This window comes from Poecile atricapillus, chromosome 25 (assembly GCF_030490865.1).
Source record: "Poecile atricapillus isolate bPoeAtr1 chromosome 25, bPoeAtr1.hap1, whole genome shotgun sequence".
Classification (NCBI taxonomy): domain Eukaryota; kingdom Metazoa; phylum Chordata; class Aves; order Passeriformes; family Paridae; genus Poecile; species Poecile atricapillus.
In genome coordinates this window covers 3849534-3990643 of record NC_081273.1, presented here as the reverse complement: position 1 = coordinate 3990643, position 141110 = coordinate 3849534, and the positions used below count along the sequence as shown (strand labels likewise).

The 141110-nt window shown below is 48.2% G+C and overlaps 2 protein-coding genes across 10 annotated transcripts; one reads left to right on the top strand and one right to left on the bottom strand.

The window, feature by feature from the left end:
• Nucleotides 1-24121: 24121 nt before the first annotated feature.
• GRAMD1B (GRAM domain containing 1B) lies at nucleotides 24122-118243 on the top strand. Of its 8 annotated transcripts, none has more exons than XM_058857224.1 (20): nucleotides 24401-25082; nucleotides 35181-35255; nucleotides 82953-83163; nucleotides 90257-90277; nucleotides 95856-95940; nucleotides 97445-97548; nucleotides 97671-97766; nucleotides 98061-98141; nucleotides 100789-100904; nucleotides 101268-101481; nucleotides 102698-102887; nucleotides 103717-103860; nucleotides 104455-104573; nucleotides 105896-106038; nucleotides 106614-106717; nucleotides 107449-107652; nucleotides 107822-107912; nucleotides 110305-110412; nucleotides 111390-111507; nucleotides 112147-118243. In XM_058857224.1, exons 1-20 carry the CDS (start codon nucleotides 24571-24573, stop codon nucleotides 112234-112236), a joined length of 2826 nt encoding a protein of 941 aa, XP_058713207.1. In that variant the 5' UTR covers nucleotides 24401-24570; the 3' UTR covers nucleotides 112237-118243. The 8 variants fall into 8 exon arrangements, 7 of the variants coding, with proteins under 7 accessions (XP_058713213.1, XP_058713207.1, XP_058713208.1 ...); XM_058857226.1 differs by having other exon boundaries at nucleotides 24409-25082; nucleotides 101325-101481; XM_058857228.1 differs by lacking the exon at nucleotides 24401-25082 and adding an exon at nucleotides 32526-32589.
• Nucleotides 118244-120000: 1757 nt separating this feature from the next.
• SCN3B (sodium voltage-gated channel beta subunit 3) lies at nucleotides 120001-126718 on the bottom strand. 2 transcript variants are annotated; one of them, XM_058857221.1, is made up of 6 exons: nucleotides 126592-126718; nucleotides 124055-124218; nucleotides 122685-122910; nucleotides 121699-121837; nucleotides 120969-121065; nucleotides 120001-120491 (listed from the first exon to the last, which is right to left on the bottom strand). In XM_058857221.1, exons 1-5 carry the CDS (start codon nucleotides 126656-126658, stop codon nucleotides 121002-121004), a joined length of 660 nt encoding a protein of 219 aa, XP_058713204.1. In that variant the 5' UTR covers nucleotides 126659-126718; the 3' UTR covers nucleotides 120001-120491; nucleotides 120969-121001. The 2 variants fall into 2 exon arrangements, with proteins under 2 accessions (XP_058713204.1, XP_058713205.1); XM_058857222.1 differs by lacking the exon at nucleotides 126592-126718 and adding an exon at nucleotides 125638-125792.
• Between the last annotated feature and the right edge of the window lie 14392 nt (nucleotides 126719-141110).

Genomic DNA, 141110 nt, shown 5'->3' with positions numbered 1-141110 from the left:
ACAGAGTGACAATTGTAAGGGATGGAAAATGTCGTGCTTTGGGCTGCTGACAAGAGAAACTTGGGGCTGGAGGAGCTGGGAGTCCCAGATCTGCTCCCACAGGAGGGATAGATGGGGTGCCATGCTGGGCTCTAGCTCTGTGCTGTGGTGTTTTAGGCTTTTCTGCCACCTACCCCCAAATTCTGAGCCCAGTTTTTCCAGCACCTCTTCCTCGTGAAGCAAACCTGCTGCTGCCGGTGTCCTGTGCCCGCTGTTGTGGGGAGGAAGAGGGGCTGGAATTCCTGCTTGGAGACAACGGTGACCACCTCCAGCCCTCCTGTCTGCTGTGGCTGCCCGAGGTGTGACGCTCCTGGCTGTGACACATGGCACAGAGGACAGGACAGGGATCCTGGAGCTGCAGAGCCCCCTGCCCTCCTGCCCCCCATGACAAGCAGGGACCCATCCTGCCAGGAACCCCTGCCTGGTGGGACAGCCTGGCTTCCCCAGCTCATCACACCGAGCATGGACGGCCCCACACCAAGGGGAGCAGGATGGGTCCTGCCCTGAGCTCTGCTGGCCCTGGCAGCTCCTCAGGACCCCGAATTCTTGGTGCCTTTTGGGGGACAGCGAGGTGAGAGCCAGGGCTGGAGCGCTGATGGAGCGGGAGATCTCTGCAGCTCTCATTTCCATTCCTAACTAGGTCATTCCCTGCACACAGCCACAGGTTTGCTCTACCCCAATCCCCCAATCCCCCAAATAAAGTCTTTATTTGAAGCAGCTCTTGTGAGAATCTGCAGCCGGGGGGTCAGGAAGGAGGGACGTTGGGTTATGTGATGACACCACAGGACAAACTCACTCCTGGAACTGCGTGTTGCTCTTTGTTACACTTTTAATTAACTCCGTGGCAGGGAAAATGGACAAATAGCCTCAAATATTAACAGATAATCTGTGCTGAAATCAAAGATTAATCAAGGAGCTGCTGTGGTGGAGCTGCAGAGTCCAGCTAATGACTTACTCCTTGCCTGAGGCCACAGTCCCAGGAGGGAGCAGTGCTGGGTTAATATTCTTTCTGTGCCCAAGTGATGAATGATCTCACAGCTCCCAGGATTTTCTGGCAGAGCATTTGTAAGCGCTGGGAAGGGAGGGAGAAGAGTGAGAAGGGTTTATTGTGCCCGAAGCTCCTGGGAGCACTTCTCCACCTGTAAGGCACCAGCTGGGTTTGCACTTTCCAGAAACTTCCCCAGCACAATTAATTGTTGCAAGGGAGGGCTGAAGCTCAATTAAGTGATGGGTCTAAAAGTGGCTGCTTCTAAAAGAGGATCTGAATTTCGAGGTACACGGAGTGGGTGCTCTTCCTGTGGATATAAATATCTGTGGAAACAACTTGTTCTAATCTGATGTTGTCATGTCCATAGTGAAGGGGACAATTCCCCTTTTTACTTCCATGGTGTCATTAAGGATGTACTTGGATCCTCCTGTCAATGCCAGAGCCTTGCACCCCGAGTTTGGATAGCATCCTGCACGCCTGGAACCTGGCAAAGCTGCAACCAGGGGGATTTTGTGACACAGCCTGGGCTTTGTGAGAATTTGTGTCAGGGATTGTGGCCTTGGAGCAGCGTCTGGGAGAATTGAAAGTGTGGTTTTGGTAGAGTTCAGGCAGCCCTGGCACTGTGGGGCTGGAGATGAGATGCTCAGGGTACTTGTGGAGCCAAAAATAGGAACTCTATGCCCAGTAAACACTTCACAGGCAGAGGAACAATCAGGCTGGGGCCGTGGGTTGCTCTGAAAACTCCTTTTGTTGAATGCAGCTCCGAGAGAATTAACAAACACATCCATCCAAGGTGATTTCTTGTGCTGAGAGCTCTCAGTAACGTCTTTAGGGCAAACAAAATAAGAAACTCACCCAAGCTATTTTTACAGCCCTGGCCCCTGCTGCCTTTTCCCTTTCGTCCCTGTCCCCTCACTGATCTTCCTTTGAAGCTGAGCACACCTTTCCTCACACTTGGAACGTGCTTGGGCAGCATTTGCCTGCCAGGTGCAAACCCATTTTCTGTTACCAGTTTTATTCCTGAAACCCGAAATTCTGTGGAGGGAAATGACAGCTCTGTTAGGCCTGGATCAGCATTGCCTCTCAGTGGTGGTGCTTTGACCTAGAATTTATGGTCCTGATGCTTTTTTTATGCTTTCCCCCTTTTACAGGTGAGGAAATTGGTGGAGAGAGCATTTAATTTGTGTAATTTCATGTTAAGGTGTCCACAGGCTGTTCTCTTTGGGGTATGTGCCCTTCTTTTAGTGGATTCTCTTGGGATTTCCCTCGTGGGGTGCTTCAGAAGCTCACAAAAAAGTTAATTTAGTAATTTTACCTGCTTTAGTGAGAGTTCTGAGATTCCACTCAAGAGGGAACTGAAATTGGATTTGCTGTAACCCCATTCTGAATCTTCAGAGCATAAACACTGGTAACTACAGAGGGCCTAACTTAACTAAAGAGCAAGAGATTAGTGGGATTAACAGAGATAAAAATGAAAAGCTTGGTGACAGCAGCTTGCTCAAAACCCCTAAGCCAAACCAGGCAGGTTTGCCACCAGCCCTGCTGGACAGGAGCTTTCAGGACGTGTTTTCATGGCCAGGGCAGGTCTTTGATCCCACTTAGGACTGGGAGACCCTGTGCAGGAAAAAGCTCTGGGAACAGGACACCTGGAAAAGTTGGGAAAGCAGGATGGAGAAAATCAGCAGCTCCTTCGTCCCACCCATGTGAGTGTTTGCTGTTTTCCATGGTTGTGGTAGGACTGGCCAGCCCTAATGAAAATCAGGGAATAATGGATTCTTCCCACAATCAGATCCACCCTTTGTGCTGGGAAGTGGTTACAGAATAATCTGTTTCAGATCACCAGGCTGGGAATTGCAAACTTTTATCTGGATCCAGGTTTAACCAAAGGCCTTTAATCCTTGTTTGTGTCTCAACCCACACACCTCACCCACCCTCCCACCCTCCACTTGAGCTGTGTTGTGACTGAAAGAAACATCCACAGAATTGTCTTGCTTCGTTTTAAATCAGTTTTTCCTTCTTTCCCTCCCTGGAGACCTCTTCAAACAACTCCATTGGCTGGGTGATGTTTTATCTCATGAGTCACCCAGCCCAGATGTACACATATAAACCTTTTATTCTAACCCAATTTGTCAATTTCTCCTTGCCTCTTCCTGATTTTTCTTTCTTCCTTCTGCCATTATTCTTTTCCCTTCTAATATTTAACTTTTCCTGCCTCTGGGGTGACCAATAATTAGGCTTTCACACTTTGGTTTCTGAGTCTTGAGTGGCTGGCAAGGTAAAATCAAGGGAGTGGAACAAAGTTCCTCAGGCCAAGGTAATTTTTGAAGCAAAGCTCCTTGGTCCTGCCACATTTTCAGCCTGGTGGCAGATTTGGCCAGTTTCTTGTCACTTTTAGCAGCAGAACCAGTTATCAAATCAGAGATCTTTTCCCTTGACTTTCATTTTAGTCTCTATCTCTTCTTTTACAGGATAAGGAAAGCAATATGGAACATTTCCCTTTAATCTCACCTGAACTGAACATCTGCTCTTCCTTGCCTTTGCCAGGGAAAGCTTTGGGGATCTAGGCTGGATAGAGAAGGGGGAAATCTAATTATTTAGTCTTAGAGCAGCCTAAGTGTTGAAAGAATTCAGCCCTGTGCCACAGGGAGGGGAAAGTCAGAGAAATGCCTGGTGTGTGCAGAGGCTCTGGGCCACCTTGGTAGTCTGACAGAAACTTCTAATTTTATTTTAATGAGACCTTGGGGTGCAAAGGCAGCTGGAGCTGATCTCCCATGTAGCAAATCTGGGCGAGAGCAAAACAAGGCCGTGTCCCTAAAGCTTTTGGCTCCAAACGTGTGTGAGGCAGTGCTGCTCTGGACTGGGAATGTTCCAGTCTCTGCCCTGGTAGAGCACCTTCCACTCGTGGTTTTTGTCTGATTTTGAGCTGTCTGTGGCACCTCAGGTCTGGAAATGCTCCGTCCCCATCTGCACCAAGCACTGCCCCCAGAGAAGGAGCCTCAGAGAGATCAGGGGTCTTTATTCTCCTTTTCCAAACCCTCAGAGAGCTCAGGGGTCTTTATTCTCCTTTTCCAAACCCCCAGAGAGCTCAGGGGTCTTTATTCTCTTTTTCCAAACCCCCAGAGAGCCCAGAGACACTTTGTGCCCCTCTCCAAACCCCCAGAGAGCTCAGGGGTCTTTATTCTCCTTTTCCAAACCCTCAGAGAGCTCAGGGGTCTTTATTCTCTTTTTCCAAACCCCCAGAGAGCTCAGGGACATTTTGTGCCCCTCTCCAAACCCCCAGAGAGCCCAGGGACACTTTGTGCTCCTCTCCAAACCCCCAGAGAGCTCAGGGACATTTTGTGCTCTCTTTCCAAGCCCTTCCACTCCCGAGGCTGGGGTAAGCAGCTCAGGCCAGCTGGATGTTTACTATTTGTGTAGATAAGCCTTTTATCTCCTGATGTGTCTCTGAGGAAGGGCTGGGCTTTCAGGAGTGGTGAAGATTTGAAAGTGTGAGGCTCTGGCCTGGACAGGAGCTCCTTGTGACAAACCTGGTGTCCAATCCATCACACATGGCACTGTGCTGGTGACATCCCTGGGTTTGGATGGGCACCAGGACCTTCCTGGGGAGCAGCACATCTGAGATAAAAACGAGCTTTTTGATCTCATTGGGGGTTTCTGCTCCAGCCTGTGGTGTTTTTCCAGGAGTGCCCTTGGAGCAGAGCACGGCTGGCCTTGGGTCTGAGCTGGGGACACAGAGCCCTCTCCCCACTGCTCCTCATCAGCCCATGATCTGCTGGGATCATGGAGCTGCTCCATGCAGGGATGCACTTTTTAATGCATTTTTAATGCACTTTTTCATGCACTTTTTAATGTGTTTTTTCATGCACTCCTGCAGGGCTTGTCTGGCACTGTCAGGCTGTGCTTTCATGTGGTCACATCCTTCCATTCCTCGTCTCCTCCAGCTGGCAATTCCCAAAACTGAGGGTGAGCAGAGCAGCCAGGTGGGATCCTGGCAGTGCTTTATGGGGTGTGAAGAACAAAATGTGTGTGGGATAAGGGATATGTGCCCTGCTTCCTTCCTGCAGGCATTGCAACTAAAGGCAGAAATCGTTTAAAAATAGTTCTGAGTGCTGCTCCTAAGCTGATTATATCTTAGACTTGTTGAAATGGCAACAAACAGCAAACAAAGCTTCTTAAATTTGGGTGTGAAAGGGGAGATGAGATCTATTTAAACACAGAAGGGTTTAGACTGGCACCACAAGGACAACACAAGGAACCTTCTGGATGTTTAGATCACAGAACTGGAGAGGCTTTTGCTAAGGCTGGTGTCAGTGAAGTGCCATGGCTGGAATTGAAAGCCATTCCCAACCCAGAGCTGCTCTGTTTATTTCTGAGCTTGGGAGAGGTGCTGCCGTGGCTGCTGGAGCTGGATGTGGTTCAGAGGCAGCTGAGCTCTCCAAGCAGGGCTTCTGCAGCTTCCCCTCCCCGTTTTATGGGGCTTTCACGGGGAGTGGGGATGGAAGGAGCTCAGCTCTGCTCTGGTGTCAGCCTGTCGTTCCTCCCTGATGTTTATTGATGGGTTTTATTTCTCCCGTTAGTCAGTGAAGGCCTAAACAAAATTATTCTGGGCTTAAATTATTGCTTGAATGCCAAGTGTAATTATGGCTGAGATGATCTGCTTGCTAATGCTCTGCTCTCTCTGGAGACATCCCCTCTTCCTGAAGGGTGGGCAGGAACTGACATTTGCTGAGGTCAGAACCTGTAAACCTGGCCCATGAGCAAGGGTTTTCTTTTGCTGTTTTTGAGATGTGCTAAAACTCTGTATAAAAATGTGTGATTTGGGGCATGGCAGCAGCTGAGTCTCTGGGTTTTGGCACAAACCCTGCAGGAGGGCTCAGGTGAGCTCAGCACAGCTGGGGTTTACAGCAGCATTTTGGGATTCAGCATCTCCTGGGTTATTCCCTTCTGAAGATGAGCGTTGGTGACTGAATGGATGATTTTGCACAACTCTGGGCTCAGAGCAGATGCTGCTGAGTTATTTTTTGGAATAAAATTGCTTGATAAAACCCAGAAATTCACATCTGTGCCCTATCCCTTGCTGCTCTGGCAGCTGGTGGGCTGCCAGCTCTGCTTGCTCAGTGAAAACCCCACTATTCATAAAACCTGTGAAGTGGCTTTTATTTAATAAGCGTATTTCAGTACTCATAAATCTGATATATTAGTGCTGTGGAGTGGGGCTGTGCTGGAGTAGCTGGCTGCAGAACTGCCAGGGAGGATTTGAATCTGATTTTAGAAGGGGAATTGGGCATCTTCATTTGGGAAGAATGAGGATGGCAAAAGCTCAGGGTGCCTGTGGTGGGCAAAGAGAGCACAGGACTGCTGGATCTGTTCTTACAGAGCTTTAACAACTTGGCAGAGGCATCTAAAAGTCACTTCAATCACCACTTCCAGGAATAAAAAGAGTTTCTGGAGGGGTCTGATCCTTTAGGTCTCCTCCTCATGGGTTTGCACACTGATTTCCTTTTTCCATTGGCTTCTGGCTCCCTCCAGACTCGAGAGGGAGAGGCAAAGTGATCACAGCAACATCCAAATCCATGTTAATAGTTTTACTACAAGCATGCTCAAAGATCTGGGCTGTGGGTGCGTTGAAATATGAAAATAAACGAGGCAGAGTTTTGTTGGTGGCAAAATAAAAAAGAGAAAAAAAAAAAAAAAGAGAAAAAAGAAAATAAAAAGCTCTGAGTAACAGCTTGGGGTATTCAAATCCAAATGTGCTGCTTCCAAAATGTCATGAAATGTGTGTGTAGCATTTGAGTGTCTGTGTGCCATCTGTGTGTTTGCTGAGAGAGCTCTGCAGAGCTTGCTGATCATTATTGTGTGTTGTTCCTTTCTTTAGCACCCTTGCACCCCAAGCAGAATCCCTGAGATGATATTTATTTTTTTTTATTCTTAGGGGGGTTAATTCAGCTGATTGTTCTGCTTTACTGGAACTCTAACCTGAGGAGGAAATGAAGTCAGGAGCTCCTACATCTCCCTGAGTGTTGTGGATTAAGGAATGAGCCCATAAAAACCCCCAAAGGTTCTCATTAAAAGGGGAGAGCTCAGGTTTTACAACCAAGCAACAAAAGGCACAAATTCATGTATCAGCATCAGAGAGAAATGGAAATAATGAAGTGATTGAAGGAGAGAAATGAGGAGATAACACAGTGTGGCAGTCTGGAGAAGATGGATTTGGGGCAGAACAAATAAACACTCCCACAGTCTGGCAGGGTCATTTGGGGCTGGAAACTCAGCCCTGGAGGGTGGCTGCTGTTCCTGGGCTGCAATCCTGGCTGCCACTGCAACCTGGGGACAGTGGCCCCTGCTCCTGGCTCTGAGCTGCCACCTTCATGGGGAAAATGCATTTGAAAATGGCATTTAATGGTAATTGTGCGATTAAATTAGCAGATACACGCAAATTGCAGTGCTAGCCCAAGGAACGTGGGCAACAAACAGAAACATTTGGAATAAAAGAGGGGATTTCCCCTTAGGAGAATTGGGTGTGTCTCAGCTGTGGAAGCACTGGCTGGGGGATGAAGCTGTGGAATAAAAAGCCTCTGTTTTGGAGTCTGGGAGCAAAAAAGATGATTTTATATCTGTATTTCTTTCCAAAGAAATGTTGTTCTGACAGCAGCACCTTGTGTGATTCCCCTCCAGTGCTCAGCCCTGGGGTTTGTCCTACACACTGAATTTCACTTTTGTGAAGATTTACATTTATTCTTCAAGATATCTTAAATATTCAGGTGTAGGTGGGCATAAATACTTGGGAAAGAAATATCCTGCTGAGGTCTGGGACAGAGTAAGCAATGCTTTAATTATCTTAAATTCTTTTCTGTTTAAAGCCACTTTTGAGTTTTACAAGCTCTGGGAAAAATGGGAAAAGGGTTTGGTGAGCAAAGTTCAGGCGAGCTGGAGAATCTGAAACATCCCACCAGGGAAAATGTTTCTTTAACTCCTGTAATTGTGTCAAGGAGAGAAGCACAATAGCCCAAGAGCTGGGAATGTTTTCCAGCTTCCTCTGGAGGACACTGATATCCCTCCTGCCTGTTTATCCGAAAAAATCCTGTGGTTCTGTGATTGGCAGGCCAAGATAAACGAGGTTTGTTTGTTTGGAGCAGTGAGAGGAGCACAGGTACCTCCTGCAGCTGCTCACAGCAGGGATGGATCTGCGAGGTGTTTGCTTGGAACTGATTTGTTTGACTGATGAATTCATTCCTGCTGATGACAACAACTCCTGATTAAAATTGTTTGTCTCAATGAAGCCTCCACGAATTAACACCTGGAAAATGTAAAATCCTGAGTCTAGCTCTTGCTGTAACAATGCTGATCCTGAATCCAAAGCTCAGCTTTGATTCCCTTCACAAGCACATGGTGCAAACCAAGTCTGAGTTGCCCCATGAAAAAAATAATCCTGGAATTTTGATGGCTCTGTTCCAGTGAAATGATCATTTGCCTTTTGGCTTTGTGATGCCTTTTCCCCATAGGTTTAACTTTTTGCAGCGGAGAATGCAGAATTTTCCAGCTGTAAATAGCAAACCTGGCTGGAGAGAGGGGCTAAAACACTGGGTCTGCCGATGAGACAAGTAAGGCCATTCCTGAGCCTTGGAGAGAAGGGAATTTTATAAATCAAGTGTTCTGTGAGTTAGGTTTTGGCAAGCAGTGGGGAGAATGTGAAGTCAGGGCAGGAAGAGGTTTGAGGGCTGTGTGGTGTAAGATTGCAGAGCCATGAACTAGCAGGGGTTGGAAAGCTGGGGCAGGGCAGGAGGTTTGTGTGCCCTGGAATTCTGGTCCCAGAGAAGCTTTGCCTGACTTTAACTCCATGAAAAATAGGAACAGCTCCCGTGGAGCCTGGCTGGCCCTGAGCTGAGGGGCTGTGGTTTCACAATATCCACCAAGCTCAGGGTTGTGTCCTCCAGCTGGAAGGAATCCTGTGAATCCCCAGATCAGTGTTTGGATACAGAACTCTTTTCAGGGAAATATAACCCGAGAGAAGGAATGGGAAAAGGGAAACAGAATGGGAAAAGAATGGGGACAAAAGACTGGAATTATAACATGTGTCTGTAACTCAGTACCTTTCATAACCACACAAAATGTTCCTCAGTGATAAAGCAGCCAAATGCTGGAAAAGCTTTTTTTTTTTGTATCTGGAAAGATTTTTCAGGCACTCCCATATCTGTGTGGATGTTCCCTATGCTTTCCTTACCCTCATCAAAGCTTCATGAATGAAACTGGCTGGGACCAGCTGGGGAGGGGAGCTGCAGATAACCAGCTGCTCTGATAGTTTCAATAAACAGCATTAAATAATTTGTCTGGGGTTAGTGAACTAGCAAGTGCTGATTAAGGATTAGATTTGACTCATTTGCTGGAGGCTCCTGATCTATTTAAATGCTTATTTCACCATGAGAGAGCAGCATATGTTTACCTCAGAGTGTCATTGAGGGAGCTCGGGGTAACAGCATCAGACTGAGATGTTGAGGGTGGCTGACTCTTGGCCTCGGTGACTTCAGCACGATCTATCAATAATACTCATGGTTGTGGTTTAATCTTCTGGTTTATGCAGCAAATGGGAATTTCCAGAAGGTTCCTGTTCCAGAGCCTGCACTTCTACCATCCCCTTAAAGAATAAATTTCATGTTTTTCCAGAGAGGCTGATCTGGTGATATTTGTAGACAAGCAGGATGAAAATTTACCAGGAATATCTCGAATTCCTTTCAGAGCAGACTGGTGTGTCTGTAAGGCTGAAACCAGTCAGGGCTGTGGTGTGAATTGGGAGACTTGTCCCAGTCCCAACCCTTTTCATTCTGGATCACCTTTGACTTGTGCCAGGCTGCTCCAGGTTTAGGGGAGCTGTGGGAGGTGTTTTGGGCACGTGGGCACCGCAAGCCTTGGCCAAAGCTGATCCCCAGCGTGCCAGGAGCTCCTGTGCCACCAACCCTCCACCCCAGGCACGGATCAGGCAGTGATCCCAATTCCCCAATTTCCTCTCCTGCCTGCCAGGGCTGGCACTTTGCATATTTAGCTGATGATCTTCTCGTGCCTTCCCACACAAACTCCCTCCCTTCATTTCCTCTGACAGCCAGGGCTGGTTTCCATGGAGCTGCTTCATCCATACCTTTAGGAAACCTTATTTTTCCTCTTCCCCTATAGACATAATTCGAGGTTTCTATGGCAACACCTCGGGAAGGACGGGCTGTGATGTCTTCAGCAAGGCTGGAGTGATCGCTGGTACCCCCGTGTGTGGCTGTGTGCTCCTGACACACATGATGGCACTGTTCCCTGCCCTATCACTTATCCTGCAAATTCTGCATCCTCTCTAATATGCTGGAAAAAAACCAAAAAAACAAAACAAAAACTTGAGGGACTGCCTGGCTCAATAAATCTCAAACTCTGAAAGTCACGGTTCAAAAAGAAAGGGAAAAAAAAACCCAACAAAAAAAGGAATTTCAAGATTTGAGCTCAGCTGTTCCACGTGTGCAGCCATAAAGATGTTTGAGATGGAAAAGGAATGGTGTAATAAACTTCATTCAGTGGCAGTGGATATTCCAGGAGGCCAGTGATTCCTTGAGATAAGTTTTGGGTTTTAGTATTTAAGGGGATTTGGAAGAAATAGATTAAATCTGAATGAATTAAATTATTTTAATTGATTGTATATCTAGAGAAAAAGAGTTTAAAAGGAAAACTTCCAATATTTTTGGGAGGAGGAAGAAAGTAAAATATTCAGTGTAAATTCTACAAAGGCCAGAACCAGCAGAATTGTGTAATTTCAGGAGAAGCAGGAAGTGGAGCTGGTTTGTGTTGGAAGGAGAGCAGAGATCAGGAAACGACTGGAGCTGAAATGGCAGAGTCTGATTTGAGCCTCTGAGAGTGATGGGGTTGATCTGGAAAATCTGGAAATCTGGTGGAAAATCTGTTTGGGAGCTGATTATAAAAGGATATTACACATTTTTGGGAGAAAACAGGAGGGCAGGTCTTAATCTCCCTAATATAAAGGTCGGCCACGTTCCTTCTTACAGCACCCAGCTGCTTGAACTTGAATTTGTGCTGATTGGGGAAGAATTTGTATATTTATATTTATATAAATATATTTAATATATATCATATATTATATTTATTTACATATAATATTATATAATATAATATATACTATATACTATATAATATGTAATATATACAATATAATATATAATATATAATATATAATATGTAATATATAATATATAATATATATACATATATAATATATTATATATAATATAATATTATATATAATATATTAGATGTTATATGTTATATATTATATATTACATATTATATATTATATATTATATTTTATATTTTATATATTATATATTATATATCATATATCGTATATTATATATTATATATTATATATTATATATTATATATTATATATTATATATTGTATTTTATATTTTATATTTTATATTTTATATTTTATATTTTATATTTTATATTTTATATATTATATATTATATTATATATATTTTATATATTATATATTATATTATATATAATATATATTATATATTATATTATATTATATTATATTATATAATATTTATATTTATAAATATTTAACAAAAACTTCTGATCTCTTATTTGTGTCACCAAAGACAAAGAGTCAAGAGCAGCCACGTTCATGTTCCCACATTCTCCACAATTCCAGGGATGTTTCACTCAGTTCTGATGGGGGAAAGGGAGCTTTGGATGCCGGCAGGGATTTCTGAATCACATCCTGAGGCTTTAATCATGCAAGATTGTTTGAAGAATTCTAGAGAAAGAGAAAGGGGTGGAAACTCCCTGAGGAAATTGGTCCTGCCTGTGTCACTCCAGTGATTTGGGATTGTATTGGGATGTATTTGGGATGTGATTTGGGAGTTAAGTGAAAGTGGAAATGCTCTGTTAATGACTCATCAGTAGAAGGGAAGCTCTGTCGGGTTTGGTGAGTTTGGCTGAGGTGCTGAATTCGCTGGAGTGTCTGGAGGTGGATCAACAAACGCTGCATTAAAGAAATGATGGAAAATGTGAGCCTTGAGTCTCCTGCTGGAAAACCGCAGCTCTTTTGTGTTCTTGTCATCGAGATGTTCTTGTCATGGCTTTTTCTGGAGCTGGAAGGGATCAGCTCAGCACTCACAGGTGGATGATGCTGGGATTGCTGATCTGAGAGCTTCATCATTTTCAGCAAGTGAAGAAACTGCAGGAAAGTCAATCCACAAACACCAAAAATTTGTGTCCAAAAACGAGACAGAGGAGCCGTGACTTTATTGAAATAAAGGGAGAGGCCATGGGGCATTTCCCTTGGGATCTCTCAGATTTTTAGAGGATGCAGCCTCCTTTTTATCCCAATTTCCCAGCCACATTTCCCTCTCTTCACCCATTTGTTGAGGTACCTGAGAGGTCCAGACTCCCCAAATCACCCAATACAGACCCCTTCTAATGTGTACCCCCCCTTTTCTTTTCCTTTTGTCAATCAATGGAATTCCTCTGGAATTTATGGAATTCTTCCCATTGTTCCTTTCATCCTCAGCATTGAATTTTATTTATCAGCAGACCCACAGTTTGTTTGTAAAGACAAGTCCCTCATTCCTTTCATGTAGAAGCCAAATTCTTGCTGCAGCCCCACTGATAATTTTGGGGAGGTGGGAATAAACCCCTTTTTTTGAAGTTTTTACCCATCTACTCAAGCTGCTGATCCCCCCTGCAGTGAGAAAGGATGTGTGGAATTACTGCTGGCTCCCAAAAAATCACATCTTTTAATATTCTTTGTATCAGATGAGCTCCTCTCACATCTCTTTGCCTTCTGTCCTAAAAAACAGCTGCTGGGGACGAGGGGCTCCTGCTGGGGGGACACACCAGGGTGGCAGCAGGACATGTCTGAGACCCTCCTGCAGCTGCTCCTGCTGCTCCTGGCAGCTGCAGGAGGAACACTTGGTGCTGCACTTGCTTTCTGAGCTGGCTGAAACTCCAGGGCAAGCCCTTGAATTTCCTGCAGATCAGGGCCAGGGTTGTTATAAATGTGAATTTCCTTGGTCACAGCCTGGTTTGGTGCCTCTGGCTCTGCCACAAGTCCTGGGGTGCTGCTGGGAGGGGAATGGTGGGATCTCCTGCCTGGTTCTCCTGATTCCCATGAGCTGCTGATGCTCCCATTTCCCCCCTCCCTGTTTTCTGTCCTGCCTGGGTCTGCCTCCCCTCCAGCACCCCAGGGCTGGGGTAAATGACCCCAGTGCTGTTTGGGGGGATAAATGATCCCAGTGTTTTTGGGGATAAATGATCCTGGTGATTTTTGAGTGATAAATGACCCCAGTGCTGTTTGGGGGGATAAATGACCCCAGTGTTTTTGGGGGGGATAAATGACCCCAGTGCTGTTTGGGGGGATAAATGACCCCAGTGCTTTTGGGGGGGATAAATGACCCCAGTGCTTTTGGGGGGATAAATGATCCCAGTGTTTTTGAGAATAAAAGATCCTGGTGATTTTTGAGTGATAAATGACCCCAGTGCTTTTGGGGAGGATAAATGATCCCAGTGATTTTTGGGGATAAATGATCCTGGTGATTTTTGAGTGATAAATGACCCCAGTGCTGTTTGTGGGGGATAAATGATCCCAGTGTGTTTTTGGGAGAACAAATGACCCCAGGGCTTTTTGGGGGATGAATCATCCCAGTGTTTTTTGGGGGGTTAAATGACCTCAGTGCTTTGTGGGGATAAAGGATCCTGGTGGTTTTTTGGGGAGATAAATGATCCTGGGGTTTTTGTGGATAAATGATCCCAGTGCTTTTTGAGGGATAAATGACTCCAGTGTTTTTTTGGGGATAAAGGATCACAGTATTTTTTTGGGATAAATTATCCCAGTGTTTCTTTGGGGATAAAGGATCACAGTATTTTTTTGGGATAAATGATCCCAGTGCTCTTTGGGGAGAACAAATGACCCCAGTGCTTCCCTAATTCCTGCAGATTCCCCACTCCCCGGCAGTGCTGGGTGTGTGCTCTCAGGACTGGGCTGTGTGTTCACTCCCCCAGAGAACAGCTGGAGTTCCTGGAGCTGAGATTCCCAGCTCTCCATGAATCCCTGCTGCAGAGACTCCAGGCTGACAGATGATGATTATTTTTATTTGTGTGACAGGAACCTTCTGGATGTCTGGAGCAGATGCTGTTGAATCCTCACTTCTTGAGGGGGAGAGACTCAGCCTGCTCATCCATCTGTCTGGGCTTCTGCCTCCTCATTAGGGGCTCTGAATTTGGGGATAAATGGGCAGATTGTTGGGATCTGAACTGCCTGGGCATGCATTTTCTGTGGCTTAGGCTCACAGCTCTTTGTATATTCAATTTATCTGCCTGGAAAAATCCTGTAACAACTCCTGCACAGTGCTGGATTCCACTGAGGACAAGGCAAGAGCAATTAGCAATTAGTCTGATCCTTATTTTGGTTCCAGATGGGATCAAATTCTGTCCTAAAACCAGGACAATCCCAAAAACTTGGTGTGGAAGTGGAAATTTCACTGATACTTGGTGAAAGTTCTGTAAAATTCAATGATTATCTGAGCTATGACTGGGCAGGAACCAAGACTGGGAGCACACACAAATCTCTTTCCCCCCCACACCCCAGTTTTTTTAGGTAAAAGATGGTAAAATTATTAATTACTTTTACCATTTAATGAATTATTAATTACCTGTGCTAGAGGGGGAAGCTTAATTCACCATCTGCAAATTCTCTCTGGGATTCTGATAACATTTCTTTGTATGGTCCAAGCAAATGCTCGAAGCTCCTGAGCTGTTTTCGACGTGGTTAAACCCAGGGATAACTCATAAACACACTCAGGGGTGATAACAGAGACAATTTCACATCTTTATGTGAAGATCAAAGATGCAACAGGTCCAATGTCTTAGGGATGAAATTTAGGATTATTCTCTTGGAAGTGGAAGAGGAAGAAAACCAACAGACCCCTCCAAAAAGTGAAGAGATTTGCTGCTTTCTTGGTACACCAATTAATATTTAAATAAAAAGTTTTACCTTTGAGAGGTGCCTTGAGCAATTGGAAGCCCCCCTGCTCTCATCACCACTGTAACTATGCCTACTTATAAATCCACTGGTTATTTTAGTTATTTTATTTTAGACCCAAATCAGCCCCTCAGATCAGCTCTGTGCCTTCGATTTAATTACTGGATGTTATTCACGCTGATGTGCGAGGTAATTGCCAGATTCCAGTGTATTAAAAAAGACATTTATCTGATGCTTCACTGAGCTTCCACTTACTGGGGCTTTTCTTTCTGTTTAATATCTGCTTTTTTATTACAACCTTGCAAAGGTGTCATTGTGCAGCTCAGCCCGAGGCAAAGTGACAAGAGAGCCCAGGAAGATGATTTTTAATTTTTTTTAAAGAAAATAATCCTGTAAATGTCATTGTTTGCTCAGATCTAATAGTGGCTGGCTGGGAAGAAGTGGGAGTGAAAGAGCACGGAGGCAAAAATGAATGGCAGATGTATTTATAACTAATGAAAAGATCCTGTGAGGAGCTCAGTGTTCATCCCTGCAGAGGTTATTGACTCAGATGCTGAGTCTGGGCTGAATAATTTTGTAACTTCGAGGCAGAACTTGGAAAAGCTGAATTCGTGGTTCAAAGATTTCATCCCTGCTCCAAATGGGGTGGCATTGTTTGGAACTGGGTTTTTCTCCCACACCTCTCCTTGCAGGAGCTGGAATTCGAGCCTGAAAAGATGTTCTGCTTGTGAATTATTAGTTCAAACATGAAAATAGTTTTATGTAGAAGTTAAAAAATAAAAATTCCAAGCACAATGACATCTTAAATAAGACAAGTTCAAATTAGGGGTGTCTTGGAAGGATTCTTCTTCCACACAGGCATCCACACACCCTCCCTGAGTCCTCTGTGCCTCCTGCTCCATGCACAACTCCAAAACGAGCAGTGGTTCATGTCTGGAACACCCAGAAACATCTCTGCTCTGAGAAAGGAGCCTCCATTTCCAAACTGAACAGACTGGACCAAAAAAATGAGAGATGTGGCCCCTTTTGAAAGCTCTGAACCTGCTGATGTCCAGCCAAAGATGCTGGAGGCAGTTGGTGGAGAGGTTTCTTGAGGTTAAAGAGATGATTTTTGTGGATGGCTGGTGAATTCATGGGAGAAAACTGTCCAGCATGAAATCACCTGGCAATGTTTCGTGGCAGCTGCACCAGCTCAGAGTCTGGAGATGCTAAAAGTAATATTTAAATTATTTAAAAACAATACCTGTGCTTAACAGGGTGGCAAGGCAAGGGATGCTTGTGAAGGGATCCGGTCCCAGCTGGGTCCCAGGAGCTGTTCGGGTTCTGCCAGCCCAGAAGGGTGGGGTGGGGACTGGGGAGGCAGGAAATGCTTCTCCTTTTTGGGGTTCAGGACCCAGCCCTGGGTGGAAAAGCGATCCCCACGGGAGCCCCAGTCACCATTTGGATGGTGAAGCAGATTTGTAATGTGAATTCCAGACTGTGGGATCACAGAATATTCGGGGTGGGAAGGGACCCATGAGGGTCACCAAGCCCAGCTCTTGAAGGCACTGACCCCACAGTTTTGGGATTTTAGCTCTGACCAATTCAGCCAATCCCAGGGATGCCCCTTTTCAAAAAACATCTGACAAATAAAAGCTCCTTTTTAGGTGGATGAAGGAAAAAGCACAACCTCTGTACCGGGGGGTGTTTTGTTGCTGGGACATGTGGCTAATTTGGATTATTTTTAAGATTATCTGCTTTTCCTCTCTTCACACAGAGTTGCATAAAAGAGCATCACCTTGCACTTGGCATGGACCTTGGTTTAAGACAGAATTTGAACATAAATTTGTGTCCTTGCATTTGGGAACTTACCCCTGCCTGGAAATCATGGCAAACACACAGCAGTGGCCATGAAAGTTGGTAGGAGCTGTAAATCAAAAAAGCAAAAGCAAAAATAAAAAAGAGACACAAGCAGCAGAGGTGCAATATTGAAGAAGCCAGATTTATGTTAAACTTGAGAATATTTTCCTGTTGCCTGCAAATTGAGTTATGGTTCAGACAGGGCAGGAGAGAAATTGCCATCATGTGTATGGCAGAATTGGAGAATTCTGAGAATTAAAGCTCAGGAAACACTGGTGGCACCCCCCCTGCCCAAATTTAATAAAGAAAAAAGGAGATTGTCAGGCACATGAATTATTCATTTTCAGCAAAACAGATTTTCTGGCTCACAAGCAGTTGGATCCCAGTGTCTGCCTTAGCTCTGATCAGGAAGGAGAAGCAATAAAGAATTATTTATTTTCTGTTTTCCACCTTGAAATGGGTGCTTGTTTTGCACTGAAGTTGCTCTCGTTGGTGACAGGAAATGGAATTTTCAGCTCCCAGAACTCTGGAAATCTCCTGGACTGTACATTCTGAGAGACTTTGGAGATCACCACGTGCCTTATGTTCTTTCTTAAATTAAACTTGCACAGTTCCAATCCATCAGGCAGGGCTTAATCTCAATGTTATCTGCAAGGAAATTGGAGACAAAATGTGAAGTGGCTTTCCCTGAAGGACAAAGGAGTAAAATGCAGGAGCCCTGATATTCAGGCTCTCAGCAAGAGTATAACCAGACCTCATCTGCCTGGCTTTAAGGAAAAATAAAGCATTTTTTGGGGTAGTTCTCAGAATATTCACAGGGCAGGGCAGATGGTGTGTGGTGCTCCCTCTGTGCTCAAACAAAACATCATTTCTGGGTACAAATCTTGGTGTATAAAGATAGGAATTGTGATTGTTTAATGGGATTTTAAACCCCAAACAGCTGGAGAAGCATCACCTGTTGGCTTCTGTTGCTACTTGTGTGTTAAAAGGGAAGAAAAGGAGAAAACAAATGATTTTAGGTGCTGGATTGGTGGAGTTTGTAGCTCTGGGGATGCTTGGAATTGAATCCTGCTGGGCACTCAGTGACTCCCCAGAGCTCCTGACTCTGACCTTCACCAAGATTCTCTGCAGAGTTTGAGTTTATTTTCCCCAAGAGCCTCAGTGGGACATAAAATGATAATTCTGGGGGGAAAAAAAGCAGATTTCTGGTGACACAACCTGACAGCTCCAAGCTGTTCCATTAAACAATGACCATCCTATTAAACAATATCCTCAGATCCTGCTGGGATCTGGGTCACAGAGATATTCCCTTCCCCAGGATTTCTGTAGGACAAAGATGTGTTCTTCCTCTTGAAATTCCACAGAGGAAGATGATGCCACTCGTTTCAGGATTATTTTTGTCTTAAACATAAGACAGAAAGCAGAAATACTCCAGAACACTCCACTTCCAACCATGTTGTGTGAAACCAGGACCCAGAGGTAGCAGTGATTTATTCTCTTTAGGCTCTGCTGTAGAGCCCTGGGTTTCCTGGATCTGAATTTCCTGGATCTGGGTTTCCTGGATCTGGGTTTCCTGGATCTGAGTTTTCTGGATCTGAATTTCCTGGATCTGGGTTTTCTGGATCTGAATTTCCTGGATCTGAATTTCCTGGATCTGGGTTTTCTGGATCTGAATTTCCTGGATCTGAATTTCCTGGATCTGGGTTTCCTGGATCTGAATTTCCTGGATCTGAATTTCCTGGATCTGGGTTTTCTGGATCTGAATTTCCTGGATCTGAATTTCCTGGATCTGGGTTTCCTGGATCTGAATTTCCTGGATCTGAATTTCCTGGATGATCCAGGGCAGCAGCAGGGAAGGCACAGCCAGGAACAGGTTCCGGCTCTGTGCCAGACACGAATGTAAATTGGAGTCAGGCCATCCTGAAAGGACAATCCAGCGTTGCTAAAGCACCTGGTGGGTTTTGTTCTGAGCTGAAACAAAGGCTTGGGTGGGGAGCAGATCCTCACTCCGCTGTTTATGGGATGCAGGAATTGAAATTCCACTCCCTGCTGTGCTGGTCAGGACAAGCACCGGCTTCTCTTTGTACAAATAATTTGCTGCATCTCCCTGGAATGAGAAGTTACGGATCTGGTGAGAGGCTCAGTCGCTGGCCAGGAGGGTGTTCTGTAACAAAACCTTCATTTTTAACTTGGGAAGTGTTTGTTTTGTCCAGGTGCTGAATGAAAGCAAAGAGGCCAAGCTGGCTGGATCAAACCAGGGTTTGTGGAGCAGGGATTTTACCTGGAGAGGGGAAATTCCTTGCTCAGAGCCTGTTTGTACCCCCAGCCTTGTCCTCCTGTGCTTAGGAGAGCTGTGATCCATCGGGTCACTGCTGTGCAGGGAGAGGAATCCCATGGAATTCCTCCACACACTGCGCACCCAAAGCCAGGCTCCAATGGAAATTCACTCTAATGAATCACCCTTTGTCCTGTGATGAACTGAATTTAATTAATCCTTGATCCCCTCGTTAGATTTAGGAGGAGAAATGAGCTTCCCTTGCTGATGCTGGAGCAGAATCTCTTGATCAGTGTGAACAGGCAGTGCCAAATAATTCCCTTCACTTCTGAAACGTAAAGAGAACTCAGACTGTCACCCAGGTTCTGAAACTTGTGCCCTGCTGCTGTCTCCTGATGGATTATCACTGCCAAGCCATGACATTGATTTAATTTGTACTGTTTGCTATCTTTGGCTCCACTGTCCCCTTGAATCTGGAGAGAGAACAGCGCCTCAAGAAATTAACTGTGAAAGTTCTGCCCTAATGCTGAGCAAACGCTCCGTGTGCCGTGCTGCTGGAATCACATCTGACAGCTGCCGGAATTCTGGGGGGTGGCTGAAACATCTGGGGGCTGCTGCTGGCCATGAGGTCAGAACTGAAATGCCTGGTGAAGGTGGTGCTCTCTCAGCAGCAATTCCTGGTTTGGAGCCTTTAATGGCTGTTGCTGACATGGGAATTGTTTCTCGTGAAAGGCACAAATAGATATTAATCTTTAATTAATTCCTTCTATAAATACAGGGTTTCTATATAAAATAACCCCTGAGAAAGCCTTTTTTTCCCCATCTTTTCAAGTATTGTTAAAATGGGCAGGGACCAGTGTGTGATAGAATAAATATTCCTCAAGTTCTGGCTCTCACAGCAGAGAAGGGACACAAATTGTTGCCCACAAGGTTGGGGATGGCAAGGCTGTGATCCCAGCAGGAGCAGATCCCAATTTTTTGGGATGGGGGACTCACTTGGCACTTGTGGGCTCTGGAACTACAGGGATGTGCACACTTTTAATTCAGAGGCCAAACCCCAGATAAATTCAAGTTCTACAGCAGAAAGAATTGATCTAATTTATCCAAACGCTGATTTGAATTGAAAATATTGCACCGAGGAGGGAAAAAGGGAGGGGAGGATGAGCCAGAGGAATGTGTGAACCTCTCTTTGTCCCTGGTATTTCCAAAAAACAACACGTGCAGGGATCAGGTGTCACCCAGCCCAAACCAAACCAGGGACAGCAACTGCTGGCAGGGAGGGCGCTGAAATAAGAATTTACTCAACAGGCGCTGCTTGCAGCAGGTTCTCATCTGTCAGATTGTAACAGAACTCATCTCATTTCATGTGCAAAGAGCAAAATGGGGCTGAAGGCGCTGTCTGAGATCCAGCTCCAGAGACAATGTGTGCTCGTGGAGAAGGATGTTAGAATGTGAAGGTGAATGTGGATACATGTATCGAGTTTTCATTTAAAACTCTCAAAATTACTCCAGAATTTTCACCAAAATATCCCCCAGCCACCAGCACCCTCGACACCAACAAAAAAAAAAACCCAAACAAACAACAAAAAGAAAAAAACCCCACAAAAAACCCCAAAACCAAACAAAAAAACCAAATCAACCAACAAAGAAACAAACTTTCCTGTATGTTTTTGAACTTCAAAAAATCAGAGTTTTGGCTTAGCAGGGTCATGCCTGCTTTGCAGATTCCTCATGCAGAACCTGCCACTCTCAGCTGCGTGCACAGGAAGGGAAATAAGCTGAAAATGATGTTGAACTATGGGAAAAAAGGGAATTCTGCTTGAGTTCCTCCCAGGCTGTGAGTGCTCCAATCCCCCTGCCTGGCCTGGCAGAGCCTCTGCAGCCAGATGTGCATCTGAGTGACTTGGTTCAACTTCTGACAAAGCTGTAATGTATTTCCTCTGCTTAAAAATAACTGCTTTTAATTAATAAAACTCTTTTCTTACTCTCAGTGCCAGCTACTACTCTGTATTCATCTCCTATTTTGCTATCCCTTAAACCCATGGGAAAGCCCTTATGGAAAGGTCTGCCAAGGAGTCTGGGCTGCCATTAGTTCATGCTTTTCCTTCAGGGAAGGGATTTTAATATTTTTATAGGATTTTTCTTTCCTAATTGCTTCATTTGCAAGCCCTTTTCTGAGGGCACTGGAGCACCCAGAATATCTGAGGAGGAGAAAAGCTGTTGATCAACCCGAGCCCTCGTTTGTTGCTGGAATGAATCCGTCATTAGACGGATCATTAAACTGCAGGAATAGTCATTAAGCCAGGCTCTGGAGGGGGTGCTGCTGTGGCTGGGACAGAAATAGTCCTTGCTCAGGCTGGAATCTCTCACTCTGGGTCAGGTGCTGGAGCTGGCTCTCATGGCAGAGCTTCTCTCCTTTCCCAGAGCATCAGGCAGGTGCATCCCTTCTCCAGGATAAAAATGTTCTGGAGTGCAGAAGGGAGCTGGTTACTAATCCCTGGATGTTTGGAGTTAAAGGGGCACTCACTGTGCTGGTGCCTCCCCCCACAGCAGAAGGACTCCCTGGCTACAGAGAATTATTTCCTTTTTCACGTTTAAAGGAGGTGGGAAAAGGTCTTTCAGCGGGAACTGGGGTGAAAAATCAGCACCAGCTTTTCCTTGGGTAACAAAGTGGTCACCAAAGCTGCTCTGGCCCCTGGATGAGTCTCTTGTGGATTAATTAGATAATTTCTGTGGGCATTCTGAGGGTTTGCAATGCCCACCGTGCTAAAGGATGGTGCCAGAGTGCGAGCTCTGACCCTCATCTGTACTTGTGGCTGCAGTTAAATGAGGCTCCTGTGCAGCTGATGAAAGATTCCACGGGAGCTGAAACTCACCAATGCATGGAATAAACCTTCATGATAACCCCCAAAGGGCTGCTCGTCCCTTCCCCAGGGCAGGGAGGTGCCTGGGTGAAGGTTCACCTTCTCCTGGTTAAAATTCAGGGGTGAATCTATGGGGGTTTGACCCCCAGGTGCCCTGGGGAGAAGGTGAAATGTCATTTTTGGGATTATGAGGTAGGCAGGAGCGCTGCTGACTGTGTGGGGACAAGGTAGAAACCACAGCAGGATGTGGGAGAAAAGGGATGTGCCCCCGAGGCAGAGTAGAGGCAAAGCCACCCAAGCTCCTTTTGAAATATTGACATTTTGTCTAAACTGCAGACTTCTGTTTTTTGGACTTAAAAAGAAAACAACATTTATTTGAGTTTCTCTTTTGAAGTGGGTGTTTGTGGAAGGCATTCTGTTTGTGTGTGTGCACCTGGTGCATGGATACCGAGGTGACAGATCCTCCAGAAATCCATCTGAAGAGCTGTCAAGCTATTAACTTACAGAATGAGCAGAGCAAAAAGGACAGTGCAGAAATTAAATATAGCACTTGAGCTTTTAAACTGCTCTGTCATTTGATTGAAATGTTTCCTTCCCCCTTGTTCCTGCTGCTATAAATCTTCCTTTCCTGACACATTATCCCTGTCCTAGATGGAGTTTCTGATGTTCAGAGTTCCTGTGAAGTTTATTTTCAAACAAAACCGAGGCAGTCCGTGCAAGAATAACTATTTGGATTTGGGTTGACAAATATTTTCTAACCTGAAGCTAATATTTTTAAAGGTCCAGGCTGTTGAACAATGAAAACTAAAGCTGTGTCAGGTTGATTTAGAGATGTTTTTTGTTTGTTTTTTTTTCTTTTTAAAGCACGCTCGAAATTCACACAGCTGAGTTTTAGTGGCTGCCTTAGAGGATTTTAATTTCATATCCCTTTTTTCACATGAAAAAGGAGAAATTCAGGGAAATTCAGAGGGTACTGATGGAGAATCTGTCACAACATTTTTTCCTGATTTCCAGAATCCTGCAGGCCGTGTCCTGTGGCTGCTGCTCCGAGTGTCTGACCCTCGCTGGGGCTCCCTTGGTGTGTGAATGCCTGAGAATTTTCCCTGCAGCGCTTTTGTCCCGTGTGAAACCCGTCCTGCACCTGTCCCTGTCCTCTGTGTCTCGGGGGGCTCCTGCACCCCACACCCTCCGTCCCCCACGGGCATTTTGGAAGCAGCATCGTCCCACGAGAACTCTTTTAAATCAGTTTTCACTTGTGTGAAACTGAGCTAAAAGCCCGACCAGTTCTGGTGCCACCTGCTGCTGCTGCTGCTGCTTTTTTGGCTCTTCCTCAATCCCCCTCCTCCTTTGGCTTCTCTGCGAGCAGTCAGTGGGGACAAATAAAATAAAAAAAAAAAAAATGAAATGAGATGAAATGAAATGAAAGGAAAGGAAATAAAAATGAAATTAAATAAAATGAAAATGAAATAAAATAGAAATGAAATTAAATAAATATAAAATAAAATAAAATAAAATAAAATAAAATAAAATAAAATAAAATAAAATAGAATAAAATAAAATAAAATAAAATAAATAAAATAAAATAAAATAAAATAAAATAAAATAAAAATAAAACAAAAGATAAAAATAAAATAAAAAACTAAATTAAAATTAAATTAAATTAAAATTAAATTAAATTAAAATAAATTAAAATAGAAATAAATTAAATAAAAATAAATTAAATAAAAATAAAAATAAATAAAATAAAATAAAAATAAAAATAAATAAAAAAAATAAAAATAAAAATAAAAAATAAAAAATAAATTACGTAAAAATAAAATAAAATAAAATAAAATAAAATAAAATAAAATAAAATAAAATAAAATAAAATAAAATAAACCCCAAACAACAACAAAAAAGGAGAAATTATTGTGAAAGGAGGCTGAAAGTCCAAGCGCGCTCGCTGCCAGCCGTTCGGGGTGGGCTGGCTGAGCAGGAAGGTGGGACAAAAGGGACAACCCCGCCCAGCTGGCGCCTCCGGGAGGCTCTTCCCCCTCCTTTTCCCTTTTGCAGCGGGTGGATTTGTGGCAGCAGCAGCAGCAGCGATATTCGGTAACCCGAGCGCTGGCTCCGGGAGCTGCCCGTGTGTGTCTGAGCCGCCGCAGGGACACAACTGCTCCCGCCGCTCTTTTCCCTGATTTTTATGGAGCCTTGTTCCTCCCCTCCCTCTGTTTCTCTCTCTGCCCTCCCCACAGCTCACGCCGCTCCACTCCATGCTTGCCTCGCCTCCCGAGAAGAAGCGCAGCCGAGTTTTCCTAGAGCAGCCCCGGCAGATTTTCCTTTGCTGAGCCAGGAGAAGGCAAAGGGGGCAGGGCAGGGGAGCTGAAGCCCGGCCAAGCCTCGCTCCGGCCCCTGTGCCAGGGCTAAACCTGCTTGGAGAGAGGGCAGGGCAGGCGCTCGGTGGAGGGGAGAGAAGGAGAAAGGAAACTTGAAACTGGCTTCCCTTGTGGCGTGTCCGTGTCCCGGCCATCCCCTCCCCGCCGCTGGTTAAATGAGAGCACGTGAAGAACATGAGGGTTCCTGCCTGAGAGGGAGGGCACGCAGGGAGGAGGAAGGCGAGCCGTGGCTTTGCGGTGTGGTTTACACCGAGATCGGAGCTACAAGTGCCTGGGGGTGGGAGCAGGAGGAGAAAGGGCGTCTGATGCCAGCTGCCAACATGACAGAAACCCTGCAGCTCCCGGCGCTGCGGGTCCCCGAGCAGCAGCTGCTGGAGGGCGGCTGCGCCTGGTCCAGCTCGTCCACCCCGACCCTGCGCAGGAAGCGCTTCAAGATGAGGAGGATGAAGAACGTGCAGGAGCAGAGCCTGGAGGCCGGCAGGTACCAGGATTCTCCTTCCTCCAGCAAGGAATACCTGCAGCTGCCATCCATTGAGATCACCCCCTCCAGTGACGAGGACACCCCCTGGTCCAACTGCTCCACTCCCAGTGCCTCCCCACGCCGCAAGCGCTTCCTCCTTCGGAAGTGGCTGCGTGTCCGAGAGAAGAAGGAGTGCAGTGAGAGCAGGTAGGTTCTCCGGCCGCCCCCCTTCCCCGCTCCCAAGGTGATGCTGTCCAGAACAGGCTGCAAGGCTCTGTTGTTCCCCTGGATGTGCCTCTTCCTGGAGTTTGTCCTCGCCTTGTTGGCTGGAACGTGGTGGTGTTGGTTGGATGGTGCCAGAGGAAAAAGGCCTGGGAACTCTCTGGGAGCGGCAGGGCGAGGCTCTGTCCTTGCTCGTGGCCTTCCAGGTGACACCGAGCCAGTGGGTGAGAAGATTTAACTTCACTGAGGTGTCCTGAGGAGACACGAAAGAGAGGAGTGACCTCTCTGCTGGCATTACCTGTTTGGGAGCGATGCTGCCAAACCTCTGCCGCTCTTTTGTGGTGATGCTCATTCCTACCACTGGGACCTCCCTTAGTTTGGGACAGAGGACGAGAGAGAGAGAAACCAAGCAGCCCAGTGGGTCTGTGTGTCAAGGTGTCCGGGCTCAGCCCTTGGCAGCTTCCCAGACCTGAAAGTCGCAGAGTCCTTTGGCTGAAAAGGGCACAAGTCATTCCCAAAGACCTCCAAGAGCCTGTCAACGCAGGGAATTAATGCCCAGGCATTGTATTGTGTGGCCACACAGAGATAAATGCACCTTGTGTAACCCTCTGCAGTTCACCCCACATGCAGTGGGATTAACTCTTCCCTTGGCAGGGCACTGGAACAATCTGCCTTTCCTGAAGGCCCCAAACACACAAGACATGTCGAAGATTTCTCCAAGAAATGACTGCTTTATAAATCCTTAGGCTGGCTTAGTGTGGGCCAAGTTTTCTTCCACTCTTTGCAGCTCCCCTGCAGCTGATTTGGGGAGTTGTGTTTAAAGGATGTGCTGCACTTCCAGAAAAAGAGAAACCTTTATCTTTTCTGCACCCACCAAACCACACTGACTCACTGCCTGCTGTGGTCCTTGAGTGTTTACAGGGCACAGCTTTGAATATCCACTCTGATTATGTGATAATTTTTCTTGCATCAGGTCCCTTTAGCAAGGTCAGTCTGTCAGCTTACTAATTTTTAAAGAACTTTCATCAATGAATGCATGCCACTGAGGATCTGATAATCCCTCTCTCAGCAAGTTAACATGGAAAAACCTCTCTTGGTTTAGGAAATAGTTCTGATTTTCCTGTAGCAGTGATGGTGCAAGTAGGGATTCAGGCACAGCACACAAAATGGGAAAGATAATGCATGAGGCATGTGCTGAAGTGTCAGAATATTGAAATTATTGTCTGAAGTTCAGAGGATGAAGGATCCAATCCTTCATCTGAAGGACTTAATTTGGATTTCTTGATGGTGAATGAGTTTCAGGCAGGCCAAGGCACGTTTCTTTTGGTGTGAAGGCAGAAAAAAGAGCCAAGTTTCCTTGAACACATGTTATTTACACAGCCACGCTGACAACTTCCTGCTTATTCATCTCCAAGGGATTTTTTGGTGATGTTTCCGAAGCAGTGACTGGAAAAAGGGTGAAGTGGTGGATGGCTTGGGTGGCATTAACATCCCAAAGCTGGCACCTCCTTCCTTCATGTGCAGCAGGCTCCAGACCTTCCCTTTGTGCCAGGGGAAATGTGATGCTCTCAAATGGAATTTTTGCCTCTCTAGCCCAGGTTGGTGGTGACTGTGCTGAGCCTGTGGGCTGGCAGAGTGCAGAGATCATCCCTGGGCTCTCAGCAGAAAACAGGGAGAGGAATCTGATAAACCCTGAGGGGTTTTGTGGCATTGATTTGAAAGAGACATGGGGTAAACTTTGCTGTGCCCCGAGTGAAATTCACACAATTCACAGAATGACCAGGTTGGAAGAGACCCTCAAGATCATCGAGTCCAGCCCATGCCCTAACACCTCAACTAACTGTGGCACTGAGGGCCATGTAATGCAACTTTTTTTAGTCAAGAAGCTGTTTTCCTATAAAACAGATATCAGGTATTTCCTATAAATCAGATATCAGATATTTCCTATAAAACAGATATCAGGTATTTCCTATAAAACAGATATCAGGTATTTCCTATGAATCAGATATCAGATATTTCCTATAAAACAGATATCAGGTATTTCCTATAAATCAGATATCAGATATTTCCTATAAAACAGATATCAGATATTTCCTATAAAACAGATATCAGATATTCCCTATAAAACAGATATCAGATATTTCCTATAAAACAGATATCAGATATTCCCTATAAAACAGATATCAGATATTTCCTATAAATCAGATATCAGATATTTCCTATAAAACAGATATCAGGTATTTCCTATAAATCAGATATCAGATATTTCCTATAAAGCAGATATCAGGGAGAGCACCTGCTCTGTGCTGCTGCTGCTGTTGTTTGGGACAGGTTTTGTTTGAGGGCAGCAGGGACAGCTGTGCTGGAGGCTGCAGGGTTTTGTGCAGCAGAATTCCTTCATTCACCAGGCTTTCATTGCCTTCATTCATCCTGTCCAGGTGTCACAGGGATTCCCAGCGTGTGCTGGGTTCCCAAATTTCCCCTGGTGGCAGGAGCAGCCATCAGGCTGTGGCTCCCGCTGGAGAATTCGGTGCAGTTTGCCCCCAACCACTCAGTTTCTCTGGCTGAGTTGCCCCCAAGCTGCTGGAATTTCGATTTTGGAGCCTTTTGGTAACTTTTATCCCCGTTTTGTGGCCAGATACCTGTTTGGTGGCAGGGTTTTCCCAGGAAAGCTGGAGGCTGGGAAGGAGCAGGCTGTGCTCCAGCTGAGCTGCTCCTCGCTGTGCTCACATGGCCCCAAGCAAGAGCTCTGTGACCATTAACATCCATCGAGCATCCAAGTGAATAAACAAACGCTTTCAGCGCTCCCAACGCTGTCTCTAATGCTCCAGGTCTGCTTTTCTCATCCGGAAACTCCAGCGTGCTGGTTAGTTTTTAACAGGCTGGATAATGGTGAGGTTTGTTTACCTGCTGGTTCTCTAAAAGCTGATACTGTTCTTTTCCTTCCATTAAAGCCCAGGGATGGCTGAGAGAGCCTTTCCTGCCCCTGATGCTGCTTTGTTCATGGTGAGAGAGCAGGGAGAGACAATTCCAATTCCAATTCCCATTCCAATTCCAATTACAATTCCAGTTCCAATTCCCATTCCCATTCCAATTCCAATTCCAGTTCCAATTCCAGTTCCAATTCCAATTCCAATTCCAGTTCCAATTCCCATTCCAATTCCAATTCCCATTCCAATTCCAGTTCCAATTCCAATTACAATTCCAGTTCCAATTCCCATTCCAATTCCAATTCCAATTCCCATTCCAATTCCAATTCCAATTCCAATTCCAATTCCAGCTGGGGGTAGGACTGTCCCTGGAACGTGTCCTTGTTCAAGGAATGAGGATCCAAACCTCAAGGTTTGGATGATAAATAGCATGGGTTTTATGAGCTCCTCCTCTACCCCTCACCCATTTGCCAGCCAATTTATTGGCTCAATTTACCTTTATAAACTATCAGCCCTGCACACAGGTGCACAAATTGATTTTATTTTTTTTATTAAGACACGATGATATTTATTTCTTCAGGGGCATTTTGCTGTGCCTGCAGCCTGCATGCATTATTGATGTGGGCATAAGGCACTTGATCAGCTTCAGTTTATTATTTCCCTCTTCAAGCCACCCTTGCTTGTAATTTCAGGACCTGCATGTGATTTTGGGGCAAGAAGTGCTGAGTAGATCATTCAGGCTTAGATTTAAGGACAGCTCTTCCTTTGGCCTAAGATCAGGACTGGTAAAGGATGCTCTTTGCACTGTTTGGTGCTTCAAAAGATGCAAAACTTGTGAATTTTGTGGCATCAGTGGGGAGCAGCTTGTGCAGCAGCTCTTGACACTTCTGTGGATGAATTAACTCAGGTTGGATTTCTGCTGGAAAATCTGACACTCACTGTGGATTCATCCAAAAGGAAAGACTTGTCTAAGTCCTAAATTCCTCTAACACATTAAAAATGAGATGAATTCCATCCCAGCTCAGAAAAGTGTCTGTGCTGAGGAGCTGGAGGTTTCTCGAGCTGCCAGCTATGCAAATGTGGAGGTTTTTCAGATGAAATCCTGATAACTTATCTCTAAGTGTGGAACAAATGAGGGGAGACTCCAGCACTGCTCAGCACTGGGCTCTGAGGCTGCTTCCCTTCACGTTCTGAGGTAAAAATTCTCCTTTTTTCCTTAAAAACCTTTCTCTTGATCCCTCTAGTGATGTAAATCAGTTAATAGTAAATTGCTGATTTGTTGGAACTTGAGCTAAAATTATTTACAAGTTGGTGGCTTAGATATTTTGAGTTGGCTTATAAAGTTAAACAAGCCTTTAATTTCAAGTAGCCCATAATGCTTTTGCTTTCCTTAATTAAACTGAAATTCACCCTGAGCATTTCTGGGAGTAAATTAATGGTCATTCCCCTTTTTCTGACTTTGACATGTGTGAAAAACATTGTGGTATTTTCTAGAGGAAAAAACCTGAGTGATGTGATTGTTTTTTTGTTCCCCCCTAAGAAACTGCTGACTGTGAAAAGTAAAAAAAAAAAACCCAAAAAGCTGCAAGATTAAGGTTATAGAGCCTCTTCCATTATGGAAAAGTGATCCAAGTGTTTAGGAATATCATGGAGGTGTTTCCTGGTGAGGAGGGAGCTGCTCCATCCCCGTGCTGGGGAGTTTGGGGAGCCCTGGTGGGGTTTTAGAGCAGAATGAGCTGCTCTAAATTTTGCAGTTCTCAGTTCTTCAGTTTTTGCTGAACTTCCAGTTCCCAGCTGTGGCTCAGAGGGGAGGACATGGGGCTGCTCCTCTCTGAGCAGCACGGCAAGAACTGGGAAGTGGGTGTGAACCAGGCTTGTTATTTCTGCTAAAATTCTTGTTAAAACCTCATTTGTGTGAAGAACCGATGGCTCCACTGGGGTTTCATCATGGGACAGGCAAATGTGGTTTTTCCCCCCCATTTTTGCTTGTAGCTGGAGCTGGTTAATTGAGGATTTTAGGAAGACAAGTGTTACATGGGGGAAGCTGTTGGTGTCTGAGGGAAGCAGCTGCTCTTCTCTGCTTTTGGTGGCTTTGGAAAACCCAAGAGCACAAAATTTCCTCTCTGTGGTGTCTCTTCTAATCTGACATTTGAAAACACACAAATGATGGCTTGGTGGCAACCCAGTATTAATGTAACTTTTTCCTTTTTTGAGCCTGCAGGTTCAGATGAGGCCTAAAGTGCTCCCAAAAAAGTGGTTTTTGTTTTTTTTTCTTTTTCATCTTCTGCATTCCTGTCTCCTGGGAGCGCTGATGTGCTGTTTGCTGTGACTGCAGATTTTTTTTTTTTTGCCATTTGTTTCTGGTAGTCTGTGCCAAGTAACTGTGAATTCCACCAGTCCTGGTATTTTATTTAATTAATTTATTTATTTTTTTTGGCTGAATCTCACTGCCTTTGTGCAGTAGTTTGTGGTTTTCTTTTAAAATATTTGCCTTCCAGTATTTGTGTGGTTTAGGGCAACCAGTCACCCAAGAGTATCAAAACTGAGTGATTTACAAACAGCCTGGGACTGAAATGCTGTTGATCTTATCTGGTCAGCAAATATTTGCCATTGGGCCATCTGAGATCCGTGCAGATGGAATTTAATTCATTCCCATGTTCCTTATCTCCGTGGTTTTCCACAGGTTTCTGCTTCCAAGGCTCTGCTGCTGGCTGGTAAATGAGATGTTGGTGAAAGGGCTTGTCTGGGCAGCAGGGGAGGTTGGTGTTGATGTTTTCCTTTGTGATTTCACAAATGAAATGAGGTGAGAGGAGAGGACTTGGCCATGCTGCCCCTTTTAACCCTTTGCAGCGAGGAGAGGTGATGGTTTCTCTGCAGGTTCACTCCCAGCTGAGTGAGACACCCCTGCTGGGGCTCAGGTGACATTTACAGCCGTGCCTCCTCTTTTTTTCGTCTTTTCTAAAGGGTTTAGGCTGCAAACACGGCTTTACACCCTCCCCATCCGTGAAACAGGGTTGGGATGGGGAGGTTTGGAGCAGAAAGTGCCTGCTTGGATCTCAGGAATCTCTTGGAGACCTGAGAGACCTTCCAGGACCTGAAGGGGCTTACAGGGATGGGGAGGGAGATTTCACAAGGACAAGGGGGAATGGCCTGAAGCTGAAGGAGGGCAGGTTCAGAGATGGGATTTGGGGGAGGAATTGTTCCCTGTGAGGGTGAGGAGGCCCCAGGGAAGCTGTGGCTGCCCCTGGGGTGGCAGAAGCAAAACCCCCCTGAGTGTTTTCCCACAGGGGGCTTTAGGAGCTTCTCAAAGACAATTTTATCTTTCAATTCCCCACTTTCACTCAGAATGCAGCCCCGTGTTTCCCACGGAACAGCAGGAATGTCCCTCCCATCCCTGCTGCCTCATTTTGCCTGGAAAATCCCATCCCTGTGCCCCAAACCCACAGTGGTGCAGGGACTGAGCCACGACAGACGCCAGGAGCTGTTGGTGCTGGAGGAAAACGAGGATGGAGGGACACAAAGGGCAAATCCCTGAGCCCAGTTCCAGGGATACCAGTCCAGGAGGGCTGTCCTTGGCAGCCCTGAGCCTTTCAGCCCGAAAATTCAAAGCCAAAGCACCTTCAGAGCCAGATTCCCACAGAAGCTGCAGGTTCCCAGGACACGAGGAAAGTCCCAGAATGGTTTGGGTTGGGAGGGAGCTTAAAGCAGAATCTTCAAAGATTTAATGGTTAAAAGGCCTGGTTAATCTGTGTTGAGGATTTTTCTTCATTTTCTAAAGTAATAACTAATGAGTTTGCATGAGAATTAAGGGAAAAAACACAGGGCACAAACCTTAAAGTATTTTTATTGTCTCAGAAATTGTAGGAGCAGAAAGGGCACCCTGGGCTCGTGCACCTGAAGATTTAAACCTTGTCCAAATTCAGGTTTATCACTGCTGAGCTTTGGAATGAGACAAGCTTGTTTTGCTGATTCCCTGAAAGTTTTATCCAGCTTTTGACCTTCTCTGTGGATACAAAATTCTGTCTGAATACTTCTTTCTGTGTTATTCCTCAGTACAAATCCCACCTTTCTTTATCTCCTTTCACTACCCCATCTTTTAAATTGTCATTACTGTTCCAAAGGAACACTTAATAACAGGTTATCCTCAAATGGACTGAAAAACATCATAAAACTCTGCATTTCTACCACTCTGAGCATTTTAGCTAATTTAACAGTTTCAATGCCTAATCACCAGAAGGTTGAAATAATTTTATGTTGTGTGAAAAGCTCCCAAATTTGTATGGAAATCACTTTTCTGGTGAACAGCTCCTGCTGAGGGGCCAGGTGGGTTAAAAGTGATTTTTCTCTGAGAGTTTAATTGCTCACAGGCTCGAGCTGAGGTTGTATTTCAATGAGCTGCAATACCTGGGTTCTGTTAAATTTTAAACCTTCATTTGGAATGTGAACTTTATTGGGTGGATGAGCAGGAAGAGGTCTAAGGTTCATTTTAGCTGTCCCAAAGGGAGTTTTCACATGGTGTTCCCAGCATTGCTGGGCTGGGATAGACTGGGAATTCTCCTTGGGTAAGTTTGGTTCCATCTGCTCCATCTGAAGTGAAATGGGAAAGTTTGGTGGGAGGGTTTCCTATACAGAAACAAGAAATTAGAGAAATAATCCCTGCAATGCTTCCTCTGATCAAAAGGAGGAATTCCTTTGGCAGGGGAAGGTAAATGTGGTTCCCTCTGTGCTCTTTCCCCGTTCCCTGGCCCATAATGAAGCTCAGAAGTGCAAGAAAAAGATTTATTTGCTTTTAGGAATGCATTGTTCTTACCCAGCTGTTGATTTCCAGCTTGGAGCCAATTCAGAATTCCTCCCTTATTGCAGGAGTTCTGTGGTTTCCCATGCCCAGCCTCAGAGGCCGATTTCTATATTGGTTTAGCAAGGATTTTCATGATTACTGATCACTAATTACCTTTCCTGAAAGCTTCAGCCTGCTCTCCTCTCTCTGCTGGCAGTAACAGCGTTCTGTCTCTTGCTCTGGGGAAGCAGGAACAGTGGGCAGTGCCAGCTGATGGCTCCCAAATTCCAAATGTGTCCCCAAGGCAGGTGCTGTGCTCTCAGAGAGGTCATCTTCAATAAAGTGGAGCCCTTGAATGAAATTGAGATTCACTGGCTTTTTGTTTTTTTGCAGAAAACTGCAAATTCTTTGGCAAAAAACTCTCACCAGAAGGGAGAAAAGACATCCCTTTATTTGATTTAATTATCAAATACACTTCATGGAAATGTGCTATTTGCAGCTTTGGTGCTGTTTCCCCCAAAATAAACTGGATAAAAATTACTCTTTAGAATGAAAAGATGTAATTTGGTGGAGGTTTTTTTTTTTAATCCCACATTTGCCTTTCAGTGGCTCTGCACAGCGTGGTGTGCAGGTCTGTGTCCAGTGCAGCAGAGCTGGGACTGCAAGCAGGTGACACAAACTTAAAATCTTTTAACGATTTAGATCCTGTCCACAGAGAGATTTATCCTGCTCTGAGTTCCCAGACAGGTTTGTGGTTTCAGAGGCAGTGGTACCCAGCAGAGCAGATGAAATCTCTCCCAGGAACCCCTCCAGCCTTACCTGGAGGCAGAATCAGCTCTCCCCGTGCTCAGGAGAGCTCCTGCACGGCAGCAAAGCTGCAGCAGGAATCCTGAGCAGCCCCTGGAGCTGCCAGAGGGGGATTGAGGCGAGCTGCAGAGGATAAATGTGCAGGAAATACAATTATCCCCCACAAAACACCCATTTCAGGGGGGACACTGACATCTTGTGGGCTCAGCTTGCAAGTCTCACCACAAGTTCAGTGCTGGCCGTGTCAAAAGTTTTTACTACTTCTGCTTGGTGCTGGAATGTTTGGCTGTAAGAGATTGTGAGATGCTGTCCAGGTGATGTGCAAGGTCACTTTTACATTTCAGAAAGTTCTCATGAAAGTGTCACAAAGAGAGACTCCAAAGCCTCGTGCTGGCTGTGAATCAGATATAAACTTAATGCCTCCTGTTGCTTCCTCTTTTCAGCCCCGAACATGGAGCGTGAACCTTGTGTTTTCCTCCATCTGGGTTTGAGCTGAGTGTTCCAGAGGTCACAGAGATCTGTTTTCTGTAATCTGAATTTACAGCTGAGTGTCCCAAAGGAGGTCAAACATCCCTGTCTGTGTTTTGTTTTTTTATATCTGGATTTAAGCTGAGTGTTCCAGAGGTCACAGAGATGTTTTCCTCTATCTGGATTTAAGCTGAGTGTTCCAGAGGCCACAAAGATCTGTTTTCTGTAATCTGGATTTAAAGATGAGTGTTTCACAGGACTTCCCCAGCTCTGTCTGTGTTTTCTGTGGCCTGGATTTAAGCTGAGTGTTCTAGAGGAGGTCAAACAAATCTGTTTTCCTCAATGTGGATTTAAGCAGAGTGTTTTAGAGGAGGTTCCCCAGCTCTGTCTGTGTTTTTTTTCAATCTGGATTTAAGATGAGTGTTCCAGAGGTCACAAAGATCTGTTTTCCTCAATCTGGATTTAATCTGAGTGTTCCAGAGGAGGTTCCCAAGCTCTGTCTGTGTTTTCCTTGACCTTGTTTTAAGCTGAGTGTTCCAGAGGAGATTCCCCAGCTCTGTCTGTGTTTTCCTGCATCTGGATTTGAAGCTGAGTGTTCCAGAGGAGGTCAAACATCTCTGTCTATGTTTTCCTCAATCTGGATTTAATCTGAGTGTTCCAGAGGTCACAAAGATCTGTTTTCCTCAATCTGGATTTAAGCTGAGTGTTCCAGAGGAGGTTTCCCAGCCCTGTCTGTGTTTTCCTCAATCTGGATTTAATCTGAGTGTTCCAGAGGAGGTTTCCCAGCCCTGTCTGTGTTTTCCTCAATCTGGATTTAATCTGAGTGTTCCAGAGGATGTTCCCAAGCTCTGTCTGTGTTTTCCTTGATCTTGTTTTAATCTGAGTGTTCCAGAGGATGTTCCCAAGCTCTGTCTGTGTTTTCCTCAATCTGGATTTAAGCTGAGTGTTCCAGAGGAGGTTTCCCAGCCCTGTGTGTGTTTTCCTCAATCTGGATTTAATCTGAGTGTTCCAGGGGAGGTTCCCAGCCCTGTGTGTGTTTCCCAGGTTTAGGCAGAGCGTTCCCATGAGTTCCCCAGCTCTAACTGTGCCTGTCTCTTGCAGCAGCCAGCAGAGCAGCCAGCAGAGCAGCCACGACGATGACTCCGCGCGGTTCCTGAGCCCCTCGCGCGAGGACAGGTGAGTCTGAGCCCGGGCTGTCAAACCACACCTGCTGAGCTGCTCCAGCTCCTCACTTACTTCCCTGGTGTTTCTCACAGCTGTTGAACAAAAAATCTGATTTAAATCAGTCTCAGCGATTCAAAAAGCTGCGTTTTTCATCACCTTGAAAGTGGGACAATGCATCCAGCCCCTGAAATAGCCAGAATTTTCTTTTGAGGCTCATTCCCCAAACTCCAGCTGCTGTAGCAGCATCATCAGACCTGCTGTGTGATGGTAATTAGCACTTCTGATCCTTAAAAATGCACAAATGGAATTTCCTGGGTGGATCCTGTCCTCAGCAAAGACACCTCTGAGCTTGGTTGTTTTATTCACTTTCGATGTGTTCCGGCAGTCCTGAGCTCTGGAACTGGTGTGCAGCACCTGGGTGCTGTGAAGTTCCAGGAGAAACTTTAATTTGGGTTGATTAATGACCATTTCAAACTGCAGCATTGGCACAAAAGCTGTTGAAAACCGATTTTTGTCGTTTATTTTTGTGCATGATTTATGAATGTTGCTCTGCTCAGAGCCACGTGATGAGGAGCTCTGCTGCATCTCGTAGTTCAACTTTTGAGCCTGAATTTGCTGAGTTTTTCTTGAGCTGTGAGCCCTGAGTTATCACTGATTTATTTTCCTTGCACTTCTCAGAGCTATCTAAGAAGAAATGTGATTTACATTGGGTTTAGCTGTGTTTAAAAAGCTGCATTTTTCATCAGCTTGAAAATGGGAAAAATGCCCCTGGAATAGCAGGAATTGACTCACTTGAGAGTGACCCTAAGGAGCCAGTTAAATATACCACGAGAGTTTTTGGTTCAGAATCAGCTCTTGGGAGGTGTAACTCACTTTTCATCCGTATTTCACTCCAATTATCCATCTCCCCATGGCTGTGGAGCTGGACTAATTAACAAAACATCCCTAATTGACTGGCAGGTGTTTGAAGCCAGGAAATAGAGAGTGGGACAGCGAAGTGGGGACGTCACCTCTGAGGTGCTGTTATTCCATTTCAGCTGGAATTCCACAGGTTGAACAGGGGTAGGATTTGTTAATAAATGTCTGGGTGGAGCAGCAGGGAATCATTTGGAAGTGCTGCCTGTTTCAGATGGATTTTAAAGGGAGCATTTAGGTTGGTGCTGAATGTTCCTGGAGCAGATTTCAGCAGCACAGGCAGATCTCAAAACTATTTATGCAAAGCCAGAGTAACTGACCTCTTACATTTAGCAACATTCCTGCTGCCTAAATTTAATTACAGTTAAATTCTCTTTTCATGGATCCTAAAATTCTCCATTTGAGGGATAGTAAATTACCTTTTCTGCTGGTTTTTTTGGTCTCATTTGCTGATGTAATTCCCTCAGCCTCCACTGGCTTCCTTTGGATATTGGTGGTTTGTGCTCATAAATCTTCACCAAAAAATAACTCAAGCACACCTTTTAGTGTAAGCTGGACAGGAATTAGTGAGAAGGTTGACAGAGCCTTTGAGAGCTTGCTGTCTGCTATGATAAATAGCACAGATGAAAGTTGTTTCTGAGGCATCTTGAATCTTTTAGACCCCCTCCAACAACTGAATAAGGAGGATTTATTTTTGCTGCTTTTAGGTGTTTTGTTTTTTTTTTGACCAGTAACAAAGAGTCCTCCATTTTCATTTGAAGATTTGAATCTCTGAGCTTCAAATCTTTGATTTGAATTAGATTTGATCGCGATTTGAAGCTCTGAGCTTCCGTTTTGAAGGATTCCAAGGCAGTTCTGGTCGCTTATCCTTTGACCATTGTACATCAGCTCTTAGAAAAAACCCTAAAAACCCCAGAGCCATGCAGGATTTTATCAGAGCTGTGGGATGTGAGCAGAGGGAGGGCAGGGAGCCGGGTGCTGTGCCCTGGGAAGGTGCAGCTTGCCTTGGCACGCTGCCCTGGCATCCCCGAGGAGGGCAGGAGCAGAAGGAGATGCTTAGAGCAGGGAACGAGCTGCACCCGCCTCAGGACAGCTGGGAAAGTGCTGAAAGAAGCTGCCCCAGCCAAAAACAAAGGGCTGCTGAGCTGCTGAGTTGATTCTGAGATGAAAAAAAATGAAGAGCACACAGCTGAGGATGGCTGGAACCCTCCCAGCCAGGATCTTCACCAGAGGCGCTGCTGGTGGAGTTCCCTTCTCAGCGAGGGATTTCCAAGGGCTCCTGGATCTTTGAGGAGAAGCCTGAACATTTTGCCCTGCTGTGGGTGAATTTGGGGCTCTCTGGCAGTCTTTTCTGCGGAGGTGTGAGTGCTGCTGCTGGCTGGAGGCTTGGGAAGCGCTGCCATGGTCCAGAAGCCCTACCCTGGCACAGCATCGTGTGGCAGCGTGGCCAGGCAGGTCTGCCACCCCTGTGTCTCCTCCCTGAGGAAAAAGCTTTCCCTCTGCAAATCCCTGTAAGTTATCCTGGCTCTGCCGTGCCTGGCTTGTGCTGAGGGGGAGCCACGCTTCGTCTCGGGGTACCAGAGTCCTGTACCGGGGTTTTTAGGAGGAAGGATTTAGTGGGATGTGCTGGAAAGTGGTTTTGTGTGAGTTTAGGGCTCGGTTCTTTGCTTGCTGATTGCCTGGGTGAGTCACTTCATTTATGAAATCAGGAGAATTCCTTTTTTTACCTCACAGGAAAACAGAGGTGGTGAATTAAGTCTGAGTTGCTCAGATGCTGAAACATCGCTTCTGTGTAAGCACAAACTCAGGCAGAGCTGAGCTAGAGGCTCCAAATAATTGTGCCTGATTTAAAATAACTCCAGGGGTGGGATGGAGTCACGGATTTGGATGAGATGTGTGCACATGAGAGACCCCACAGTCACTGAAAGGAGACAAAGCCATGCATGAATTACCTTGAATTTGCACCAAATTAACCCCAAATTCATGAGCCTGTCCATGCTTGGTCCAAGGACTTGTTCTTTGTCACAGCACCGAGGCACCCGTCAGGTTCAAGGGTGCAAAGTGTGTTTCAGTTAAAATTTGAGCTAATGAAGCAGAGATAAAATCAGTCCTTAGACTCAGCCTAAGGAGGAGAGCATGGAAAGCAAGGCTGGAAATGGAGGAGAGGGAAGTGAGTGGCAGTTTACAAGAGATAATAAAAAAACTATTTACACAAAAAAAAATCAAATAAATCAGAATTATTTACATTTACAGGGCTGTAAATCCAAATGATTTACATAGAGATCATATCTAATGGAGGAAATGGGGAAGCACAGTTAAATTCAAGATCTCTGATATCTCCTGCATCTCATTTTATTTCCTTATTCTGTGCAGCTCCTAATTCTGCAGTTGCAGGGCTTCAGGGCTTGCTGTTGCTCTGAGCAATCCAATAAAGATTTCTCAAATAATGGATCAAAATTCAGAAGACAGCTTTCAAGGGGATTGGGGAAAAGCTCGCAACAGAGACAAGTTGAAGAAATTCTGTTGGCTGCTTGAATTTTCCCAGGAAGTTGTGGGAAGAGCAGAAAAGAGGTCAAAGTTTGAAACTGGATAAATGAGGCCTCATAAATGTGACATCCATGTTATTTATGTTTTTAGGACTTGTTTATTCTGCATCTTTCTCCCTCTGTCTTTTTCCCTTTGGCACAACATTCTGAGCCCCTTTTCCTGCAAAGATCCTTGGTAGGGAGCATCCTGATCCAAATTCCTGAGAAGCTTTTGTCCCTCCCAGATGGATCATCTTCAGGGGGTTTAAAAAGTGTTCTGGGCAGGACTTGGAGGCTGCTGAGCTCTCACAGGGTCCCTGATCAGAACCCTGCTGCTTTTGCAATAACTTGGAAGTGACTTTGGGTTTGGATCTAACTCCAAACTCTGAGTCAGTTTGACTAAATATTAAATAGGAGTTTAACCAGGATGAAGCAAGTTGGGTTTTTTGGTAAGAAAGATGGTTAATATTTAGATTATGTCCCTTTTTTGCCCATCTCAGCTCTGGCTGACAAGAGCAGCTTAAGTTCAGCTCTGTTCCCTTGGCTTGAGTCAGTGAAAGGGAACACCTCATGCTCCCTGTCCCTCACATGCCATCACTGTTGGGTTTTGGGTTTTTTGGTGGAAGTTCTGTCTCTGCTGGGCTGGTTTAGCCACGATGAGCTCAGCCTGTCACTGTCCCCTGTCACTGGGTGCAGGGGAGGCCTGGCAGACCTCTCTGGGCTGTGTCACTCGCTCCAGATGCTCGGGAACACGAGGAGGAGGTGCAGAGGTGCTTTAATATCCCTCTTTTTCCCTCTCTGAGACGCTGGGCAGGCTCCTTACCCTCCCCTCCCGTTCCCAAGAGCAGAAGTTTGTTGTGCTTCACTTCATTTTCTGTAAGTAATGGTCACCCCATCACCTCTGAGTCCCTGGAACGCTGGGATTCTCGGAATATTGTGGTGGAGAAGTGGCAAAGGAGAGGTTGGGATGATTTCTGGGGCCTGTAACTTGTTGTGAGTGACCCAAAGGTATTTCCCTGTGCCCCCTGAGTCTCCAGGTGTGACTCGGCTGCTTGGCAGAGCCCAGGTTTTGCTCACAAAACCTGGCAGTGCCCCTGGTACAGGATTCCCCATTTTAGCTCTGTTCCCCTGCTCCCATGCCCTGCTCAGGGAGGGTTTCCCAAGCTCTGAGGTGCCAACTGGCTGTGGAGAGCAGGGCTGCTGGTTGAGGGGATTAATTCAGATTTGTTCTGCCCGCTCCTCCTTCCGTCCGGTGCGCAGCGGAGAGAAGGAGCCCATTCTGAGAGGGGCTGTGTGGCCACTCAGCCTGTCTGAGGCTCTCTGAGATTGTCTGAAAATGGTCCAATTGCTGGCCCAATCAAGGGCAAGACCAGGAAAGAGAGACAAGGCCATTGTGGGCTCCTGCTGCAGCACTGAAACTTCAGTTCTGCTATAAAATAACCATAGAGGGTGTCACGGAAATGAACCGGTTCCAGCCCGTCCCAGCCAGAGCTGGGGGTTTCAGATGCACAGAAGGGAGGGTTCATTGGGCAGCCTGATGTTAATTCTGCTTGTGTGGCCAGGTTTCTGCAGGGAGTGGCTGTTTTGGGCTTTAAATCTCCAGGTCAGACTTGCCCACCTCATCTCACGGGGTTGCCTTTTTAAGCTGGGGTGTGTGGGATGCATTTAAGAGTTTATAACTGTCCTCCCAATCCTATTGCATGTGCCAAAAATCCCAAAGGATTTGGGAATTTCAGCTGTGCTAGTCATGATAACAGAATGAATGGGTGCTGGAAATGAGCACAGGGTTCCCTGAGAAAGAGCAGAGTGTGGGCAACACCTCTTTGTCTGCCTGTCACAGAAACCCACCTTCCTTCGTGCTGGGAACATTTCAGCTGGGCTGGCATCAGAAAGATGTGAGTCATGCCTTGAGTGTGCTCCTGCTGCAAAAATAAAAAGCCCTGGGAGTGATTTGTCCCTTGAGTGCAGTGACACAAAGGTGGTGTCCAAGTGAAATGGGGTGGGATGGGGTGCAGCTCTTCAGGAACTCTTTTTTTTCCTGACGTCCTTTCCTTGTGAATCATTGCAAATCCGGTTTGCTGTCTTGGCAAAAATATTTTGTTAACGCTGCTTGCGTGTAGAATTTCCTGGGGGATGTTCTGGGACCTGGTGTGCTGCTTTAGGGGAAGTAAAAAGTGATTTTAGTTGCACACAGCTCCATCTGTGGGTTTAAACAATAGAGAAGACAAATAATATGTGAGGATGCACATAATAGAACATGTCCCTTAGCTTATTTGCAGCCAAAATCCAGCTTAAAAGGGGAGTTTCCCATTTCAGGAGTCTTCCTGGGAGGTGGAAATGGGCATCCACTTAATAAAACTCTAAAATATGATGTCCCACATCCCAGCTGGACCACAGAGTGTCTCTTCTTGTGCTGAAGAGTCGAGTTAGCAGATGGAGCTGCTGCTGGTGGTGCCTGTGAGGAGTAAATGCCATCTTTTCCCACCCTTTTTACAGAGATTTTTAACCCTTTTTACAGAGATTTTTAACTTAAAGCAGTGGGGTGAAAAGGGTGCCTGAAGGTAGGAGGCCCTTGTGCTGTCACAGCTTTAATTTGCTTCTGCTCTTAATAAAATCTCAAAGATTTCAAGCTTCACCTGATGTTGGGGATGAGATGGGGCAAAATCTCTGAATTTACAGTGACCTGTTTGATGTGCAGAGGAAGGATAAAAGCACAGGTGAGGAGAAATAGTCCAGGGATAAGTGAGATGAAAGCCAGTAAATGGGAGGGCAGAAACAGAAGGTTTATCTTTTATGGCATATTTTGTTCTCCCCCTTCAACTTTTGGAGAATCTGGGCCCACAATAAACTGGAATTTCGCTGGTCACAGCCCTGACTGAGGGAAGCTGAAGGCACAGGGGGATGCTGATCCTCCTGCCTAAGCATCTGGAGGAGAAATTGCTCTTGAGCCACCCTGGTGCTGCCTCAGCTTCCCCTGGGACTCGGGCAGGTTGTGAGTGGTGGAAAAGGATCTGGGAATCGCTTCCTTCAGCTGGAATGCTCCTGTCCTTACAGAGACCTTTGGATGTTACAGCCATCAGCTGTTTCTGAAATGCAGCTGATCACTGCAGAGCATTTCTTCTTAATTTTCTGTAGGAACAGAAAAATTCCACTGGTCTGAACTGGGAATTGGAGGTGTTTTGCACTGGTTTGGTGAAGGATCCTCCTGCTCTTGTGCTGTGGAGATTGCCATCAGTGTGAGTCCCTGAACAAACCATCTCTCTCCCGACTTTGCAGTCAGCACACACACGCTTCATCATGGCCTGTTCCGTGCTTTTAGTGCTGTAAATCTTTGGCATGTGAAAAGATCCACAATGGTTACCTTGGGAAATACGTGCATCTTCACATCTCATAGTCAGCTGTCAAAAAGGAGAGGTACCAGCCATTCAAAAGGAGCTTGGAACATACTTTTATGGATTTTACCTCTGCAAGGCATCCCCTGGCTTCCTTCCACTCTTTTCACCAGGTGTCTTCTCCTCTATTTCAGGAGATTTGGGAAAAGCTGTGCACAGTCTGGTTGGTAAATTCTTCCCTGGAGAGTTTCACTCCAGTAATCACTGCCCTCCAACTCTGTTTCCACAGAGAATTCACGCTCTCATCTTTCTGCATCTCACCCACAGCATCAGTGCATCTGGCCAAAGGCTCCAAGGCAGCTGCTCCTTTAAAATGGAATTGCCTGTGATGGGAGAAATCTGAGAGCAGAGCAGAGCCCGCTGCCTCTTGCGCAGCTCCGGCTCAGTGGAGCTGGCACAGCTCTGCCCTCTCATCATCCTCGTCAGCGCTGCTTCCTCTGGGGCCAGCCTGCAGTGGCCACAGCAGCCCCAAAACCATCCCAGGGCTGCCTCCATGGCAGCTCTGCATCCTTCCACGCTGGATTCTGAGGTCACGGCTCTGTGCTGCTTTTCCCCCTGCCCCACTGTGCGTGTGTAACCCAGCTGGGATTTTATCCTCTTTGAGTCCAGCGGTGTTTCCTCCCCTGCTGCTGAAGGGACGCTCCCTCAGGTTGCTGGGAGCTGGCCTGGGACAGACTCCCCCCTTCCTGCCGATGACTGTAACCGTGTGAGTGCTCGCTGACCTCTGCCTTTCTTCTTCTGCTTGTCTGCCTCCCCCTCCATCCCTCCCTGGCCTGGGCAGAGCATTTCTTGTGCGTTCTGGTGATAAGGAGCGTGGAACAAGGTCAGGCACTGGGATGGAACCAGCCAAGCTCTGCCCTAGAGCCCCTCTGCTTTTTTTCCCCTCTTCTCCTCCAACTTTAACCTGATACTTTTCCTTCAGCTTTCCCTGCTGCCTGCTTTGTCTTGGTGAGCCCTGCTCCAAACCTTTGGCTGCTGAACCCTTTCCTGCTGTTTCGATGCCAGGCCATGGGAATATGGGCCAGTTTGGGGGTCAAAGCTTCCAGCACTGTAAGATTTCATTATTTCCTTACTCTGGAAAAGGATCTTTGACTTTATGTGAGTTTGGGCTTTGTGCAGCACCTGCCACCCATCAGTGCCCTGAGAAGCCAGGGTTGGTGCTGGGGTCCTCGGGGACTGTGGCTCTGTGGAGTGTGACACTCTGGGGAAGGGGAATCCTCTGCTGCTCTCTGCAGCCTCAAGTTGTGTTCTTCAGCTGCTTTTTTCTGTCTCAGGTTTCAGAAATGAAGGATTCAGGATCTTTCTCCTCCTCTGCAGTCATCCCTCTAGTGGCTTTTACTCCTAAAGCCAAAAAAATATCGTGGTGTGTGTTCTTCACCACTTTATCTGAAACTGGAGGTTATTTTTTTATAGGATCTTGCATGAGATACCCCACAGGTCCAGATGGGAACAGAAGGTTTGGTTTCCCCAGTGTCTCCATGGATGATCCCTCAGGCAGTGCCAGGGACTCCAGGCTGTTGGACTGCATATAAAGATTTAGCTTCATGGACTGGAAAGACTTCAGTTCCAACAGGTCTAAAGGCTTTAGGCATTTAGAAGCACTCTGATTTGGGGAGTCTGTGTGCTCAGCATTATGCTGAGTGAAAATCCTGAACTGTTCAGGTGTTGGGCTGCCGTGTGATGGGAATTATTTCAGGCCATGAGGTAATTCACAATCTCCCAGTCTCTAATATTTCTGCCCAAGGTAGTGACGTCTTGCTGCCTTCTCACAGTGGCTGCAGGTTCTTGGCAATGAAGAAATTGGGAAACCACTTTCCTTTGGATGCAGCAGCAATTGAGAAGGAGGATTTCTCTCTGGGGCATGCCATGAGTCACGGGGCTCTCTGTTACCCAGCTTTGCAGAACAACTGAGCCTTTCCAGGCTGGGAGAGGTTATTGCACCACCTCAGGCAAAGGGAAGGCTGAGTTCAAACAGGCAGGACAATGAGGGGAGGGAAAGAGCCAAAAGGCAGTGGGAGAGCAGCATTTTTTTATTCTGATATTGCTCAAGAAGGCAGCAGTTATGATCTGAATCATCCCACTTTCTCTGCCTTCCTGGTGCTGCCCCTCATCCTCCCGACACAGATATTCTTCCTATTCCCAAGTCTCTCTGGGGAATTATTTTTCTCCTTTTTGATGGAGGGGTGTTTTTCTCCAGTCTCTAATTCCAAGTAGCTGAAGGTGCTGTGCTGCTGTCCCACTTTTCTGGAGCCCAAGCTCCAGGTTGCTGCTCAGGCCAGAGGCTGCAGTCACAGCTCAGAAATGGCTCTCAGGCACTCTCTGCTCTGCCCATGGAACTACAGCTCCCGGCATGCCCAGAGAGAGAAATGCATATTTTTTCTAGCTGGAAATGAAGCCTCATGTGACTTCCCAGCTGCTGCAGCACAGAGTCCCTGCAGAGGTTTTTTTTTTTCCCAGGGAAATGGAGGTGTGCCGTAGCTGGCAGATGCTGTGATGGCATCTGTAACGCTGCAGATCGCTGCTGACTTCGGGGAGGACTCGGGATTTTACCCACCTGCCACATTTTCCTGGGGATCTGTACACCTGTAACCAAGGTGCATTCCAATTGAGCTCTCTCCTCCTTCCATCCTGACATTCTCTGTAGCAGTTCTTCCTCTCTCCCCGTAACATTTCCTGATTTGTTTCTAATTTCCCCTCCCGCTGGTTCTGTCACTAACAGGTTTTGTTTTGCATGCACTTCACAGACCCACAGAGGGGTTTTTTTTGGTGCTTTCCTAACTCCTGCAGCCTTTTCTCTTTTTACCATATGGGAGAATCCCAGTGTGGCTGAAGTGGTGCCTCACAGGCAGCACATTGAATTCTCTGCCTGCAGGTCAGGCACCTTTCCTGGCAAATTAATCTGTCTGAGCCTCCTCAGCCCTTTGTTTGCACTGCGTGGGCACTTGGAGAAGGGAATTTTTTAGTCCCTGGGAGTCTTTGAGAGGTGAGGCTGCTCTGGGGAAGGTGAAGCCATAGAGAGGATGCCCTGCTGGCTGTGAGTTGGGACTATTTGATGGGTAATACTTAAACAAAAACAATGTTTTTTAATTTTTAAGGAATCCTTTTGGAGGCAATTATGAGTTGGAACCCTGGGCTAACACGACCATGTCTGTGGCTATTTATAGAGCCTGGAATTCCTACCCAGAGCTCAGGCATTTCACAGTGGGCTGTTCCCTTCCGAACACTGCACTTCCTCGGGACATGTTTCCTGTTTGCTTTTCAGTTCAGGAGCTGCTGCAGCTACAGGGAGCCTCTGCTGTAAAGAGGCTGAAAAAAAAATGAAAATTCGACTTTTTCTGAACTGCAAAATTATGATTCTTTAGCTCAGGATTTGCTGAAAGTCCTTCATGAAGCTATTGTGTTTTTTTTTTCCCTTCCCACGCCGCTGTGTACTTGGAGAAAATCCCAGAAGTAGAAAAATGTCATTAAGGGACATCAGTGGCTTCATGGAAGAGGGGCTGGGGAGCAGATTGTCCACCGTGTGTGGATTTGCTGTTAGTGGATTCCTGTGTCTGCTCTGGATGCCTTAGGAGGTTGAAGTAAGTGTTCAGAGGAGTGGCTTTGTGTCCCTGATAAGGCTGGATTTCATGGAATGGTTTGGGATGCAAGGGACCTTAAACCTTCCACCATCCCAGGGTGCTCCGAGCCCTGCCCAAGCCATGGGGCAGCCACAGCCTCCCTCCCTGCCAGGGCAGGATTCCTTCCCAACATCCCCCCTAAAGCTCCTCTCCTGCAGAGGATTTGTGTGTTCTGAGCACAGAGGTGTTGTGTGCCAGCCTGGGTTTGTGCAAGCACGTGTGAACACAGCACAGACACACGGCAAAACACACATTTTGTGTGTGCCAGGCTGGGGCCATTCTCTGTGCTCTCCATGGCCCTTTCCAGGAGATTTCTGCCTCTTCCCATCCTGCTGGACCCTCTGCACATCTGCAGGAGGCTGGCATCTGTCCCTTCTTCCTCCAGCACAGCCTGATGGCAGGGCTGGAAAACATTGAATATGCTAAAGCCCATGGGTCTGCAAAATATTGAATGTACAAAACCTCCATGGGTCTGCAAAATATTGAATATACTAAACCCCATGGGTCTGCAAAATATTGAATATACTAAACCTCCATGGGTCTGCAAAATACTGAATATACTAAACCTCCATGGGTCTGCAAAATACTGAATATACTAAACCTCCATGGGTCTGCAAAATATTGAATGTATAAAACCTCTATGGGTCTGCAAAATATTGAATGTACGAAACCTCTATGGGTCTGCAAAATATTGAATATACTAAACCTCCATGGGTCTGCAAAATATTGAATGTATAAAACCTCCATGGGTCTGCAAAATATTGAATGAACTAAACCCCATGGGTCTGCAAAATATTGAATATACTAAACCTCCATGGGTCTGCAAAATATTGAATATACTAAACCTCCATGGGTCTGCAAAATATTGAATATACTAAACCTCCATGGGTCTGCAAAATATTGAATATACTAAACCTCCATGGGTCTTCCAGGGCTGTAAAATATTGAATATACTAAACTCCTTTGATATTAGAGAAATGTTGTGTGGGGGACAGAGTAATGTGTGGGTAGATGAGAATTTATCTTCAAGAGTAGTCTGCTGGGGCTGTAAAATATTGAATATACTTAACCCCAGTGGATCTGCAAAATATTGAATATACTAAACCCCCGTGGGTGTGCCAGGGCTGTAAAATATTGAGTATACTAAACCTCCATGGGTCTGCCAAGACTGTAAAATATTGACTATACTCAACCTCTGTGGGTGTTCCAGGGCTGTAATATACTGAATATACTAAACCCTTGTGGATCTGATGGGCTGTAAAATATTGAATATATTCAACCCCTGTGGGTCTGCAAAATATTGAATATACTAAATATCTGTGGGTCTGCTGGGGCTGTAATATATTGAATATACTTAACCCTTGTGGATCTGCAAAATATTGAATATACTAAACCCCTGTGGGTGTTCCAGGGCTGTAAAATATTGAATATACTCAACCCCTGTGGGTCTGCTGGGGCTGTAAAATATTGAAAATACTCAACCCCTGTGGGTCTGCTGGAGCTGTAATATATTGAATATACTCAACCCCTGTGGGTCTGCTGGGGCTGTAAAATATTGAATATACTCAACCTCTGTGGGTCTGCTGGAGCTGTAATATATTGAAAATACTGAACCCCTGTGGGTCTGCTGGGGCTGTAAAATATTGAATTTACTCAACCCCTGTGGGTCTGCTGGGGCTGTAAAATATTGAATATACTCAACCCCTGTGGGTCTGCTGGGGCTGTAAAATATTGAATATACTCAACCCCTGTGGGTCTGCTGGGGCTGTAAAATATTGAATATACTCAACCCCTGTGGGTCTGCTGGAGCTGTAATATATTGAATATACTCAACCCCTGTGGGTCTGCTGGAGCTGTAATATATTGAATATACTCAACCCCTGTGGGTCTGCTGTAAAATCCTGAATGAAGCTCTGTGCTGTGCTCCCTGGGGCTGTGTGACACCAGTGCCAGGGGAGCAGCTTCTGCAGAGGCTGAGCCGCTCCTGGGTGTGCTCAGAGCTGGAAATTCATCTGCGGCTCAGTGCTGCGCGCCTGAGCACCGGGGGATGATGAATAAGCACTTTGAAGCAGTGATGCTCCTCTCCCTCCAAGGCTCTCCATCCGCCTGAGCTCTGCGCTCTTTTCTCCCTGCTCACGTCTGCCCGGTACCGGGCGCTCCGGGGAGCTGCGAGCAGCCTTGCTGCGGCTGCCTCGGCTGCCTCACGGGCTCCAGGCTGATTTCCTAGGGGAAAACAAGCCCGGAGGAGCGGCAGGGAGAAGCTGGGGGATGAACGGGGCATGGGATGAAGTCAGCGTGCTGCGCCAATCCGGGCAGGGACACGCAGCTGCGGATGCCTCTTGATGCTGGCACCGAGCGCACCTTCCTCCGGGGGTCTGGTGCCTCCAGCCCCAGCTGAGCGTGCACCGAGGAGTTTCTAGGTCAGGCCCAGTCGTTTGTGAGTGTTGTGTGAGGTGAGTGTGTCCAGGGGGAGGCAGCTGAGGAGCCTGTGCCCCCCGTTCTGCGCCGCACCTCTCAGTGTACACGCTCCCGGGTATGGCTGTTCTGCACCAGCGCTGCTTCACCTGCCTGCCTGTCCCCCCTCACTCTGTTCTTTCCTCCCCACATCCATCCCCCTCGTGTCTGAGCACTGCCCAGAGCCCACCTGCTTCCTTCCCTTCCTCCTGACTCCTGACATGCCCGCCTGGGGGGCTGTGGTGTGTGACTCTCCCTTCCCGCAGGGTGAGAGGGAGGATGAGCAGCTGGAGGATGAGCTGGAGGATGAGCTGGAGGATGAGCTGGGCTGTTCCCCTGCTCCCCGCAGAGCTCAGCCTGGAGAGGGAGCTGGGAGCAGGAGCAGGGTCCTCTGTGTCCCTCAGCATCCTGCTGGACCCTTGGGTGGTGGCAGCGGGGAGGAGCCGGGGGCATGGCAGTGACTCAGGTCTTGTGCCAGGCTCCAAACGAGCTCCTGACCTGGGGCCATCTGCTTGGGGTGCTTGCCCTGCCCTTCTCAGGGTGGGGGCAGAAGCTTGGGACCAACCCCATAGCAACTTTCATTGTTCTCATCCTCCTGTCAAGTTGTTTGCCTGTTCTTCTTCATCCTCTTTTGACTTTCCCTTTCTCTTCCCCTCCCTCCCTCCCTCCCTCCCTCCCTTCTCCCCCGATGCTCTCGTTCACTGCTAGGCCAAGCAGAAAGCATGGAGACGTCTGATATGGCGACAGCAAAGGTAGGATGGAAATGCTGCCGGCCTCACTGTGCGTAAGTGGTTTCGCTTGGCACCTTCTTACTCTGTGTCCCGACCCTTTTTCACTGCCCCTGGCCCACCCTCCCTGTGCTGGGACAGCCCTGCTGGGCTGAGCACGGGCTTTAAGCCCTGGGAGGATGTTGCAGTGGTGAGGCTGGAGGAAATGCTGGAGGAGGAGGTCGGGGGTGGCAGGGAGGGAAATTGGGGGTTGTGGTCCCTCCGTGGGATGTGAGGTGGGAACAGGGATGCTGGCAGGGCTGGCTCGGCTGCTGGATGAGGCAGTGACACTAGATGGTGCTTTAGGGGCAGCTTTCCACTCCCAGACAAGGTTCTGTGAGGAGAAATTCCTTCTGGCAGCCTCTATACTATTTTTTTTTCTTTTTTTTTGTTTTTTGGAAAGGATGTTGGGGGAGTGTCAAGCGAGAAAGTAATTCGAGTTTATGGATGCATCCACCCTTTTCTGTGAGGCTTCTCTGTCGCCTGTGCTGGGCTTTCACCGGGCTGTGGGTTCTGCTTTCCTGTGGGCTGGAAATCTGGGAGTGGAACTGGGTGGATCCAGATGGATTTGTGGGAATGGCTGGGAGGCCTGGGAAGCACCAGGCTGGCACCACGGAGTGGCTGAACATCGTGGCACACTGCCTTTAGAGCCAAGGTTTATTTTCCTGGACTCTCCTTGGGATCACAGCAGGGTTAAAGTGCAAGGGATGTGTCTGAAAAAGGTGTTTGAGGCTTTATCTCACCAAGTAATGGAGCTCAGCATGGCTGGGGAGAGCCATGGCTTGCAGAGAGTGGGGAAGGGCATAAAAAATTATAAATCCCTGCTTTTGAGGCTGCTCTGGCTGGATCCTCGAGCAAGGCCATGTGGTCTGCTGTGTTCCAGGGAGAAACTCCTTCCTGGGCACAGAATTCCACGTGGAACCCCTGCACTGTTTCCCATGAGGTGTTCTTCAGACTCAGCTGGAATCCAGGCTGAGTTTTCCCTGTCCTTTATCCAGCTGTAACACCCCACCCTTTTCAGTTCCACTTCCCTGGAGCCTGGATGATGCTGGGGAACATTTTGCCCTGGGAATGGGTTGCTCCTTGATGCAGGTTTTGAGTTTTTTAAGCGTTTAGCAATAAATTGTATGATGTGCTTCTGGATAAATGTTGCTTTATAAAGGTGAACTCATCCTCCCTATCATATTTGCTGAAACCACAACTTCTGCAAACCCTCTTCAAGCTGTAGAGCTTGGAAAAAAAACCCCACTGAGGATGCTGAAGGGTCTGTGGCATTTCAGTTGGAGTTTGTGGTGGCGTTTTGGGGAACTCAGTTTTTCTGGGTTGGAAAACAGACTTTTTCTGTGACAGAAACAACAGAGTCACTTGAACATTGTTTTTCTCTCTACCTGTTTTTTGTAGTTTTTGGTTTTTAGTTAAAGGGAAATGTGACCTGTAGTGTGAAAGCACCATCTTAGTGTGAATATAGTGGAAAAAAATCTAATTATCTTTTTGGACAAGTGGAAAGCTGAGTTGAGTTTGAACCTTCTGTAACAGATACAACTTGGGAATTAGTTATGTAGACAATCCTGGAATGTGCACAGGTTTATTTGGACTTAACCTTGATGAGTGCTGATGTTTAGTCGCCAATTCTTTATTTAAAACCCCCAAATTCTGTTTTCTTCGCTGATTTTGAGCAAGTTACCCCTGTAAGGAGTTCGGTGCATTACAGGGATGTTGTTAATTTTGCGTAATTTCTGCTGGGGTCAGTCTGGAGGAATTTCTGAGGTTGAAGAGATTTGTTTCCTCATGCTGGAAGGCTCCAGAAGTGGCTGGAAAATGAGGATTATTCCGTCACAGCTGCTCTCCTTTGTGTCACCCTGCTGCTTCCTTCCCTGCTGAGGCACCTTCCAGCCTATCTCAAGAACTGCCATTTCCTGCCATGCCAGAGAATACCCCCCAAAAAATAAACCAGTGCTGTTTTAATCCATCATTCATCCTCCTCTTGGGGCTTTTCAGAGCTGTTGGTGGGCTTGGAGAGCTGCCCTGGGACAGGGACACGGGGCTGGGTCACCTCCAGCTGTGCTTGGCCTGATAAAAGCAAAACCCCCGGAAAAACAAATTAAACTCTTGCAGAAGAGGGGGAAAATCAGGTCAGTGTGGAGAAGAAGAAGTTTCTCAAGAAGTTTCTTGACAAAGCAGGGGTCATTTCCCAGGTGAAATGAGGATTTTAAAATCAGTGAGCTCCTTTCACGCTGCCTCTGTGCCCTGCAAACACACACGTGGAGATGCTCTGGAGTTTCGGATGTTGGAGAGATATTTAATGTGGATGTGGGAGATATTTAATAGACATTTAAGCTGATTTACTTGTTCCATCTTGAGGGAAACGTGTTTCTCTGCTGAGTGAAGGCAGCCAAGGTGCCTTTTTACAGCATCACAGAGGCTTTCAGAGATGATTTCCTTGGCTTTTAGCAGGCAGCACTTGGCTGGGATTGCTTGGAAAAGTGTCTGTGAGGGGAGAAGGACAAAAGAGCTGTGTGTGAACGAAATAATGCTAAATATTAAATATTATTGTGTGACTTTTACTTTCTGTGGGTGCTTCCAGCTTCCCCCCAGGCCTGACTGGGGCGGTGGCAAAATCCTGTGCACAAATTACCTTTTTTTTCCTCCAGCACCAAGCCCTAATTCCTGCCTGTCCCTTCGTGCAGATGTTCCTGCCTCTGCTTTATCTGGACAGCACCATCCAGTGTTCCTTTCATCCAAGTAGGGGGCCAGGAAAAAACAAAACAAACCAAAACAAACTCTGGTTTTGTGTATTCCAGACCTAACTTTTAAAATTCATGAGGCCTTGACAGTTTGTACTTACAGGTCAGGAAAACATCCGGTCTTTTTTTTTGTTTTTTCCCAACCCCTTTTTTTAAATTATTATTTTTGGTTTTTTTCTGCTGCTCCTGATCTCCCAAGTTTTTCCTTCAGTTTGAGAAAGTTCTGCCTGGTTTTGGCTTTGTTGCTGTTTTTAGTGTTTGTGTGTGTGCTGCTGCTTGATTTCCTCCTCCTGGCTGGTGCTGGAAGCACCCAGGAGCCCCAAGGGAGGTTTTATTCATGGAATTCTTGATCTGGACCAGGAATACTCAAAATGTTACTGGCACGAGGCCAAGGTCCAAATGATCTTAATTCTTTTTGAAGTTTATGAGAATTTTTTTCTTGGGAGAAAGGACAGGGATGAGGCAGGACAACACAACCACATGAACTTGTCTTGTTATTATTTATTGTTTGTTCTGAGCAAATGATGCATCTAATTAAAAAATGAGATTCCCTCCCCCAAACAATCCAAATGGTATTCCAATAAAATCATTGGATTTACAGCCTTTGTGGCTGGAGGGGAAAATGAACTTCTGGTCTAACATCCTGTATGAAGGATGAAAATGGTGAAAATATGTATTTATGGCTCTGTGAGGACACCTGCACATCTTTCAGAGCTGCTGTTCAGCTCAGCTGTTATGTTTATTTTCACAAAACATCAAAACAAACTCTAAGGAATCCCAGTGTTTACCCTTTTATGTCTATTTTTAATATTTTGTGTGGAAAAAGAATTTTTACCAAAATACCAATGGCTTGGGAAAACTCTTTTGAATGCAAAAGATGATCATGAAAGATATTTGCCACTTAAATTGATGTTTCTACAGACCAACAATATATCAGTGATGCTTTTTACAACCATTTTCTGAATTACAGCCTGCAGTTGCCCAGAGCAGTGAGAAGCCAGGGGTTTACAGGGCTTCCCTTTCCAAAACAGAGGCCAGAAATGGCTTTGGACCCCTCCAGCCACAGCTCTGACTGGGGTTTTTTTCCCATTTTCCCCTTAAGTGGGAAGGAGTAGGTAGATAATGAATCTGGAATTCATCTTGCATGTGACTGATAGGTATTCTTAGCTCTGAGGAGGTGGCTGTGCACATCCCATCCCTCCCCATACCTAGAGCTGCTTTTGGGTTGCTTTATTTCAATTTTAATATCTTTTTCTCTTTTTTTTTTCCCCCCCATGGGAATTGTTAAGGGGGGGAAAGTGAAGGGCTTGTCCATGCAGCTGGCACAGCTGGATCAGCCAGAATCTGGGATTGGGAATACCTGAGGGGGGTGAGCCACAGTCCCTGTGATCTCCTGCTGGGAGGATTTTGGACAGCACATTCCAGAGGTGGCCAGCCAGACATTTAAACAAACACCTCCCCAGCAATCCTTTGATAATCTCCCCACCCCTCATATTATTTGGATAAAAAAAGAAAAAGAAAAAGTGCATGACTGCTTATCTCTTAATACCTTTCTTGCCTGAGCTTTGATTTCCAAACATGTGACTCTGCAGCATTAGTCTGTCCTAGATTTGCCAAGCTTGCAGGTCTCCTGACCCATTTTACAGCATTTGTGATTTGCCTCCCTCCTTGACAAACCTGCAGGCCACAAAGCTCCTGCTGGGGAAAAGCCCAGCCCAAAGCCCAGCCCAAAGCCCGGCCCAAGCTGCTGTAGGTGGGACCTGAGAAGGGCTGAGTCTGCATGGGGTGAGATTTGAAGGGGTTTTTTTTTCATTTGAAGGTGTTTTTTCCATGCTGTTTGACGTGGGGAAAGGCCTGTGCCCAATTTTATGGTTAAATGACTGCATTTTTTTGCTTTGTTGCCCAAAAAATGCATTGCAAAGTTGTTGTGGGAGCAAATTCCCAAGGCAGGGATTTGGGATCTCCCCACCTGCCCTGGGGCTCTCCTGCAGAATTCCCCATTTCAGTGTTCCTTCCTCAATTTCTCAAACTTCAGCCCAAGATGCTGTTTCATTTCACCTGCCCTGAAATGATCCAGACCCTCCAAAAGTGATTTTCTGCTGAGTTCAGAAGTAGAACTTCGCTGTTCTTCATCTCTTCTGGGTTTGGGAGAGTCAGAATAAAAAAATCTTTATTGTTATTAAGCCCAGTAGGAAAGCAAAGAAGCACATTTGTTACTTTCCAAAGGGGATCAGAATGCCAATGTTTCCTTGGAAAAACGTCTCTGAGAGCTTTGCAAACCAGGACAGAGCTGTGGAACTGCCCCAAGCACCCCCTGTCCCCTGAGCAGTGAACAGAACAAAGGTGATGATTTTACAGATGAAGGTTTTCGTGTCAGTCCACTCATAATTACCTGTAGCCATGGGGATGGGGGTGTGAGTGCAAGAAAAATTGACAAAATACCATTTAAAGCCAATCAAGAGAGTAGAATCTTTCTTTACACACACCTGTCTGCTCTCTTTCCTCTCCCTCTCCTAAAACTGATGAATTCCTGCAGGATTTATAACCCAGACTGATCCTATCCCAACCCAAACCCCTTCAGAACTCCCTGTGTGGAATAAGAGTGTGGATGTCCATCCCTGGACACTCCCAGGCTTCACTTTTTGAAGCACTTTATGTAGAAATAATGAAATTAGAAGTTATTTGAAGCACACTGCCCCGTTCCCTCCCAAGCTGCGTGCAGGAGCAGTAGGCTGTGCTCGGATGCTGTGTGATGAGAGGAAGAATTCCAGGGAAAAGCAGTGTCTATAGCAGGAAATGAGGGTGGGAATGCAATAATTGGAACTTTTCCCTTCAGGCCAGGCCTTGCCCCATGGGTGAGGGGTGCAGGGGCTCTGTGCTGCTGCTGTGGGGGGCAGAGCTCTGGTTCTGCTCTGGTCAGAGATGGTGCAGCAGCAGCTCTCCTGCTCCCTGAGTGCCAGAGCTCAGCTCCAGAGCAGGCACTTGGCCCCTGCCTCGCTGAAGATTTCGGTTTTCCATTAGGAAATGCGGTTTTCCATTAGGAAATGTGGTTTTCCATTAGGGAATTCGGTTTTCCATTAGGATGTTTGGCTTTCTATTAGGAGATTTGGTTTTCCATTAGGAAATTCGGATTTCCATTAGGAAATTCAGTTTTCCATTGGGAATTTTGGTTTTCCATTAGGAAATTCAGTTTTCCATTAGGAAATTTGGTTTTCTGACAGTTTTCACGCCCCCAGGTGAGGATGGGGGGGATGGTGCTCCTCCCTTCGGGAAGATGCAGAGGGGATGGATCTTTGTCAGGAACTGGAGATGGGACAGGGAGAAACGGGTACAAATTATAAGAGGAGAAATTCAGCTTACGTGTTCCAGCTTCCAGAGCATCACCAGGGATGGAATTCTCTTTTTTGGCCTGAACAAACAGCTCATCCCTGCCCTGGGATAGTCAGGGAATTGCCGTGGTGCTTTGGCAAATCCCCCCACAAGCATCAACAACCAAACACCACAGCTCTGGCAGAGGGAGGAGAGGACTGGGGCTCGCTCTGCCTCTTCCTCCAGCTCTCCTACATGGAGAGGAAAAGTGCTGCAAGAGAAAAGCAGGGAAACCTCTTGCTGCAGAAAAAGGCCAAGGGAACCCAACCCACGAGTATGAGGGGCCTTCCAAACTCCCCTCTGTTCTTGCTGGCCCCAGAAACTGATTTCACAAGCGGGGAAGTAGGGCCAGGAGTGAGGGGAGTCTTCAAGAGGGATGGAGAGGGGCTTTTATGAGAGCAAGGAGTGACAGGGCGAGGGGGGATGGCTTCACACTGCCAGAGAGCAGGGGTAGATCGGATAATGGGAAATATTCTTTGCTGTGAGGGGCATGGACTGACAGGGAAGGGGGGGATAGCTTCACACTGCCAGAGAGCAGGGGTAGATTGGATAATAGGAAATATTCTTTGCTATGAGGGGCACGGACTGACAGAGCAAGAGGGGATGGCTTCAAACTGCCAGAGAGCAGGGGTAGATTGGATAATAGGAAATATTCTTTGCTATGAGGGGCATGGAACGACAAAGCAAGGAGGGATGGCTTCAAACTGCCAGAGAGCAGGGGTAGATTGGATAATCGGAAATATTTACTGTGAGGGGCATGGACTGACAGAGCAAGGGGGGATGGCTTCACATTGACAGAGATGAGGGTCAGATTGGATAATCGGAAATACCCCTTGCTGTGAGGGAGGTGAGACCCTGGAACAGAGAAGCGGTGGCTGCCCCATCCCTGGCAGCGCCCAAGGTTGTCCAAGGCGCTCTGGCAGGGGGTGCTGGGGCTGGGCTCGCCTCGCTGCCCACCCGCACTGGCGGGGCCGGGAGGGGCTGCGGGCTCCGGGGGCGGCCGGCGGAGCGGGGCCGGGCGCTGGCGGTGCCATGGCCCGCTGCTGCCGCTGCTGCACATGCTCAGCAGCCAGCGGGGCGGCTCAGCCCCAGCCCCCGGCGCTGCCGCTGCTGCTGCGGGGAGCCCTGCGAGCCTCGGCGCGGCTCCGGGGGCGCGGGGCGCGGCCGGGCCCCGGCGCGGGGGGCTCGGCGCATGGGGCTCGGCGCTCCCCGCGGGACGCTCGCCGGGGCTGCTCCAATATGTGCTGGGACCTCTGGAGCTCTCAGTGGGCAGACAAGGGCACGGGCAGCGGATTATCGTGGCTGTACTAATGAAAGGGTTCAAGCTCGCCTGGTAAGCGCGCGGTGGGGAAAAGGGGGTGCGGGGAGTGTATGGGGGGGGGGATGATGATGCTGTGGCCCCCTCCCCGAAATGGGGGGGGAAAAAAAAAATAAAATAAGGGATGAGCTCCTCCAAGTTGCCGCTGCGGCCGCTGCGGCACGGCCGGGGGGATGTGGGTGCGGGATGCGGCGGGGAGGGAGGGAGGCACCGGGAGAGGCTCCGGCGGTGGATGCGGCGCTGGGCCGGGCAGAGCTGCCGTGCCCTGAGCTCCGGCTGCATCTCCCGGCCCCGCTCCGCATCACCCGGGCTCGGGGGCAGCTCTGCCGTGCCCTGAGCCCCGGCTGCATCTCCCGGCCTCGCATCACCCGGGCTCGGGGACAGGGAGATGCCCTGAGCCCCCCGAGCTCCGGCTGCATCTCCCGGCCCCGCTCCGGCTGCATCTCCCTGCCCCGCTCCGCATCACCCGGGCTCGGGGGCAGCTGGAAAATAAACACGGGCGGATTTCGCCCAAGAAAGGTGGGGGGATAAAACAATGTTTTGGATGCTGCGTGCGTGGAATGGCTCCTGCTCGGCTTGTCCTTTAAATAGAGGCTTTTGGGGACGCTCCTCAGCGGCTGTGAGAGCGCAGCCGAGTTCCGGGGAAGCGAGAGCTGCCAGCCAGGTACCCGAGTGCTCCTTAATTCTCTCATCGTTCCTGGGTGTTTTGGGGGGAAACTCACCGGGTTTGGATAAAGAAAACACTGCGTGGGTGAAAGGGGATTGATAAAGCTCAGGGGGGTTTGTGTGTCTAAAATGTATTTTGTTGGTCAAGTTTGTATATTACAGGGGTAGGTAAATATATATATATTTACGTAATAGAGGATACAATTATATATCCGTATATAAACATAATATAAACTTGGCCACCAAAGGCTCACGTAGAATCCTGAGTGTATCAAAACTATTTTAAATTTCCCGTAAGTCAAAGCCACTTAGTTGGAATGAATAGGCTTTGAATTATGATGATGAAATTGATTTAACCAGAACTTTATCAGATGGGAACGGTTCCACGGTTAACATTGGAATGTGACTTTGTAATTTGGGTTGAATTGGATGACAAGAGCAAAGGGAAGGCCTGTTTCTTTTCCTTAATCCTTTATTTTCTGGGATGAAAAAGGAAATAATCGCAGAAATAACAGCCTCCCTCTCAAGTGCGCTGGTTTGCATCAGGATGAATGTGGTGCTTTGAGATCCTCGCCTGTTAAGTGTGAGAAAACAGTGAAGTTATTTTACATTTGTTATTTTACTTATAGTTGCTATTTTAATTTTATATTTATTTATTTTTTTTTCTGTGTAAGAAATAAAAGCACTACAGTATAGAACTAGGAAGCATCTTCTACTGGGCCCCAGGGGACAGACCCGAGCCAGGGATGACTCAATAGGTCATTTCTTTTTCTAATTTCTCTAATTCTGTCTTTTATTTAATTACACTGAGAGCCTTTGAATTTTCCCTGTGTGTACATGGCTCTGTCTCACACAGGCTGTACAAATGATACGGATATTAACATTTGAAAATATTACACGATTTTATTTATTTCTTTTTTTAAATAAATAAATAAAAAAAGCCCCTTTCCTGCAGTGCTCTGCTGCCTTCTGTGCTGTGCAGTTGGGCTGAGGAGTTGCATAATAGCTCAGTGTAGTACCAGGAGAGCAAAGCATGTGCTGGAGATGCTGGAAACGCCGGGATGGAGAGGATCTGCAGTGACCTGGCCCCCACTGCATCCCCAGCCCTGCCTGCCCACAGAGCCAGCAGGGAGATCTCACTGTGGCACTGGAGTTTTGGTGTTCCTGGCTCATCCCAGCGTTTCTGACAGCTCATGTTGGAGCATCCTGGTGATGGTGCGGGCTGGCAGCAGAGCGGGGAGGCTGCTGGAGGATTCCTGGGGACATAAGCAGATTACAGGGCTGGAGGAGGTGCTGGCCTGGCTTCAGCAGGTGACGCTCTTCCCTCTCCATTCCTCAGGCTCCTCTGGGCAGTCCTGGGCCCCTTTGTTCTGCCAGGGTGCCAAAAAGATCCCGATCAGTTCCCCTGGCTCTCCTGGAGTCACTGGACAAGCGCTACCCCAGCTTCTTCAGCATCCCCCTTCATCCCAATCACAAAATCAAATATTCTGATTGCTTGCCTTATTTAATTATACAGCATTCTGGATCTCTGCAGCTGTCACTCTGTTCCCCGGAGGATATTTACAGACAGTTTTGTTTATTTGGTTGTGCTGCAATATCCAGGCACAGGAGGGGGAGTTAGGGATGTTATTTCAGGTCCTGCTTTGCCCAAATCTCTGTGTTTGTCTGTGCTGGATTGGTTGGAGGAGCACAGATTTAAGGACAGAATGAATGCATTGCTTGGGGTGTTTAATGTGGGCTGGACAGCCTTGATACAAAATGAGTTTATAGGGTTAGTGTTTATATAAAGAAATAAAACACCCAGTGCATGGGATGCAAACAAATCCTCTGGTCCTGGGTGCGGGAGCGGCACTGCCGGGGTTAACCCAGATTTCCTCACGGAGCCAGACACATGATTTCTGTCTGTACCGGGGAGGGACAGAGAGCTGGCAGCAGGAGCAGCCTGCTCTGACCCTTAGGGATGTGCTTTTCCCAGTTTCCAGGCCCCACATCCATCCTGTGCTGTCTGATCGCACCAAATCCCACAGCCAGGGGTGTCAGGGAACCTCTGGCTCCATCCTGGCCCATTGCTGCTCCTTTGCCTGCATTTCCTGCAGCTCCCCATCTCCTCCTGCCCAAAATGATCTCATCCCCATCTGGCTGCGGCTGCGGGGACAGCCAGAGGGGCTGGGTGACATCAGAGGGTGACAGTGGTGTGATGCAAAGCCCTGCTGTGCCGTCACAGCGCTCCAGCACAGCGTCCTGCTGGCAGGAGTGATGCTGCAGCCCCCCAGGATGCTGTCAGGACAGATGACAGCAGCGATTTGCCTCATCACACTCTGCTGTCTTGCTTTAATCAGGCATTTTTTGTGTTTTAATGGTGTTTTTTGTGAGCTGGTATTGTGAGAGAGGGCTTCTGCCTCCAGGCTGACATCACTGTTATCTCACAGCTCCTCAGGGACTGCAATCAGCCAGGCCTCCAGCTTTAAATCTCAGGAAGCCAAAAAACCACAGCAGCTTTTCCCTCCCCTTCCATCTCAGGCCGTGCTGCTTGCCCTGCTCTTCCTTCTTAGGAGTTTTGGGGAGTTCATGATCCAGCAGAGATGGAAACCAATTTAGATCTTTGATGAAAAATGAGAATCTAATGCCAGAAGAGCGTTGCAGGGACAAAAACAAGCTGGTAGCTGAACTTGATGTCCCATAAATGGGATACTGAATAAAACTCTGCTCGTCTGATTTTCCTTCTTTTGTGGCTCCCTCTGCATTGCTTGTGCTGCTGTGTTGGTTGGAATAGTTCTGAGCTGCAGAACCTGTGATCTGGAACCTGCAGAGAAAATAAGGGCCAAAGGCTCCACTAAAAATAAATCTGTAATTCATTTTTCTCCTAGTGCCTGTGGGTGAGGGGAAAAAAAAAAAAAAGAAACCAACAACCTCTCAATGTTCCAACACCCTACTTATCTGAGGGAAGGATCTATTATGTAGTTGTGGGGGTGGGATGGGAACTAGGTAGGGTTATAGAACAGCAGAGCTAAAATTAGAAGTTGTTTGATGTCAGGGAGCAGTGAAGATTGACTTGAGGCAGTTTCACTTCTGCATTCTGGAGGCTGAGGCTGCAGGGGCCCTTTGTGCCTCCACCAGGCTGACCCCTGCCCTTCCCCTGCCTCTGGAAATGGATGTCTCAGGGGGTGGAAGAGGGGAGGGAGGGGTTCCTGAGCTCTCACACTCATCCCACCAGCTCTGCTCTTCCAGCCTTGCCACTTCTTTGCGATGTGAAATAACAGGTTGGTGAGACAGGGAGGGAGGGATGGCTCTGTCCTCACTTCCAGGCTTTGAGTCCTCGCTGTGACACGCAGGGGTGACAAACGTGGGTGTCTGGGATTCGTGGCTCCTTGATTACCCAGGGAAATGATGAAGCTGCTTAAATCACTTCCATTTTCGTACCCAAGCTGCAGAGCCTGAGAGAACTGCTGCGTGCAGCGACAGTGAACTTCGTCCTGTGGCACTGCAAATAATCCCAAATGAAATTGGATTTCCAAACCAGTTCTTGGAGAAGCTTCACAGAATAGTCCTGTTAAAGTTCCATAATTGTGTTGCTGTGCCCACTGTGCCCCTCGACCTTCACGTTACAGGTTCAGGTGTTGTGTTTTCAGTCTTTCCTGTCTTCATTGATTCTTCTGCGCCCACATCTTCCTTTGTGCCTTTTATTCAGGGGGCAGAAATAGGTGCTGATAATCCTCAGCTAAAAACCACCAGAGCTGACCCACATACATATAAATATGGCTCTGGTGTTTGGGAAGGGAGAGGCCTTAGCTCCTTATGAATTCTGCAAATGGATCTGAGGAATCACAATGTTCCCGTTCGCCGGCGGTGCGGTAGGAAGAGCAAACCTCATTAATAGGTCACTGGTCTTCCCCTGCATCCAGAACATTCTGAGCTGGCCATACATCCTGAACATTCTGGCTGTCCATAAAGTGCAGTTTTTATCCTTTTCCAGCAGGCAGGTGTCGTGCCAGGTGCCTGGAAGAACAACTTGGAGCAGCGTTGGCAGGTCCCTTTTGTAGCTGGTTCTGCGGCATGCAGTCACTAAGGGGTCATTAACAGGTTTTGTGCTAATTTCTCTGGCTTTGATATTATTTTTTCTGCCCTTTTCCATAGTGGGAAGCCCTAGGAATCAGTGAGGAGCCTAATCTGAGTGCGCTAAAGTCAAGGAAGAGCTTTGCACACAATTCCCGTGCTCGTGGGCACCAAGAGAGGCAGAAATAGAAACAGGATCAGCCCAGCACCAGTTTTTGTCCTGGGCTGCACAGTGCCACACTGGATTAATACCTGCAGTGGCAGCAGCCTGTGAAACACAGCTTCTATTTTAGTAAAAGCGTGAAATTACAGTGGAAGGAGACCGTCTGAAATAAAACCAAAGCGTTTTGAAGCCCTTCATCTGAGACTGGCAAAAACACCCCTTTAATATTTTTGTTTCTTATGGGATCGGCTTCTGGCATCGAGTTTTGCTTTAAATTTGGATAAACATCTGTAATTCTGTTCTCTAATACATATGTGCATATTGAAACCTCTCTGAGGACAGCCAGACAGAGCAGTTCTTTGATTTAGGCCATGAAGAAGCTGCACTTTGCAGAATTCGCTGCCAGCACCCAGAATCTCTCCCCCAGATCTCTCCTTGGGCTGCAGATTATTTTGGCCAATGGAATCCTAATCAGTTTTTTTGCTGGGAAATTGCAATCCCCTCTTGTCAGATGCAGGATCACCTTGCTGTCTGTCTGCAGCCCTTCAGCAGCCTCAGAAATGTCAAGTGAAGGGGGCAAACTGCTGGGAATGGCTCTGGAATTCTGCAGCCTTTGCTCACTCAGGGCCTGGAGCTGAGGCGAATGAGGCAGCAGTGGGGCTGTTCTGGAGATTCTCTTCCTCACTAAAAAGCCTGAAAACGTGGGAAGTTCAGTGAAGAAGAGATAAAAAGTGGAGGTGAGGCTGCTGGGTGCTGTTTGACTGCTCCAAAGGGAAGGAAGGTGCTGGCTGTGGGATCTGAGAGTCACAAGAGGCCCTGGACCTGTCATTGACCATTTTTATCCTGATTTTGCCTCTTCCCCACTTTCCCTGCTTGAAAAATGAGGCAAACCTGCCTCCCCTTCCGTCTCCCTCTGCCTGGAGCAGAGATTTTCATGGGACAAGTGCTGGAAGGAGGTGTTGGACAGCGTCCCACGTTTTTAAGTGTCTGATTCACATGTGTGTTGATAGTTGTGTTGGACTGGGGAGAAGCACTCACATAGCTGGAATTTCTCCTTCATTTCTGCTCAGCAAGTGGGCAAGGCCTGAAAAGAGGCAAAAATTGCCATCAAAACCCTTGTGGTGCTTCCTGACAGAATCACTGTGTGCTGGTCAAGGCCTCTTCTGCTTTTTCCAGCTGAAATTCCAGATTTCTCTCTATTTTAACCAATTCATGGTGAGCAGCTGCTGTGTTTTTGCTTGAACCTTCCCTTGAATAGCTCTGAGTTAGAAAGTTCATCTTAACACCATTATTATTTTAATTGATGCTTATTATGACTGGTAACTACTAATTTCAGGGTTTTGAGGCTGTTTGAAGTAAATTATGAAAGTTGCAATGGAGCAGTAACAATATATCCAAGGATAAAATATCCAAGCTCAGGAAATGGAGACACCAAACCCAAAATGCTGCACAGAATTCAATTTTCTTCTGGAAAGAAGAGAGCCACACGCTAAATACAAGATGCTGGAATGTTCTCTGAGCTTCTCATTTCCCCAAGTTTTCCTTTTGGCCAGATTTAGGCCTTTGCTGTTGATGATATTTTGCATTTTCCAGTGGTTTATTCCCCTGTAACCATTTTTCCAGGACAGAATGCTCTCTGTGGTCACAGCCAAGTGATCTGGGGGCAGATGCTCTGCTTTTTTCCCAACTAAAAAAAGATGCAAAATGCTGCCACTCTCCTTTGGCAATGTCACAGCCACTCCATGCAAGTGGCAGAGGAGCAGAGAAAGAGGAATTTGTGGGATTTTTTTTTGAGATTCATATATTTGGGCTATATATTTTGGTATATATATATATTTGGGGTATATATTTTGAATAATTTTCAAACCACTCAGAATACCAGGTTTGGTAGAGTGTGGTTTGGACCACAGCTAATTTCAGGCCTTGGAATTGGAAGGAGAAAAATGGAGGAGAAAATGAGTGGACTGAAAAAAAGATTTTTTTGGGAAAAGGAGGTGCATTTTGAGGGGTAGCAAAGATTTGGTAACAGAAGAAATGCCCGGATAATGCATGGAACTAAAACAAATTAGCTGGAGGGGGAACACACAACTTGTTTAATTCAAAAACAGCTCCCTCTAATTAGAGTCATTCCCTTAATGAAATAGTGAGGAAATCAGGCAGAGTTTAGAGGACAGGAGAAGGAGGTGGCCAGGCCAGAGGATTGCAGAGATCATTTGCAAGGTCTCAGCCCTGGTGCAGTGAGGACACACGGGAGCTGTGGATGAAAAGCTTTGCCCTGGAGACAGAGCAGTTTGGGAGCTGTAATTTTGGGGTGTTTCTGACCCCGCAGGACCAGAAATAAAGCAGCTCTGGAGATGTGAAAGGAGTGCCTTTTGCTCCTGAGGAGATTGCTTTGTGGCTGGGCAGCCTCAGAGCTGGAGTTTGGCTTTTTCCAGAGCTGTCAGCTGCTAGAGGAATGTGATGCACAACCTGATGCACATTTTGGGAGCGAGGTTTGGGAGGCAAAGCCGTGCTTAGCTGCAGGCCAGGAAAGAAGGATGTGTCTGGAGGCCAGGGCTCGCAGAACCTGAACAATATTCAGTGGCTGCTCCAGGGCACTAAAGCTGCATCATTGCTTCAAATACCTGCTGTATTATTTTTCCAGCAGGAAGAACAAGTTCCCCATGGATTCTTTTCTGTTTTGAAGGCAGCTGATAGCACAAGTGATCTGGGAAATAGAACTGTTTCTAAAATGGTGTTGTTTTACAGCAAAAGAGGCTCTTGAAAATAGAGATTTGCTGTGCTGGGAGATTTTCATCCAGTTTGTGGGAAGAGATTCCATCCTAAATAGTCAAGATGGACAAAGGGCAGAAGAAAGGAAGTGGAATTAGTCCTGGTTTGCAGATGAGGCACATGGAGATTAAAGGTGTTTTTCCTTTTAATGTGTTTATTAATAGCTGTGTCTTAATTCCCTACTGGAAGCTTGGCTTAGAAAAGCAAAAAATTATTACAGTTTAACCAATTCTGCAAAGAGAGCAAACTCTACTGAAGTGAGAGCCAGGATGAGAAATGCAGACATCCATCCCTGTCCCCTGCACTTCCCACAGGGGACTTCCCAAAGCCACAAACTGAATCCTTATAATTGTCCCAAAACAACCTGTGCCTGGCTCGTGTTTGGAGATTCCATAATTATCCTGAGGACATCTGTTCTCTCAAGGATCACAGCCCAGATTAGGAACTCGGGATGATTTGGATGTCACTTTGCAAGATTTCCCACATGGAACTCCAGATCACGTGGATGTCTGTGCGTGTCTTGGAAGTTTTGGGGACAAAAATGCAGCAAGTCAAAACAATCCTTGAAATTGTAGCACTCAACCAGCCCTAACACCAAGCATTGCAAACCTTCAGAGTCCTGTGTTGCTGCAAACTGGGCTGCTGCCTCTTAAAAAAATGGAAATTATGGAAAGCAGAATTAGAGACTGAAGAAAGTGTGATATTATTGAGGTATTGATCCATCTCCTGCCAGTGGGGTGTCCTGTACAGGGCCAGGAGTTGGATTTCAATAATCCCTGTGGGTTCCTTCCAGCTCAGGATATTCTGTGGTTCTGTGGTTCTGTTTTGTCTTTTATAAACAGTTACTTCTTGCTGTTTATGAACATGACAAGTGAATGAGTTTATTCCACTTCTGCTCCTGGGTGTGAGGATTTGACTTCAGCCTTGTTCCTTTCCCACAATTTCATATAATACCATTGCTCATTGTTCAAAGAAAAAAAAAACCCAAAACAAAACAACCCAAACCTTTTCATACAGCTTCTCTTTCTCTCCAATATTTACATTCTTCAAATATTTGTTGACCACTGCACTTTGTTTACCCTTCAAGTTTGTTTTCTCAAACGAGCCTCATGAGTGCTGTGATGTTTTTGCTGCTTTCCTTTGAACTCATTGCTCCGTAAGAAAATCTTTCTGCTTGTTTGCCACCCTCCTAACGTGTTCCTGGTTGGGATTAGCTGATCATACAGAGCAAATATTTCATCATTCCGTGAGGTGTGATTGATGGGCTCCGAGTAACATCAGTCCCCCCTGCTCCTATGTCACATTGCAGGAACATTTTTAATTTGCTTTCTGCTCTTCCCCCGTCCATCTGTGTTGATTTCTTGCTTTCTAAATTCTTTAAATTGCTGGTCATGGCTTTGTTTCCTCTCTTGCACCTGCCTGGAGCAGCTACAAACCCAAGGACAGCAGCAGGGTCACGTTGCTGCTTTTCCCAGATGGGAATCAGGCACAAACTCTGTTTATTTTTCCCCAGACAGGTTTTTAAAGTGTGTTTATATACACTTTCAAGATGAGTCACATCATTACCTTCTGCATTGTAGAACCTCCGTGCAGAAGATGGGCCTTTCCCAGAGTCTGTATTTGGAAATGCCCGAGTGTTGAAGGCAAATATTTCTATTTATCCTAAATAATTTCCTGTTGGTGGCTGCTGTTCTAGCAGGGAAATCGCTGGTTGGTGTTGCCTGATGAGGTTTAGGAGGGTGCGCAGCCCCTCGGGGTGAAAAGTCAGAGCTTTGTGGGAGCGAGGAAGTGGAATTTCGAGGTAATTGGGATGTTTATGTCCACGCTGACTTCTCTGCTCCTTTGTCGTCACAGAAGTGCTCCCTGGTGGTTTGCACGGCGGGGAGGAGGGGGATATTTAATAAATCCCTGCTCGGGGTGCCAGGGCTGTGCAGCAGCACCGAATATTCAATAAATCCCTGCTCGGGGTGCCAGGGCTGTGCAGGGCGGCGGAACAGATGGGTAAGAGCAGGAGAAGAGCAGCAATGCCGGAGTTTCTCCGGGGTGGCAGCAGCTCGGAGCAGCCGGGGTTAAGCGGGTGATGCGGGACATCCTTCCAGCGGCCCCGGAGCTTCTCTCCCCTGCCAGAGCCGGGCAGCGCATTGCAAAGCCGCCTTTGTCCCAGCCATGCCGAGCCGCTAGCAGAGCGGGGAATCTTTTTGTCGACTCCTTTTGCGGCTGTGAAATGGCTCGGAGCAGCAGCAGCAGCGAGGTTCCCGGGGGGCTCCGGGGTGTTCCCCCCGGCAGAGCTGCGGGGAGGAGCCGCAGGCAGCTCCCGGGAAGGGCGATGCGCTGACAGGTGGTGGAATCCTTTAACTCCTCGTTTTTCATCTCCCAGGCAGGCGGGGGACTCCTTCCTCTGTGTGTGTGTGTGTGTGTGTGTGTGTTTGTGGTCAGGCAGTTCCTCGGGAAAAAGGATGTGGGGCTGGGATGGAGATGGAGATGGAGATGGAGATGGAGATGGATGGGGAATCTCAGTCGGGGTGGAAGGAGTTGGGGGGGAAAAGATGGGGAGGCTTAAAGTGGAGAAATATTCTGTTGTCATGGGAGCAGGGGCTGCACTGAGCAGCTCTGTAGTGGTTTTGGTGAGTTTTGGGGTGAGCCCAGCAGGTTTTGGGAGTCTGGAAGAAAGGGCCAAGCAAAGTTAAGGAAGCCAGTGGGAGCAGGGATGGATGCACTTGGACTGGGATTGGGGTAAATCTGAAGGTACAGACTGGGGCAGTGCTGTGCAGAAGGCTGCAGGGGGCTGGTATCTGTTTGGATAAACAGATTGGAACAGCTGGGAGGAATGGCGGAGTTGGAATAGCCATGACAGAATAACACAATGCAGAAGCACACACTGCACCAGCCAGTGCTGGAGAAAGAGACTGGACCATGGACCATTTTAGGATAATTAGGATAATTTTCCTTCTTTTTATGAATGAGCTGCGAGCTATTCCCGCTCAGTAGAGCAGGGAACAGGGAGCAGAGGGGTGCTGGATGGGGCCTGTCTGTACCAGGAGGCTCTGCAGCCCAGCCCCGCTGATGCTCATTCTGCTCTCCCCAATGGCAGCTATTGAAGCTTTAGCCAGATGTCAGGAGCTCTCCCTTTGTGCTGAGCCTGCATAGGAGCAGCACAGCTGAGGGTTGCTGCTCACTTCCTGAGAGGGGGTGGCTGTCTCGTATTCCCAGCGGCACCCCAAGAACTCGTTTGTTTGTGTTGGGTTTGAGGTGAAATTTTGGTGCTGCTCGTGCCTTCTGGCTGCCCCTGCAGTGTCACTGGAAGTACAGGGGCATAACATTTAACTCTGTCCTGAGGGAAGAAAAGAAGGATAAATAATGGAGGCACTGCTGTGATGATTTCACAGGGACCTGTAATTAGCGTGAGCTCCCGTTTCTGTTATTGTTCTTTGTGTGTAGGGCAGCCTTCCCTCATTGACCTGTTTTGCTTTTCCCTTCATCCTCCCTGAAACTGGGAGCTGATCCTGCTGAGATGCACTCAGGCCCATGTCTGCCTGATCCTCCCAGCCCTCAGCACAGTGCTGTAACCCCAATAAATGCAGGAGTTCCTTTTATTAGTGCTCCATCTCAGAGACATCTGTTGGCGTTATTGATGTGCCTGTTAATCTTCATTTTCAAGCGCACTGACTGCTGGATCCATTATCTGTCAGTGCAGAGCAAGGGCTTCTGGGGTAAAATATGCACCAGTGCAGGAGAACAGAACATGCAGTGGCTCCACAGGAAAAAAACCTGATGGATTTAGTACCAAGCAGAGGCTGACAGGGAACTTAAGGTGCGTGAGTGTCTTTGTAATACATGGTTAGAAATTCCAGGCAGGAGATTTGTAGGTGGGCAGCTCAGCCAGCCTTTCCCACTGCATCATTCCAAACTGGCAGCTTCCAGGTGGGATCTGCTACCTGTCCGTGATGCTTTGTGCTCTCTGTTTGTCCTGATGTTTATCCACATGTTGGGATGGGATTCTCTCGGCCTCAACCTACAGGAAAAAAACTGGTTCACCTTCTGCTACTCTTCCTCCTCATTTTCAGAGGTCACATTGATTTAAAGGAGGCCAGAGCTGCATCAAACATCCTGATGGGTATCGCTGTTTGTGAAGTGGTAGCTGTGGTTTCCTCAGGGATTTGGGGCAGCCCATGGCAGTGGCTGATGAGGAAACTGTCTAGACAGATTCTGGCCATGCTACAAATGCTTGTCCTGGCTGGTGGAGGCTCCAGCTCTCACTTGAGCACTTGTGGATGCTGAACCTCCCCAGAGTCTTTTTCCTTCCCATCCATCCCTGCACTTCTCCTGGCTCTCCACGTGCTGGTGTTGGGGACAACAGGTAGGGCTGTGTTTCCTGGGTGAGGTGGGACCTGCTGCTGGTGAATGTCTTTAATTCTGTGTGGCTCCTTTTGTGCAATTAGGGAGAGCTAATTAGCTCCTTTTAGTGCAGTCTCCTTGCAGAGGTAGCTGACCTCTTGTTAATCCTGGATTAAGTTCTTACCAAGAACTGGCTCTTTGTGTGTCCCAGTTAAGATGTTGACACTTTGTTCTCTCTCTCCCCTTGTTCTCCTCCTCCCCCTCTTCCTCCCCATGCCTGTGAGCACATGATTCCCTGCCTCCTCCAGCCCCCACTGCTGCAGGAATCCATGGACTCTGTGAAAATGCCACTGCCAGCTCAGAAAGAGTTTTGCTTGGTCTGGCACCTGTCTAGGAGCCCGTTTTCCACAAGGGAAAAGGGAGAAGTGCTTCTTCTTGCTTGACAGGGTGGGAGTCCTGTGGGGTTTGAGGAGTAGCAGCCGTGGGCTGAGCAGGATTTATCAAACAGGACCAATATCCCAGCCAGAGAACTCCCCCTGTCCATGCTGTGCACTCAGGAGTCCTCCCTTTCATTCCTAAAGAGGGTGAGGAGCAGAAAAGCAGCTGTGGAGTGAGCAAAGAGCAGATTAAACTTGTGCAAAATGCTAATTATCAACCAGTTACCCACCAGTGCTAATCCTGCTTGCACACTTGCAGGTTGTAGCACTGAGTTTTCCCGCAGGACATGATTTCTTGACGTGTCTGGTGTGTCTTTTTCAAGCACAAGGCTGGAGATACAATGGAAGTGTGTCCCCTGGTTGTGTTCTGAACAAGCAGAGATGCTGGGGAATGGCTGTCCTGGTGGCTTTAAGTTCTCAAACCAGGTCATATTAAATGTGGGGAAAGAATTATGGGGGGGAAATGAGAAACCCTACGTTGTTTACCAATCCAGGTGCTCATTGTTGCCTGACATTTTGCAGACAGACTTTTAAAGGCTTCTTTTTGTTGTGCACGGCTGGTGTGGCTTACAGGGAGGCTAGGATTGCTCTGGAGAGTCGATCCCAGCCCCACCTGATGCTCTGCAGGCCTGGACATCCAGGCCCTGCTTCCCACGCCTCTGTCATCAGCCCCGGGCTTTAATTACTCGACAGTGCCTCATTTCCTCGGGGCTGGGAGATGCAATATGCATGAGAGTGCTTGTGTTACAGGCAGCAGAGCAGCCCTGCAGGCACCGGGGGAAGGGGCACTTTGGGGAAGGAGGAGGTGCTGCCTGCCTGGCACTGAAGAGCCTGACACAAACTGGAGCATCCTCGGAGGGAGGGATCCCCAGATGTGACTCTGGTCCTCCTCCAGGGCTCGGTGGAGCTGTGGTGTCCGGGCTGAGGTGTGTGACCCTGTCACATCGTCCTTCACACAGGAAATAAACTCCTTATCTTGAGCCTTGAGCACCAGACGCCTGCAAAGGAGCCCAGCTGACATAAAATGCATTCTTGCAGCTCTTGAACATGACAGGAACTTGCAGCTTTATGTCCTGAAGAGCTTCCTGAAGGGCTCCTAAAGATCCTCTCTCAGTGGAGTATTATTTAACTTTTATCACCATGAAGTGAGCTTCCTTCAGTGCCAGGGGTGGTGCTGCAGAAATGTGAAATCTGTTTGTCCTTCCAAGAGTTTTGGGTGAAACTTTGCAGGTCTGATGAAGTTTGTAAAGCTTTTGTGGTGCTGTGTGGTTTTCCACATTCCCCATACCTTTGCCCCTTTCATGCCACGCCAGATGAGCCTAAGAAGCTTTTCTCTAAGCAAGTCTTGCATTTTTATTACTGCTCTCAATTCCTGCTATCAATTCCTGTGCTTTTGGAAGCAGGACTTTTGTTTGATTCATCTTCTCTCAGGCTGAAGGGTGGGTTAGACTTAACCTCATGTCTATCCTGCTTTGAGCCTTTGTGTGCTCCAGATCTGAAGTAGCCATTATATTGAATTTATCACAGCCTTTGGGTCAGTGTAACTCATGTGACTATTGAAAAGTAGCATCTGTTCAAACCTTAAGAGTCATCCAGACTAAATATTTCAAAATTTGTGGAGGCTAAGAATTATGTTTTTAACTGTTTTTTCACTTTCTGGAAGAGAAAAAAAACCACTGAAATATCCATAGGCTGTAAACCAAAATGGGACCATTCAGATATCTCGTTCCAAGTCCTGCTGAATGCAAAGTGTGAGGCTTGAATTGATTCTGGTTGGAGGTACAGAACAGTGTTTGGGAGAACACAAACCCTTGCATAATAATGTTTGCCACAGATGGGTAATTGAGCCTTGAATTAGTTACAGTGGTTAGTTTTGTTTGCTTCCCAAAATAGGTTTTTCTTGTCTAGTCAGGATTCATCCAGCTTCAGCTTTCAGCACTTCCAGCTGATGCCCAGTGGGATCAAACCTGGATTCCAGGTGAGCATTTAAATCTTGCCATTCCTTGGCCTCCAGGCTGTGTTGAAAGGATTCAGTGCCACTGCCTTTAGTGCTGGTTGCTCTTATCTGAGTTTATCCAGATTATCCACTCACTGAACCTGGATTCAATCCTAGCCTTGGTGTTCCAGTGGAAACCACACAATCCTTGGGCAGAGGGAGTGGGAAAATTCAGATGTAAAATATCATTTCCTTGAAATAAATTTCTAATTCTCCAGCCAGCAAACTTTGGGAAGGATTTAAAACAACAAAACTGACGTTAGGCTGGTGGGTGCAATGAATTTATTGGAACAGTGGCACGTAAACAGTGAATTCATGTGTAATCTCTGAGTAAAATGAAAGTGATGGTGCTGTTGTGGTATCCAGATGTGTATGGTGGTGGTGTTTCCAGTTTAAAATCCTGTGCAGCCTTTGAATGGCGCTGGTCTGAGGCTGCTGGAGCACCTCCTGCTCCCACTGACTGTGAGTAGAGCAAATGATGGATAATCAGCCTTTAGGGAAGGTGCTCTGCTGGGAATTAGCGCTCAAAGCTGGGACTGATTGTGGAGAGAAGAGAAAATACTCAGCCCTGGCTATGGAAGGGGCAAAATACAACAAAAGCAGGTGAAGGGCAGAGTGATGATCAGCGTTTCCAGAATTCCAGGAACAGCTCCTTGTGTTGGCAGTGGGGAGCAGAGTGGCCCTGAGGGGGTCACTCACAGCATCCCGAGTGCAGGAAATTCGGTGTAATTCCACTCCTGGACACTTGTTCTCAAAGCAGGGGTGTTCGCACAGCTCCAGTTCAGCTCTGCACACACACAAGGCCTGATTTCACAGACTGGGAGGTAAAGTGCAAGCTGGGTGATTGTTTTGCTCTCTTATCACCCTTCAGCTGAATTTTTATTGTGCTGAGAGGGAATTACTGTCCCTTATTTATTTTATTGAGAGGGACTGAAGTCCATCTGGTTATTCTGGAATAAAGATGTCCCCGAGCATTGGGGGGATACAGTGTCCTCAAAAGAAACACCACGTACTAGTGCTGAAAAAGCTGTAAACTTCACCTGATAATGTTTCTTTAAATATCCCAGGCCTGTTTACACATGGATAAGCACGGCAAAAGAGAAAAAAAAATAAAGAAAGAAAAAAAAAACCAAATTAACTTCCTAGACAGAGCCGGCTAAATTGAGTTGAGGTCACCTTAACTCTGAATGAGCGTGGTTTAATTCAGCTCAGATAATCCACGCGGCCACTTAATTAGGGTTTAATTTTCCTGGCTCTTCTTGCTCACACTCTTTGAAACTTTCTCCCAGCAGCGCGTGTGCGGCAGGGAGGACAAAACACAATGTTTCCAACCTGTCGGATTTTAACTCCTGGGGGCTGCTGAAGTCCTTGAAAAGCCTTTCCGAGCGGTTTTTTTGCGGGGGAAATGCGAGATTTTTTGGGTCCCCGGGGAGAGATGCGAGATTTTTTGGATCCCCGGGGGATATATGAGCTTTTTTTGGGACCCCCGGGGGGAGATGCGAGATTTTTTGGATCCTGGGGGGATGTGGGAGATTTTTTGGATCCCCGGGAGATACATGAACTTTTTTGGGTCCCGAGGGGAGATGCGAGATTTTTTGAATCCCCCATAGGAGATACGAGATTTTTTGGATCCCCGGGGGGAGATGCGAGCTTATTTTGGTCCCGGGGGGAGATGCGAGTTTTTTGGGTCCCCGGGGGAATATGTGAACTTTTTTTTTGGTCCCCGGGGGGAGATGCGAGCTTATTTTGTCCCCAGGGGGGAGATGCGAGCTTATTTTGTCCCCGGGGGGAGATGCGAGTTTATTTTATTCCTCGGGGGGAGATGCGAGTTTATTTTGTTCCCCGGGGGGAGATGCGAGTTTATTTTATTCCTCGGGGGGAGATGCGAGTTTATTTTGTCCCCCGGGGGTTGATGCGAGTTTATTTTATTCCTCGGGGGGAGATGCGAGTTTATTTTATTCCTCGGGGGGAGATGCGAGTTTATTTTGTCCCCCGGGGGGAGATGCGAGTTTATTTTGTCCCCCGGGGGGAGATGCGAGTTTATTTTGTCCCCCGGGGGGAGATGCGAGTTTATTTTGTCCCCCGGGGGGAGATGCGGGCAGCGCCGGTCGCGTTATGTAAAGCGCCGCTCACGCAGGGAGGACAAAGCACATTTCCAACCTGTGGGATTTTAACTCTCGGGGCTGTTGGGATGCTCGCAGAGCCTTGGAGGGGTCCGGGGGGCTCCCGGGGGAGATGCGAGCGGGGCGGGCAGGGGTGGGCGCGTTATGTAAAGCGCTGCGCAGGCGTGAGCGCCGAGCGTGTGCGGCCGGGCAGCATCACCGGGGGGACGGGCATGGCCACGGCCGGGGCAGCGTGTCCGCCACGCCGGCCCTGAGAGCCCGGGCAAGGAGGAAAAGGCCCGTGCCATGCTGCAGGGGGTGAGGAGCCTCCCGGCCGGCCGCTCGGAGGGGTGAATGAATGAAGCCGAGCGAATGCCGAGCGATCCCCAGTGAATTGCTGGCTGCTGCCGCCGCACGCTGCCGAATGGCTGCCAGGTTAGTGCTGTCCCCGCTCGCTGTCACGCACATGTGGCACACGCAGGGCTGCTCCGGAGAGCACGGGCACATTAAAGCTGGAGTCCATGTTGGTTGCTGCTGCTGCTCCTCTCCGTTCGGGGGACTGGAAAGCAGGCGGCGTGACATCATGGTGCGGAGATGCTTCGTTTCTCTTCCTTTCCTTCCTTTCCTTTCCTTTCCTCTTTCAAATTTTAATCTATTTTATTCTATTTTATTTTATTCTATTTTATTCTGCTTTATTTTATTATATTCTATTTTATTATATTATATTATATTTTACTCTATTCTATTTTATTTTTTCTATTATATTTTATTATATTTTATTTTATTATATTTTATTCTATTCTATTCTATTTTATTCTATTCTATTCTATTTTATTCTATTCTATTTTATTCTATTCTATTTTATTTTATTTTTCTCTCCTTCTTCTCTTCCCCCCACCCCCCCGCACGTGCCCTGCCTCTCCCGCAGGGCGGAATTGCTAAAACAGCCTTTTCGATTGTTCAAAACAATGGGCAAATGTGATTGTTTGGGTTCTTTCTTTTTTTTTTTTTTTTCCCTCCCTGAGCTTTCATTCCCCTCGCCCCTCCTGGTTTCCCCTTCACGCCCTGCTGTGTCCCCCATCCCCCATCCCCACCGGGACAGTTATTCCTGCCCCAACATCTGGGTCCAGGGAAACAGAGAGAGGCAGGAGGGGGTCGGAGCTGGATGCGTCACGGAGCTGCTGCAGGAACATGGTTGGATTTGTTTGCCCATGTGCTCCTTTGCCTCTACAAGGGCTCGTGGTTCCGCTCTGCCTTCCCCTCCCGGTGTTTGTGTGTTTGCACTGATGGGGAGAAGCAGGATTTGGTGTGCGCCGCTTTCCCAGGCTGTGCTCCAGAGTCTGTACAGGTGGCTTTTTATTTTTATTTTTTTAAATATTTTCTGCCAAGGGAGGACAGTAGGAAGTGAGGATTCATTGCACTGTGTGTGTTTATAGACAGGGAGAATCTGCTGAACGCCCTAAAAAATTGCTTTTTCTTAGATTCCTGGTGGCTGGCATTGTCCTGTGCATCATGGAAATGCTGGTGCAGAAAAGAGAATGTGTTCCTGTTCCCTTTCTCCATCACATGCATCTGCAGGAGAAGCTGGTAGATTTAGGATGGAGCTTGTGATTTTGACTCAGTAGGATGGAAACTCCAGGTCAAATCTTGAGGATGAATTTTACAGCAGTGCAATAACTTGGATTCCCCAAAATTCTCTTGGAGAAGCCCCCAGCTGATCAACAGCTGGATCAAGCAGAGAGAATCTGTTAAAGGGGGGTCAGGCTTGGGCCAGGTCTTCAGGACAAAGAGGAGTTTGTGACTCTGCACTGAGGGCTCTGACCCTCTCTGGTTTTAACTGGGAGCTGCCCAGTGCTGCTGCTGGCTGGAGCAGAGCAGGGGGAACACAGGCAGGATATCAATCAGAAATTGTTGCACTGTTATTTCCAGAAAGGTAAAGGGAGGAAACATCAAGGGCTGAACAAAGGGAAATCGCTTTGATCCCAGCTTTGAAGATCACAACGTCTTCCATTAACTTGTGACGAGCTGTGGGAGTGAGTGGGATGATGCAGAGCTCCAGCTTTGTCTCCTGCTCCTGCACAATATCCCTGTCCTCCCCCGCACTGCCTGCCAGGCGTGCTGGGAGCCTTCCTCACAGCCTTCCTCACAGCCTTCCTTACAGCCTTCCTCACAGCCATCCTCACAGCCTTCCTCAGCCTTCCTCACAGCCTTCCTCACAGCCTTCCTCACAGCCTTCCTCACAGCCATCCTCAGCCTTCCTCACAGCCTTCCTCACAGCCTTCCTCACAGCCTTCCTCACAGCCATCCTCAGACCCTTCCTCAGAGCCTTCCTCACAGCCATCCTCAGAGTCTTCCTCACAGCCTTCCTCACAGCCTTCCTCAGCCTTCCTCAGAGCCTTCCTCAGAGCCATCCTCACAGCCTTCCTCACAGCCATCCTCACAGCCTTCCTCACAGCCTTCCTCACAGCCTTCCTCACAGCCATCCTCACAGCCTTCCTCACAGCCATCCTCACAGCCTTCCTCACAGCCTTCCTCACAGCCATCCTCACAGCCATCCTCACAGCCTTCCTCACAGCCATCCTCACAGCCTTCCTCACAGCCTTCCTCAGCCTTCCTCACAGCCATCCTCACAGCCTTCCTCACAGCCTTCCTCAGCCTTCCTCAGCCTTCCTCAGCCTTCCTCACAGCCTTCCTCACAGCCTTCCTCAGCCTTCCTCAGCCTTCCTCACAGCCTTCCTCACAGCCTTCCTCACAGCCATCCTCACAGCCTTCCTCACAGCCATCCTCAGCCTTCCTCACAGCCTTCCTCACAGCCTTCCTCAGAGTCTTCCTCACAGCCATCCTCAGAGCCATCCTCACAGCCTTCCTCACAGCCTTCCTCAGCCTTCCTCAGCCTTCCTCACAGCCTTCCTCACAGCCATCCTCACAGCCTTCCTCAGCCTTCCTCAGCCATCCTCACAGCCTTCCTCACAGCCTTCCTCACAGCCTTCCTCACAGCCTTCCTCACAGCCTTCCTCACAGCCTTCCTCACAGCCTTCCTCACAGCCTTCCTCAGAGCCTTCCTCACAGCCTTCCTCAGCCTTCCTCAGCCTTCCTCAGCCTTCCTCACAGCCTTCCTCACAGCCTTCCTCACAGCCATCCTCACAGCCTTCCTCAGAGCCTTCCTCACAGCCTTCCTCAGCCTTCCTCAGCCTTCCTCACAGCCTTCCTCAGAGCCTTCCTCACAGCTTTCCTCACAGCCTTCCTCAGCCTTCCTCACAGCCTTCCTCACAGCCTTCCTCAGAGTCTTCCTCACAGCCTTCCTCAGGCACTTCGCTCTGGGCTTTGTGAAGCCCCTGCCAAGGCTGGCTGTGCTCAGGGGACAATGCTGTGTCCATAAAGCCTTGCTGGAGTTTCAGCAGGAGATGGGCAGCAGGGAGAAGTGCCTGAGCTTTTCTGGAGGGAGTCTGGGAGTTGTTTCACACCTACATCCCCACCCAAAAGCGGGCCTGGGTATTTATCACCAGCCCTGTTGCTTTATCTCACTCTCCCTTGAAATAAAGCACATATGACAGCAGCATTGCTGAACCACTGAAAGATTCTGATGTGAGCTTGGAAACGACGAGGATTAAAATAAACAAGCTTGGATTTAGTTTAATTTTTATTTTTATCCTTTGAGCTGTCAGGTTTTCAAAACTTTCCTCACATCAAAGAAGGTTTAACAGTGTCTGTTGTTGTTTCGTTTATTTTTTAAACAAGGCCTGTGAGCTCTGTTCTGCCCCAAGTTCCAGGCTTGGAGATGTTGATGGAAGCATCAGACATTGCAGTTCTTGCTGTTAATTACCAGAGCTGTTGGTTTTGTGGTGGGGAGGCAAGGAAAACAAAGCCTGGATCCGTTCCTCCTGGGGAAGCAGAGCTGTAGAGCGGGTGAGCTGTGGTGGGGCTGTGTCTGTCACCTTCAGAGGGATGTGAAATTCTTACCTTGTGCTGTTTCCCCTTTACTGCTTCCCAGATTTCTTTGTATTATCCATCATACTTTGTTTTACGGGGCTTGCCTTCCTCTGGAGCAAATGGAATTATAATAATTTGTGACTGAGGGAGGGGTTTAGGGTGTGATTTATAAGCCATGGTGGTTCCCTGAACATTAATGACCCTTCCCAAGGTGTGACTGGTGCGTTATTGGGCTCTCTTATTAAGATCCGCCTTGTTGTATTTCAGAAACATTTTCCAGCTTTTCCTGGGGATTTTTGCAGTCACTCCAAGCAGGAAGGGAGAGGAAGCTGGCTGGGGGGGAGTTTCTGTGAGAGATGAGGCTCCATGGGTCTGTCTCCAGTGGTAACCAGGATCGGGTGATCCACGGGGACAATGACATGGTTAATAATGCATCTGTCCATCCTCGCACTGCTGGCTGTGGGCAGAAGGCAAATTCCTTCCTAATGCTTGCAGTGATTTGCTAATCCTCTGAGGCATAATAATTGCATTAATTTTATTTCATGAATATGTAAACATGTGATTGGATGTCATGGGAGGACAGCATTCTGCAAAATGTCAAAATAGAGAAAATCTTAAGGCTGGACTTTTCTGCTAAAAAACGTGCAGAAGGCAGGCTATTTTTATGATTCTTTTCAAAGCATTTGCCATGAAACACTCCTTGGTTTCTGCACAGCCCTGCAGGTGTCATTGCTTTTTTGACTTATTGCTTTCTCTTTTGTCTCTCTTGCTGGGAGATGTAATAGAAATATAACATTTTGTTATTGCTTGTAGAGCAACGGCGGGCCTAGGGAATTGCTCCAGGATCTGAGCAGGTTTTCATTCCTGGATTATCAATTTGAAGGGAGTGTAGGTTGGTGATCGAAAGTTGTTGCCATCTGCTTGCTGTTTGGGAGACTGCATAATGAGCTTCTGAATCTCCTCGTTTTCCACTGATGTCAGACTGGATGGCAGAAAAGTATCTTTGTAGGCGTCTAATTAACCCCTCTAATCGCTGTTTCTGAGGAGAATTAACTCTTTTCAGTGCTGCAGCCAGGCCTGAGGTGCATTCTTGACCTTTCTGCTCTTTTCCAGACTGTCAGCACAGTTCTGTGTTGTCCTCCGGGATCTCCTCTGGTCTTGTGCAGGAAAGTGTAGGCACAGGCTCGCCTTTGCACAGCCCATAGATTTCAGACAGAGAGAGTTCAATGTGTGCTTCAATGTGTGCATCTTTGCTGGTTTGGGGACATCCTGCTCAGCACGTCCAGCATTCAGCTCAAACTGCAGAGCAAACCCCAATTCTGGGCCTGGAAGAACACCTTACCAGGTCAGTGCTGCAGGCAGAAGTGAGTAATTGCAGGATAACTCTTGGAAAGTGAATTCTTTTGAGAACTGAGGGAGGACTTGGAGGCCTTTAAGCTTTTCAGATCAGGTCTTCCTTGAGGAGATCCAAAGGGCTGGGAGATGCACTGCAGGGAATGGTGCTGCTGGTGTTTTTCTGCCCCCTGAGAAGCCGGTGGTGGTCACAGCGGATGTGGTGAGTGCTGTGTACCCGAGGCTGCTGCTCGTTCAGCTGAGCTGCTCTAGTTGCAAAATTCTTTGGTGCTTTTCCTACTTCTGGCTGAATTCTAATCCATCTCCTGCAAGTGGCAGACGCAGAGGGATTTGCTGTGTTTTCTTGTGTCACAGGTGCTGTGACAAAGCTGCAGGTGGCTGCTGGCTCTTGTGGCACCTGTGATTTGGGGAGGAACTGCTGCAGGGTGCTTGTGGCAGTCCCAGGGACATCTGTGATTGCAGATCTGTGGGATGGACAGACTTCTGTGTCACTTCAGGACTGCTTGGGTGTCATTCATGCAGAATTCATTTAACAGAGTGAAGCAAAGTCAGGTTTCTTGTTGAATTCTCCATGAAAGCGTTGTAAAGAGTTCCTTTATAGTTGTAAGAACACCAAGCTTAACTTGTGGAATACCTTTCCCAAAAGTGACTGCTTGGTGAAGCTCTGTTCATCACCTGGTTCAGATCCTTACAGGAAATACTCTGTTGGAGGAGGAAATTTGGCCTTTCTGTGTCTTTGCCTGGTGTCTCAGGGCAGGATATGACCAGGGACCGGTGTATGCATTGACAGATGTTCTTTTTTGAAGGAAAGCTTGTAGAATCCCAGGTTGGTTGGGCCCTTAAAGATCATCTCTCCCATGGGCAGGGATTCCTTCCACTATCCCAGGTTGTTCCAAGCCTTGTCCTTGGAATTCCAGGAATGGAGCAGCCACAGCTTCTCTGGGCACCCTCTGTCACAGCCTCCCCACCCTCACAGGACAGAATTTATTCCATTTATCCAACCTAAATTTCCCCTCTTTCCGTCTGAATCTCTTACTCCTTGTCCTATCACTACAATTTCTGCTAAAAAAACCTCTCCAGCTTCAAGATTCTGGCAGGCTACAAATTCTTTACTACACTGCTGCAGGTACTGATGCTTTTCCTCCACGTCTGAGCAGAGTTTTGGCCCCTTCCCATCCACACCACGCTTGCTGATGGTATTTTTATGAGGTTTTTCCTTTAGGGACAGCAAGGACATAAACCAAGGAGACAAACTCAGCCTTCTGGGCTTTCAAATGCTGCGTGCAGGGATTTTCACCTCAGAGCAAGGGGGCTGCTGCTTAGGTGGGCTTGTTTGTGTTCTGTCCCTCACTTCATCTGTCTCATCTGCTGAAGGCTCCTCTGCAGGGGGATGCCAGGCCCTGAATGCGCTCTGGGCAATTAGCTCTCTAAAGCGTTATTTATTACAATTATTTTTATTTCAAAGTGGGTCAAGCCGTTTTGGCATTTCAGGCCTTGATTCCTGGTTCAATTGCAGGCCGTGGTCGCCATGGCAACTGCAGAAAGCGTTCGTCATGGCTGTGCCTTGGGCTGGATTCAAAGTGCAGGGAATGAGCAGGAGCAGGGAGAGTCTGGAGGGGCTCGGGGCAGCCCTGTGCTCTCTGTGCCCATCCTCGCTGTCACTAATCAACACACACGTCATTTTCTCTGTCTCAGGAGCCCTTCATCTGAGAAATATTCAGCTTTTCCCAGTCATCAGAGAGTAGGAGGGAAATTCAGCCCTCCTGGGTTTCTTATTTGTGCCGTTCAGGGAGAGCCAAAGGAGCCCTTGATGTTATTTCCCCCCTTATTTCTGCAAAGGTGAGAATCCACACACACCTACCACGATACACGTGGATAGATTTAATTTTTTTAAACTAAAATACGAGCTTGGAAGGCAGAATCTGCCCAAGGTCATGCTTGGCAGAGCTGGCACCGAAAGTTGTGGCTGTGGCAGTGTGAGCTGGGCAAAAATAAAATGATCAGCTGTAAGCAAGTCAGTGCTGATGCTGCTCCTGTGCAGCTGCAGTGCTAGGGCTTGAAAAACCCACCTTGAGGAGCTTGGTCTGACCTTAAAAAGAGTAAAATAGCACCAAACCTTCCAGCATTTTTCATCTTGAGTTTCACCTGCACATGAAGGCAGCTGTACCCTGGTTTCAGGCTGCTCATTCTGAGCTTTAATTGAGCAGCAGCAAAATCCCACAACTGCAAACTGAAAGCAGACAGAGCCCGCGCTGAATTTGGCTTGGTCTGTACAGAGCTGCTCTAAACTCAAGCTCAAAGTGAAACTGTGGATTCACACAAAACTGAAAATGAGATGGAGGTTGGGCATGGTAAACTCAGGTTTTGTAGAGCTGTAGAGGGAAAACTTGTACATCTGTTCAGATTTAGTGCTGGGCAGGGACAGGGGCTTCAAGTTCTTGCCTTGTGTTTTTGGGGACCTCTCACGTAAATCAGCTTATGTTGCACACTGGGGACAAGCAGGACCAGCACAGCCTCAGAATTCTGAGGTTTTAACTAGAAGTTACTTTTCCTGTGGTTTGTAAAAATGACAATTGAGAACCATGTCTGTCTCTGGGACCACTGCTGATGAACTTGGAGTCACTAATACAGCTCTGCTGGGCTGCTGAAATTGAGTTTAGCAGGAGAAGGAGCAGCAGGAGCACAGACAAGGTGAAACACCCAATTTTACTGGATCACCTGAGAATCTATGAAGGAGCCTGATGCTTTTTAATACTTCAATAAACTAAGAAATCCCTGATAATCTTACTTCATGTTTTACCTAAACTGCTGCAGGCAGTGCTGCTGGGAGAATGGTCCAGATAAGTTTTTTTTTTTTGTGTGTGTTTTACTTCAGTTATTATTTGGGGGGATTAAATCTTGAATATTATTACAGTTCTTGCTGCACTGGTTTAACATTCAATATTCCTGTGCCTTGTCCAGGGAAAGGGAGGGCACAGGACAAGGTGATGTGACAATATTTCACCTGGGGATGTGCCATTGCTCCTTGTGAAGAACGCCAGGCCAAGTGGGAATTGCTCTGCCTGTCTTTGCGTGGAGCTGCCTTGAGGTCTAGGTGATATTTGAACAGGTTTTTATTGGTCTGTAACTGTATTTCTCATCCTACTGAATAGAAATAGGTAGCAGAGCAGAGTTTAGTTTAATCCAACTCCCTGCCTACAGGACATTTTGCAAACCCGTTTTCCCAAGCCTGTTGATGATCTGTATGAAATTTCACACTTTAGAGTGGTGAAAGCATCTTCTCAGGGGCTGCTGTGAAGCTCCTTGCTGCTGCTCCTGCCTGGTGCCAGCTCCTGGGAAATCTGATTCTGGCCCTGTTTGCATAAGCAGCTTGGCTCTGTGCTTCCTGCAGGCTGTCCAGGGAAACTTTCGTCACTTGTGCATTGACACAAGCAGTGAGCAAATAAAGGATAATTTAGGAGACCAGTTCATCCAAAACCAAACCAACCCAAACCCGGTAACTGCTGGAGGAGTGCGTGGCACAGGCTGCTCGCATCGAACTCACGCTTGTAAAATGGTTTTGGAATCTTCAGGGCTAAGAAGAGATGGACGTGGTTTTTATCTGGGAATTAAGGAAACCTCAGCTCAGCTCTTCTTAATTTTCAGGGAGGAAATGATCCATTTGGAGTACCTCGCCGTGCAGCGTTGTGATTGCTGTGTGTAATTTAAATCATAGCCCTTAAGAGTCTGATTGCAACAACCTCTTTAATTCAGTCCCTGGCAGCTGGAGTTCCTCCATCCTTTTCCTGCTGCCTCTGCTGTCAGATGTGGCCTGTTTGGTGTTGCCCATGAGATAAGAGGGTCCTGAAGAAGTTAGCACAGACCCAATCCTGCATGCCAGGCTCCTCTGTAACCTGCTGACTTGAGCAGCAGCAGCTGGAAAAGCCTTGAGGATGTCTGGGCTGGTCAGAAATAGATTTGACTCCTGGAGGAAATGAGTGACAGAGGGAAAATGGGTGTAGTGTGTGGTATTTTAAAGAGTCTGGCAGGAAGGAGAGGCATCAAAAGAGAAGGAGCAGTGAGGAAATCTGAGCTTTCCTGTTCTGTTACTGGCTTGCTGATCTAGGTGCTGAGGCATTTGCTGAGGAAAGGGGATGAGAAGTTCCATTCCCCTCATAATTTCTGTAAAACTCTGAAAGGCCTTGCTTTTCCCATTGTGAAAGAGGAACTTATTTTTTATTATTATTATTTTTTTTAATCACAAAAGCTTTCAGGTGACAGCAAACCATTTTCATGCCCGGCTCTAGGTGGTGTGGGAAGGGATGGTTCTGTACAGGAAATGCTGCATTGAATGTTGTCATGACTCCCCTCCCAGAGCCCCAGTGTTTGTGATGCTCTTTGATGGGGTGTTTTCTGAAAGGTGTGACCCTGTTTCTGTGCATCCTGTTGAGGAGAGCTGAGCTAATACAGGAGGGGCAGAGCGGGGCTGTATTGAGGACACGCTGACACCTCTCTGGTTCTTGAGTGCACATTTGATTTTTCTAAGCTCAGATCATTGTTGGAAACTCCAGGAGCGCACAGGAGTCAATGAGTTTGTTCTTGTGGGCATCGCTCTGTGGTCTGAGGGTTTGAAGGGCGGGTGGAGAAAGGCACAGCCAGCAGTTCCTCTGCCCCTGGTGAATGAGAACTGCCTAAACCCAGCGGGGGCAGCGGCTGAGGAAGCAGCTCTGCCTGCTGCTCTCTGGGGAGACCCGTGGGGTGCAGCAGTTTCAGTTTGGAGATGGTTTAACCCTGCTCTCTTTTCCCTTCCTCCCCTCTGCAGTACTGCCAGTAACTCCAACCGCAGCACGCCCGCCTGCTCCCCGATCCTGCGCAAACGCTCGCGCTCGCCCACGCCGCAGGACGCCCCGGGGGACGCCATGGTGGAGAAGGGCTCCGACCACTCCTCGGACAAGTCCCCGTCCACGCCGGAGCAGGGCGTCCAGCGGAGCTGCTCCTCCCAGTCAGGCCGCAGCGGGGCCAAGAACTCCAAGGTGAGGGCGAGCAGAGGGCTCTGGCCGCCGAGCCGGACCTGCGCCGTGCCGGCTTTGTCCTCTGCCTTTTCTTTCTCTGTCTCACTTCCCTCCCATTTCTGAAGGTTCTCCTAACTCAGAGTCCTTTGCTTCGGCCAGACTTCAGCACAGAGTCTGCAGCTTTCTGTAGTCAAGGTCCTGTTCCTTGGGAGGCTCTGTGGTTCTGAGAAAGACCTTGAAAACCGGCTGGTGCAGTTACTTTTTGTCACCTGGATTGTGGAGGGGCATGAAATAAATAAGGTTTCCCCTGTGAAGGGCCTGTGCCTTTCCCCAGTCCCATCCAAGCCCTCAGAGATCAGTTCAAATGTCACAGAATGAGTTTTGCAGCCCTCTGCCCATTCCTTGCATGGCTGCAGTGTTATGACTGGCTTGCCCAGGGTAGCTGATACGTTCCCCAGGAAGGTTTTGTGTCTTTGGGCCATATTAGAAACAGCCTTGTCTTTGCTGTGCAGGGCAAGAGGGTTTCAGGTTTGGCTGTAGGTTTTTGTGTGAGCAGTGGGACCTGGTGAAACACACACGGGAGCCTGGGGTACCAAACAAACCTTTGACCCTGGCATCAGGGATGTGTTAGCTGTCAGGAGCGCTTGTGTTTGCCCAGATTTTTGAAGTGAGATGTTTCAGCCTGAATAATTGCACAGGCATAACTCTGATGGCTTGTGTAAAATGAATTGTTAGCTCTTTTTCTGATTAACTGCTGGATTGTGTCACAGACAAGAAATCTTCATCCCCTCCCCTTTGTGGCCACTCAGCAGAGGGAGCAGGACTCGGTGGCCCACATTCTGATCTCTCACCACTACGGGGGGGAGTCTGTGAGTTCAAAAGAGGGGGGGAAAGGGTTTTTCAAGCTGAATCATTGGCGTTCCGAGGTTGCCCTTGAGGTCAGCCTGGCTTCCTGTGCACGCAGTGACCTACAAACCCCGTCCCAGGGCTGGTGACACCCTCAGCACGGGCTTGCCAGCACTGTGCTCCCAAAAGGAAGCCGTGGGATGGGATGGGAGGCAGGCAGGGTGCAGGGCACGCTGTGCTGGGAGCCACGCTGGGGATGCTCGCAGGGAAATGGGCTCCTTGGCAAGGGGGAACCACAGAGAGGAGCTGCACTGCCCTGGCCCTCAAAATGCTCTGAATTAAAGTCATGTCAGTGAGATTTTTGCCAACACGGTGACTACTAAAGCTTAACTTCAATTCCTGGTGCTCTCCACAGGGAAGAGGGGGTAAAATGCTCTCTGTTGGGTGTGTGGGTTTTCCTTCTCTTGATCTGCGAGGTAATTTTTCTTCTTTCCCTAATTTCTCTCTTTTCATTCCTGCATGCTTTCTCTCCGATTAAGTCACACAAGCGCCTCTCCAAAGTAAGCCTTCTTTTTTCTCTCCTGTCCCCCACTGTAGAGCTGTCTCATCACTCAGAAGCCCTCCCCGTGGTGCTGAGTGCTGACCCCAGTCAGGCATTCTCCTGCTGTGGCTGCGAGAATGTCAGCAAGAGCTCAGCCCCGTGCCTGTAGCTGGAAGCTGGGTTCACTTACATCACTGGCATCTGGCTGATATTTGCTCACACAGCCTGAGCACTGGCCTGTTCATCACACCCCTTCAGCTGCTTCCAAATCACTTCAGCCTTGAAGTCCTCTCCCTTGCAGTGAGCTGCTGTCTTTGCCAGGGAGAAATCCTCTGGAGTGTTGGACACGAAATGATTCACACAGACACAGCTCAGTGTGTGATAGGAAAAAGTGTGATTTATTCTTGGTTTCAGTATTTATAGATTCTCCACAACGGCCAGGGATTGGATAGTCAGGTTACCACAACCACACTGGTCGTGGGAGACGTCCATCAAAAGACATTTCTTTAATGGAATGTATAAACACCTATGTTTATAGTTACTTTCCTGGGAAAGTGGCTAGAAACAATGAAAACTAGATCAGAAGGTTTAATTTTCAGGGTGACACTGGAGTTGAACAGAACCACGATCCCTTCTCTCTCCCGTCTTCTTCCTCCCTGATTTCAGAAACAAGAGTTGTTCTCCATGACTTCTTCCCTGCTTTTCATGATGAATAGCATTTTTTTGGCCAGTGATCTCAGCTTACTGCCCTTGCACGCTCTCCTGTGTGATGTAAATATCAAAGATCAGTGATTTCAAATGAACCCAGCTTGAACCTGGTAGAACAGACCTGTCCCAAATGAATTGTGAGAATTCATGGGCTCGCTCTGAGAGGTGATAAGTGGAAGATCCCTCTGTGGGTGCTTGAATTGGAGATAAGATCATTTGGGATTTGATCTCACACCTCTGTGCTACCCTCAGAAGAGTGGAAAAATCAGAAGCGCAGGTGGGATGTTGTTGGAGAAGGTGCCAGGCTGTTGGCATTTCCACTTGATGAAAGCAGAATGGCTTGGATGGCTTCACAGAACTCCACAAAATCCTTGTCTTGGCCTTTCCCCAGTGGATGCCTCAGGTTTCCTTCTAGGCAAGTTCTCAGAGAGCAATGCTGGCTCACGTCTTCCCTTGGTCGTGGTCCTTGTGACCAGCCTGACCTTGCATGATCTGCTGGTGTCTGCTGGAAGCTTCTTGACGTCTTTTTTTTAGACAGATTGTCTTGTGCTTGGTGTCTGTAGCTGGGATAACTGCAAAGGAGCACAAAGGGGGGACTAAAGTCTCAAGGTGAGGTGTGAAAGAAGTGCTGTGGAAGGTCTGGAGTAGCAGAGCCCAGGATTGCTGGTGAGTAGAGGTGTGTGGGCCACACAGGCTGTGGGAAGCTGGAGGTGCAGAGGGTTTTAGGAGAGGGATTGGTGGGAAGAAGCCTGGAACAGAGGGATGTCTGTGTAAAACGAGTGTGCAGTGGTGCTGTCAGGTGCCTGCAGCCAGCCCCTGCCCCTCTGAGAGGGAAAAGCCCAACCACTGTGAGGCACCTGGAGAAACTGCAGGGAAGTGGAGCCCAGCTGAGCTCAGAGGGAAGGGGATCCTGGGCAGGACCCCCAGCAGCCTGTCAGAGCCTCCTGCCCTGCTCACACTGAATATTCTGAGCTGGATCATCGAGTGTGCAGCCTGGAGCTCTGTTCTGTGCTCCACAAGCTGCTTCCTCTGGCACAAATGAAGAATTTCCAGGCATTAAACCCCCTGCTTCTCCCACGCCGATGATTCTGTTGTCTGCTCATACAGGGAACAAAAAGCTGCAGGGCAAAGATTTTAAACTCTCCTTTCTCAGCCTCTTCTCCTCTCCCCACCCATCTCCTGCAGGAAGAATGGTTTGGTTTCCCAACCTGTCTGGCTAATGAGGTGGAACAGCTTGAGCCCATGAGTTTGCTGCTGTGTCGGTACAATTGCTGACAGATCTGCTTGAGTTCCCTGCCCTCTTTTGTCTGTGCTGTTCTGTCGTGCTGCAGCGCTGCCGTCAGAGGGAGTGCTCTGCCAGGAGTTTTTAAGCACTGGAATTGCATCCCAAGGGAATCTTTCTACCTTTGCCACCTTGATCTGTGCCACAGACCAAGGTCTGAGTCAGCTTTCCAAACTCGGGAAAAACCCATCTTTTTTTTTTTGCTAGTTGCCAACGATGAAATATGTATTTTTTAACTATTTTGCTCTTGCCCGAGGATAAAAGTGGTTTCCTTTAGATTCTTCCCAATGCCCGTAGCTAATGGTGAATGCTGAGGATTAATATTAAGTTAGGGGGAAAATGTGAATTTTGGTGCAGGTCCTGGGGGGTACAGAACAGTTTAGGTGGGGAGGGATCTCAGGAGGTCTCTCACCCAAGGCCCTGCTCAAAGCAGAGTTAAATCAGCTTGGTCTAAACCCTTGTCCAGCCACATTTTGCAGCCCTCCAAGGCTGGAGATCCCACAGCCTGGCCAGGCCCCTGCTCCAGTGCTTAACCACTCTTGTGAACGGGCTTTTTCCTCCTCTCCAAGTAGAATTTCCCCTACTGCAGCTTATGACTGTTGCACCTTGTCCTCCCAGTGTGCCACGATGAGAAGAGTTTGGCTGTGTCTTCTCATTCTCCCCTCCCACCGGGTGGGACAAACCCCCTTGAGGTAGTAGGCAATGAAATTCTGATCCTTTGGGGCTGGGGTGAGGGTTTGGGGAATAAATTCCATCAATTTCCTTGAGTTCTGGCCATTTAGAATCCGGGTGGGCAGCGCAGCTTTTGCAAGTGCACAGATCAGGAGGGAGGGCTCTGGGATCTGCTCCGAGCTCTGCTTCTGTGCCTCTGCTTCCCCAGGTGTGAAGGGGATTTAGGGATGCTCCTAGAGCTCTGTGGCACGCCATTCACTTGGCAAAAGGTTTCTGTTCCCCTGGGAGCAGCAAGGAGTGGGTTGTGGTGCTGCTGCCAGTGATGCTGAGAGGTAGAAACAGTTTGGGTGGAGTTCTGGGGGTGTTTTGTGCGTGACCCGAGTGCCCTGCAGAGCTGTAACCTTCCCTAGCAGAGCACGCAGGTGTCAGGGCACTAAATCATGACTGGTTAGAGGCAGCAATTAAAGGCTTAGAGAAAATATCCCGTTTTTCACATTCCTCCAAAGCTCTTCCTGGTTACAGCCCCCTTGTAACCACGAGCTCTGCTCTGTGCTCCTGTAGCATCGTCTCTGCAAGCCAGTCCCATCTTCTCCCTGTCTGTGTGCAACCCCCTCCTTCTGCTACTTATTTATTTTGTCTTTTCAGTTCTAATGCTTATGGTTTCTTTTTCCAGTATGACAGACTTAACCTGCTCAAAGTAAGAATATGTTTTTCCTTTTTCTTTTTCTTTTTTTTCCCCCCCCTCCTCTCCATTTTACTGTCTCTTGATTTTCACAGTTCGCATCTCCCTCTCAGTGAGCTTAAAGAAAAGATGAAATAGAAGAGAGATTTAAGGGCTGAGGTTGTTTGGACTTTGGACAAGTCTGTTGAACTTGGTGGAGGCAAAAGACAAAGTTTGAGTGTTGGTATAATTAAGAATGTTGTTAAAATCACGGACATCAGCATAATTATGGATGTCACTATAATTTTTTTTGTGTGGAAGAGCTTAAAGAAGAACTTGCCGAGCTCCTTTATAGAGGACCCTTGATTCAGGGAAATTCAAGTGTGAGGAGGGATAAAAAAATACAGTTCCTGCAATGAATGCAGCAGAGGTGAAATGCTGCTGGGCTGTGCTGACACCACAGCATGGGCACCCTGATTGAGAAGGCACAGTGACAGCAGTGCCTCTGTTGTGCTTGTGCCAATTATAGTTTGATTATGAGGGTTTTTTTTTATCCCAGGAATTTCTGTGCTACGCCTTTTGCTCATTAAAGCAGACAGATGGCAAAACAAATCTGCAGGAAAATGGCTGCATCTCAGGCCCTGTGCTCCTGAGGACAAGGTGCTGTGTGCACGGTTCAGATTAATTACCCTGGTTCTTTTTTTAGTGTAGACTGGGTTGCATAAGGCTTTTTTCCACGTCCTACTTGCAGGGAGGGATGACTTCAACCCAATCCTTTATGAATGGATCAGGTATGGCCAAGTATGGAAAGGAGTGGGAAGTAAGAGGAAATTCCTCTGGTTGGAGGAGCGGGTGTGAGATATGAGCCATACTCTGTGTTCAGTCCCTCAGCTCATCTCCTTCCCCCAGGATTTGGGGAAAAAAATGTAAAATTTTTGTATTTTAGCCTGTGTACTGTGTTAGTGTGGGGCTTTTCATTAGAGACTGGGAGCTCTGCAAAGGATCCTTCGGAAATGTTGGCTCCAAGAGTGGGATCCAGCGAGGTTTTGTGGCTGGGAACTTGGAGCAGAAGGTCCAGGGGTGGGAACAGAGCAGCCCCTGTATCTTCACTGAAATCTCTGGTCCAACCTGACCTCATTAATACTTCTCCTTTCCTGCAGCAGAACACCCTGTGTGTCCTTGGTGGGCACAGGCACTTTCTGTGTCCCTGTGAATATTCCAGGGAATTCCCAGTGAAGCTCCTGAGGCACAGCACAGAATGTTTCCCTTCCTATTCCAAACCAAGTGCAAAGCCTGGAAAATCCTCCAAGGTCAAGAGCAAGATGGCTTCAAAGGAGGAAGGGCAGTGGAATATTGCTGCTGTCCTTGAGTGTTATCCTCAGCTCCCATGAATGGGAAGTGTTTGGGAGAGGGGCACAGCACAGCTGGAGCTGTGGGAAAGGCTCTGGTGCCCCCAGGCTTCACTGCCCTGAGGGAAATCCCCCCCAAAAAAGGGGATTCCTGTTTATCCTGGCAGCTCTGCCCAGTGTCCTGCTGATGGAAAGCCAGCCTAGCTGGAGTGGGAGAGGGAAGCTCATTTCTTCCTTTCCTTGTGCAGATAAACCTCACCTCCAGCTGAAAACTGCCAAGCTTGACTTTCCAAGCTGAGCCAGCTCTTCTGTGTGCTCCAGTGTGACGTGGGGCCTGTCCTCTCCAACCATCTGAAATGCCATAAGGATGGAAAAAAAAAATATATAGATATATAAAGAAAATCACACATGCAGCTGATGCAAAACACTGTGCACTGAAATGCTGAAAAAAAAATAAATCCTAGCCTTTTATTTTATTTTTTTTTTCCCTGCTTAGCTTCTCTAGGGATTCTCTACAGCACTTTTCCTGGCTCTGTGTGCGTGTGTCTCCCTTTCAAAATTCAAAATACTCTTGGGACATTTGTATTTTGTGAGCAGAGCTGTGTCCCTGCCCTTAGCAGTGCTTGGGGGGCTGTCCAGGACAGTGAGAGTTTTGCCACCTGGCCAGTGGAAGAATGAAGCCCCTGAAGAGGTGGCTGGCAGTGCTGATGATGTGATGGTGATGATGGTGATGATGATGAGCTCCTCTGTCGCTGGCTGGCACTGCTGGTCTGCAGACAAGCTGGCAGCATGTCTGTGTGTGTGTGTGCATGTGGACATGCACACCTTGGCCTGAACTGTTTCCTGTTCCAGACTCCTGCTGCTGGATTTGTCCCTTGCTCTTGGGATAACTCTGTTAGACCACACTGTGAAATCCATTGAAATCTTCTGTTTAATCCCTCTTTCACTCCACTAATGATCCAAACCAGATTGGACCTGCTTTCTCTGTCCCTCTTTCTTTTTGATCCTAAGATCTCTGTGCTAACTAATGCTTCTCTTTTATTTTGTCCTTACAGAAAAGCCAGAGTTGGTATAATGTAAGTACTCCCGTTTCTCTTGTCCCTGGGTGGCTGGGGCTGGGCGGGGGGAAGGTGCAAAGGGGCTTTGCAGGGGCACTGGGGCACTCTGACCATTTCCAGGAGGAGCTGGGAATGGCTCAGCACTGGCAAAGGAGGCCTGGCATCCTGAGGGAAGGGATGCCAGAGACAGAGAGCAGGAGCTTTGTCCTTTGGGTCACTCTGGTGGTGCACCCCACATCCCGCAGCCCTGCTGGATCAGCACAGGGGATGTGGGGACAGGTGGGGACAAACAGAGCTGCCACCCTGCAAACCCTTTGCATCTCTCAGGGCGGTGCAGGGGCCACAGAGGAATCATTTTCTCCAAACCCTGGAGAAACACCAACCACCCTTTGCTTCTGCCTTGGTGTTTTTTCCTTCTGCCAGCACGAGCGGCCCCGCTCTGGGCACGGCGTCACCTGTGCACGGTGGAGGCTCTGAAGTAGCCATAGGCAAATGCAGCAGCCACCCGTGGTCAGGCACAGCTCCTGCAGCTGTCAGAAATGCGAGGCTTTGGCTGCAACAGCGAGGTCAGGATTGCCAGAGGGGAGAGGCAGAGTTAGGAGCCCGCTGGGTGCCAGCAGCACCGGGCACAGCACGGGCAGGACGAGCTCTCAGGGGCACAGAGGGACCTTGGAGGGCTCTGAGAATAAAACACAAACCAGGGTGGGCCAGACTGGTGGAGAAGTGGCAGATAAGGACTGAGCAGATGCCTGGGCCTGACCTGGCTGCTGCCAAACCCTGACTGTGTCACCAGGCTGGAGGTGACTTTGGCTCTTACTGCTTCTGCCTGTAGCTGCCGAGCTCCGTTCCCTGCTGCATGGTGCTTTGCTGTGCTCTGCTTCTGTGGGTCTCTTGTGTTTTCATGTCCTCTCTATCTTATCTTTCTGTTCTCTTGTTTTTCCTCCATATATTTTCAGCATGAGAGACAGTACATCCGGAGAGTAAGCACTGGCTGCATTTTTTTGTGGTTTTCCCCACCCCACCCCATTATTTTCCTTTGTAAACAAAACGAAACAAACCCATTTTCTAGTTAGCAGAGACATTCTGGCCAGATAAAAGCAGCAGTGTGAAAATATGGTTGAGCCACAGACGCCAGGAAGTCAGTCAGTCCTACCTGGCAGTGTTATTTCCATAAAAAATTTGCTAATGCATCTCCTTGCTAGAGCTGCCCTTTGCCAGCTCCTTCCAGGCAGGATTTTTCTGCCATTTGGACCATTCTGATTCCTCCATTCCCCTCCCCTCTGGGAGCAGCTCTAGAAATGAATCTGCCTCTTCATGAAACCTCACAATTCCCTTTGCTGGCTTCCCCCCACTCCCATTTTACACAAACCCCACCGTGCCCGGAGCAAACACCCTCCACACTGTTCTGTGTGCCAGGCACTGTGCAAACCCAGCCCAAAAAACAATCCCTGCCTCAAAGAGCACATGGCCCTCAAAGATCTGCAGTGCACCACCAGTTCTTCTTCATTTTTTTTGCTGCTTTTAACTGGTCTTCTTGTCTCTGGAGCACTGCATTCCTCTTTGCCAGTTGGAACCCTCCCTTTCCCCTCTCCTGGACTCCTTTTTCTCTATTTTTTTTTTTTTTTCCTTAAGCTGCCACCAGCTTCTCCTGCCTTGTGTGTTCTCCATTCGATCCCAGCAGTGCTTTTTTGGGATTGCCATCCCTGCCCCGTGGAGAATTGGGAGGAAAGGGGTGAAGTGAGGTCATGGATTGGTTTGGCAGACCTGCCCCTCTCTCTGGTTGTCCTTTCTCTGCTTGGCTTTGGAGAGGACAGATGCAAACTCTGGTGCAGGTGCACTGTGAGATTGAGAAGAGAACCCCAGTTTGGGAATAAATGCACTCAGACTTTTTGGGGTTTGCTTTGTGTTCTTGTCCTCGTGGTGGAAGAGCTTTCCAGTGGAAAGGAAAAATCCCTGAGGTGCTTCTCATGCCTTTAGTGAGGAATTGTGTACATGGAGACTTTGGCTTGGGAATATTGTGGTTTTTAGGGGGGAAAAGATGTGTTGGTCACTTGTGGTTTAACCATCAGTTGTGTTGCGTGTCTGCATGGTGAATTAATGTTAATGAATTTATTATTTTAAAATAATTTATAAAAATAGACCTCAGACCTTAGAACTGAACTTCCTTTGTAGTTTTGTTTGCTGAAGCAGAGATGTGTCTTACTCTGTACCCCTGAGGTGCTCAGAGAGGTTGGGAAATTTGTGTTTGGCTTTCCTGAGGACACCAAGGAGGAATTGCTCTGTCTGTGGGGTGTCAGCAGCTCCACACTTGGGAGAAGGCATTTGTCACCCCACAGATGTCATTAAAATGAGAGACATACTGGAGATATTTTGCTGCCAGGGATAAAATCTCTCTCCTTCTCCTTTTCTCTGGGTTTTGGGCAAAGGGCCCCATTTCTGAGCGTGGAAATCTCTCATTTCTGTGTCCCAGTTGGGGCCCTGAGACTGGCAGATCTGCCATGGTTTTCCTGCCTCGTTCTGTCTCACTTGGGCTGTGAATTCTGCTACTTCCCTGATCCTAAATTAGGGTGTGTGTCTCAATATCCTGCAGCATTTCTGCTGCTCTGTAGCAAGGCTTGCTTCTTAAATTCAGCACCAGGCACCAAGAGAATCCAGAGGATGCTCTAGAAAAGAGAATGAATAAGATGATCTTGAAAAGTTAGAGGAAACACAGGGATAGAGGTGAGATTTAAATCCATGGGGTTTCCACTTTAGCATTTACATCCCAAGCTCTGCCTTGTTCTGTATTCATTTATTTTTATCTATGACACACCTGAACATTTTTCTTCTTCCTGTAACTGACCTGAGCAGTTGAAAGACACCAATTGTCTCTTTCAGGTGCTCCTAAATATTGAAATATTAGAAATATTTGCTGTCTGTCAGTGTGGGCAGATCAATAGGAGCCCAGTCGTTCCCAGCTGTGTTTGGGAGAGCAATTTTGAGGATTGCGGGGACAGGGGCCCCCATCCTGGTGTCTCCTGGCTCCCCTCACGCCTCCCCCAGCACACTCTGTCCAGCAACTTTCCATTACAGGAAACATCTGCTGGGAGGCAGGGCTGGGTTACTGCAGGGCATTGGCCGCCAGAATTCCCCAGCTCCAGGAACTCCAAGCGTGCGCCAGTCATTTTGGGATCTTCCCTTTCCATGAGAAACACCGAGAGCAGAGAGGGACTGCAGGGCAGAGCCCGGGGTGGGCACTGAGGAGTCAGAATCACCGCTTTTCTGCTCCCCAAGAGGGGGAGAAGCCGAGCTCGGAGCTGTTTGCCTTCCCGCCGGGTCCTGGAAGCCGCGTGAGTCGCAGCGGGGCCGGAGCCGCTCGGGGCTGGGTCCGGCTCTGCTGGGCACTGCCTGGGGACACACCTGCACACACCTGCCCTGCTCCTGCAGGGGATGCCCACAGCCAGGAGCTGCTGAGGCTGCAGCAGGACAGCACAGAGGGTGCCTGCCAGCACCATCACCCCCATGAGCCTCTTTGGGAAAAGTCCTCTGGAGGGTAAATCCTCGCTCAGATCCTCCGGGGCTGCCTCAGACGAGCTGGATGCGGGCAGGAAAGCAGGGGAAGGCACCTAAACTCCTGCCAGGCTGCTGCACCTCTTTGGGCACAAACAAGGAGCAGGAAAAGCAGAGTTTGAGTGGACACGGGGAGCTGTGCCAGTGCTGAGGGGAGGAGATGGATTCCCTGCTGGAGTGCGGCTCCCTCTGGGATCTGTTCCTGGATCAGGAGCTGCCGTGGCTGCGGTGGGACCTGGAGGGACTTGTGGACTTCTCTCGAGGAAATGCCAGCCCTGGATCTGATGAAATCCCCGCTGTGAGTGTCTCTGAACAGAGCTGTTTGCACCCTGGCAGAGCTGCTGGGGCTGAGCAGAGCCTCTGCCAGGACAGGTCTTGGTTTCTGCTGAGCGGGGCTGCACTGAGCCCAAAGCTCAGCCCTGCAGGGGTTATAATCCCCTTTCCCCATCTAGGCTGCTTGTTCCTGGAAATCTTGGCCTTGGGCTCTTACTGGAGCCCATCTCAGTCCAAGATCTTTTCCAGATGTTCAGGCTGGGAGTTTGGTAAGTTAAATTGATATTTCTGTCATCTGCTGGTTGGCAGGTTTTACTCAGAGTGAGATCCCTTCCTCTGGGCCCATGGGGCTGGAGCAAGGCTCGGAAGTACTGAGCTGACATTGGAATATTCTGTTTCCAGTCCACTGAGTCGCTGTGAGGAGCAGGGAATGCTCTTGGGGGCGAGGGGTTGTCTGTGATTTGACAACCAACATCAAATCTGCTGCCATCTGACAGCATTTGGCAGCGCTGTGAGGCTAATTCTAAATAAACTCAGCATTCCTCCCACCCCTGTGACTCCACCACCGTTGTGAAGCAGAAACTGCCTTCTCTAGTCTCAGATTTTTGGGGCCCTTGCTGGAAGAATCCCAGCCTTCTGCCCTGGGAGATCAGTGCCTCTGGAGGAGGATTGTTGGGTAAAAGGGAAAAGGTTGTACCCAGGTGCCTTCTTCTCCGCATTTGTGGGAGAAGGAACATTGCAGATTCTCTGGGAGATGTGAATTTGCAGCTGCCTCTGTTCTGAAGGTGGTGTGGCTGTCGGGAGCAGCTGGCACGGGGTGTAGGAGGTGTGGACAGTCACATCATGAACCCCAGAGAGGAGCCAGATCTCCCTCCAGCCAACAGCCCCGTGCTCCCTGAGCCCTTTCCTGAAGCCAGGACACAAAATGAATGACACGGTTCAGTCCCTGGGAGAGCATTTTTGGAGCCCCACTGAAGTGTTCTGACCCTGAGAGAACACGGGGCTGTGTTTGCCTGCTGGGGAGAGGGGTGGGAATGGGGAATCCTGAGCTCTCGGTGACAGTGGGTGCTCAAGCTCCTCTGGCAGGGCCAAATCCCCCATTTTCTGGGGTAAATCACCCCTTTTCTGGGGTGAATCCCCTGTTTTCTGTGGTAACCCATTTTCTGGGCTGAATCACCCATTTTCTGGGGTGAATCACCCATTTTCTGTGGTAACCCATTTTCTGGGCTGAATCACCCCTTTTCTGTGGTTAATCACCCCTTTTCTGTGGTTAATCACCCCTTTTCTGGGGTGAACCCCCTGTTTTCTGTGGTAACCCATTTTCTGTGCTGAATCACCCCTTTTCTGGGGCAAACCCCCCATTTTCTGAGCTGAATCCCCCCTTTTCTGGGGTAAATCCCCCCTTTTCTGGGGTGAACCCCCTGTTTTCTGGGCTAGCTGTTCTGTTCCTGGGGGTTGCCAGGTGTCTGATGCAGAGCACACCTTGCCTCTCGTCAGTGTAGAGCTGCAGGCAGAGAGAATTCCTCTGCTCCTGCAGGCAGGGCTGCAGCCTTTCTAGCCTGGACTTGCTCTTCCAAGTCAGGTTCTCCTCTTCCTCTCCTGCCTGCACTAAACCCAAACCATCCCATGGCTGGGCTGTGATGGGAGCTGCTGGCTCTCTGTGAGTGCCTCTGACCCCCTTCTCCTCCCGCACCCGAGGTGTTCCCGTCTCTCCTGCTCCGTGCCCCAGCTCCCCTGGCTGCCCCTCTCCTCACCAGGCCCCTTCTGTCTGCAGGTGCTGAGCCCCACCTACAAGCAGCGGAACGAGGATTTCAGGAAACTCTTCAAGCAGCTCCCGGACACGGAGCGCCTCATCGTAGGTAAGGGCAGCTGCTGTGCTCTGGGCAGGAGAGCAGCACAGATCCATCCACGTTTTCATTCCTGGAAGGAGAATTCATGCACAAACACCAGAGGGTTATGTCCAGAAAGGAGACAGAGGAGCTGTAACTTTGCTGGAATAAAGGGAGAGGCCATGGGGCATTTCCCTTGGGGGCTCTCAGATTTTTGGAGGATTCAGCCTCTTTTTTATCCCAATTTCCCAGACACATTTCCCTCTCTTCACCCATTTGCTGAGGTATTTGAGAGGTCCAGACTTCTCAAATCACCCAATACAGACCCCTTCTAATGTGTACCCCCCCCTTTCTTTTCCTTGTGTCAATCAATGGAATTCCTCTGGAATTTTTTGTTCTTCCCATTGTTCCTTTCATCTTTCAGTATCCAGTTCTGTTCATCAGCAGACCCACAGTTTATAAAGACAAATCCCTCATTCCTGTCATCAATCAGTGGGATCCTTCCTGTTGTTTCTTTTATCTCTCAGTGCTCGTTTTGTCTCCCAGCAGACCCCACAGTTTGTAAAGTCCCTCCTTCCTTTCATTCTCCAGACACTGCCACTGACAACAAACCTGTTTTGTCTGCCTGGATTCCCAGGCACAGCCACATTTCCAATGGATTTTGCATTTTATGCTGGGTTTTCCTCACTTGGTGGGGAATGATGTGATTTTTTCTTCCCTTTTTCCTCCCTTTTCCCAACATCCCCGCTCACACATGACTGCCCTTCCCAAACCTCCCCTCACAGCTGCTCCTGTGTCTTCCATAACTGGTGATCCCCTCCTGTGCCCCAGAAATCGTTTGGGACACTTAAACTGGGGGGGAAATGCACAGTGACAGAAAGGAAAAGACAGATGAAATCTGGCAGTAGCAGGTGGGATGCTGCAGAGTGGCCAGCTGATGAGGAGGATCAGCAGTCAGGGGGAGAGATTGTCTATGACATGCCCTTGGAGGAAACAGCAGCAGCTGGGGCTGGCCCTGCCTCTGCCTGGCTGGGTTGAGTGGTTTCTCTTGGTGCTGCTGCTCATCCTCACCTTCCAGCTGTCCTGATGCCCTTTCTCAGGCTTACCTAAGCCAAAGTTAAAAGCATTTATTTATTAAGTGGATGTATTTAATGAAGGGCCTTCAGGTACATTAAGGGCAGACAAAACCTCCCCAAGGGGCTGCACCCAGGCTGGACAATGGTCACAAGTTTTTCACACAATTACAAATTTGTTCCTTTTACATATCAGGGGTTAATTCTCCAGTTAGAGTGTCAGGTAATGAAGTCATACACTCCCAGTTTGCTCCTCCCAGTTCATTTTTGTTTATACTTTTTGGGGCCTGAGGCTGTTGGGTGTCCTTGAGTTCCAGGCCCAGAGGAATTGTATGTGGAGTTTAGAGTTATCCACTAACTCAGCACAGGATTTGAAAAATAAAACAGGCAAAAATCTTAAGGCATCAGTTGCATTTTGTGCTGTTTGTGCTGCTCACTGACCACGTGCTGTGCTCCCACAGATTACTCATGTGCTCTCCAGCGAGACATTCTCCTGCAGGGCCGCCTCTACCTCTCCGAGAACTGGATCTGCTTCTACAGCAACATCTTCCGCTGGGAGACACTGGTGAGGCTCTTCCTCTGCTGCCCTAAACCTGGCATCGTGCTCAGGTTTGCTTTGGAAGGGCTTTTCCTGCTGCCTCTCTCACCAGTTCCTCCCTTTCCTGGTGTTTTCCCTCCCTGCTGCAGCTGACAGTTCGCTTGAAGGACATCTGCTCCATGACCAAGGAGAAGACAGCACGGCTCATTCCCAACGCCATCCAAGTTTGCACTGACACTGAAAAGGTACCTCCACCTCCACCCCTGTGTGGCTGGGAGTGTTTGGGGGGTGTTTTCCAAACTGGGAAAAGGGCTTGTGCTGAGCTGGGCTGAGGCTGGAGTTTGGATGTGGGGGCCAGGTAAAATATCCAGGTTTTCCAGCAGCTCGTCTCTACCAGAGCTGTGTCAGTGCTCAGTCCCTGGTGAGGGACTCACCAGCTCACTCCAGCTGGAAAATGACCCCAAACAGCCTTGTTGTGTTCTTTTCCTATTTTCTGGCTTTTTCTGAACTGATTTTTCTCTCCCTCTCTCCCCATCCAGCACTTTTTTACTTCCTTTGGGGCTCGAGACAGGACGTACATGATGATGTTCAGACTCTGGCAGAATGCTCTGCTTGACAAGGTAAGAGAGAAACCCCAGGGCTGGGCTGGGATGGAAGGGTGGTGATGGATATGGGCAGGAGCATCACTTCTGACTGAAAAAAACACCCAGGGACACCAAACACAAGTGTTTAGGGAGTAGGGACATTAAACACAAGTGTTTAGGCAGAGCAGGCTCAGGACTGCAGATGCAATTCCCTCTTTTTGCAGAGAATTTTTTGCTGGGGTCAATCACCCATTTTCTGGGGTCAGTCACCCATTTTTTGGGGTAAATCACTCATTTTCTGGGGTAAATCACCTGTTTGCTGGGGTTAATCACCCATTTTCTGGGGTAAATCATGCACAGTAGGTGCCACTCTGCCTCTGTTGAGGAATCAGGGTCTCAGGAGGAAAGTTTTTTTTTTGAAGTTTGTCATTCCACAGTGGAGCAGCCCTCAAGAAAGCAGTTCAAAAAGCAGCAGGAGTAACCCACTGTGCAGGCAGAGCTCTCAGCAAATCTGTGCTCCAGAAGTGTGGGGTGTCCAGACAGGACAGAAAATGAGAGTTCAAGGCATCCCAAATCCAAGTGGGAGCAGCTGTGGGTGCAAAGTGCACTGGCCGAGGGCTCAGTGGGTTGGATTTTAAAATAAATCTGCTCCTGCTGTGCCAGAGGCCCTGGAAATCCTGTATTTGCTCCGAGTATCTGTTCCACAGTGGGGAGGGTATTTCTGGCCTCCCTGCTGCAGCAAACCTGATGTTACAGCACCTCGGGGTGGCCTGGCTGGAATTCAGAGCAGGCTGGAGGAATGAGGCAGCAGGAATAGCCTGTCCTTAAATCGGGGCAGGATTTGGGAGGAGAAAGGATCACTTTGCCTGGGGCAGGCTGTGTTGTTCCACGGGCTGTAACCTGAGCAGCCCTTGGGAAGTTCCCAAGGAAATTCAGTGCCCTTGGTCTCAAGGTCAAGGCAAAAGGGAACTGAGACAGAGATAAACACAGGAAGCACTTCCAGAGCTCTTTTTTCCAAATGTGGGATCCCTGGCTGGCAGGAAAAGGGGAGAGAGAGCTGAGTGCAGTTTTCCTGATAAGACATGGATGTGAGTTAATGTGTGTGGGAAGGAGGTGGAACAGACAGATTTTTCTGGATGAAAATTCCTCATTAGAGGCTTTTTTTCCCCATGCTTTCAGTTCCTGCTGTGGGGAGCTAGATGAAAAAATTCCTGCCTTATCCCATGCAGTTACTGTGGGAAGAAATTCAAGCCAGCAACTCAGAAAAAGTTCACTGGATCTGTTTCCCCTCATTACCAAGAAATCTTTGTCATTGGTCATAAGTTTCTTATGGGTAAAAATCCCCTTTCATCCCTGTACTACATCTTTAAATCACAAGTTTTCCTGCCCCATTTTTCAGAGCTTCATGTCAGAATCATGTGGTGATCACTGACCCACATCCCTAAAATCTGGGCTTTTCTCAATGGTCTGGATAATTAATTTTCTCTTTTTCACTTTTTTCATTTTTCACAGGGGTGTCTGGTGACACAAACTCCTTTTGATCCCAAACTGCAGCAGGAAATGTGGTTTTTTTTTCATTGCTGTTTTAGATCATTTTCCCTGCAGCTGGGATTCTTCAGGCAGCTTTAATTTAAACAAAGCTGAAGGGAGGGGACAAAAAAAACCTCATAAGGTTTTGGGGTTGGTGGAGCAGCAGATTTTAAATGGAGGCACAGCAGAAGAGGTGGGAAAAGTATCTGTGGAGGGAAATGCAGGTTTAGGGCTTCCATTAGTGCATTCCAGCAGTGGGAATTCTCATCCATGTGCTGCTCTGGCTGTAGCTTGCTGATATTTTTGTAAGTAACAGGAGGTTGTGGCATGGAAAAATCAAAGTGTCAGATTTTGGGGCAGAACCTGGGCTGATGGTGGAGGATTATTGGTGACAGGGCCTGTTTGTGCTCAATGGGGGCATAATCTCTAGACCAGAGATTAAATAAATTATTATTATTATTATTATTATTATTATTATTATTATTATTATTATTATTATTATTGTTGTTGTTGTTGTTGTTGTTGTTGTTAATAATAATAATATTAATGGTAATAGTAAAATAAATATTTAATATTAATATATAATATACATATATTAAATAATGATAATAATAATAGCATATGATTGCATATTTATTCTATAATAAAGATAATATATCTTTATAGAATTTATAATATATATATTTTATATATAAATACATACAATATATATTATATCTTCTATATACATTTATAACATTTAAATATGTATTTATATATATGATTATTATATAAAAATATATTCTATAATTTTTATCTATTATAATGTATATACATTACAATATAAAATATATTAATATATAAATATATCTGTTATATAGAATATATATCTATCTATAAATATGTTTAATATATCATATTTAGATGTATGAATATATATATATATATATATATATATATATATATATAAAAAATATGTAATTACAGATAAATAATGATAAACTCCATGAAATGGAATTTCACAGGGCTGAGCCCACAGAAGGGCTCTCACCTCAAGGATCAGAATCTCTCACTTCTCCTTTCAGGGCAAGGAGCATCCTTTAGCAATGGTAATTTCGCTGTATTTTGGTATTGTTGGCTGCAAACGTGTGACGTTGTGTGTCCCCTGCTGCAGCCTCTGTGCCCAAAGGAGCTCTGGCACTTTGTCCACCAGTGCTACGGGAACGAGCTGGGGCTCACCAGCGATGATGAAGACTACGTGCCTCCTGATGATGACTTCAACACCATGGGGTGAGTGGGGAGGGCTGAGCTGTGCCTGGGGGGAGCTGCAGGATGAGCTGAGCCCCTCTGAGTGCTGCTGGTCCTCACACATCCTGGCATCGGGCTGCTCTGGAGGGTGTGGTGCCTAAAGAGCTGGAAGGGGAGCGTTTCCTGATGGAAGCTGGGAGGGACTGAAATGCCTGCTGAGCCAGCTGAGCAATTCTAGAAATGCCAAAGCCACGAGGCCCGGCAGAGCTGCATGGCCAGAAAGTGCTGATGCTTGTCAGTCCTTGTGTAAACACCCAAAAAACTGGGGCTTGCTCTCTCCTGCACTGAGCTTCTGGACAGCCTGGAAACTTCATAGAAACATTCTCACTTGCTCTGTGTGTCCAGCTGTAGCTGTTGTGAGAGGGGTAACCATAAAAACCTGTGTTCTCTGTGGCGTCCCAGCTACTGCGAAGAAATCCCCGTGGAGGAGAATGAAGTCAACGACAGCTCCTCCAAGAGCAGCATGGAGGCCAAGCCAGAAGCCAGCCCTCAGCTGCCAAAGAAATCTGTCACTGCCAGCACCCTGACCTCCACAGGCAGCAGTGAAGCCCCAGCCTCCGTGAGTTTTCTGATGTTGGAGTCTGAAATACAGACTGTGTGCCCTTGCTTTTAATATTTAGTTCTGAGATCCAGGAGAGCACTGAATTTCATATAATATGAAATTCATGTGCATGTTTTCATGGTGATACATGAAAACAAATGTTAAAGTTAGATAGGAAATGTGTAAATGTGTAGATTAGAAAGTTTCTTAAATCACTGGGTGAAAAAGTAGTTTAGAGAACAGGAGACAAGATGGAGGATTTAGGGTGTTGTCCCTTGTCCTTCTTCTTTCTTCTTCATGTTCTTCTCCTAGGGGTGTTTGGGTAGTAGTAAGTGATTGGGTAGAAAATGCTGCAGTACAGCACACAGGTGTTGGGTCATTGGGTCACTAAGAAAAATAATTTAGTTGGCACCTGTTAATTGGGTAAATGGACATATAAAAGACCTTGAAGAAGATCTTTGTTAGCCATTTTACCCCTTTTCTATCATAGCGCACATAGCTCCTTGTACCTTGTAATGCTGATAAGAAAAAATAAACAACTGAGACCTAACGAAAAGAAAAAACCGCCTCCCTCTCATCAATCTTCAGTTCAAAGGGAAAAAGAACCCAAATCTAAAAGTCCATAAAGAGACATTCTCCCTCCCCTGGCAGCAGGAATTTGTTTTCCCTGAAATCCAGCACATCCCCGTGGATGGTGGGAGGTTTGTTCATCCTCCAGCTCCTCTTCCACTGCTGCTGATTTCAGTCCTTTTGTCACTGGGACTCTCAGCAGCAAGAACATTTTCCTTTCTATACTTCTGGGTGAAAGGTCTTGGACATAAAAGGGTTATAATTTCTTCTCTGCCTTCAGTTATTCCCTGGAATATTCCCAGTGGTTATTCCTGGAATATTCCACTGGTTATTCCCAGTGTATACCCTCCTGGAGTTGTGGCAGAGCAGACCTCATTTAGATATTTCCTCTGGTTGTTTTAGCCTGTTCAGGAGCAAAAGCAGGATTGGACAATGTTGTGCTTGTCTGAGAAAAAACCCTGGTGGTGTCCAAAGCTTGAACACTGATTTTTTGAGGGGAGGTTTTACAAACACTGTATGGCAATTGTCCTCCTCTCTCTATTTAATTTCCAGATATGTCAAGGCCAAATATTCAGAAATTGGCTCACAGATGTGAGGTTTTTTTGCAATAAAGCCCATTTCCAGGTGCTGATCTTGCCCTTGTTGTGCCCTGTCCTTGCTGCAGTTCGATGGAGTGCTCCCAGAAGAGGAGGAGGCAGTGGCAGAGAGTCCTGTGGAGAAAGACCTTGGCATTGCCAACATCATGGGAGAGAAGATCGACATCATTGGCCCTGTGAACTCCCCCTCCCTGGACTTCAATGACAACGAAGACATTCCCACTGAGCTCAGTGACTCCTCAGACACCCACGATGAAGGTACCTGGGGAATTCCATCAGGGCCATTTCCAGCCTTATCCCATCCCTCCCTGGGAGGGAATGGAGTGGTCACTACTGGAATCCTTTTCTGCACCCTGAAGATGCAAAGAATTCCCACTGTGGGCTGCAGAAAGTGAATGTGCTTGAATTGTAGGATGTTTCTAAAAGTTATAGGATTGATGCCTGGGGAAGGCTGAGCTAGGGCAGAGGCTGGACAGATTTCAGGATAAAGCAGGGATTTATTGAAAGGCCCTAAAGGACACACCTTGGGCACTACAAGAGCCAGGGCTGCACCCAAGATGGACCTAAAAATGGTCACAAAATGGATGATTGGTCACAAGATCTCACATTTTTATAAGTTTTGGTCCATCTGCATATTGGGGTGAATTGTCCAGTCCCAGCTCCAGGTTATGGAGTCCCACCCTTCTTGTTTTCTCTCTCCAGCCCAGCGCTGTTCCTGCTTTTGGGCCTGGAACTTGTAACGATTGTCCTTGGTATCAAGCTGGAAAAGGAATTGTTTTGTCTGCCCAGTCTGTGAAGAGAGCTCACTGACACTTCATGTGAGGCTCAGAGCTGCACACTGGGCTGGGCAGAATCTGAGAAATATGAAAGCTAAAACTTAAGGCATCATTATGTCGCTAAAATAAGCTGTGTAATTAATTATCCCTTCTGATGTCCCAGCTCATGCCCTGGGATCAGTGCAGGAAAAGGGTTGAAGTCCCTCCTTTAGGTTCCTGTGGAAATACTGAGGTCCTGCTGCTGTGGAAGCACATTTTTCATCATCCTGGAGGGTCGTGGCTGGACCTTGAGGGTCTCTTTCCCCCCACAGGGGAAGTCCAAGCGTTTTACGAGGACCTGAACGGCCGCCAGTACGTGAACGAGGTGTTCAACTTCAGCGTGGACAAGCTCTACGACCTGCTCTTCACTGATTCCCAGTTCCAGAGGGACTTCATGGAGCAGCGCCGCTTCTCTGGTGAGCTGCTGCTGCTGCTGGAGCTGCCACAGCGGCTGTGGAGGTGAAATTTGCTCTGCTCAGGTGACATTCTGAGCACCTTCTGGGACAGCGTGCTCCGTGCTGGTGGTAACCAAAAGCAAGCAGGAGCTGTGTGCCCATCTGGTTTCATTCCCTAACAGCTGGAACAGCTTTTTTAATGGAAAAAGCTGATTTTCTTATTTTTTATCATCACCTAAGGCCTGATCCTCTGTTCAAGGCTTAACAGTGTGAGGGAAAAGCTCTTCCAGCTCCACACTTGAAATGGCATGGACAGAGCTGCAGAGAGAACCCTTTGGCATGTCAATCTTCCTTTCCCTCTAACTGTAGATTTGCTGGAGGAGATGAATCCCCAGCTTCTCCCCCTTTCCCTGCACTTGAAAAAGGGGAAAATATTCACATTTAGCACAGGAGCCCTTAGTTTCACACTGAGCTCTAGAGCAGCCAGGCTCCCCAAAGGGAAGGAAATCCCATCCCCAGCTTGGTTATAAGTTATCCCGGTTATCCCTTTCCCCAGGGGACTGACCAGAGATCCCTCCCCAGTTACTTGACTGGAATGTTGTTTTGTCCTCTCAGATATTATCTTTCACCCCTGGAAGAAGGAGGAAAATGGCAATCAGACCAGGGTGATCCTGTACACCATCACCCTCACCAACCCTCTGGCCCCCAAAACTGCCACAGTCACTGAAACTCAGGTAAGGGACAGTGGAGCAGGGCTGGGGTGCTTGCAGAAACTGCTCTGAGAGTTATTTTCTTGTCCTGAGCGTGTTTTCATCATCCCTGTCCATTTTCCTGTTCACTTTTCCTTGATTTACCTTGCTGCTCAGTACCACTGCAGCCATGAATAATCTTACACTTGCAATGGAAGCACCACAAATTCCCCAGCAGAAGCAGCTGAGTTTGTGAGCAAGGCAGCACTTCTTAACAATGGTTTTTCTCACCCAAACTGGTGTTTTTTGAGCTGTGCTCAGCCCAGCAGATACTACTCAAGGAAGTCAGGTTCTGCCTGAGCAGTCCTCCTCACAGCTCTGCAGGCTGTTGTGGATTTTTCATTGTGGTGAGGACAGTGAGAGGATCTGTTTAGAAAGGCAAAAAAGGGAAAATCTGCAGTGCACTGGGAGGAGCCAGGCTGGCTGTATCCAGCAGGACCTGCAGCTGGAGAGGGAGGAAAAACCTCTTTCCATGTCCAGAGATGTGGCCAGGGGGAAATACTGAGAGTGAGCTTTAGGGATTGCTAAGAGGGAGCCAGGAAAAGGGCTCTGAGCACCCCATTTCAGAGAGGAGGGTGCCAGCAGCAAGGTGGGACTTGTGGGGGTGTGAGGAAAGGTGCTGGAGAGAAGGAAAGGTGCAGGGAACAGAAAGGAAAAGGGAGAGCAAAGGGAGCAGCACACTCTCAGATAAGCCAGCCATGGCTTATTTAATTCTGAGTTTGGCTCAGGCTGCAGGGCTTGTGTCACACAGCAAAGCTGTGTGTCCTCACTGCAGAGCTGAGTGGGAATAGTCTGCAGGAAAAGTCATGCTTTGTCCAGGGATCTGTGTCTGTCTGTCTGTCTGTCTGTCCTCTGGGTGGGGTTTGCTCTGGAGCAAAGGGAAAAGCACATCAGCAGCTCTTAAAAGAATAAAGTGATGTGTTTTTGTGGTGTTTAGAATCACAGAATAATTTATGCTGGAAGATTTATTAGCTAGAATTTACTCCAAAACCTCTGATTTTAGCTCAGGTGGGTCCCTGACAAGCCAGACCCCAGAAGAGAGGTCCCACTTGGGAAGGTCTCCCCACGTGGTGTGTAACACCTGATACAAAATCCTGGAGGCTGGAACTGAGTGCCCTTTTAAAACAGAAGCATCTGGGTGAAACCCTTGCTTTCCTCTGCCTTCCCTTCGGGGTGAGCTGCTCACAGCAGAGCTGCAGGGGCAGGGCTGGGCCACGGGGGTGTCTCCTGTTCACAAAGCGCTGCTGAAGGTGCCACTTGTGTCCTAGCCACGCTCAGAGCTGCCTTGCACGCTGTTTTTCCTGCAGACAATGTACAAAGCCAGCCAGGAGAGCGAGTGCTATGTCATAGATGCAGAGGTGCTAACCCACGACGTCCCCTACCACGATTATTTCTACACCATTAACCGCTACACGTTGACTCGTGTTGCCAGGAACAAAAGCCGACTCAGGTACCTCTCCTGGGGAGTTCCTGATCAGCAAAAGGCACCTTGGGGAGGGAGTTTTGCTGTTTGGGTGTGTTAGGAGGGGTTGAAGGGGTTGTTTCTTTGTCCTGTTGCTGGGATATTGCTGTCAGGAAGAGTAGGGGCAGGATTTTCACCTGCTGGGTTGGCAGCGATGCAGAGCTGCATCAGGGAGAGGATTTACAGTTTTTTTGTGCCTCTCTCTTGGGTGCAGGGGTTTGCAGAGCCTGTTATCACTGCAGGCTGTGATAAGCAACAGGATAAATCCTGGGGCTGTGCTTGGGGGCAGAAGCAGAGGAATTGGGTACTGGGCAAAGCTGTATTTGTGTGACTTTAATAATGATAATCCAAATGCTCGTGGAGTTCTCTTGGGAGAGGCCCTTCCTGCCTTTGCAAGGACTTTTCCAGCAGTGCTTCTCCTCTGGACACGTCAAGGGCTGAGACCATTCCAGAAATAACAGTGTACATGATTATTTCCCGGATTTACACTGACAAAGACTGTGAATTGACATCACCCCCAGGAAGCAAACCCAGGGGAATGACTGACCTTTTTCTCCTCACAGGGTTTCCACAGAATTACGCTACAGAAAACAGCCTTGGGGGCTGGTGAAATCCTTCATTGAGAAGAATTTTTGGAGCGGCCTGGAAGATTATTTCCGTCATTTGGGTAAGAGTGGCAGTGACAGCAGCACTCGTGCTTCCCTGGAGTGGGCAGCAGGATCCAGCCTTCTGGTGGCTTATAAAAGGGGCAGAAAACCTGCTGGAATTAATCAGGGCATCAGATCCTGCCCCCTGCCAGGCAGTTTAAGGTCAAATTTTAATAAAATCTGCGAGTAACGTGGAGCACAAATCTCTCAAACTCTGCCAGCCTCTTTGGCCCAGCTGATGCCTTTTGGGGCTACCTAAAAACAGAGGCCAGACAAAATTCAGGGAATAAAAAGCAGCTCTATTTATTGAAGGGCTTCAGGTGCATTTAGGGCAGACAAAGGCCCCCAGGGGCTGCACCCAAAATGGACCATGGCTCAAAAGGTTTTCACACTTTTCTAAGTTTGTTCCATTTGCACATTGGGGGTTCATCTCCCAATTCCAGCTGCAGGGAATGAAGGAATTTCCCCCAAGTTTGCTGCCCCCAACTCCCTTTTGTTTCCATCTCTGGGGGCCTGAGGCAGTGAGGTGTCCTTGATTGCCAGGCCTGGAGAGGAATTGTTGTGTCTGCCCAAAGTGGGGAAGCAGCAGCTCCCAGTGTGTGTGGAGTTTGGAGTCCCACACTGAGGAATGGCAGGAGTACAAATGTGTGAGAAACAGAAAAGCTGAAATCCTGAAGCATCAGGACAGAGGGGTTAAACCTCTCTCCCTCTTCAAAACCACACCTCTTAACGCTCCTCCTTGGTGCTGCAGAGAGCGAGCTGACCAAAACAGAGAGCACGTACCTGGCTGAGGTGCACAGACAATCCCCCAAAGAGAAGGTGAGCAAGCAATCCACGGTGCGCCGGCGGAAACGCGCCCACGCCCACCTGCGGGTGCCACACCTGGAGGAGGTGCTCAGCCCCGTCACCACCCCCACGGATGAGGAGGTTGCCCATCGAATCAAGCACGTGGCAGGTGAGCAGCTGCAAACCCCACAGCCTTGGCCATGGGGAAAAAGAGGGGCTTTGTCACACAGGGGCTGTGATGTGTGGGGGGTGTTTGGGTGAGGTGGAGGTGGGGGGTAAAGGATTGGGGTTTGCCTTTCCCTGTTTCCCATCTTCTCAAATTCTCCTCATCTCCTCAGGTTCCACTCAGACACGGCACATCCCTGAGGAGAGCCCCAGTGGCTTCCACCTGCAGAGTGTCTCCAAGCTGCTCCTTGTCATCAGCTTTGTGTAAGTGATGACTTTCTCTGCTTTCCTTCCCAGTCAGCATTGAACACCTTTGGTTTATCTGTGTCCCTGCAGCTCTGTGCTCCCTTCTCTCATCTCCCCGTGGTTTTGCCTTTGTTTTAGCCAAACATGGGCATTGCAGATGTGTTCTGGGAGTCCTAAAGGCAGGTCTGGGACCTGTGTGGGACAGAGACAATCAGGACCGAGGCAGCTGTGCCAGAAGAGAGGAGTCAGTACCTACAAGAGGAGGAATGCAACAAGTAGAAGCATTTTATCTTTTATTTTTTTTACTTCAGGGATGCACTTTACAGATTTTTAGTGGCACACAGAAAAACTTTGTGTGTGTTTGGAGGGTGTAATTTAAAACAGGTGATTTAACTGCTGACACACGAGCTGCTAACATGGACAGTGACTGTGCAAAGCTCTCTGGGCTACCACAACAGGGCTCAGTGTCGGTGAGGATTCTGTCACATCTTCCCTCTGGTCTTGAAAGACCTTTCCATGTCAGGTCCTGGGCAGTGATTTTGATGAGAGGTACAGCCAGAAAGCAGCTGGACCCTTCAGAGATGATTTCTGCACAGTCAGTAAAGAAACACCTGAGATTGGTGTGATTTCAGCAGCACAAACTGTTTGGTTTGGGGTTCTTTTCCTGCCACACCTTTCAGGATCGGTGGTCTTGGGCTGGGATGTGCTCTCCAAGTGAGCTGGGAATGAGCCTCTCATGTCCCTGTGGCTCATTTTGATACCTGAACTCACTGTTTTTACTGTTCCTCTGCCCTTGGGCTGACAGCAAGTCTCATTTAGTGCTGGGCTGGTGCTGTGGAGCAGAACAGACTAAAACAGTGATCCAGGCTTTTCTGACTTGGGCCCAGCTTTTCCTTAAGCTGCACCTGGCTTTTAGAGAGGTGGGGAGGAGCTGGGGTTTCAGGACTGAAATTACAGCTCCAGCTGAGCTCCTTTTGTGTTTCCTGGTGCCAGAGGGGGCACAGAAGCAGAGGTTTGCAGCAGCACCCAGCCACTGACAAATGAGGTGCAGCAAGGTACTGTCATGACGAGAATGTAGCACAAAGGTACCAAAGCTTTGTTCCAAGGTCTCCTGAGAGCTTCACTTGGGTCACAGAACCCTCTGTGATGTTTCCAGATTATTCCTCTGGCCAGTTGCCATCCGCCTGACTGAACTGGCCACACTGGGCCATTCTTCCAGCCAAATAACTGCACTATTCAGAGCCAGGCACCAGCCTGGTGCTTTGGAATCTCTTCCTGGGGAGGAGCAGAAATGCCCCTGTGTGGTGAGGGGTGAGAGTGATGCCTGGAGAGGCTCCTGGAGCAGGGGCTGGCCAGAGTTAAAGGAATAAAGCAGGGATTTATTAAAAGCCCTTCCAAGGATCACCTTGGGCACTGCAAGAGCCCGGCCCTGGCTCCACCCAGGATGGGCCCCGGCTCAGGAGTTTCACACTCGGATCAGTTTTGCTCCATTTCCATCTCGGGGTGAATTGTGCAATTGCAGCTGCAGGTGATGCAGTCCCATCCTCCCAGGTTGCTCTCCTCAATTCCCTGCTGCTTGTGCTTTTTGGGGCTGGAGCTGCAGCGCTGCCCTTGGCTGTGGGGCTGGGGAAGGATTGTTGTGTGTGCCTGAGCTGTGAGGAGAACTTGCTGACACTTTGTGTGGAGTTCAGAGTCAGGTACCAGTGCAGAGCCTGGAAAATGTGAAAGCTAAAACTGAAGGCATCAAGAGGAGCTGGTCAGGGCATGGCTGGGGTGTGTTCCCAGTGCCAGGGGTGGGAATGGGGAAGGCTGGATGTGAACTCTGTGTGTGTGTGTCAGACAGTGCCTGCATGGCCACCTGCTGTCCCCAGGAGCTCAGCTGTGCTGAGGGAACTTCACCAGCAGTGCAGGCACACGGATCCCTGTCTGTCCTTCCTGCCTCTCTTCCCTCTGCTCCTTTCTTCCTGCCCCCTCTCCCTCCTGCAGTGTCTGAGCCTCCTCCTCTCAGCCCAGTTTGTGTCAGTCCGTTTCTAACCTGCAGCTGCTCCGTCTTTTCTCTTCCCTGCTCCCATTAGGATCTGTTTCAGGTACTGTCTCTCTCTTTTTTTACCTCTTTACTCTCCCATTTCCCTCCCTTTCTCTGCATTCAGCGCATCCACTCACCCAGCCTGTTCTGTCTGAGCTGTCACCCCTGTCTCTCTGTCTGTCTGTCTGTCTGTCTGTCCTCCTGGCTCACACATTTCTTCCACGAGGTGAAGTTTTGGTTGCTCACTCCGATTAAATCCCCACTCACAGCATGGACTGGGCCTCAGACACCTTCCTGAAGGGCTGGCTGTTGCCCCAGGTGTTCCTGGCGAGCAGTGGGCTGTGAAATGCTCCTACACTGGCTCTTTTCCTGCTTCCTTTGCAGTCTGGTGCTGCTGGTCATTCTCAACATGATGCTGTTCTACAAGCTCTGGATGTTGGAGTACACCACGCAGACGCTCACGGCGTGGCAGGGCCTGAGGCTGCAGGAGAGGTACAGCCACACCTGCCGGGGCTCTCCTCCTTCCTCCTGGGTGTCAGAGGCTTTCCCCTCACACCAGAGCTCTGGGCTCTCACTTTGGTGTGAAAGAGGTGGAGCTGAGGGGCTCTGTGCATTTCCCCTGCAGCTGCAGAGTTAAGGCTGCAGAGGATGCTCTGTGAATAAATAAATGTTCAGCGATTTTGGGCTGAGGTGGTCCCTTCCCCTCCTTGGATGGCCAAACTTCCCTCTGTATGGGAACAGCACCTGAGAATGATCCCTTTGTACTCACAGGAGAATTTGGGCTGTTGGGTTTGTGTTTTGAAAGGTGTGGGTCCAGATATCAGCAGCATGTCCTGCCTGAATGGTCTCTGGTCTATTTTTAGAGGCTGAAAATATCCTTCATCCACTTTTTGAGGTGTTTTTGTCCCCTTTGTGTCCCTTTTTTGGAGTCCCAGTCACTCCCTTGCTACACTGGGTTTAACTTCAAGCATTCATAGCCATGTGCTACCACTGTATCAGAGTTTCTTTGCTCTATTTGTGTCATTTCTCCTCATTAGGAAAGGGAATTACCTTCCCTGTACCAGCCCTGCTGCTTCCCCATGGATAGATACTTTAAATGATTGTAAATACTTCAGGTGATTTTATCTTTCTCTGGTGCTTATTTAGATTACTACAATAACATTTAAGTACAGAACTTACATCCTGTTTGCACAGTGTGATGTGCAAGCGCTGGAATTATGTGGGTGGCTCCACATGGGTAATTTTTATGTTGCAGCCACAGGTGCTGTGGAAGCATCTGAATGCATCCAAGCCCCTGGAATGCTCCCATCTGTCCTGATTCCACTCCCCTCACTTCTGTTTTGGGGGTTTAAATGGGGCTGAAGGGAAAGGCTTGGAAAAAGGAGCCAGTGCAGCTGTTCCTCACAATAAAGAGAGATCTCTGTACAAAGGATGGGGTTTTATGACTCTTGTCTGTGTTTTTCTGGCAGGTTACCCCAGTCTCAGACAGAATGGGCCCAGTTGCTGGAGTCCCAGCAGAAATACCACGACTCAGAGCTGCAGAAATGGCGCGAGATCATCAAATCCTCGGTGATGCTTCTGGACCAGGTGAGCCTGCACAGCTCCAGGCAGGGCTGTGACCAGGGTGTCACTGTCCTGCTCCCCATCCTTCAGCATCTCCTGCCTCCACCACAGCCCCTCAGCTGTGCCAGCTCCTTTAGACCATCCCCTGCTGGTGGTGGCACCACAGGGGCTGTCACAGGGTGCCACGGCTGCCCTCTGCCATCACAGGGGTCCAGGCACACCAAGGAGAGAACCCTACAGGGCTAAAAATCTTATATTGGCACATTTGGTATCTAATCTCTGTCATCCCAGCTTGGGGAGCAAACTGGTTTTGGCTGAACCCTGGATTTGCTGCAGCTTTCAGGGAGGAGGTGGACACGCTCTCGTAGCACAAAGCCAGGAATTTCAGGGTGTGCTCCCTAAAAAGCACAAAAGAGCTGCTGAGAGCACAGTCCAGAAATGAGAGCTGCTTCCCCATAAGTCCCTAAATGTGAGCTGCTTTTCCCTAAGGAGAGAGAACTCCCTGTGCTCTGCTCACCCCTTTTTTCTTGGTGCCCCACATTCCCATTTGCACATCCCAGCCCTGACTCCCAAAACCACAAGGATATTTCACAGGGAAAAAGGAAACCCCCAAGTTCTCCCCTCTAGGGTAGCACCACAGTGGAGAAATCTCTTGTCTTTCAGATGAAGGATTCACTAATAAATCTCCAGAATGGCATCGGCTCCCGGGACTTTGGGTCAGATCCAGAGGAGAAACGGAAACGTTTCCATTAACAGGCAGGAATGCAGGAGGCCAGAGGACGGTGTGCAATATGTGTAAATAGGATATATAAATATATATATAAATATATATATATATATATACAGATATAAATATATATATTATATACAGATTTTAAGAGAAAAAAAAAAAGAAAAAAAAAAAAAGCCTAAAGAGGGGAAGGAGTGACCTCCAACACTGGCTGAACTGGAGCGTCCCTGGGAGCGTGGGGGTGTGTGTGGGAGGGCTGTGCTCTCCCAGCACTGAGGTGTGCTTAGGGCCGTGCCCAGCTCTGCTCCCTGGGCCCCTGCACGGCTCCTCTGTAATATTCCTGTCTGTCTGTCTGTCTGTCTGTTCTGTTTTTGTTGTCTCAAAGGGAAGCATCAGTGTGAGTGCCCCCCCTGCCCGTCCCCGTGCCCTCCCTGCGCATGGAGGTCCCTGGGTCGCTCTGTTTCTCTCTCAAAGGGGACACTGTCACCTCCCTTACCTTCAGGGGGTTTTGGCAGTCGCAGTCAGTCCCTTGCAGAACCGCTCTGGAGAGGAGGGGGAGTTGCTGTGGGTCTGTGGAGGGCAGATCCCCCTGGCAGGCCCCTCCTGGGAGCAGAAATTTGCTGTCAGGGCGGCCAGGCTGGCTCAGAGAGCAAAGCACAGAGCTGCAATCCCTCCCACAAACCCCGATTTGCTGCCTCCTGTCCTGGCTGCTGCAGAGAGAGCGAGGGGAGTGTGTGGGAGGGGGAGAGCCACACCTGTGACAGTGTCCCCTTTAGCTGTTCTCTGCTTTCCCTGTGCTTGGGCCCCTGCCACTGAGCCATCCCTGTGCTGTGGGTCTGCATCGCTGCTGGAGTCACCGCCGTGGGAGGACCCAAATTTAAACAGAGAACCAAAATTAGGATTGATTTGCAGCCACTCCCACTACCCAGCTCTGCAAATCTCTTCTCCTGTTTGTTCACCCAGGCCTTGTCTTGTAAAATCTGTGGGAAAACGGGGGGAGAAACAGCAGCTTCCTTTCCTTGCCTGGGGTAGATTTACATAACTGGATCTATGCAGCAGCAGCCATCACTGTGGGTATTTCCATGACTGCATCTCTAGAGCAACCAGGCTCCCAAAAATCCAGGAGAGGTCAGGAAGGGTGACAGGGACCAAGGGAGGAAAGGGAGAAGGGCCCCTCAGAGGGTGTCAGGACAGAGCTGGGTGTCAGGCACCTGAGGGGTGTCTCCCACCAGCTGGGTTTAGTGCAGCCAGGTGGCAGAGCTGCACTAAAAACAAAGCCAGTGTGCATTTTCAGCTCTTCTGGGGGATGATTCCAGGCTCCATGAGCAGCCAGAGGAGGAAGAGGGGCGGCTTGGCTGTGCTGTGCAATGCACAGACTCCACAGGGACTGCTGGGGATGCAGGCTGCTTCTTGAAGTGTTTGATAAATGCTTTGGCCTCTTCCCCCAGCCAGGTAGATGAGGGGAATGTGAGTCCCACTTTGTCCAACACTGGGATTTTTCCACCTTCTGGCTGGCAGGAGGGAGGCAGCTGCACATTCCCAGTTTGGAAATGGAAATGGAAATGGGAAGTTGTAGCTCCTCCATTGCCTCCAGGATGAATAATTTGTCTCTCACCATTCTGTAGCACAGAATATCCTCAGTACAGTCTGAGGAAAACCTCAAGGTCCCATTTTCCAAGCAGGGGAGGGCAATGGATGCAGGAATAACCTGCTGCTTTCTCCCAGCCTGCATGACCAAGACACACATGCCCCACACGTGTGTGCAGGAGCATGGATGAAGCCAGGCTATCAAAAGGACATTTCAGACTGTGAAAGCAAGGTCCAGTTGGGGAAAAGCAGAGAGTAATGTGTATTTATGACTATTTATTTAATTTAATGCTGCTGACTACTGTACTGCTCCCTGACTTTTTTCCAGGGAGGCTGCTGAAATGAGATGGCTGCTGTACCATGAAATTGAGGTGCTAGGGCCTGGGAAAGGCTTTCTGTGGCTCATTTTCTCCACTGTGACTTGCCAAACTGACCCAGAGTCCCTTTTCCCCTCTTAGTTAGTCCCACAATTACTAAGCACACAGAATTCCCCTGCTGCTGGAATTTCCCTCTTCCAGAATTTTATTTCAAGCACCAATCAGGAGGACACAGAGGAAGCCCTGGGATTCGCCCTTCCCATGCCAGGAAAAAAGAGAAAGAACAGACTGTGAAAGAGGAGCCTGGAATGTGGGGTCTCCTCCACCTGGAGACAGAGAAATCAGAGAGGCTCACAGATAAATGCTGCTGGTCTGCATTTGTTGCTCACCAATGTCACATTCTCTCTGTTAGGGAGGCAAGGAACCCTTTTTCTCATCCTGAATCCTTTCTCCTGTGCAGATTTCCAGCTTCAGGCTGGGGCTGTTCCCTCAGGCTGCGCCCCAGAGACAGAACTGCACAAACTCTGTTAAATCCATGTCAGGCCAGGCAGCTGTAGCAATCTCAACACTAATATTTGTTGAGATATTTGTCTAATAATTCATCCTACCTGTCCAGTATTTGTCCTTCCTGCACATTAAGGTGGGTTTTTAACCTGTTTGACACCTATCCTGACACTCAGCAGTGTGAAATCCTTCAGGAAGAGCACAGGGGTAGTGGGCACCGAGCAGAGCAGTGTCCTTCACACCCAGGGAGGTTTCTCTTTAGGGTTTTGGTTTTTTCTAGTTATTTCTGTTTCCCACTTGGCAGCCAGTCTGGCTTGGAGCTGGATGGGATTCACAACCTTTTTTTTTGCCTCTTAGTCTCACAGTAGTAATAAAAAGGGGAAAAACAAGGTCTTAAGGCACTGAGGGTGAGGGTTTAAACAAAAACTTGGAATGTTTTCACTTCCTCTGGAGAGCTGGGATAGGAATCAGCTGCCCCTGACCAGTCCCAGCTGACAGACTAATTCCTTCCAGAGACAATTTTGGATTACGTTTCCTGGAAGGATCAGTAACACTTTCTAGGAGTGAGAGGCCTGAGTAATGTTTCAGAGGGTGGTGCTTCCCTCAGCACTCACAGCCAAGCCTGGCTTCCACCATCAGGGTTTGCCTTCTCCCCTTGCTCACCTGGGCCAGAAATTCCCCTGGGTTCTTTTCACAGCAGGTGCATTTTCCCTCCCAGTCTGAGCCTGCACATCTGCTGGGGTTTTATTTGCAGGATCTGAACAAACACAAAAAAACAGGGAATTTCTTATTTTTTTAAAGGCATTTCTCCGGCCAAGCATGCAGAGGTAATGCCAGCTTGTAGCTTAATTCCTGCCAAGGAAAATGCTTCCTGTTGGGAGGAGAGGGAGCAGGAGGCTCTGATCCACCAGTTTGTGACATCCTCACTGATCTTAGCTTGGCACAACCTCACCTCTGATAAACACACACCTTCCAGGGCTTATCTTAGAGCAGTTCTGGCAGCTGGAACGAGGGGATTTGAGTCCTGCTGTGCAACCAGGCATTCCCAGAGTGGATACCAGAGGTTTCTACAGCAGCAGCTGCCTGTAAAGTCTCTGAAGGACCAAAAACCAGCTTATTCCAGGTGGTGAGCTGCCCAAGGCAGGGGCACTGCTGGGCCTGCACATTCCAGATAGTAAATATGGGAAAATAAAAGACAGAAAGGCACTTGCAGTGGGAAGGAGTTAGCTGTGGGTTAACAGGATAATGAGCTTTTTGGGTGCTCTGCACTTCAGGCACTCTCCAGTCAGAACACTGTGCTATTAACTCATACTAACTGATACTGACTGCTGTCTAAAGCCTTCCTGGCTCCCTCGAGTCCTTTGGGAGAAGAGAAGGAAGGCTCATGACTTTGATCTCCCCTGAGTTGCCTGCTCTGCTGTGACAGAGGCTGCATTTACACCTCTGGCTGCTGTCCCTGCCTGCTGGCTGACACCTGACCCTGCCTGGATGCTTCTGATCTTAAAAGCAGAAACCTTAGGGACAGGAAACATCTCTAGTGTAATGTGAGCCTGGATTGGAAGAGGAAAGGTTTCAAAGCACAAGGCTTTGCTGGATTTGGAGCCCTGAAGGCACAAAACTGCCTCTGAAATAACAGGGCATGTGTTGGGAGATCTCCTCTAGGAATGCTGGTCCTGGAATGCTAATCCATGTCCTTATCAGACAGTTTCAGCTCACCTGGGTGTAGGTAAGGACAGACTTTTCAGCCTCCTTGGCTCCTCAGCACTGTCCTGGTAGCCACATAGGAGCTTTTTCTTACTTTTATGCAAGAAGGTAGAAGTTGATTTTTTTTTTTTTCCAGAGAATGGCTGGAAACACTTTTGGTCTGGGTACTTGAGACCTTTTGGATTTGCTCTGCTGTGCTGCAGCAGCTGCTCTTCCCCACAAGCACAGAAACAAACTCCTGATTTACAGCTGGAACTGCCTGGTTCCACATTACACAGAAAATCAGTCTCAAAATCACTGTTTAAAGCAGCAGTGCCTGGCTCAGGGGAGACAGCTCTGTCCTGTCTGCCCAGGCAGCTGCTGCCACCCCCAGCTCTTGACAGATGAGTGCTTTCTGCAGCTCCAGGGGCTCCCACGGGGGCTGTGCCAGGCTGCCACGGTCCATGGCACAGCCACCTGGGCTCTGGCTCCGTCTGTTCAGTCTCAGCACCACTTACAACACCTGGCAGGGGCTTGCTTCAAACACAGCTCAGAACAGAGCTCTGGAACCAAAGCCCCCGAGGGAAGTGGCTCACAGAACACCTGTGTGGTTCCTGTGCTGGTTCTCCAGCCTGCTCTGATCTCTGTGCTTTGCAGTCTCTCCAGCACGAGTCTCTCTGTGCCATAAAACCTCTTTTTTTCTAGATGTGCACACTGGCCAAATAATCTCGTGTCTTGGGCGACTGCTGGCCAAGGCCATTCCCTGATCTAGGCAGACAGCATGGGCTTCTCTCAGCATGGATCTGTGGCATGCCATGCCCTCCTCCTCTCCCACACGTTTTCCAGTGCTTGCTATGGCTTTTCCCTGTCCCCCCCTCCCACCTCTGCTGCTGGACAATCATTACCTGTGTCATAGATGGTCTGACCTGGTGCTGTCCCTGCCTGCCTTCCCCTCCTGCAGTCTGTATGCTCTTCAAGTGAATGTGTTTTGGTTTATTTTTATTTTATTTTATTTTATTTTTTTTCAGTAGGGAAAAGGACTTCCTTCTGCTGAAGGAGTTATATTTGCACATGGCTCGGGGAGGTTCCTCCTCTGGCCGTTTCTGTTACCTCACTCATTTAGGCCAATTCCATTGCTAACGTTAAAGGCCACCTTCCCTGACCCAAACCCCGAGAGTAGGTAGGGAACAAACCCCGACGTGCAGCTCTGCTTCTGGAGCCGCTGCTGGCATCCCTGCTGGAATTAGGATCTGGGAGAGCAGCTGTTCCAGCTCCATCCAGCAGGGAGGTGGAGCCTGTGCCACACACCCCATCCCTGCATTCCCAGCTCCTGGGAAATGGTCCTTGGAGAGCAGGGATGGAGGAACCCGCCTGGCTCCGGGCTGGACGTGGAGGGAGGGAAGAGCAGCAGAGCAGTGGCAGCGTCACAACCTCCCCCAGCAGCCTGGCCTGGCCTGGCACCTCTGGGACATCTCCATTCCAGTGGGATCTCCTCTCCCACCGCCTGCTCCAGGGCTGGAGAGAGCTGCTGATCCCCTGGGGCGTGCTCTCCCCACCCGGATCCTGCAGTCCCTGTGCACAGCTGATGATGAGCGAGGCTCTGCTCTCCTCGGCACAGGAGCGGGTCCTGCCACCACCACAGGCACGTGCTTCCCTCCTGGGATCCCCTCCAGAGCCCGGGGAGCGGGGGGCTGATGGCTGAGGTGACTCTGGGCTGGGTGGGGGAAGGATTGTGCGTTTGTTTTAGGAGTTGTCCCGACTGTCAGAAACTTTGCGCTGTGCGCAAAAAACACAAAAAAAAACCAAACCCAACCTGCGGTTAAAAAACGATACTGGAACGGACGTGCTGGAATGTAGGAATTGTACAGGCTCTGCAGCCAAACTCCCTGTAAGTAGTTAGTACCATGGAAGTACAGTATCAATTAAAAAATCTATCCAACAACCAGCGTGGCTCTTTGTTCTTTTTATTATCCTGCCTGTTCCAGAGTCTCCTCTCTCATTCCAAACACACACACACAGAGTCTTTGCCAGGACCATCTCTTCCAGGTCTTGAAAAAATCACCAATTTTAAAATTATTATTCTTTTTTTCCCCTGTGAGATTCTTGAGCAGAACTTTGCACCCCGTTTCCTCCTGCTAGGAGCACCACGTGGCAATGGTCACCTCTGTCTGCAGGAACTGGAAAAGCAGATTTGTCCAAAAAAAATGAGGGTCTGCAGAAGATGCCTGTGGGATACAGGGAGGTGCAGGACAAGGGGACAGCCCTCCTTTACCACCTGAGGTAGCTCTCAAGAAGTTCTCGGGTTCACTCCCTTTTTGATTTAACATCAGAGCATTTCCGTGGTTCACAGGGAATGAGCTGAAGTGGGAGAGAGGTGTCCTGAAATTCCCCCTGGGCTCAATGCTGTGGGCAGTGCTGGAAACTCCAGAGTTACAACCCAGTCCCTCTGTTGAGCTCAGGATTCTGCCAGGCAAACTGGGACAGGGAAAAAGATGATATCCAGCTGAATTCAAAGAGGAGCTGCTTGGATATTCTTTTGGATATCAGGTTTTTGGGAACTGGTGCCCAGACTATTGAGTGTGCTTCATCTGGAAAATGTGCTCCCCTTGCCAGGCTTGGCTCTGGGTTTGGGAGCAATCCTACTACCAAACACTGCACTGGAGTAGTTTATACTAAAGTTGACACCCACTCTGAAAAAAGGGTTTTGAACAAGTGCCAGTTGGAGATCTGGCCTGGGCCCGACTTCCAAATGGGGTAATTTCCGTGATTTTAGCGAACAAGTAAAAAGCAGCAGAAGGAAGCAGAGGGGATTCCGTGGGTGGGGAGCATGCCTGGAGTCACGAGCACTTTGGGATTGCGTACAAGCGGTCAGTGGAGCAGAATTTGTCAGCTCTGGCAAAGCAGCACAGGCTCCATTGCAGCAGGGATGTCACAGCTCTGCCATATAACAAACACAAACCCTCCCCAGATGGTTTTGCAGCACAATTCCAGCCTGGCCAATGTTTCTGCCTTTTCCCCTCTTCTAATCCCAACTGCTGAGCTCAGCTGAAGGGTAGGAAACAATTTTTACTCTGCTTGACCCTCAGAAAAGGTAAGTTGGAAAGGAAAGATGGGATTTCCAGGGTGATTCCTGGGCAACAGAGGATCATTTAGGATGAATCCAGACTAGACTGGTGATTAATTACCTCAAAAGAGAATTAGGATTAAGTGGGAAAAGTGGGTGTTTTCTGTCTATCCCTCTAGATGGTGCTGCTACAGCACCAGAGAACCATCACAGTTGTAAAACTGCAACCATTTTACTAAGCTGCCATCCTGTGAGGCCTTTGCATCCTATTTATTTCCCCTGGCCGATGAGGCTGCCTTCCTTGCTGTGTTTCCCAGGAAAAGGTGGATCCCGTACCTTGCTCTGCTGTGGCAGGACGTGGCTCTGCAGGTTCCTCCTCCCACCGTGTCCTCCAGGAGCAATCCTGCTGTGCCAGGCAGGTGGAAGGGGATGAGGGGTCTGACACCGAGAGGGACACAGGGGATTCTTGTACTTACATCATCCTGCTTCCCAAAGCAGGAATATTTCAGGGTCTGTATTCTCAATTCCCTCTGGAAGAAAGTGTGAACATGGCACGGAGACCTGTCCTTCCTACTGTACATTCCCAATTTTAGTGCATTACCCTACTCTCCTTGTGCATAGATAGCCTAAAATTCAGAGTGACTTCATTAATTAATTAAATTCTTCCTGTTTTTACACCAAGAAAACTGCTTTGGCCACAGAATGTGGTGGAATAACCCCCTAAGAGAGCCTTGTTCACAGTCCTGCAGCTCAGAGCAACGTGCCATACATCCCCCTAACCTCTGCAGTGGAGAAGGAGCATATTTAGCAAATAAAGGTGGTGGTGAGAGCAGCTAAGGAGTGACAGGTAACATTTACAAAGCCATTGAGGTGATGATGGAAGTGAAACTCGGGAAGGAGCTGTGCTGCCCAAACCCCTGTGCTGTTTGCTCAGCATGCTTCCACAGAAGAGTCCTTCAGCACCGGGCTGGCAGCTCAGATGGGGTCACAGGACCAAAGTCAAGGCTGTACAGAGTCCAAGGCAAATGGAAGAGAATTTACACTTCCCCGTGTTCCTCCCGACGGCGCAGAGCTCCCTCTCAAACCTGGCTGGCGTGGCATGGTCCTTCTGTCTTCAGAGCCCCTGCAAGGGAGACAATTCCTCTTGGACCTCACAGGAGTGAGGATCACAACAGAGTCAGCGCAGGAACTGATGGGAGGTGAACGAGAGAGTAAAAGATCCAGATCTTAATCCTTAGATTTAGATTAAACTCCTTCCTAGAACGTGTTTCCTTTGGAGACAGAGCCCTTCCAGTCCTCATGGGCACAGCTTGCCCCTCTGCAGGGGAAAGTGAACTCCAACTCCACAGCAATAGGTAAAGGAGGCATAAATATATACATAATACATATATAAATATATATATATAAATATATAATAATACATCATGGCCTGTGTTGCTTTGGGGGTTCAAGCAATACAAGTACACCTCACACCTAAAGACACCTGTATGTCTTGGGAAGCTCCAGAGGAGCGCAGGCACGCTCCAGGAGTCTCCAGCCCCACCACAAGGAAGCTGAGGGGTGGACAGACACAGGGAGTGAGCACCTGTTCATGACCCACCTTGGTGCCGTTCACTCCGCTGCCTCCCCTCTGCTACTCCTCCACAGGCACAGCGCAGTTCTCCTTGTTTTCCGATGGAATCGCGAGATAATCTGTCCTGTAGTTGGAGGGAAGGAGGAAAGCACGCAGTGTAAAGCCCAGTTTGGGTAAACTCACCTCTGCTGAATGCCTGGGAGCATCTCTGAGGTAACAAACGTCACCTGTAGATGCTCACAGTGGGAAACTCCTTGGCCTAGGCAGGAGCAAACACCGAGACCTCCCTGCTCTGAAACCCTACACACCCAGCCTTCCTATGTACAGAGTGCTCTAATCCCAGCCAAGTGTGTGGAAAGATGGGAATGGGCCAGGATGAAACCAGACCTTCCAGGAGAGCATCTCCACATGGTCCAGACCACCCACCCTGGAGCGCTGTTCCCTCCTGACCTGCTGTGTGGTCACAATCTTGGTGCTCCTGAGCACTGCAAGGGCTTTGGGCAGAGCAAACACTGAGCAGCCCATGCCATAGCAAAGTTCAGCCTCCCTGCACTCTGCTCTGGGGCATGGGCAGAGCAAACACCGAGCCTCCCGTGCCATAGCAGAGTTCAGCTCCCTGCACTCTGCTCTGGGGCATGGGCAGAGCAAACACCGAGCAGCCCATGCCATAGCAGAGTTCAGCCTCCCTGCACTCTGCTCTGGGGCATGGGCAGAGCTCTTGCAGAACAGATCTCATCTCCAGGGGTTCCACACTTACGCGTTTTCCTGGGCAGCCTCCTCTGCCTTGGACACCTTCCTGTAGCAATAGACCATTTCAATCAGCAGCCACAGCGTGAGGAAGACCAGCAGAATATACATCATAATTTCTGAGATGACAGAGGTGAAGTCTTCTCCAGCTGTGAATAAAATGAAATATAACCCCTGATCATTTCCATGCAGCTCCATGGACACTCCCCACCCTTGTGTCATCCTTCCTAACCTGCCAGAATCTCCGGGTGCCTTTAGGCTGTGAGGGGGCAAAAGAGAGGGGCAGGGATGGCAGTGCGTGTCTCCAGCGGGATCCAACACGCACAGCCCTGTCTGTGCCACCCCCACATCCTCACGGATTGCTCACCCAGCTCATCTCCACGCTCTGTTTCCTCCCGTGTCCCACTCACTGGCTCTGCTCTGCCGCCAGTGATTTGTAAAGGCTCAAAACACCGAGGTGCTCATGGGGGAGAGGGAGGAGAAAGGGCAGAAAAAAGGGCTGAGAGCTCCCGGCGCTCTCAGCAGGATCCCCGCTGGCCTGTGGGATTTCAGCACTGAACCCAGCAGCACCAAGAGGAACAGAAAGGCTCGGGAGCAGCACAAAGGGAAGAGGAGAAGGAGGAGGCTGGTATCAAAATGGAGAATGAATGGTTGTTCCAGGAGGGAGGGGGCGGCAGCAAGGAACGCTGCGGCTCCCTGGGAAAGGCATTGCTGTAACATCCCGGAGCCGCCGCGGGAGGAGCTGGAAACCTCTGCTGGCGCCTGCCCAGCTGTGCCCAGCTGTGCCCAGCTGTGCCCGGCTCACCGTGCCTTCCCACCCTCACACACAGCCAGCCCCAGCCTAAAAAGAGCCTCCAGCCATCAAACAAGGGACAGGTTTTTCCTCCTGAGCCATGTTTGTCACTGACAAACTCAGAGCCCTCTCCTGCGGTGACAAACTCTATCCCCGGGTGACAACACCCACGGCTGGTGACAGCACAGAACAGCCGCTCCTACCCTCCTCCACCACGGTGAGGTGGATCTTCCTGGAGCTCTGGAAGAGGGGCCGGTGGATCTCGAACTCGAACTCGCGGGTGATGTTGCAGGTGTAGATGCCTGAATCGTTCAGGGTCACGTTCAGCACGGTGATGGACACGTCCTGCATGTCTTTGCTCCCGTTCCACTGTATCCGCCCGCTGAAGCGGCTTGGAAATTCGTGGTTTGATTTCCTGTACTCGTAGATCTGTGAGGAAGTGTAAAGGATGCGCTGGTTAATCTCTGCCTCGGACAACCCCACGGCACGAGGCAGGGACAGCATCCCCCTCCAGCTGCGCTCAGGGATGTTCTGAGCTCCCTTGGTAACAGCAGCTATTCATATTCCATCATCCTTTGCCTCCAAGTATCAGGTGACTTTACAAAAGACAGGAAAATGAGTGATCAGGAATTCAGTATCTCCATCAGAGAGGGAGGAAAACTAAGGCACAGCAAAACACAGACGTGTGTGGACATGAAAAACCAGCAATGGAACAGAAAACTGGGATTCTTCATGCCTAGCAGTGTACCTGTGAGGAAAGAACCACAGAATATCCACAGGGAAGAGAAAAAGCCCTTTTTGGGATATTCAGCTGAGATGGAAGTGCTGCAGGACAAATATGACATTCTGGCTGACCACAGTCCCCAGCACGACCCTGCCCACCCCAGCTCACCTTGGTTGGTGTTCCTTGGGTTGCCACTGGTGAATGGACCCCCCCAGGGCACTGGAAGTGAATTCCCATCTCATTCCTTAGCCTGATCCTTTTAGTTCTCACACAGAAGGTGAATATTTGCCATCCTGCCAGGCCCTGCTCAATCACAGCCACTGATTTAATGCCTCAGACTCAGATAAAACAGCTAGAAAGAAAGGTGCACTCAGCCTTTATTTTGTTCCTCACTTCACCTTTCTCTCTTGAATTCCAGCTGGCCCTCATCTGTCCAATTTCCATTTTGATTCATTCTGAGAATCAATTTTACCTTTTCCTGACAGGGATCCAAAGCAGCTCCCAGAGATCCTCCCAGCTGAGATAACACTGCTTTCTCTGAGGCAAAAAAAAATCCTGCCCTGCAGATCTGTTGGAGGCCAATTTCATCTCCAAAAGAACAGCTTTGGGACTCAGATCTGACTCAGACAAGGGTACCAAATGTCAGTCATATCTGACATCCTTAGATTCTGGGCTTGAGGTATTGAGGGAATGGGACTGGAAATCGGCACGGATGAATTTACAACCCAAATGTTCGAACTCAACAACTGATTCCAGCTTTTCCTGCCAGGAGTTTGTGCTGTGCCCAGGTGTGGAAATGGGATAAGCAAGGAAAGAAACGGGAAGGACTCAGATCCCAGACATACATACAGGCTCATCCTTTCCCCCATCGGGCTTGTAGAACCACTCCACCACCGTGCTGGCCGTCACCTCTTCCCTCTTCATGCAGGAGATGCAGAGCAGCTTCATGTCCGTCCCTTGGACAGCCTCTGTCTCAGATGGGACCTCCACACACACTGAGGAACAAAATCCAGCTGGGGGAGAGGAGCAGCAAAGAAAGAAGCGTTAGGACAGAATTAGAGAAACGTCAGTTATTCACATCTTGGCATTAATGTCCCCACTGGAAAATGGTTTGATTTATTATTAGTGCTGCCTGAAAACAGATTAAGCCTCAAATGGCAAATTTTACCAAGCTTCCTTCTCCTGAGATATTAATAATTCATAATAATTAACAGAGGCTGATCACTTCACACAGATTCACCTCTCCAGCCTCTGCTTTGCCACAACTTTCATCTTTCCCTGGTAATTAATGCCACTTTAAAGGCATTGTTCATTCCCTCCCATGCGTGATGGGCATGCTCCTGTTAGAGCAGCAATTAGTCTGGGATGAGGGGGAAGCCCAGAATTCCAGAGTGGAGGAACAGCTCTCTCTTTGTGCTAAGTTGGAAGGTCTGGATGCTTTAATTCAGCAAAATTGGGAGGGTCCAGCACCCTTCCTGTCCCTGGGCTCCACGGGCACTACTGGGAAGCGAGGGGAGTGAATTTGGCAGCAGGAGGAGTTATTGATTTCCCAGGTATTCCTGCTCAAAACGCTTCCAATCAGAGCTGTGCTAACGCTGGCAACTCTCAAACACTGCTCTTGCAAAGAGGACAGAAATCATGGCATGTGAAGCCACACGCTCGAGCAGAAAAGGATCGTTTCAGCGCGACATCTCTGACCAAATCCCTGCTGACATTTGTCCCCGGGCTACACAATCCCGGGCTCTGTCTGTCCAAGGCTGTCTCCAGAGCCCAGACGCTGACTTTGCTGGCTGCTCCCTCCTCCCCAGCCTCTGAGGCACCATTAACCCGCTCTCTCAAACAACATATTATCCCGGGACTATTCCTGGAAACAGCCTGGTTCCAATTCTCCCGTGCTACCAGCTCCACGGACAGCAGCGGCTTTCAGGGAGAAATAAGGAAAAGCTCCTGGGTCCTGCTTTACTCTGAGAAACGAGATCTGTAGGCACAGACAGGCACCCACACACAGGGCTGAAGGCACACGCGCATCGAATGTGGCAAAACCACCCAACCTCCTCTCGTGGCAGGAATCAAACTGCAGTTGCAATCGATTGATTAACTCCAGTTTACACGGAGTGCTCGGGAAAGCGGCACTAAAACACCGCTTGATGGGCTGCACACCCTCCCCGAGGCAACTCGATGTTAAAATACGCTGCCAACCCCGGACCGAGAGCAAGCAGTAAGGGCCCGGCACACGCTTTGTGCTGGGCACCGCGGTGTGTTCTCCGCTCGCATTCACTCCCTCACACTCACACCAACTCCGCACGAGCGAAATCCCCTTCTCCCGACAACAAAAAACCCGCTCGGAGGGCAGGCGCGGAGGGAGCATCCTCCCTTCTCTCCGGCAGCATCCCCGGAGGCGCTGGGGCGGGAGAGGCAATGGCAGCACCTACCCCAGAGCAGCAGGGCGAGCGCGGCCGAGCAGAGCAGCCGCGGCAGCGCAGCCATTGTTCCAGGCGGGCCGGAGCTCGGGATCCTCGGCAGGATGCTCCTCTTCCCCTCTCGCCGTGCTCCCGGCGCAACAGGAGGAGCGGCCGCGGCGGGCGCGGTCCGGGGGCTGCGCTCGGCCGCGGGGGCGGCAGCACCACGGACAGAGCCCGAGCCCGCACAGAGCCCGCACAGAGCCCGCACAGAGCCCGCACAGAGCCAGCACAGAGCCAGCACAGAGCCCTCACACAGCCCCAGCCGGCACAGCACAGCCCCAGCCGGCACAGCACAGCGCCAGCCCGCACGGCTCCTCCGGGGCTCCGCGGGCGCGGCCGGCGCTGCGCAGGGCGCGGGCGGAGCGGAGCGGGAGCAGCGCTGGATGAACAGCAGCGCTGGATGAACAGCAGCGTTGGATCAGCAGCAGCGTTGGATCAGCAGCAGCGTTGGATCAGCAGCAGAAGCAGCAGAAGCGACAGGCAGCAGCGGCAGCGGCAGCGGCAGCGGCAGCAGCAGGTGCCCCGAGCCGGGAGCGGCTCCGCGGGGCGCGGCCGCGGCGCTTTTGTTGCGCGGGCTGCGGAGCGCAGCGCCCGACGCGGAGGATGCCGAGGAGGATGCTGAGGAGGATGCCGAGGAGGATGCCGAGGAGGATGCCGAGGATGCTGGAGGAGCCCGGGCGGGGGGCACGGCCGGCACATGCGCGGCCGCCTCCCCCGGCCCCGGGCGCGCCGGGCTCCTCCCGGCTCAGCTCACGCAGCCCGGGGCTCCGGTGGTCCCGCGGGCAGCGCCCAGCTTGGCTGCAGACATCACACAGAGGATATCACATCATCACGGAGTGTTAAGGCGTGGGAATAGACCCTAAAGCTCGGCCAGTCCCACCCCCTGCCATGTGTGGGGACAACTCCCACCAAACCACATCCAACCTTGCGGCACGTCCAGGGCAGCCACAACCTCCCTGGACGCCCTGGAACCACCCTCACAGCGAAGCATTTCTTCCCAAAATCTGAATTTCACCTCTTTCCATTTGCACCCCTCTCTCCTCGTCCTGTCTCTACGGATCAACACCACAGATCAGCATCACTGTCCTGCCTCCAAAAAGAGCCAGGGGCGGGGGGGAACGGGGGAGTTATCCCTGCGGGGTCACACAAAGGCCTCTGCTGCTAATAAGTTTAATACTAACATTTGCACGGCTCTGAAGGTCACAGTGGGAAATACTGGGAAATCCTCTCGCCTCATGTTCCTGCCTGATTCCAGGGAATTTAATGCCAGCAGCAGGCTGGGCTTTCTCTCCTTGGATGGGGGCCATGTGCCCTGGAGGGCTCCTCCAGCTTTGAAGGTCACAGTGGACAGAGAGGGGGAAATGAAGCATTTGTTACATGTGCTCCTTTTAAAGCACCTGCAGCTCCACACACAGCACAATCTACTGAGTTAAACCCGAGCAGCCCCACCAGGGAATGACACAGGAGTGACTGGCAGTGCCAAAACTCAGCGTGCAGGTGGCCAGACCCACTCAGAGATGTTTGCAGCCAGCAGAAAAATCAGCTTCAGCTGCACTGGGGCTCTCAGCTGGGCACACACCGCTGGCAGCGGCCACTGCCACAGCTCTGTGGCCTCACAGGGGTGGACACCGGGACCCACACGTCAGATCAGGTCCCTGCACTGCTGGAGTGAAGCAGGCACAGAACAAAGCCAGAGCTTTTCCTAGACATCACCTAATTGTGTTTGTGTCAGCAGGCTGCATTCATCATCTGCCAGCGGCCACACACAGCAGCTGCCTGCACAACGCCCTGCACAGCTCCGGTGACTGCTCCGAGTCATTCCCAGCTAAGGACACCCTCCTGCTGCCTCACTCTGCTGACTGCACAGCTTGCTCTGCCCTGCTCCAGCCCACAGCTGACTGGGATTCCCAAAACCTTCGCAGCCTGAGGTATCCCAGCAGGGTCAAAGCCATGCTCTGGCTGTCAGGTTGTTCTCGCTGTCCCCTCTGCTCCCAGGCTTCCTTGGGTTCCTGTGCTCTCTTCCAGCAACCCACCAAGAGAAAATAAACCTGTTTAATGTACCTGCAGGTGTGAGCAGGGAGAACAAGAGCTTGCAGGTTGCTGATGCCAGCGCCACTGTTCCAATATCCCCCGTATAAGTCATCCATCATGGATATGGAAATCTTAAAATCTGATTTTCTCCCCGGGAAGACAGAACAGCAAATGTGATAACCAGAGCTGCATGAAGGACACGGAGCCATCTCTTTTGTCCCGTTGCCCCTTGTTATCATCACAACAGCACAAAGGGAAGGGCAGGTTAAGCCACAAGGATTTGTTCCTAACCCTTCTGGAACAATCCATGCCCTGCACAGCAGATGAGTGATGGGGGTGGGTTTTTTACAGCCACAGGAGCTGCTGGACAACGTCCCTGGCTCTCTTGTTTGACAACCACCTGTTCCACAAAGCACCATGGAAATCAGAGCTATTCCCAGGCAGGCAGGTGCCCTGCCAGAACGCAGAGCAGGGATCAGCAGGGCTGCACTGTTTGTGCTGCTGCCGCTCTAATTACATCTATTACAGACAATCCAGCCAGGGATGAGACTCAGGGGCCAAGAGGATTAAGAGGAAGCAGCAGCTCTACCACACTGACTCAGTCAGAGTCACTGACTGACCCCCAGCCCTTTCTGCTCCTCCTTGCTGCTCCCCAGGCAGAAACAGAAGCCTTTCTCTCCTCTAACCCAGGCACCCCAGAACCCACCTGCCAAACAATCCAAATTACAGTGGCAAACAAACATCCTGAAAAAGTAATGAGTTTTCCCTCGGAATCACTCATATACCGACCTCAATTCCTTCATTCCAGACCAGCGTCGTAGCTGCTATTTAAAGAAGGGAAATGGGGCCCTGAGGTGAAGGAAACCTCTGGAGAAACTGGCCTTGGATTTGGGTGGATTTTGAGATGAAAAGTTACAGGTCAAGGAGCTCACACCCTCTTCCCCAGCTCTGGAGAAGTTGTTCCTTCACCTGTGATTCTTCACCTTGAGCCTGCCTCCTGTACCACAGACCCAAGTGGAATCTGGAATCCCCTGTAGTCCATCCAGTTTCTTAACCTGCCACAAGCTGTGCTGGGTTTTGTTTTCAGAGCAAAGTTCTCTGGGCTTGCTCAGAGAGACTGAGGGAAAGGATAAGATCATTTCACTCTTGCTACAATCTGGGTTTAGCTGGGAACCACTCCAGCATCACCCCGTGCCTGCAACAAACACCTCCCTGCCCTCTTCAGGAAAACTTGTAAATAATTGGGATGTCACACTGGGAGCCTGTTTCAGTTCTGGGGGATGGAGAGCAGAGATTCTTCCAACCCCATCCCACACCAGGATGATGCACAGGCTGCTCCTTCCTGCCCTGAGCCAGCCCTGGTGCCTCCAGTGAGGAGGCTGGAGGGCAGGGCTGGCCTTCAGGGCACCACAGAGGGCACTGGCACTCCAGGGGAAACGGGGAAGGGGATGCAATGTTGAAAGAAAGAGAAATCTTGACTGTTGAGAGAGAAATCTCTGCAAGAGGCAGCCCAACTTCTCATGCGGGGGTTGCTATGGCAACCCACCCAGTTAATGCTTCACAGGAGGAAAAAAAATGGAAAAAAAAAGGCTGAAAAGGCTGGCACTTGTGCACAGGCACAACAAGACGAGGAGATAAAAATAATTTCAGCACCCTGCCCCCACTAATCCCTCAGTGTCATGGTCCCTGAGGCTGGGACGGGGCGCTGGGAACAGAGCCCTGCGTGTCTGGGCTCCCTGGCACGGCCACAGCAGCACACAGCAGCAGCTTCCTCGGCATCCCCAGCACATCAGAACGGCCCCTCCCGGCTGCCAGGGCCAGAGCCGAGCCACCATCATCACCATCCTCATCCTCATCATCATCATCTGATGATCCCCGAGCCCCCAGACAGAGCCCCCCTTTGTGCTGTCACTCTGCAGCCAGGATGAAGCCAGCAGGGCTTTGCCGAGGAGCCCTACGGGATAATGGATGCCAGTTTTGAGATGTTGGATTTAATAGATGTAGGCACCCTTCCCACGCACCCCAACATCCGTGTGACAAATCCCTGGAGAGGGAGGGCTGCTCTGGCTGCCTTCACGGGGTGCCTGGGGGCTTAGAAAGGCTCATTCAGCTTTCTCTTTTCACACTCGAGGTTTAAAATGAGTTCCCTGTGTACCTACCAACACCTGGATCCTCTAAATGTTCTAGAGACAGCTCCAGCTTTGCTCTTCACACATCTTTGCACTGACAGATCCGCTGCTGAGGAATTGATCTGCGGTTTCCAGGTGCACCCGGCCCCTTCCCACCCAATATTCCAGAGGGTGGATCCTCATTGATGCCTCAAGATGCAGGTCCCAAAGTGCCTCTGCTGCCCAACGTGCTCTCCCCACCTGCATTTGTGTTGTACTTTGCTTTTTTTGCCATTCTACCTCCCCATTATGCACATTTTAACAGTGTGAATATCCCCACGAGTCCCAAAACTTCCTCTCCATCCTGAGCAGCCTCTGCCATTTCTGTCACACACACCCTGCAGGACTTTGCCAGATGCACATCGAGCTTGTCCTTGATTTACTGCTCTCCCTTCCTGCTTCCCCCGAGGCCCCACACGCCACAATTCCTCTGCCATCCTCCCCTCCCAGCCCAAACCGGCGTGTTCAACCCCCTCTATTTATCCTTGGCTCCCAGGGATGTTTTTCCATCAGGACAGAGAAGCAGAAGAGCTGAATTTTAGCCCTTCCCTCTGTGATGGAGAAGTGGCTGCCCCTGTGAGCATTCCCAGAGCATTCCCTGCCTTCCAGAGCCAGGGAAATGTTCCCTCAAAGGAGGAGCAGCCTCACATCAGGCAGAGGCTGCGCATGCACAGAGGCCTGGCAGGGTCAGGGATTCCTTGGAACAGCAGCCACACTCTGAAGGCTGAAAATTCCCATCCAAGAAAAGCATGGAGCACATCCCTGCACCTTGCAGTCAGCAATTAAATAAACATTTTATTTTTTCTAGCCCCCAGACCTTTAATCCAGGTATTTAGAGGTGTGCTGTTGTATCCATCCTGGGAATTCCAAGCCCTGGTGTGACTCCAGGTGCTTTTGGGCACTGTTTTCTGGGAATGTGTTATAGATACATTTTATATTGTTGGCTTTTCGTAAATATTAAAATGAATGTTATGTGTATAAGAATGAGAAATTTTGTTGTATTAATATAGTTTTATTTCTGTTATTGATGAAATTTAGAAATAGTGGTATAATACATATATGTTAGGCTATGGCATAGTATTAAAATAAAAACTGCTTTTGTTTGTATAACCCAAAGACTGAGGAAAAAAAATTAGCTAAAAAACTCCTGCATTTGTAAACTCTCTTACCCAGATGAAGACAGCAGTGACCAGAACTCTGGGGGGGAGGAATTTATTGCATTTCTGGTATCAGGGAATGTAAATTTCGATGGCACCAAGAAGATTGATCTATTGGGAAGGGGGCAAGAGAAAACTAAACCAGAAGAACACCAAAGATCCTGAGAAGAATGTCTGAATATGTGAGAATTTATGGATATGTAGCAGGGTTCTGTTTTTAAGGGACAATCCTTTGTCAGTGAGGTGAATGCAGAGACACCCGGCCGTATCTGTATATTTTACTTTATTATCTCCTAATTGTCTTTTTTATTAAACTTTAAAGTTCTATAAAAATTATGTGAACCTCATTTTTCTGGGAATGGACACCAAGGAAATGAAGCAGTGCACAGAGGGAAGCCTTTGTGAGCTGGGACTGAAGCTCTGTTTTCCCCATCCCAGCCTAATGAGGTGGCACTCACAGAGATTTGCTTTTCGGCCTCTCCTTCACCTCAGAGCTGGATGGAAACCCATTAGAGTGTCAGGTTGCCACACAAATTCATTCACAGCTGCTCATTTCATTTTGGGATTCTCGCTGCTTGTAAAACACACAAGTGCATCAGTTATTGTAGCTCCGTGTGAGGATTGTGTTTTGTTTGAGGATTGTGTGTGGAGGAAAGCTTGGTCAGCAATTGTTGTCTTACCTTGGCTACTGCTTTTCCTTAAATATAAATAAAGGAAATAAAGCTGAATCTCCTCCCAGCTGTCAGTAAACACGGACATAAATAATTCCCACACCCCTTAAAAGACCAGGAGACTGCAATGGAGGATTTTTAAGCATGTCCATTATTGCTTATTCCTTCTATTCACAATCCATTGTGAACCAGAAGCTTTTTGGGGTTTTGGCTGTGTTTTGCACCCTCCATCTGTGGATTCCCAGCTTTGATCTCCTCGTAGCACATTGTCATCCTCTTCCATCTGAAATGAAAAGCATTTGTATTAAATTAGACAGAAGAGAGGAGGAGGAAGGAGGAGGAAGGAGGAGGAAGGAGGAGGAAGGAGGAGGAAGGAGGAGGAAGGAGGAGGAAGGAGGAGGAAGGAGGAGGAAGGAGGAGGAAGGAGGAGGAAGGAGGAGGAAGGAGGAGGAAGGAGGAGGAAGGAGGAGGAAGGAGGAGGAAGGAGGAGGAAGGAGGAGGAAGGAGGAGGAAGGAGGAGGAAGGGTTTTCCAGCTTAAATACAACAGAATTGAAAAGTCTTTTGTTTTCTGTCAGTGAGGAACATCTCCCTGGTCATATTTAAAAGTGCTGTGTAAAATAGCAGAAGCTACCCAGAACACTGACTCCATAAAATATCATTTTTCTTCCCCAAAACACCAATTTTCCAAAGAGAATTCCTTGCTGGCACTTCAGCCTCTAATCAGGCACCTCCTCCTGGCTGGGTATTCTGCTACAGTTTATTTTAGTGGTTGTTTTATTAACATAAAAAAACTTAATAAATTAAATAATTTACTTTTAAATTTAAAATTTATTAAAAATTTATTAAAAAAATAAAAAAATATGAAAAAAGTGAAAAAAGAAAAATAAAAAAAGAAAAATAAAAAATGAAAAATAAAAAATTGAAAAATTAAAAAATGAAAAATGAAAAATGAAAAATGAAAAATGAAAAATGAAAAATAAAAAAAAATAAAAATAAAAATAAAAAATGAAAATTAAAAAAATGAAAAATAAAAAATTAAAAATGAAAAATAAGGTTTAAAAATGAAAAATAAGATTTAAAAATAAAAAATAGAAATAAAAAATAAAAAATAAAAGATAAAAATTAAAAGATGAAAATTTAAAAATAAAATTAAAAAATAAAAAGTAAAAAAAATAGAAATTAAAAATAAAAAATTAAAATAAAAATATAATAATTAGTTCTTTATTTAATAATTAATATTTAATAATAAGTAAATAAACTATTAACTTTAAACAAATAAGAAATTAGAAAAAACAAATAAAAATAATAAAAGGAATTTAGTCCATCGTAGGTTTCCATGCTGAGCCCAAGCTCTCATTAAATTCCCGCATTCCCGGCAGGTCGCGCTGTGCCCCCGGGGCCGGCCGGGCTGCGCTCCCCGCCCGGACACGGAGCTGCCTCCGCCTCCTCCTGCTGCTCCAAACCCTCCTCCGGTACCCACAATAAACTCCCCAAACCCCGAACTGAGGGCTCGCTTCGTGCCCAACATCCTCAGCTGGAAAACATTTCTTTAGGAAAACTCGCTTTAATTTATCTCCAAATAAATCCAAGCTGCAGGATCCAGTCCCCATCGCACCTTTCCCCAGCTGCTGTGAAAAGCCACAGAAATACATCGGTGCTCTTAAATAAAATAACCAAATTGCGGGTGCAATGCTAAAAAAATGTAGGAAAAAATCTACATGAAAGTGTCACATGGCAGCTAATCAGCAGCAGAAATTAATATGTAGTGAGCAAATGCAAATTATCCCCTTTCAGGCCAAAGATTTGAGCTTCTTGGTTTGGCAAAGCCAAGAAATGTCTGCAACAGAACAGCTCTGACACATTCTAAAAGCATCTGGCCATAAAGGACTTAAGTGCTGCATCATCATCTCTGAGCAACCTTCAGGATTAGATTTCCACGGCACAATAAAAGCAAGAGGGATGCAGAAATTCCTCCCCAGCTGAGCCCTGGTACCAGAACTGCAGGAGTTTGCCTGGCTGTGCTCTCCTGCAGGAATGGTTTTCTGGGGAATGACTCGGTTCCCCCAGCAGAGAGGAGCCAGGAATCGCCTGCAGGTCACCGAGGCTGCTGGAACCGGGTCAGCAGCTCCAGCCAGACTAAAAATTGGCCAGGACTAAAAACTGGTGCCAGCGATGTGTGGGGGATGAATCAAAGGATCCAGGAGCATTCCTGGCCTTAATGGTGCTGTGAGTGCCTGCCCTGCCCCAAAATTACCAGCACCAAAAGCGCCTTTTTGGGTGGTACTTTGGAAAAACAGGGTTTCCTTCTGGTGCTGGAGGTGCTCCAGGACAAAGGGACACTGTGAGGGTCAGTCCTGATCACCCTCACACACAGAGAAATGCACAATATCAGCACCATGCTCCCAGAAGGATTTTGTTATGAGCAGAAATTCCTACTAATGGAGAGGAATAAAAAGGTTTTTGTTTGTGCTCTCCTGAAAGAATTCATTTTATCTCCTTCTGTTACTTTCACAACATTTTCTTTATTCTAATGATTACATTTAAATCTTAAAGGTCCCTTCCAACCTAGTGATTAATTGAATTATCAAACCAGAAGCCATTTGGGCTCTAATCTCTTTTTCTTCCCCATTTGTGTAGATTCAGCACGGAAGGATCCTTGTGCAGGCACAATCAGCCAGCGATAACAGCTGAGCTTTGACACGGAGCCACCTGGTGATGTCAGAGCACAGTGAAATATATCCACACTGATAAAAGTTTTATATAAAAGTGGATACCTAGGGAACATCCACAGGGCCACAAATGCCCAGGAAGAACCAAGTGAAAGGTCACTGGTGTGACCCACTAAACTCAGCCATTCCCATTGCAGTGGCACTCACAGCAGCAGTTACTGAATTGTGACCATTCCTGTGCTCACAGCACACCTACAGCACCTGATTCAGGCTTTCCTCACACAGTGCAAGCAATCCTCGATTATAAAGATTGCTGGTTTTCATTGGAAAGCCCCAGATATTTTATTTTATCAGGTTTTTCTGCACAGGATCAGCGGTGGGAGGCAGAGCTCAGAACCCTCAGGGATGGTGAGAAAACCAGGGGGGTGCCCACTTTTTGTCACAAATGGGTTTGAGCAAAGCCTTTGAGGGGGAGAGAAAAAAAAAATATCCTTTTTCTATAAAACACATCAGCTTTTTGCCAGCAATTTCATCCCAAAAAGAGCCAAGCAATGAGCTGTGGAGGAGAGGCCTCCCAGATGTGCTGAGCTCTAGGAGTGATCTGTTTGTCTGGCAAGGAGCAGGTCCTCATCTCCTGCATGGAACCCTTGTCCAGCTGCTCCACCACACAGGGCAACTCCCTGCCCCTGGACAAAAGTCCTTCCTCCTCCTCCTCCTCCTCCTCCTCCCATGCTGCTGCCAACAAGGAATGGCTCTTCCCAAGCAGTGAGGTGTTCTATAAAAAGCCTTTTCCTCACGTACCACAGGCATCACCACCCTTTCCCAGCATCTCAGAGCAACAGCAAACAAATAAACATCAACACTGGCTGTTTCTGCGAGAACTGAGGCAATAAAGCACATTAGTGCACGCTCTGAAGGCACAAGGATGAAGCCATTTCTGAGGCAGCAGCAATTAAACTTCACACATCCTCAGGAAAAGCTGGAAGCTCATCTCAATTTACAAAGAAATGTGCTTCCCCTAAAACGCCAGAGAGCTCCTCAGCTGGAATAAGGAGTATTAAGTATTAAGAGTATTAAGGATGATTTTTTCCTTTCCCAGCTACTCTGGGGGTCTGTAAATATTGAATTTGAGATACAGAGCCAGTACAAGGAGGGTGAATGCTGCAGCTCCTTCTGTGGGCACTGGGTGCACATCCATCCATAAAATAATAAAGCCCTTTATCTCCTGAACCCACAGAGTGTCAAACCCTCCCTCCCAGGAGGAGGAGTGGGAACAGGGGTAAATCAAGGTGAGGTGATTTGCTCAAGGCCACACATTAAACCTGGGCTTGGGGTGAGGGCCCTGCACTTCCTATTTCCTGCTGTAATGACCAGTTTATGGCACCTCCACCCCCGCAGTGACCCCCATTCCTTCATTGCTGCCCCATGACCACGCCAGGGATGCTTTAACAATGGCAGTCTGCCCCTTCCCTCCTTCATCTTGCTCAGCAAAACCTCCTCACCTCATTTCCCTTTCTAGGCAGAGCTTTACGGGCTCTTCCCCACCTCCTAACACACTCCTGGAGCAGCCAGCACACAGCAGGGAGCACTTTGGTGCTTTGAAGTCCTGAAAATTTTGTCTTTTTAAATTCAGAGGGTCCTTGACCAACTGGCTTCCAGCACTAAAATCAGCTTTCCTCTTGGCAGTATGTTTCATTGTGGTTTTTATCCTCTTCCCATGCCTTTTTCCCTCTTGAGGCATCAAATCACCTGCAGTCCATGATTTGCAAGTTATTAAATATGCAAATAGCCACAATTCTCTTTAAGCTGACTCCATGTCCTGCTAATTTAAGGGGTTTTTTTTCCAGCAAAAGATGCTCATCAGGCAGCTTGAAAGGCCTCCCACCACTCTCACCCAGCACGGAACAGAACAAGGCTGACCCCGAGTCTGGGAATCCATGGCACGATTCCAAACACAGGCTGAGGTTTTTCAGGAAGATCTGGGAGCCCCTGGCACGATTCCAAACACAAGAATGTTTTTTTCAGGAAGATCTGTGAGCCCCTGGCACAATTCCAAACACAGGAATGGTTTTTCAGGAAGACCTACTGCAGCCAGGAGCATTTCCAGCAGAATATAGATCCTCCTGTGGGTTATTTCAGTCTCAATGCCAAAACTCTGCCTCAGGAGGTTCCTACAGGACAGGCAAAGCTGCGAGGAGGAGCTGCCTCCTTGTCTCGTCCTGGACAAGTATTTGGACAAGTATTGGCATTGCCACCACAGGGATCTGCTCACTCTGGCAGTGGCAGCATTTCCTGATCCCATGGAAGCTCTGTCCCAGGGAAAAGCAGAGCTCAGCTCACTTGGAAGGGTCCAACCCAAACCCCAGCCCTGTCTGGCCCAGCAGATCTCAGACTGAACCATGGAAAGCCAATAATCCATGGAAAGCTCTCCAGCTGCAGGATAACATTGCTAGTTCATCATTCCTTATCTCCAGCTGGTTTACAGCTAATTAAAACCACTTTCTTAACAAAGTAATAATTTATGCTCATCCCTTCAATGCAATTATTAAGAATTTGAAAAACATGGTTCAGTTTCAATTCCACCAGCTCATATTTCATGGCGTGGCTCCACATTCCTGAAAAATCTCCCCGAACACCAAAATGCAAATTTCTTTCAGCTCCAAATGACAGTGCCACCAGATTGGACCTGCCAAACTGCATCCAAGAGCTGAGCAGCTGCTGAGAGGAAACTTCAGAAGGGAGAAAAGCAGGAGAGAGACGTGACTAAAGCAGGCTGTGGGAGAAGACAGAATTCCTGCTCAGGGGAAGTGCCTGGAAGCGTGGAACAGCAGCCCCCAACACTCACCTCGGCAGCAGGAAAGGCTCCTTGGGAAAGGAGCTGTTTGGTCGCCTCTAATGAGGTCAAACCAGCCTTGGCTTCCACTGGAATTTATTTCCTCCTGCAAGCCCAGCAAAGCTCCCCAGCCTTTGCCTGGAGCTGCTGACATGTGCTGGAGGTTCTTGTTTTGTTTGCAGCTGTAGGAAGTGGGGAGGAAGCAGCGTTCCCACAGTCCCTGCTCCATCACCAGCTGCCTGGGCTTTATCACCTGCCTCACGTGGCTGGGAATGCTCTCCATGAGGAGGCAGCTGGCAAACAGCTCTGAAATAGGGCACAGAGAGGAGCAGCAGGGCAGGGATGGCACAAACACCACTGCCAGTCAGGTTTTCAAAAGCAGAACCTGTGTGCTCTGGTCCAGTGGGGAGGTTGAACCCTTTCTGGCAATTTCTGCAATTGCTAATTGGCTTTTTCTTCCAGCAAATTCTCCAGAGACATCCTGGTAGCCCCAAATCCAAGCCACTCCACATCCCTGTTGAGAAAAATGCATTTTTAGCTGCTCGTTTTTCCCATTTTCCCATTTCTCCCCCACTGCTTGCAGGCAGGGTTTTTCCCAAGTCTTGAATTTGCAATCCACCCCTTTATCCTTGGGGTTTAACCACCTGCACAGCCCAAGGTTCTGTTCAGAGTCAGTAGGAGACAAATGACTGTAATGGGAATGATGCCTGTGGGTGTGACAGGATTTATGGTGCTGAGACAGTGACCATGGAGTGTGTCCCCACAGGGTCACAGGAGATCCCTGCAGGCAGCAGAGCATTCCCAGGGAGACAAACTCCTCAAAAGGGAGATGGATTTCCAAAAAGGAGGAAGGGAAGACACAGAGAAGCAGAGAATCAGGCATGGAATTCAAAAATTAGGAGGCAGCACCATGGTCTGGGCCATGCTCCAAGGCAGCCCTGATGTGCTCCAGGAAGCCTCAGATGGAATCAATGCCCAAAAATTACCCAAATCTCATCTTTCCCCAAGAAACAGGCTCAGAAAAAAACCTGTGGCACACACCTGAGCCCCAGGGCAGGTGCTGGCAGCCCTGGGGAAGGGATGATGCCATCCCCAGACATGCACAGACTGGGAGGCCAAGTTTTGCTGTTTATTGACTTATAAAGCAAGAACTGAAAGTAGGTCAGAAGGCAGGACACCCCAAAGGTGCAGAGAGCCATCCTCCAGTCCCTCTTTCCAGGATGGTTCTGCCTGATGGTTCTGATTGATGCTTCTGCATGAGCAGAGCTGATTTTTAATGAAATTTTTAATGAAAAACCAGGAGCTGTTTGAGCCCCAGGCTGCACTGGTGTCCCCCAGGCAATTCAGCACTCAAGAAATAAAGGAAGATGTTCACACCCCACTTCCTGGGCGCCCCAGGCAGAGGCATGGAAGCAATCCTGCATCAAAACTGAATCAAAAATCAAGCCCATGTGCAGCAAAGCAGAGATTATAACAGCAGATCCAGCCCAGCACTCACAGCTTTAAGCTATTCTTCCTGACTGTCCTACATAACAAACCCAAACAAATTAAGGAATGAGTAATGAAAAGGTAGGAGGTGGCAAGGCTTGTTTTGGTTCAGGAAAGGATTCCCATCCCTTGCTTGGAATCTAAATTAGATTCAATTTAGATTAGAGTGAGGCAAGGCCAAATTCCCCTGATGAATGGGTTGCTGCAGTAAATCACTCAGATTTTGCAGCCATTCTTCAACAAATGTTGAAGAATGTTTCCTTTTTTCTTCTTCTCCTTTTGTTTCTGATCCTGTCAGCCCCATGCATGGCCCTGTTCCTCTGGGTTAGGACATCCCTTTTTATCTCCCTCAGAAAGGGAAGAACTAATTTGTTGTCTGGTAGGGAGAGAAGGTGTTCTTGGCCTGATAAGTGGATTATCTCCCTAAACAAGCTCTGTAATGCAACAAACCCCACACACTCACAAAACCAAAGGAATCCATCACAACCAGGGATGTGGCATCCAAAAGTGAAAGCTCCCTCTCCTGCACAGCACAGCCAGGCTTTTGCTGGAGCAAAAACCCAGGGAAAATGCACAAAACCAAATCCATATTCAGGCTTGCTGTGGCTGCAAATGTATCTCTGAACTCACAGCAGCATTTGTAGGGTCACAGCACCTGCATGTGATTTCTCTGCCAGCTGAAGAGGGTTTAACAGCATAAATATTGAAAAAGAGAAATTATATTAGGAGTGTATTGTGAGAACACCCCAAAAAAAGATGGGAATTGAGGAAATGGAGTCACTGACCCCCAGGAATTTGGCACTGCTCAGCCTTTATCCATTTGCTGCTCTCCAAGCTTGGGATTTTTACTCTGCTGAGTTTTCACTCTGAGCCTGCACCCCACAGATTATCACTGGAGAGGTCAGAGATATCAGCTACAAGATCCAGCCCCTCTCAGGAGGAACCAACAACGTGTAGCAACCTAAAATAGAAACTGGACTGAAACTCTTTAGCCTCTGACTCAGCCCCAGAGGAAGGGACGTGCTGATCCAGAACCTTGGAGCTGACACCTCCAAGGGCCACAGGAAAGGGACTCCTGAGTGTTCAGGATCTGATTTCCAGCTGGTTCTCCTGGCTGCTGGGGTCTGTGTGAGCCCAGAGGCTGCTGCTGAGCTGTCCTGCAGGAGGCTGGAGAGCTGGAAAGCTCCTGGCTCCTCTTTGAGCCCACAATCCAGTGCCTGAGGTAGCTGAGATGGTTTGGCATAAGGCAGGGATTCTCCAGGGATAATGGCTCTCTCTGATGGATCCAAGTGAAACTGCTTTATTTCACTGGCCCAGCTTCCTTTGGAACCACCCTGATATCTTCCTCTTCCTCAGAGAGGCCAATTTCACAAAGGGCAGCTGCAGAAACACGGAGCTTTCATTTTTAATGCTTACCTTGTGCTTGAGCACACTCCCCTAGGCAGAACCAGCCCATTCATCATCCTGATGAGAAGAAATACCCAGAATTACTTCTCAGAGTACAAGACAATTCCCACAGGACTGGTAATTTATTAAGCCCGATTTTCTTTATGGTGCATTTTTCCTTTTCTGAACTTTGCAAAACTGTTTCACTGCTGTGCTCCAGCCTTTGTTTCCTGCTAGCACTGCATATAATTCCTCCTTTCTGCTCTTTGGTTTCACATGGTGGTAAAATTACGCTCATTTTATAGCATCACTTCAGTAGGTGAATAAAAACCTTTGGGGTGCAAGACAGCAATATCTAAATGCAATGCTGGTTTTGTGCAATAACCTGATGAAATCACACATTGTTCCCAGGAGCTGTTCTCTTGAATGGATGGCCAGAAACTTCTGAAATTATTAATCTTGAAATTTATTATGTTAAAGAGTAATCTGCTTCCAAATGATGCAGAAGCCTTAACTCTTATATGTTGGGGAGCCAGTGCCAAGTAGTGTCAAAATTCAGGGTTCTGAAACAGCTAAATTGAAAGTATTATTCTGTGCACATGAAATATTGAAGTATCTGACTTCCTTCCCAAGGAGGAAACCACTACCTCATGTATTTTAATTTGCTGTGATTACAGTTTTCATAGGAGAGAGGAATAATAATAAAATAAAATAAAATAAAATGAAATAAAATGAAATAAAATAAAATAAAATAAAATAAAATAAAATAAAATAAAATAAAATAAAATAAAATAAAATAAAATAAAGTAAAGTAAAATAAAAATATACAATATACAATATACAATATACAATATACAATATACAATATACAATATATAATATATAATATATACTATATAATATATAATATATAATATATAATACATATATAATAATGATAATGATAATGATAATGATAATGATAATAATAATAATAATAATAATAATAATAATAATAATAATAATAATACACATTTTGGATGTTTTTTAGTCATCCCAC

Excerpts from the sequence above, each read along its gene's own strand:
- GRAMD1B (XM_058857224.1), top strand. The coding sequence starts at position 24,571 with ATGAGAGCACGTGAAGAACATGAGGGTTCCTGCCTGAGAGGGAGGGCA. Across the intron at positions 106,039-106,613 it reads AGGAACAAAAGCCGACTCAG|GGTTTCCACAGAATTACGCT; the intron begins GTACCTCTCCTG and ends TTCTCCTCACAG. Across the intron at positions 107,913-110,304 it reads CTCCTTGTCATCAGCTTTGT|TCTGGTGCTGCTGGTCATTC; the intron begins GTAAGTGATGAC and ends CTTCCTTTGCAG.
- SCN3B (XM_058857221.1), bottom strand. The coding sequence starts at position 126,658 with ATGCTTCGCTGTGAGGGTGGTTCCAGGGCGTCCAGGGAGGTTGTGGCT. Across the intron at positions 122,911-124,054 it reads ATGGGGGAAAGGATGAGCCT|ATCTACGAGTACAGGAAATC; the intron begins GTATGTATGTCT and ends ACTTCCTCACAG. Across the intron at positions 121,066-121,698 it reads GAGGCTGCCCAGGAAAACGC|GACAGATTATCTCGCGATTC; the intron begins GTAAGTGTGGAA and ends CTCCAACTACAG.